Consider the following 144,179-nt stretch of genomic DNA (forward strand, 5'->3'; position numbering starts at 1 on the left):
ATCCATTAGATCTTGTAAAACTTTGTTCAACATTTGATTAAATTTACAAATGTTGGTGGTGTGTCCTAGGGTCACCAGAAACAACCTGCAAATTTGCCAAAAAAAAAAGAAACTAACAGCAAAAGCCAAATAAAAATTCTCTAAGTTTATTACTTAGCAAAGATAGCTGCAACTGATTTCAACATACCGAAGAAAACGTGAACACGAATATGGCAAAGTTTTCGTTCGAGACAAAACTGAAACTCAAAGATGAAGTTTCAGTTAAAGTTCGCCAAGTAGAAGAGAAAGTCAACTTTGTTAATAAAAATCGTTGTTTGTCATGAAACACATTAAAATTCCAAACCAAAGTGGACATTTCAAAAAAGCAAATGAGATGTGTCAGTTTTACAACAGATTAGAAATCAACAAATCGGAAAAATAAAATGGTCTATTTTGTTCCTATATTTACATATCAGCGCAGCAGTATTCATTTATTATTGTTATTTTGTAAATAATCAAAGTTGACAGAAAATGTAATTTCTAAAATTTCCAAAATTAAAAATATCTTATTTGATTCCTTCAACCATAGTTTTTGGAGGATAATGTGGAACTCAATGCTGAAATAATTGGAAAAGAATTAAACTCTCCAGACTATAAAACTATAAATATTCTGAGAGAAAAGAATTAATCTATATATAAAAAAAGTAACTACGCTTATAACTCAAGAACCGCTGGTCTGACTTTAACGATTCAGTTCGATTCATTCAATTCGGAATTGCCTCTTGGCAGAAAAAGATAAAATCCAAAAAAAAAACATGTTAAAAAGCAGTAAGTTCGGTCGGTCCGAACTTTGAATACCCTCCACCATTTAGAACTAATTTGGAAATTGTCAAAAAATAAAATCCGTTAAAAATTCTGTTAAAATCGTAAAAATACCGAATATAGCCGATATATTGGGGTCTATACGACGTGGACCTCCATCGGCATTGTTTGTTATAAGCCATTACCATATTATAAACGGGTATAATGTAGCATCTCCAAAAGTAATGTATATAGGGAGGTACCGTTATACCGGAGCTATACGAAGACCTGGACCTGCATAGACAATTTTCTGTCACAGGCTGTAGTTCCCATTACGAACTTTAAATACGACATCTCAAACAATTTCGGTGAGCATTGTACCTAAAATCGTCAAAATACCGAATATAGTGAGGAACCGATATATTTGGAATATACGAAGACCTGGACCTGCATAAACAGTTTTATGTCACAGACTATAGTTCCCATTACGAATTCTAAATACATAATTTAAAACTACTCCGGTGAATAATGTCGCTAAAATCATCAAAATACCGAATATTGGGATGTACCGTTATATGGGGGCTATATGAAAACGTGGACCTACATGGCCCATTTACGAACTTAACCTACTGGCCTACTGGCAAAATAAACATGTGTGCAAAATTTTAGCCTTCTATCTCAATTCGCTCGAAAGATTTTCTAGTGTAGATTTGTTTGTGTGTTTTTATACCCTACACCACATTGTGGTAAGGATATTATGTCTTTGTGCATTTGTTTGTAACATGGAGAAGGAAGCGAGATAGACGATAGATAGTTATTTTTGAGGATCTACATAGAATCACTTTCTGAGTTGATTTATGCATGTCAGTCCGTCCGTCCGTCTGTCCATATATTCTTGTGAACAAAATGCAGATCGCATTTATTATCCGATTGAAAGGAAATTTTCCAAACAACATTTGTTTGGCCCAAGGACGAACCCTATTGATATTGGAGATAATCGATAAAAAATTAGATATAGCTCCCATATATATTTTCGTCCGATTTGCTTTTTATTGTGCACCAAACGTGTAATATCAGCCCGAACAGTATGGAATTTTGCACATACAACCAAATTAGGCCTGAAAATAAGTATGCCAAATTTGATCGAAATCGGTTCAGATATAGCTATAGCTCCAATATACAATGTTCATTCGATTTGTTACTTTTGTCCCCCGCAGCCGTTATATGCACTCTGTAACAACAATATTTGGGGAAATATATCAAATGCAGCTCAGAAATACCTTTGCTAAATTTTATCGAGATCGGTTCAGATTTGGATATAGCTCCCATATATAACTTCGTCCGATTTACCTTTTATTGTACACCAAAGTCTAATATTTGCCCAAATGGGATGGAATTGGAATTGGCAATTGGCATTGCCACGCAATATGCACTCCGTAACAACGATATTCAGGGAAATATATCAAATACAGCTCAGAAATATCTTTGCCAAATTTTATCGAGATCGGTTCAGATTTGGATCGCTCTCATAGCCCGATAATTATAAAATCGAGAAAACAAAATATGATTTTTGGTCGAGCTTATTTAGAAATGATGCGAAATAATTTCAAATCTAAATACAGCATTTCACAATCCTATTATTGAGAGTACATGAAATTTGAAATTACACTTGAAATTTCTCCAAATGGTCATTTCATTTAAAATCGGTCAAAATTTGAATGCAGCTCCCATGTGTATATATGTATATATATTTAATTTAAATTTATTTTTGTGCTATACAGGGTGAAATGAAAAAACTGCAACCAAGTTCCGACTGCTGTAATTTCTAAGCCACTCGTCCGATAGCTGTTAAAATTAATATTTAACAAGTAAAAAAACATTAAGTTCGGCCGGGCCAAACTTTTAATACCCTCCACCTTAGGGTAAAAGAAACATTAGAAGAAATGTGGCAAAAACCATTAAAATGCCGATTATGGGGAGGTACCGTTATATGGGGCTATACCAAAACGTGGACCTATAATTACAATGTTTCGCCACCGGAGCTGGAACCCATTATGACCCACAAATACCAATTTTTAGACAAATCAGTGAAAAAATGTGGCAAAAACCATCAAAATACCGAATATCGGGAGGTACCGTTATATGGGGGCTATATCAAATCATGGACCCATGCATGCAATGTTTCGCCACCGAAGCTGGAACCAATTATGACCAACAAATACCAATTTTCGAACAAATCCCTGAAAAATGTGGCAAAAATCATCAAATTACCGAATATCGGGAGGTACCGTTATATGGGGGCTATACCAAAACGTGGACCTATAATTACTATGTTTCGCCATACGCTCAGGGACCCGCTATGACCTACAAATACCAATTTTAAGACAAATCCGTGAAAAAATGTGGCATAAATCATCAAAATACCGAATATCGGGAGGTACCGTTATATGGGGACTATACCAAATTATGGACCCATACATGCAATGTTCCGCCACCGGAGCTGGAAACCATTATGACCCACAAATACCAATTTTTAGACAAATCCGTAAAAAAATGTGGTAAAAAAACTAAAATACTAAATATCGGGAGGTACCTTTATATGGGGGATATACCACAACGTGGACCTATACATGCAATGTTTTGCCACACGCTCAGGGACCCGCTATGACCTACAAATACCAATTTTAAGACAAATCCGTGAAAAAATGTGGCATAAATCATCAAAATACCGAATATCGGGAGGTACCGTTATATGGGGACTATACCAGAACGTGGACCGATATATCTCATTTTCAATACCAACCATCCTAGACACAATACAAATAGCTCTGCTAAATTTTGGAGCTCTACGTCAAATAATGTGGGCTGTATCGTGATTTCAATAGACAGACAGACGGACAGACAGACAGACAGACGGACAGACAGACAGACGGACATCGTTAAATCGACTTAGAATTTTATGCTGATTATGAATATATATACTTTATGGGGTCTAAAACGAATATTTAGGGATGTTACAAACGGAATGACAAAGTTAATATACCCTCCTTTCCAAGGTGGAGGGTATAAAAATGAGCTCGGGGTAAAACCATTGACGTTCTAAAAAATGCAAACACTTACACCGCAACAGAAAGAAAATAGACTCAAAGAGCTAAAGACTTGCTTCTCTTGTGCGAAAGTGGTGAACTGCCGAATTTGGTTTACTCCGATGAGAAAACATTCGTTGTCCAGCAGTTTGTAAACAAACAAAATTATCGCGTTTACTTGCCAAAGAGGTCAGCCGAAAATGTGCCCCTTTGGTTGGCCACCAGAACTCAAGCGCCGGGCATGGTGATGGTGTGTGCCGCCATAACAGCCGATGGCCGCTCTCCGCTCGTATTAATCGATCGTAGCATCAGAATAAATGCCGTATATTATCGAGAAAATATTCTGGAAGGTGTATTAAAGCCTTGGGCACGCAAACATTTTGGCCGCAGAACCTGGACATTCCATCAGGACTCAGCACCATCGCACTCTGCACGCGCCACCGAAGAATGGTTACAAAATGAGGTTCCTCGCTTCATTTCCAACGCACAATGGCCACCAAAATCTCCGGATACCAATCCGTTGGACTATTGTGTCTGGAGTATTTTGGAAAGCAAGGTTGGCACTAAAAAAAAAAAACAAAGTGTCGATCACCTCAAGCAAGCGCTTCGCCGGAAATGGGACAAAATAACGCAGAGCAACTTTCGGGCAGCGTGTGACGGTTTCATTGGCCGTTTGAAGGTCATAATTATTCTAAAATTTGATGCTATTTCCGGCAGTTATTGCTTTCATTCAATAAAATTTAAAAAATGTAAAAAATATGGCGTTTGACTTTGTTGCAGTTTTTTTATCTCATCCTCTATAGCAATGTAATTTGGTACGAGAGGTACAAAATCTTCCATCAAATTTGGGGGAAATCCATTCAAAGTTGAATATACCTAACATATATTATAACCATTTATAAGCATTTAAAAAGGTTCTTAGTTATTATGATCTATTTTATATCAATTCCCAATATATATGTTCATTTGTTACTGGTAGTTCTCTTAATATGCATAGTGGTGAAGGGTATCATATGGTCGGCCTGGCCGACTTTTGATCTTTTTCTGCTGGTTCTATGTGGTTCTTAGTTCTGTATTCAAAGTACAAATCCATGTTGGGCTTTTTGACTTTATAAATTATGCAAATTTTACCTGAACAAACCAATATTGCCTACAATGACATCTGATAAATTTGACCCCGATATATCTATTGGTCCAATATTTCTATTTCATTCAATTTAGTATTCAGGCACGCCTGATAACCACACCAATAATAATTGATATTAATATACCCTGAGACTAATTTGGTTAAAAAACTTCACATACAGCTTTAGCTTACACAAATATACACTACATCCGAGTAATACCTCTGACAAATTTAGTTAAAATTCTAGCTGAAGCTACATATAGCATTTGTACGTATAATATAGATAATCTATAACTACCTGTGCCAAATATTTTTTTCGACCTTTTTATTAATGACACCCAATTAACCAAAATTTGTGCGCTCCTTACTGTTTTACAGATCAGTAAGGTAAGCACTTAAATATAGTAGAACCTAATATTAAAAAAGGAAAACCAACCAACCCCGTAAATATAAATAAAGGAAGCCACAAACGTATAAAACAATGTCCATTAAGAAATTATCAGACTGCATGTCGATTCTTTCTGGTCAATATTTATTTTCACTCTCTCATAATCTAACTACCATCTGGCATAATTTAAAAATGTATGTAGTTCCGCGGCTACTTCTGAGCTTTTAATGCATCAATCATAAACGTGTTTCTGCATATTTTCCATTTCATGTCCGTCACACGACATCAAAACGAATGATTCTTGACACACCATTGTAACAGTACAGATGAAAGTAGACGTAAAAACTGGACGTCATCGTTAATCTATTCACGAGTTTCGAGAAGGTTGCTGTAGCCAACGTGAAGTGGGAAAGATAAATGCGGGTTGTAAGAGCGAAGTGAGTTTCAGTGCATTTGTAAAAAGAATTTAGAAGGTAGTAGTCGTTTTGGTTGATACGTTTCTATATATCAATTGGGAATATACAAAATCGTTTTGTAACCTTTGCATCAAGCTCTTACTTTTCAACAAAAAAGTCATTTTAATTATTCAATACTCTCAAGTAAATAAGAACGGTTCCCACTTCTACACTTTTTTCTTGAATAAATCTTTTCAATATTAATTATTGCGCAGAAATAGCGCAATATAACAAATTAAAATTTTCAAAAAAAAAAAAATAAATAAATAAATAAATAAAATCCATTAAAAATTCTGTTAAATTCTTTAAAATACCTAATATCGGAAGGTGCCGATATATGGGGGGCTATACGATATCGTGGACCTATATAGACAATTCTTTTTCAGGGGGTAAAGTACTCACAAAGAATTCCTTGTATAGAATTCCGTTAAAAATGTGGGTAAAATCATCAAAATACCGAGTATCGGGGAGTACCGTTATATGAGGACTATACGATATTGTGGACCTATATAGATAATTCTCTGCCGAGGTATAAAGTACCCACAAGAAACTACTTGTGTGGATTTTAAGACAATTTCATTGAAAAATATGGCTAACATCATCAAAATACCGAATATCGGGGGTACCGTTATATGGGGGCTATACGATATCGTGGACCTGTATAGATAATTCTCTGCCGAGGTATAAAGTACTCACAAGGAACTCCTTGTCTGGATTTTCAGATAATTCCACTGAAAAATGTGGCTAAGATCATGAAAAAACCAAATATCGGGAGGTACCGTTGTACGGGGAATATACGATATTATGGACCTATATAGACAATTCCATTTCAAGGGATAAAGTACCCACAAGGAACTCCTTGTGTGGATTTTCAGACAATTCTGTTGAAAAATGTGGCTAAAATCAGGAAAATACCGAATATGGGGGCTATACGATATCGTCAAAATACCGAATATTGGGGGGTACCGTAATATGGGGGCTATACGATATCGTGGACCTGTATAGATAATTGCCTTTTTAAGGATAAAGTACTCACAAGGAACTCCTTGTGTGGATTTTCAGATAATTCCACTGAAAAATGTGGCTAAGATCATGAAAAAACCGAATATCGGGAGGTACCGTTGTACGGGGAATATACGATATTATGGACCTATATAGACAATTCCATTTCAAGGAATAAAGTACCCACAAGGAACTCCTTGTGTGGATTTTCAGACAATTCTGTTGAAAAATGTGGCTAAAATCAGGAAAATACCGAATATGGGGGCTATACGATATCGTGGACCTGTATAGATAATGTAGCGTGATTACAACAGACGGACAGACGGACGGACAGGGCTAAATCGTCATAGAATTTTACGCTGATTGAGAATATATATACTTTGTTGGGTCTTAAATGATTATTTCGATGAGTTTCAAACGGAATGACGAACTTAATATACCCTCCATACTATGTATGGTAGAGGGTATAAAAACATGTTAAAAAGTATCAGTTGCCGACAGATGTATACCCTCAGTCAAGGTTCGATTAATTCAATATATTTTGACTTCTATTATATGAGATATGCGATAATTTTTAGAAAATGTTAAAATGTGCGTGAGGTACCAGATATAGTCGACCGAAGTATTCAATTTTCATACTTCATCTAATACAGATAAAAATATTGGTATGGATCAAGTTACAAGAATTTCTTATTCATCTCAGGTTTCTGGTTTCTGGTTGAGGGAAAAATTTAGATATATCAAGTTGTAGAGAATCGCTGATTTATTTCACAAGATATGACAGATAAAAGTATTGAAAATTGTGAACCTTTGTATGGGAGGTACCAGAAGGGGTTTGCAGATATATATCGTTTTCATAACAGATTTTGCGATAGCAAAAATGTTTGTATGTATGAGATTTGAAGAGAGTTGGATGCTTATTACGCTTTCTTTGAGCGACTTTTTTTCAAAATCTTGAATCTTCCATCTTTATGACAGATATTGTGTTGTCGGAAATATTGAATGGAATCAGATATTAATTTCGCTTTTTTTAAGTTTCATGGATGTTCAAATTCGTGACCCCTTGTGGGGAGGTACAAGAAAGAATGGTCCGATCTCTACCATTTTTATAACACATCTAGTGTTGATAGAAATATTGATGATGTATCAAGTTGGAATGGAATCGGATGATAATTTCGCGTTATATGAGCTTCATGGATATTTAAAGTTTTGATCCGTGCTGGGGGAAGTACCAAAAGGAGTGGTCTGATATATTTCATCTTCAAATTAGACCTAGGTTTAAATGTAGCTGTTGGTATAAATATATATATTTTTGGACATCATCATAATTGTTTTTCACTTATATCATGTGCGTTTCTTATTCTTTCGAATCAGAACTTCAAAATGTTGCTGAGTGCCATAATTTGAGAGCGTACTATAGGCAAAACCGAATGTCTACTAAAATTAAGATCTAAGATTTTAATTTCGATGTATTAAAGACCCATGGGATTGAACCTGAATAATTTTTTAATACTAAATATTTTACAAAGTTTGTTTTACCAACATTACTTGCCTGAGTTTAGTTGACTAGTTTCACAAAACATTTAATATCGTACAACTTTAAACAGGGGGTAAAAAGAGAATATTTCGGATAGCGTAGATGCATCATACCTGGAATGTTTTCTATTGTTGATGCTTCTGTTTGCAGTTGCTTTGTTCACGTTTTGTTTTCCTGCTGACGGAAAATCGATAAAGACAATATATTTACTTTAGCTCGACTTAACTACGTACGTGTGAGTAACAAGCCATGAACATGTGTTCGTTCGTATGTCTGTCTCTTCATCCTTGCAGTGAAATAACACATGTGAACATAATACATTTTAATAGTGTACCATGCTCTATATTTCAGGCACTGAGAACGGGAAATACTCCTTTAAAATATAAATTAAAATTTAAAACATTAGGGAAAGGATCAAAGTCGTACCTTTTGTAGCACAAGAAAAATGTAGACAAAAGCTGAATATGTTTTGTTGGGTGTTTTTTTATTTCTATACAATTTTGTGGTAAAGGGCTTTGTTGTCAGAGGATTATTGGTCATTGGGTGTTAAATCGTTTAGAAGGCTTAAACAGATTTCGTATATCTTTGTGAAAAAATACCTTGACTCGAACCCTTTGTATTCAAAGGCGTTCGTTTTAGAATTAGATATCATGCTAATTTTGAAAGTTTTCTTCCAAAAGTTTCTTTGATATCTTAGTTTTTCAATAACCTCAAATACAAATGTGATTTACTTTATCATAAACATGCAAGTTTGGCGTGCTTCACTTACAAATTCACAATTTCTGTTCAAAACTATTGGTTTCTTCGAATCGTTTTATACCCTATGCAAAACGGTGGAACAGGGTATTATGTCATTGTCCATTTGTTTGTAGCAGAAGACTTATTATAACCTACACCACATAATGGTAAGGTTATTATGACTTTGTGCATTTGTTTGTAACATGGAAAAGGAAGCGAGATAGACCCATAGTTACTTTTGAGGATCTCCATAGAATCACTTTCTGAGTTGATTTATGCATGTCAGTCCGTCCGTCCGTCTGTCCATGTATACTTGTGAAAAAAAGGCAGGTCGCATTTATTACCCGATTGATATGAACTTTTCCAAACAACATTTGTTTGGCCCAAGGACGAACCCTATTGAAATTGGAGATAAATGGTAAAAATTTAGATATAGCTCCAATATATATCGTCGTCCGATTTGCCTATTATTGTGCACCAAACGTGTAATATCAGCCCGAATAGTATGGAATTTTGGCCTGAAAATAATTATGCCAAATTTGAATTGATCCGATTTGTTGTATTTGTGACCCAGATGGTTCAGATTTTGATATAGTTCCCATATATATCTTTATCTGATTTTTTCAAATTAATTTTGCACCAAATGGGCAATACAAGTCCGAATTTAAAAGATACAAACGCTTCTGCATATTTAGTCCTTTGAACTTGAAATCTATATCTATAAAAGAGGAAAATGTTTGTATGTTTGTTTGTTTGTTTGTAATTTATGGACTCGAAAACCGCTGAATAGATTTTCCTGAAAATTTCCATATATACTGCAACATCGCCTGAAAGTAACATAGGCTATATACATTTTTGAATTTCCACTTGGAACTGGAGATATAGCATCAGAACCGGAGGTACCTCCCAAAAATTTAGATTTTACATGCACATATCTATTGATTGGTTGAAGATACAGTCTCCAAATTTGGAATATGTAACGGAATTTGGAACAAAAATAAGTTTGCCAAATTATATTGAAATCGGTTCAGATTTGGATATAGCTCCCATATATATTTTCGGCCGATTTCAAGCATTTGATGCACCAAACACGCTATGTATCCCCAATTTCAATGAAATTTGAAACGTGTGATAGATTTTATCTAAAAAATTGATTTCCCAAATTATATTGAAATCGGTTCAGATTTGGATATAGCTCCCATATACATTTTCGGCCGATTTCATGTATTTGGTGGACCAAACACGACATGTATTTCCAATTGTAATGAAATTTAAAATAAGTAACGGAATTGGGAGCCAAAATGAATTTGTCAAATTAAATTGAAATCGGTTCAGATTTGGATATAGCTCCCATATATATTTTCGACCGATTTCATGTATTTGATGCACCAAACACGCTATGAATCTCTAATTTCAATGAAATTTGGAATGTGTAGCGGAAATTAAAACAAATATACATTTGTCAAATTATATTAAAATCGATTCAGATTTGGATATAGCTCTCATATATATTTTCGACCGATTTCATGTATTTTATGCACCATACACGATATGTATGTTCGATTCCAAAGAAATTTGGAATATGTAACGGGATTTTGATTAGAAAATAAATTAGTCAAATTATATTAAAATCGGTTCAGATTTGAATATAGCTCCCATATATATATTTTTCCGCCGATTTCACATATTTGATGCACAAAACACGATACGTATTTCCGATTCCAACGAAATTCGGCATGAGTGGCTAAATTTGGTACAAAAATAAATTTGACAAATTATATTCAAATACGCTCAGATGTGATTATAGCTCCCATATATATACTCAGCCGATTTCACATATTTGATGCACCCAAAGCGAGAGAGACAAAATCTGGCACCAGCAAAAATTGCCAAATTATATTGAAATCAGTTGAGGTTTGGATATAGCTAACATATATATTTCGGCCGATTTCATACATATTATGCACCAAACACGATATATATGACCGATTCCAATGAAATTCAGAATGTGTGGCGGAATTTGGTTATAATAATAAATGTGATAAATTATTGGATAATAAATTGGAAATTAGTTAAGATTTGGATATAGCTCCCATATATATATTCTCGGCCGATTTCACATATTTGACGCACCAATTTCAATTAAATATGAAAGGTGTGGCGGAGTTTGGTGTAAAAGTATTTTTTTTAAAATTATATTTAAATCGGATCAGATTGGGATATGATTTTAATAAGAACCATTGACCCAAAACGCCTTAGGCTAACACTAAAAAACAACACAACAATATATTTGAAATACGCTTATTACGGCGAAGTATGTTGCTATCTCGAATTCACTAACTGCAATAGAAATGCCACTCTACTTAAAAAAATTGCAGTTTCCTGCACGCTTGGTATTTGCTAAGAAATAAATAAATCCAAAGGACAAATAAATCCAAAGGACAAATGTATGCATGTCATGTTACTGCTTTTGTAGTGATTTTGTTTATTAACGCATTAAATTAGTGCAATATTTTTTTTTAATTTTTAAATTTGTTTTCTTTATCCAACATATATTCGTAAATAAAAATTTGAATGCATATAAAATCAAAAGGGGTAGCGAAGCGCACCGGGTTCAGCTAGTTATAATTATAATCATAGCGTGTATAATTGAATTCTCCCATAAAAATGTGGAGCTCTACTAATTTAGCAAAGTGGTGTAGGGTATCATAAAATCGGCCCCGCCCGACTTTAGTACTTTCTTTATTGGTTTTTCATTCATTTTCATAGAATCACATACGGAGTCAATTTATGCATGTCCGTCCGTCTGTCCAGGTATTTTTGTATGCAAAGTACAGGTTGCATTTATTGTCCGATTGAGATGAAATCATTTGTTTGGCTCAAGGACAAACGAAATTTCTAAAATTTCTAATATTTAGTTCTAATATTTATATACTTTTATCCGATTTCACATTTGTTGTGCACCAAATGGACAATATCAGCCAAATGGAATTGATTTTGGCATATACGACCCGATACTGCCTTGAAGCTAGTACTTTATATTTGGCACTAGCTTTAGATAGCGAAATTGGTTCAGATTTAGATACAGCTTCTTTATATATCTCTATACGATCTCACGGTTATTGTGAACCATATATGAATATCAGTCCAAATTTGATTGATTTGTGCCCATTCAACAGAATTTTTCCATTTGGTGAAACTAAAAGTGTACTCAATCCTTTATCCTGTGAACGGTTTGAGTAGGACAAAAATGAGGATGTGATTTTGGAAATGTGTACTAAGCGTAAGAATTGTAATAAATTGGGTACAATTTGGTTCCGGGTGATCACACGGAGCTGAAGATTTGAAATGTAGGTGCTGGAGTCACTGCTGGTGGGTAGGGTTAAAATGAAGAATTTGTTTTGAAAAACATGCGAAATGTAATAAATGGTACTAAATTTCGTATTGGGTTAACGGCAGTGAATGCAATGTGAAACGTGGTATTAGGTTTTGGGAATACCTAAGAAAACATGAAAGGTACTAAATAGTATTAAATTTTGTGTTTGGGGATGGTTTTAACTTGGAAATCTTAAATTTGGTATTAGCATCGATTTTTTTATATACCTGTCAAAATTGCGATGATAAAAAAATAGTAGGTTGAGTTTCAAAACACCTCTGTCGGCATAGAATTTTACCCTGATCAACAAATATATACGATCTGGGTACAAACATTTCGGGTGGAGAATATAGAAAAATGTTTGAACTACCCTAGATCAGCCTTAACTACTCTAATAACAGTTACGTATTAGGAATATAAAACTATATAATTGAGTACAATTGAGTGGTACCGTTACTTGACATCTCTTAGGAACTTCAAAATTTATTGAATCGGTCAGTACCGCTAAAAGGGATAAATGACAAAACATGGACCAATGTGAAATATTTAATAAAACAGATCCTCATCGTTAAACGAAAGCACATTATGACAAATAACATTTAATTCTAATGAATTTGTGTCTGTAACCTTAAGAATCCTTCTAATTAGGAAAAGCTATTATATGAGAGGTTTATCAAATGGTGGACCCATAATAACAATTTTAAAGAGTATGTGCACAACGAGAATCCGAAATACTAAAATACAGTTGATTTGGTTGGAATCTTCAAAGGGCTATGCTAAAATGTGTGTATCGACTATATTAAGGAACGTAGAGCTTATCATTATATTTAGGATGATTGGTATTGAAAATATAAGTTTTCGTATGGTCACACATAACTATAAATTCCGATAGTCAGTATTTTCGTAATTTTTGTCACATTTGTTGTTTTAAATTTGCTCTTTAGAGTTTTTAATGGGTTCAACCATCTAACGCTATATTGGGATTTTTTACGGTTCTAACCATATTTTCAACCGGAATAGTTAAACATTTTGTAATGGTAGTTCATAATGGGCTCTACCACCAGTACTATGTATATATTGGTAAAAGATGAATTTGATCTTATCTGCTCTAGATATAAAATCCCAACCGATTATTAGTAATTTTAATAAGGTTCGTCCTTACACAAGATCTTCGAGTAATCTAATACAATTTGTTTCCCTTTAAACATCAATAAAATTTGTTCATATTAGATAACTAGGGCCAAAGATTCAGACAACTTTTACAAAAATATTTTATTTTCGGGAAATTGAATTTGAAGGCAGCGTGTGTATATAATAATATTTTGTTCGAAATGTGGAAATTACTATTCCTATCGCACGCAACACTAATAACATAAATGTATACCAAATTAAGAAAATATTTTTTTGTGTTTAGATAAATTATTTTCTTTTAAATATACTTCGTTACCACGATATGTTATTATTGGGAATAATTTTTGCCCCATAAACATTGAATGTCGATACATACATACATGATATATTTGCTAGATAGCAACTACAATACTCGCCGTTTGAATGATTTGGTGTTTTTGTTGATTTACATTTTCAAAAACTGGTTGTCAAATATTTGATTGTATCACGAAATGAAAATGATTTCCTTTTGCATCTGCAAACAATCGCATTATAAATCACAATGGTGTGGACACATCTGTTGGTGGATACTGCTACGGGTTATGTTTTACACATGAGGACTATTGTGGAGAGGGCCTCTTTAAACGTATGAAAAAAAAGATAATCGATCGCGCGATTCTCTACTATCATGGAGAAAATGTAACTTTTTGTAAAAGAAGGAAAAAAATATTAAAGTTTTAAATGAGGGTCCACCATGGTCTAAACTTGTTTAATCGAGAAATTGTAAAGCTATGATTTTTTTACAAACGAACTAGAACCCTGCTTGTTGTAATATTGTATTTGAATGATATTTGATTCTACAGACTATTAAAATAACCAACCATTCTTAAATAAAGCAAAATGGAAACTGTTATTAGCGCCACGTGTTAATATTCTACACCACACTGTAAAAAGGGTTGAAAAGTTTGTTTTGACCTAGAATTTTAACTCACCTGGAAAAATTGTTCTTGTTGCTAACCTGTAAGATACCAATCGTCATATCTCAAAGAGCTGCGTCGATCTATATATGCGAGTTCGTGTGAATTAACAACCACTATACAGGGTGAGATAAAAAACTGCAACAAAAGCAAACGCCATTATTTTATATATTTTTTAAATTTTATTGAATGAAAGCAAAAATATCGTAAATTTAGAACAAGTTTAGATTTGTTCGAGTTGGTCACCTTTGGCACTAACTATGGCCTTCAAACGGCCCATGAAACCATCACACGCTGCCTGAATGTTGCTTTGCGGTATTTTGACCCATTCCATTTTTGCATTTTTTTCATCTCACCCTGTATACGTCACATATACATCCATACTGATTTTTCCATATATATTTGAAATTCCGTATTTAGACTTCTTTATAGATATTTGACGTGATAGCAAATCATTTTCGATGGAGTTATGGCAGCAAGGCTTCCGAAAATCATAATCTGCATAATCTCTTCAACAATATTATTTGGTAGAGCCTAAAAATAACTTTATTCCGATTTAGAAATAGCCCCCATATGTATTCTATTCGATTTCGATTGGAACCACATTAAAGTCGTACTATGTAATAACGTTTTTAAACCCTCCACAATAGTATGGAGGGTATATTAAGTTTGTCATTCCGTTTACCTCGAAATATTTTAGACCCCACAAAGTATATATATTCCTGATCAGCATAAAATTCTATGTCGATTTAGCGATATCTGTCCGTCTATCCGTCTGACCGCCTGTGGAAATCACTCTAGCTTCCGAAAAAATTGAAGTAGATTGATAAAATTTTGCTCAAATGTATGTTATGTCTGTAGGTCTTTTGGTATTGAAAATGGGCCATGTAGGTCCAAGTTTTGGTATAGCCCCCCATATGACGGTAACTCCCGATATTCGGTATTTTGATGAATTTAGCGACATTATTCACCGGAATTGTTTCAAATTTTGTATTTGAAGTTCATAATGGATACTACAGCCTATGACAGAAAATTGTCTGTGCAGATCCAGGTCATCGTATAGCCCCCATATAACGGTACCTCCCGATATTCGGTATTTTGATGATTTTAGCGAATTTATTCACCGGAATTGTTTCAAATTTGGTATTTAAAGTTCGTAATTGATACTACAGCCTAAGGTAGAAAATTGTCTGTACAGGTCCACGTCTTCGTAGAGCCCCCATATGACGGTACCTCCCGATATTCGGTATTTTAATGATTTTGGGGACATTTTTCGCCAGAATTGTTTCAATTTTGATATTTGAAGTTCGTTATGGATACTACAGCCTACGACAGAAAATTGTTTGTGCAGGTCCACGTCCTTGTAAAACCCCCATATAACCCCCATATACGGTATTTTTGTGATTTTAACAGAATTTTTAACTGATTTTATTGTTTTTGAGAATTGCCTAATTCGTTCCAAATGGTGGAGGGTATTTAAAGTTCGGCCCGGCCGAATTTACAGCTTTTTACTTGTTTTTCTTTTTGCAATTTCTCAAAATACTCTAAAATTAAACGATTCGATTAATGGAATAAATATCTGTTTTTTCTCTGTCGAGTAATACACAGTCAACAGAACATACTTTTTCACTTCGAAAACAAAACAAAAAACGAAACACAATGCTTGACACCACCAATACCATGTAAATTTTATACGCTTTCAGACATTTCTGACAGCACTCTGGAGAACAATTTGTACAGAGAACTGCCTTAGAAAGCAACAGAATTAAATGTTAAAAAAAAAAAAACAAATTATTTGATGTCATTATTTAAGCCTGCTCCCAGAGACCAATAAAATGACCAGAAACCATTTCAATTAATGTTTTCAAAATAAAACAAAATACTTTTGTATGCATGAAAGTGAAATATGTATATACTTCTCCTTCCAATTCTGCAATGAGGCCTTATTTCAGGCGAACTTGTGTTTTTTTCGCCCTGCAACGGAGCTATGACCGTTACATCGACTTCTGAAGCATAAATTGACATGTGTTTCCATTGACTGCGACAAAACCGTTTCGAGTTATGGGATTTGTTTGATTTATTGTTCAAAAATTGAATGTGGATATATGTAAATGTGAACGTTGGGTTTCATGATTTGTTTGCCACCATTTCCATAACAAATTTGAAGTATCCTGGCAATAGTTCGATTTTTCTCTTTCCTCCAGGGAGGGAGGTGAGAGATATTACGATTCGTATATCGCCATGTAAAGCAAATTATGCACGATATTAAATATTTTCATCTATTGGAGTGCAAGTTTAATGATGGGAATCCAAAAGACATACATTAACCTGCAGATTAGATGTCATCGTTGGTAACACAAGTGCGTTCATTTGTGACTGTCAATATCATGCTATTGCACTGAAATGATATTTTGTAATTCCATCATATGGCAATAACCATGTTCTCTATGATTCCGTTATTCAGTGACAGTGGCCAAGGTTAGGTACATAAATACATACATGGATGTAGTCTTCAAAAGGGATGAGTATTTTTGAGCATTTCAAATGCCACATGTTTGACTATTCAAGGCGTTGGATTTGTGTAACAAAATGCTGTATTTTGAAAACTCATTATACCCTACACCACATAGTTGTAAGGGCATTATGTTTTTGTGCATTTATTTGGAGGAGGAAGCGAAATAGACCCATAGGTATTTTTGAGGATCTTCATAGAGTCACTTTCTGAGTCGATTTATGCATGTCCGTCCGTCTGACCATGCATTTTTGTAAACAAAGAACAGGTCGCATTTATTGTCCGATCTAGATAAAATTTTGTACAAGTCATTTGTTTGGCCCAAGGACGAGCCCTATTGAAATTGGTGCGAATCGTTACATCAGATTTGGAGAAAAACGGTTCAGATATAACTATAGCTCCCATATATACGTTTCTTCCATTTTGGTGTTGAAGTCCCTCAATTGTTGCAGACTTAGTATTTAAAGTTCGTAATGTGTACTACAACCTATGACAAAATTTTGCGTATGCAGATCCACGCATTCGTATACACTTATAGGTATACGCATATAACGGTACCTCCCTTTTTCGGTATTTCGATGATATTAGCGACATTAATCAACGGAAATGTTTTAAATTCCGTATTTGAAGGTCCTAATTGGTACCACAGTCTGTGATAAAAAAATTGTATATACAGGTCCCTGTCTTCGTATAGCCCCCATATAACGATTTTCAATTATATGTTCTTTTTATCGAAACTTTTTATACCCTCCACAATTGTATGGAGGGTATATTAAGTTCGTCATTCCGTTGTAACACCTCGAAATATACATTTAAGACCCCACAAAGTATATATATATTCTTGATCAGCATAAAATTCTATGTAGATTCTGCGAAGTCTGTCCGTCTATCCGTCTGTGGAAATCACTCTAGCTTTCGAATGAATTGAAGTAGATTGATAAAATTTTGCTTAAATGTATGTTATGTCTGCAGGACTTTTAGCATTGAAAATGGGCCATGTAGGTCCACGTTTTGGTATAGCCCCATATAACGGAACCTCCCGATATTCGGTATTTAGATGATTTTAGCGATATTATTCACCGGAATTGTTTCAAATTTGGTATTTGATGTTCATAATGGATGCTACAGATTTCAAATTTAGTATGTGAAGATTCTAATGGGTTTATGAAAGAAAATTGCCTATTCAGGACCAGGTATTCATATTTTTTATACCCTCCATCATACATAGTATGGAGGGTCATTCCGTTTGTAACTCATCGAAGTATTAATTTTAGACATAACAAAGTATATATTCTGGATCAGCGAAAAATTCTAAGACGATTCAGCTCAGTCCGTCTGTCCGTAAGATTTTTGTAAAGATCAGTCCTTTGTCTGCAGGCAGATCCAGTTCGAAGTTCGTATATCCCCTATATATAGCCCACATACAACGGTACACCCCCCAAAATTCGATATTTTATTATATATATTTACAGTTCGTAATGGAACTACAGTCTATGCCAGAAAATTACATATGCATGTCCTGGTCTTCGTTTTTGAAGTTCCTAATAGGTACCACAGCCTGTGACAGAAACCCAACAAAGTATATATATTCTTGGTCAGTATAAAATTTAAGTCGATTTAGCGATATTCGTCTGTTAGTGGGTCTGTCGGTCCGCCTGTCTGTTGTAATCACGAACGAATTGTATTAGAAGGCTAAAGTTTTGCACACATATGTATTTTGTAAGTAGGCAGGACCCCAATATAGCAGCTATATTCGGTATTTCTAAGATTTAAGCAGAATTTTTAACGGATTTTATTTTTTAAAATGTACAAATTCGTTCCAAATGGTGGAGGGTATCAATGTTCGACTCGGCCGAACTTACAGCTTTTTTAGTTGTTAGTACTCTTTTAATACCCTCCACCATACTATGGAGGGTATATGAACATCGTCATTCCATTTGTTACTCCTCGAAATACCCAGACCAGGCCCAACAAAGTATATATATTCTTGATCAGTATAAGATCCGAAGTCGATTTAGCGATATTCGCCTGTCTGTTGTAATCACGAACGAATTGTGGTAAAAGGCTAAAGTTTTGCACACACATATGTATTTTGTAAGTAGGCGGGTTAAGTTCGAAAATGGGTAATGCCGGTCCAAGTTTTCGAATAGCCCTTATATAACGGTACCTCTAAATATTCGGTATTTTCATGATTTTAGCGACATTATTCATTGTTTTTTTTTTTAAATTTCGTGTTTGAAGATCTTAATGTGTACTACAGTCTATAACAAGAGAAAAAATCCGTAATACAAACTGGGTTTAATTCTTACATACTTTGGCCAGATGTGTCGCCCCACATTTCAGACTATGGTCAGTCGTGTCGGACGTCCGACATTTGGTACTGGGAATATTTATTATGCGACGAATACTTCGAGTCGTTACAAACGGAAAGACAAAATGAATATACCCTCCATCGTATAGATGGGATGTATGAAAGAGTGTGTCTGTCAATATGAACCTTATAGCCTTCGGATCGATTAATGCGAATTGTGCCATATTTAGAACTTTTTCTTTAGAGCGAATTTTTAGACTATGTATTTTTGGGTGATCGTTTTGGTTTATCATGCAGATAATTAGTTGTTGATACAGAACTTTCACCAGTTTGATTGATTTGAATTTTTCGCGAGCCAATATTACACAAGTAATAAAATTTACTGAAATTCGATCTTAAAAAGGTACCGATTTCATTTTGTAATATGATTGGCAATAAAGACAGTGCACCACTGTACACAGGTCCACTCGACTTTTAATTTTTGTTTGGCCAAGTCGTCGTCGAATTTGTAAATTTTATTTTTCATCAACTTTTCATCGACAATAAAATATTTTTTTTTTATTTAGCGATTCCTGATATGTCATTTTGGAAAATATTAACATTAAAATTGTTTATAAGCAAAATAAATTTGATTGTTGATGCTTCACTCACCAACCCTAACACATTCAAGCACACATTTAAGAACACGTCACAAATGTTTTTACATATAAAGTTAAAATAGGAATAGTTTTGTGTGTATGAATTTTTATTTTAAAGTAGGTATTTAACAAACCTAGGCTCAAAATTACAAATAATTTATTTGTTGTAAAATACGGTGGTGTCTGTCCCGGAAGAAATAAAAATCTAAAAACATTACTGCAATACAGCGTTCGAAAATAAACAGTACACAAAAATAGCGTACTGTACCGGTACACTGCCGCTAAGAAATATTTTAGGGATAATGTACCGGAACACAACGATGATCGTGGTGTACCGCAGTCGGAGCACTAAAAAATCGTAGTGTACCGGAGTCAGAGCAATAAAAAACGTAGTGTTCCGCAATCGGAGCATTAACAAGTAAAAAAGCAGTAAGTTCGGCCGGGCCGAACTTTGAATACCCTCTACTATACCCGCTATTGTGGACCTATTTAGACAAATCTATGTCTGGGGGTAAAGTACTCACAAGGAACTCCTTGTGTGGATTTTCAGATAATTCCATTGGGAAAAGTGGCTAAAATCATGAAAATCCCGAATATCGGGGGTACCGTTATATGGGGGATATACGATATTGTGGACCTATATAGACAAATACCTTTTAGGGGTTAAAGTGCTCACAAAGAAATCCTTGTGTGGATTTTCAGAGAATACCATTGGAATATATAGCTAAAATCATCAAAATACCGAATAACAGGGGTACCGTCACATGGGGGCTATACGATATCGTGGACCTATACACACAACTCTCTTTCAGGGAGTAAAGTACTCACAAAGAACTCCTTGTGTGGATTTTCAGACAATACGATTGGAAAATGTGGCTAAAATCATCAAAATACCGACAATTCCGTTGAAAAATGTGAGTAAAATCATCAAAATACCGAATATAGGGAAGTACCGTTATATGGGGGATATACCATATTGTGGACCTATATAAACAATTCCGTTTCAGAGGTTAAGTGCTCACAAAGAACTCCGTGTGTGGATTTTCAGACAATACGATTGGAAAATGTGGCTAAAATCATCAAAATACCGAATATCGCGAGGTACCGTTGTATGGGGGCTATACGTTATCGTTAACCTATATAGATAATTCTCTGTCGGGGGGTAAAGTGCTCACAAAGAACCCCTTGTGACCATTCCATTGAAAAATATGGCTAAGAACACCAAAATACCGAATATCGGGGGTACCGTTATATAAGGGCTATACAATATCGTGGACCTATATAGATAATTCTCTGTCGAGGTATAAAGTACCCACAAGGAACTCCTTGCGTGGATTTTCAGACATTTCCGATAAAAAAATGTGGGTAAAATCAAAAAAATACCGAATATCGGGGGGTACCGTTATATGGGGGATATACGATATCGTGGACCTATATAGGCAACTCTTTTTGAGGGGGTAAAATGCCCACAAGGGACTCCTTTTGTGGAATTTCAGACAATTCCATTGAAAAATGTGGATAAAATCATCAAAATACCAAATCATAAAAATACCGAATATCCGGGGGTACAGTTATATGGGGGATATACGATATCGTGGACCTATATAGGCAATTCTTTTTGAGGGGGTAAAATGCCCACAAGGGACTCCTTTTGTGGAATTTCAGACAATTCCATTGAAAAGTGTGGCTAACATCATCAAAATACCGAATATCGGGGGGTACAGTTATATGGAGGATATACGATATCGTGGACCTATATAGGCAATTCTTTTTGAGGGGGTAAAATGCCCACAAGGGACTCCTTTTGTGGAATTTCAGACAATTCCATTGAAAAATGTGGATAAAATCATCAAAATACCAAATCATAAAAATACCGAATATCCGGGGGTACAGTTATATGGGGGATATACGATATCGTGGACCTGCATAGACAATGCTCTCTCACGGGGGAAGTACTCACAAGGAACCACTTGTGTGGATTTTAAGACAATTCCATTGAAAAGTGTGGCTAACATCATCAAAATACCATATATCGGGGGTACAGTTATATGGGGGATATACGATATCGTGGACATAAATAGACAATTCTTTTTGAGGGGGTAAAGCACCCACAAGGAACTCCTTGTGTGGATTTTCAGACAATTCCATTGAAAAATGTGGCTAACATCATCAAAATACCGAATATCGGGGGTACCGTTATATGGGGGCTATACGATATCGTGGACCGATATACCCCATCTTCGAACTTGACCTGCCTGCAGACAAAAGAGAGATCTGTGCAAAATTTTAGCTTCCTATCTTAATTCGTTTAGACTGTAGCGTGATTACAACAGACGGACAGACGGACGGACGGGGCTAAATCGTCTTAGAATTTTACGCTGATCAAAAATATATATACTTTGTTGGGTCTAAAATAATTATTTCGATGATTTACAAACGGAATGACGAACTTAATATACCCTCCATACTTTTTTTGGTGGAGGGTATAAAAATCGTAGTGGCACAATTGTGCTTTTTATGTTTGGAAAAATATTAGATGTTTGATATTTTGGTATAATAGCATTCATTTCGCGGCATTTTTGTAATTTTATACACGGAACGTTTGATAAGAATTGAAATAAAGGACATTTGCATTTTTGCATATATTGTAAAAAATATTGTTCAGATGCACATATTTTTAAGCTGTACCTGTGGTTTGGTTTTATTTACACCGAAATCATATATAATTAAACACTCAGCCATACTTTGTAAAATATTTAGTTTTTTACACCTCATTAAGTGATTTTTCGGTAAATAATGCATAAAAAATAATGCATAATAACCCATTACAACGCAACCATTAAAATACCCTTTTTCGTGGAAAATTAAAAATTTAAATTTTCAATGGTTAAATACAAATTATTTTGACTTCAGATTTGGTCCTTTTTTATACCCTCCACCATACTATGGAGGGTATATTAATTTTGTCATTCCGTTTGTAACTCCTCGAAAAACTTATGTCAGACCCAACAAAGTATATATATTCTTGATCAGCGTAAAATTCTAGGACGATTTAGCCATGTCCGTCTGTCTGTCTGTCCGTCTGTCTGTCTGTTGTAATCACGCTATCTTTCGAACAAATTGAGATAGAAGCCAAAAACTTTGCACACATGTATATTTTGCCAGTAGGCAGGTTAAGTTCGTAAATGGGCCATGTAGGTCCAAGAAATCATATAGCCCCCATATAACGGTACCTCCCGATATTCGGTATTTTTAATGATTTTTGCGACATTATTCACCGGAATTGTTTCAAATTTGGCATTTGAAGTTCGTAATGGATACTACAGTCTAAGACAGAAAATAATCTATGTAGGTCCACGTCTTCGTATAGCCCCTATATAACGGTACCCCCTATATTCGGTGTTTTGATGATTTTAGCGACATCATTCACCGGAATTGTTTCAAATTTGGAATTTGAAGTTCGTAATGGATACTACAGTCTAAGACAGAAAATAATCTATGTAGGTCCACGTCTTCGTATAACCCCCATATACCATACCCCCCGATATTCGGTATTTGATGATTTTAGCGACATTATTTACCGGAATCGTTTCAAAGTTGGCATTAGATAATAATAGATGCTGCAGCATTAAACAGAAAATGGGCCATGCAGGTCCACATCTTCGTATAGCCCCCATATACCGCCCCATATACCGCCCCCATATACGATTTAGCCATGTCCGTCTGTCTGTCTGTCTGTGTGTCTGCCTGTCTGTCTGTCTGTCCGTCTGTCTGTTGTAATCACGCTATCGTAAATGGGCCATGTAGGTCCAAGTTATCATATAGACCCCATATAACGGTACCCCGCGATATTCGGTATTTTGATGATTTTAGCGACATTGTTTACCGGAATCGTTTCAAATGTGGTATTTGAAGTTCGTAATGAATTTGCAATCCTAAGTCAAAAAATAAGCCATGTAGGTCCACGTCCTCATATAACCCCCATATAACGGTAGCCCCCGATATTCGGTATTTTGATGATTTTAGCGACATTATTTAGCGAAATCGTTCCAAATTTGGTATTTGAAGTTCGTAATAGATACTGCAGCATAAAACAGAAAATGGGCCATATAGGTCCAAGTCTTCATATAGCCCCCATATACCGTACCCCCGATATTCGGTATGTGGTTGATTTTAGCGACATTATTTACCGGGATTGTTTCAAATTTCGCATGTAAAGTTCGTAATGGATACTTCAGCCCATGCCAGAAAATTGTCTGTGCAGGTCCATGTCTTCGTATAGCCCCCATATATCGGTACCCCCCATATACGTTATTTTAATGATTTTAGCTACATTATAAACAGATTTTTCTTCAAGTTTCGCATTTAAATATTGTAATAACTTATGACAAAAGTTGCCTATGCAGGCCCACGTCGTCGTATAAGCATTCGGCATTCTTAAGATATTAACAGAATTTTTAACGGATTTTATTTTTTGGAAATTTGCCAAATTTGTACCAAATGGTGGAGGGTATTAAAAGTTCGACCCGGCCGAACTTACAGCTTTTTTACTTGTTATTCTTTCTACACATTCTCATATGTATACCCTCAGCCATATAGCTACAGAGGGTATTTACAATTTGATACGGTCAAAACGTGCCTAGTCCAAATAACTGTTTTAGATCCTAGGTCTCTTTGGACCAAATCCGTTTCAGAACATTTGGAGTCGATCTAGCGATGTCCGTCCGTCCGTCTGTCTGGCTGGTGCGCACGATAACTCTCGAAGGGAGTATCCGATTTGGTCCAAACTGGGTTCATCGTAATATTTTATCAAATATAGATCGAGTTCGGAAATGATCAATATCGGTCCACCCCTTCTGGTACCTCCCCCACAAAAGGTCGAAATTTTCAAAATATATATTTTTGCACAGAAAGAGAAATAATAATCCGATTTTGTTCCCACTTTGCAAATCCTAATAGTTGCATCAGTCCTAGGTCACGTGTGAAAATGGACAATATTGGTTCACATCGTCAAGTACCTCCCCCACAAATGGTCAAAATTTTGAATAATTACCACTCTCATAAAATGTGATGTAGTAGTCCGATTGTTTTCAAATTTCACACATTCCAATATTTATATTAATCCAAGGTCTGGTGTTAAGATGGGTAAAATCGGTCCGACTGCGGTACAGTGCTATACTACAACAGTACAGTACTACAACAGCAGATTTGTGTTTATGATGTAGAAACAAATTAAAAATTAATAGATTCTTGTAGGTTCTGGAACATAGCAATTATAAACATATATGATTGGTCTTGCCTTTTTGTGGGAGATATTCCATACTGAATCTGCATTCCCACATCATCCATATTTTTAGTGCATTTCTAAGTTACATTTTCTACACTACTTTAAACTTTAGCAATATTGCTGTTTTGTTTAGTCTAATACTATTTATCCAAAATTAAATTTATTTTTGGCTTCATTTCGAGTGACTTTGATATTTGTTGTTGATGCTGCTGTCTAGATAATTTATATTTTAAAATTGCACATCACCATTGAGGCGCATTAAGTGCATGGGGCGTATATCCTGCAGACATGCCATCTTTCAATGGGCTTCAATGTAAATAATGTTGAGTTAGCCATTCGTTATTTCGATTCCTTCACAAACCGTACTATAAATTTGAACATGGCCAGGCCGAGCCAACTGGGTTCAATCTGGACTACTCCAATGCTCTTCGCAGAGGATATTATGTTATACATGTGCGTGCCAGAGTGCGGCGTTGGTAGATTTCTTCAGTCTTTTTATCCCTTTTATGATTGTTGACGACGATGACATAAATTTGTAACAAGCGGCACATTTTTCACTGTCTTCTTCTTCTTCAGCATCATCTCCTCAATTGTAGTTATCGAGCTCCAAAGTTTACATGTCAAAGATACTTAGGAGCTCTTTAAAGTTTGAAGTACATTGCCGTTTTCTATTCCAGCCTAAGTCATGAGTCAGCTGAAAGAAGTGGGCCGTCTTTTTAACGTTGAATAAATAAAATAAAGTTCATTGAAATTCAGATGCCCTACACAAACACACTCAGACATACATTCCTGTATGTGTCTGTAATGCGAATTTCCTACTACCGCTTCCACGAGCCAACGCTGCCGCTGCACAGATAGGATGTACGCATAGACATCAAGGCAATTCTATTCCTTTGTTCCTAGAAATGGACACGACAATCGCTTACGATGCCGCCCTTTGGCTACACTGGAGAGTTTAGCTCCTCAGTGTTCTTTCTCTTTCTTTAAATATATATGTATATGCATGTATAATATAGCCATTGTGTAGACTCATTCCCCGGGATGTATACTAATGTATCCGGCTTTTGTCGTTTCTCGAGGATTGATGTAGTTATCATCAGTCTATGTAGTTTGGTTACTAGTAGCGATTGAAGTTGGAAAAAGTTCCATTGAACATGAACTAAAATCGATTTGCAAAAGCCGCGGGTAAAACAAAGGGATAATGATGTTTGAAAATGGCAAATAAAAAATAAAACGAACTGAGGAAAAAACAGCTGAACAACGGTGAAAGTGCATGTAATAATCGTAAATTGCGCTCTAAGTGACTGCTTAACACTTCACTTTTGTGTAATGTTTCAGCTATGAGTGGGAAATGGCACTTAAGCGATAAACATCGCAAATGATGATGACTTCCAACCTCGATTTCGAAAGCTAATTCCCCCCCACTGTTATCTATTAATTAATCGATTGTCAAAATGAATGGAAACTGATTTGAAATTAAATAACGTGAAAACGCTTTCAGAACGGCTAATTGGATGGAGCGTTTGGCGCATTGTTTGCTCGATTGTTGCACTTTGTGCGTGCAGTTATTGACAATCGGTGTCGGTTGATACACAATTAAGTCCATAATTAATTTCCGAAGTTCTCATAATTTGATATCAATCATCTGAGATTATTTTCAAGCAATAATTCAATTAGCGGATTATATTAAATCATTCAAGTGCTTTAAATTATAGAATTGGATTAAACATAAATATGCAGGTCTTAGAAGCAAAAGGAACAATTTTGGTGCACTTTAACTTACTGAAGTTTTAAAGAAGTTAAACAATTTGAAAATATTTGGAGCTGCAGCGTGTTCTTCAAAAGGGACTTGAAGTAGGGCAACGCTCTCTACGATGTAAAAAATTAGAATATGACTTATTCTCAGACTCTCAGTGTGAAATGTAAAAAATATTAGGAAGGTTGTCATTTCCGAAGTGTCCTTGGCAGCCAGCCTGCACACAACCCTGTATATTTATGTAATATATAATGCTATTAAGACCATATTTTAAGGATGGTTCTCTAAAATACTTTAAAACAAGTAAGTAAAGTAAGTAAACAAATATATTTTGGACGGTCCAAATCCATTTTGGCCAATTTCGTTTTTGAAATAATACCCTAAAAATGTTACTTTTGCTTTTTGATATGTGGCATTTGCCCTATATGTCGTGCAGATAGGTACTCAACATAATTTCATAGAAAAGTTGTGGGCCATTGTAACCGGTAAAAACTATCCGATGACCATTCAAAATGCTAGACCTCTGCGCTTTTCTAATCTCTAATCTCTCTGCGAATTTCCGTGTCGATTGGTCTTTACTTGTAAGCTATAGAGCGATTGGAAAAGATCAGAAAAAGTTTTGAGTTTTGGTCCATTTCAAGCCCTAATTTTTTTCGATCGTCAAAAACAATGAACTATTTGACTAACTGATTTATTGGATTTAAAAATATTCGAAATAAAATGGAAATTTTGGATTTTTTTAAACAAAAATTGTGGTCCATTTCACTCTCTTTCACCCGGTGGCCATCCAAATTGACCATCTGCCCTGTCTTATATTCTAAAAGCATACAAAATTTCGCATCGATTGGTCTATAATTGTAAACTGTAGAGCAATTGCAGGCGTCTATTCTGACCCGAACTCCAACTCCACAGAATTTCGCGAAGATCGAGGCATAATAGCGACCTGTAGCGTGTTTATTTTTATTAAGTTTATGTGTCAGCAATTGTTTTTATCATTCTACGCGCTGTGTATAAAAACAAACAAACTTCATAAAATATTTATTTTAATTTTTACACCCTTCACCATAGTATGCCCTATCGGAAAAATTGCATATACATGTCCGGTATTTTGAGTATTTTAGCTGTTTGGGAGGAGAATGAAAACACTCTGTGTTGAGATCATTTCCAAATCTCACTCCTGAGAAATAAAACACAACCGCTCGTTTGGGTTGCTGGTTTAAATCTGATTTTATTTTCAAAAATATTATTCTTAACTGCTACAAAAACTGATCTAACTTAACCTATTCGCAGCCACACAATTGTCCTTATCTATTTTTAGATTTACAATGAACCATTGCGTAGCTGTTTGTCCCTTCATTCAAGTGGTCTTGGCTACCTACTGGCGCATCGATAATTGTGTGTGTGTGGGTCATGGACTTTATTATTTTACACATTACCATATGCGACAGCGCACAAGATCACTGAATTGTACACATGTGGTATTTTATGACCGCTGGGAAACTGATAATGTTTAAATATTTATTTTTAATTGTTAGATTTTCCCAGCGCCTCAACCGCACACAAAAGGATGTACAAAGTATTTTGTACATTCTCCCGGCCGGGTTTAATATGTATACATTTAGTTTTATTTTTTAAATCTGATTTTACCAAAGGGACAGTTAAAGGTACAGTTGATTTTTGTAAACAGTTAATACTTATAATAATGTAAGCCTTCTGCTAGGTAAACGGCTCCACTTCTTGATCCAGCTTCTTGGCAGCTAAGCATTTTGAGGAAGTCCTTTGAAAAATGTTGTTGTTGATCGGTGATTAAAGTTGTTGTTGAGTTTTGTGGTTGGTGAGTTGATTTACTGCTATTACCACACTCGATGTTGTTAAAGTTGTATGTAGTTAGTGTTGTATAGGTGTTGATTGTATCCGCCGCTTTTGAGGGAAACGAATTTTTGGCGAGAAAAGAAACACACCGCTTCGTTCGGGTGTAGATTCAATTCTTATAGCGAGAAAAGATATAACACCGCTTCGTTCGGGTGTATAATCAATTCTTGCATCGAGAAGGATAGACCACCGCTTTGTTCGGGTGTAGAATCCATTCTCGATCCGGCTCGAAGGACCAAATGTTTGGGAGGAGAATGAAAACACTCTGTGTTGAGATCATTTCCAAATCTCACTCCTGAGAAATAAAACACAACCGCTCGTTTGGGTTGCTGGTTTAAATCTGATTTTATTTTCAAAAATATTATTCTTAACTGCTACAAAAACTGATCTAACTTAACCTATTCGCAGCCACACAATTGTCCTTATCTATTTTTAGATTTACAATGAACCATTGCGTAGCTGTTTGTCCCTTCATTCAAGTGGTCTTGGCTACCTACTGGCGCATCGATAATTGTGTGTGTGTGGGTCATGGACTTTATTATTTTACACATTACCATATGCGACAGCGCACAAGATCACTGAATTGTACACATGTGGTATTTTATGACCGCTGGGAAACTGATAATGTTTAAATATTTATTTTTAATTGTTAGATTTTCCCAGCGCCTCAACCGCACACAAAAGGATGTACAAAGTATTTTGTACATTAGCAGTGTTTTTCGACGGAATTTTTTAAAAACTGGCAATTTTCTTCCAAATGGCGGAGCGTATTTTGTCATTGTTTTATATGTTGTATTTGACTTCCAAGCGAATATTTTAATTATCACAGTTCCAGTAATGCCTACATCTATAAAGATGACTTCTAGATAAAATAAATAAAAATAAACTAAAAGTATACGTTGTAGAAAACACATTGTTTTATTTTATAAGCATTCAAAGTAAATTCATATAATACTATATTTTGGTGAATATGGCCTGCACCAAGAAAATCTAAGGTTGCCATCAAAAGTTAACGAAAAATATCCACGTGGGGAGATTTAATACGATATCGATGCGATGTATATACAGGGTGAGATGAAAAAACTGCAACCAACTTCAGACTGCTGTCATTTCTAAGCTACTCGTCCGACAGCTGTTAAAATTATTCCAGTGACATCTCATTAAATTGTTGTTTAGAAGCGTACTAAAGCATATTGGTGAGAATTTTCCAGAAAAAAAAAAAATTCTTCGTGATGGAATTCATTTCCATGACACTGGTAGCGTAGCTCGACGTCAAGGAAATGGTTCGAAAGGTAAAGAAGCGACTTGATCGAAACCCGCGTCGTAGTGGCCGAAAAATGGCTCGTGAGCTGAACATATTACAATATTACATTCGTCAAATATTGAAAAATGAGCTCGGGATAAAGCCACTGAAATTCCAAAAAGTGCAAGAACTTACACCGCAACAGAAAGAAAATAGACTCGAAAGAGCTAAAAATTTGTTTTTCTTCGATGAGAAAACTTTCGATGTCCAGCAGTTTGTAAACAAACAAAATAATCGTGTTTAAATACCAAAGAGGTCAGCTGAAAACTGAATGGGCCAAAATACCACAGAGCATCATTCGGGCAGCTTGTGACGGTTTCATTTCCAGTTTGAAGGCGGTAATTCTTGGCAAAGGTGATCAATTCGAAAAAATCTAAACTTATTCTAAAATTTGATGCTATTTCCGACATTTTATGGCGTTTGTCTTTGTTGCAGTTTTTATACCCTCCACCATAGTATGGAGGGTATATTAAGTTTGTCATTCCGTTTGTAACACCTCGAAATATACATTTTAGACCCCACAAAGTATATATATTCTTGATCAGCATAAAATTCTATGTCGATTTATCAATGTCCGTCCGTCTGTCCGTCCGTGGAAATCACTCTAGCTTCCGAACGAAATAAAGTAGGTTGATAAAATTTTACTCAAATGTGTACTATGTCTGCAGGACTTATGGTATTGAAAATACCATATGGTCCACGTCTTCGTATAGCCCCCATGTAACGGTACCCCCCGATATTCGGTATTTTGATCATTTTAGCCACATTATTTACCGGAACTATTTCAAATTTAGTATTTGAAGTTCGTAATGGATGCTACAGCCTATGACATAAAATTGTCTGTGCAGGTCCACGTCTTCGTATAGCCCCCATATAACGGTACCTCCCGATCTTCGGTATTTTCATGATTTTAGCGAACCTATTTACCGGAATTGTTTCAAATTTCGCATTTGAAGTTCGTTATGAATACTACAGCCTATGACAGAAAATTGTCTGTGCAGGTCCACGTCTTCGTATAACCCCCATATAACGGTACACCCCGATATTCGGTATTTTGATGATATTAGATATTTCGCATTTGAAGTTCGTAAAGTTCGATATAACAGCCTATGACAAAAAAATTTCTGTGCAGATCCACGTTTTATAACCACCATGGTACCTCCCTATATTCGGTATTTTGACGATTTTAGCTACATTATAAACAGATTTTTTTCAAGTTTCGCATTTGAATATTGTGATATAAGTTGCCTTGTGACAAAGGTTGCCTATGCAGGTCCACGTCGCCATATAGACTCTAATATACGGCTACATGATTTTAACAGAAATTTAAAATCCCTTTATTTATTTTGAAAAATGTTAAATTCGTACCAAATGGTGGAGGGTATTCAAAGTTCGGCTTGGCCGAACTTACAGCTTTTTTACTTGTTTTATCTCGCCCTGTTTTAAGTTTGATATTTCTGCCGAAGATATTGTTCTATTCTAAAGGTTGTACAAAAACAAACACACGTTTTCAATAATCTATCCATTTCCAGACATTATATGAATGTGCGTTTGTACTTCACACTATTAAGTCTCCGGATATTTCCACTGTATCGACATGCATCATGCATTTCATTCGGTGCATGTATATGTGGCTGTAAGACATGTGTTTGTGTGACGTCTGAATTTGTTAACTTGTTTGTTAGGATTTTAAATCGAACTTGTTTTAACGAACTCACGTTTCCGCAATTTACACGCATCGCAACTTTCCTCACATTTGCGAATAAATATTGAAAAGACGTGCACTGGGTGACGGGCGGATGTTGGCGAATGCACAACTTGCCTTCAAAGTATCCACTTCGCCCCCACTCATTCAGAGTACTAGTTCTCGAAAGTAAAACTTGCTAAACATTTGGTGAAATATTTCGATATACGATATAAATTGACGGTATGCGGTACGAAAACGTACCCTCAGACATACGCTCCTTAAACGAAACATTTAAATTAACTTTAATTCTCGGCGTAAATTCGGCACGTAGGAAGCGAACGCTTCGAAACGTTATTCATTTTTTCATGCGTTGGTGAATAGTCTTAAGGAAGCTAGAATTTGGAATAAACCGAGCGTGAAATTGTTAATGAATATTATAACTAGAAATGGTTAGTAACAATATTGCTTCAGAAATTCTGTAAAATATTAAATCAAGCTTTTGCAGGTATGCTACTATAAATGACTCATTTATTATTCTACTTCGATCTAAACTAAAAGCATGTGCGTGAACTTATATTTTTAACAAGCCAACGACTTATGTTTCTCTCCTTGAAACAAACAAAATTTAGCTTGAAAGATGGAAATTAAACAATATGAAACTAACAAGATTTGCAAACAGGATGTTATCATGGAAATTAAATCGTAATTGATATGCCAACGATACAAATTGGAACACTATGAAAGACAATTGTTGGACAAGTTGATCAGCCATTGTCAAAGGTCAAAATTGTCTAGGGCTATTTGTATTGCTTTGGTTTGGTGAACACCTCAAAAGGTCTTACAGTATCGTGTGATTGTGAGGAGTGTGTATATGTTATATGAGCTATCCATATTTTCCCCGAATATATGCATCGATGAGTTTACCGAGCGCTATAAGCAGAAATGGAAAATTGTTAATATCCTATTACAACGTGTTTTTCCTCAATGCTTTATGGATGAGGGTTGGGAACATTGTAAGGTTGCCCAAATAATGTCCTCCCGCGTTATTGTACGTGCTGAAGATGTTTGGGATGAAACGGGAGTCATTGCTTTTGCGACCTTACTTGGTATAACAATTTAGTTAGTTTCGGTTTAGTTAACATATCGTAGTTCAACAACACAACATAGGTCATTTCCGCTCAACCTGGGAAGAACGGGCTTAGAAATATGTTTAGAGTTTCGGTGGAACTAGATAAAGGTAAAAAGCTAGATAAAGGTAAAAAGCGAAAGATTTAGAAGATTTTTCAAAAGATTTTTATATGTAATTCTTTGGATCCTCTTTTATTGAGCTTAAGATCTCGTCATTTGGGAAAAAAAAAAAAAACTTTTTTGTCATAAGAGTTTTTTTAAGATGTCACAGACAAAAAACCAGTAAGGAAAGCTCAAAAGTCGGGCGGGGCCGACTATATGATACCCTACACCACTATGCATATTTAGTAGAGCTCTCGTAAAAAGGTTTATACAGGGCATTTCAGAGCTCTATGAGATATTTGGTACAAAATCAAAATCTATCTAATTCTATCGTGCATTTTACGAACTATAGCTATCTTTGAACCGGGTTTCTCCAAATTTTACGTATTAGCTTCTAGACTGAATTCGGTCTTATGTACGAAAATTCAGGTGATTTGGGCTGATATTGACCATTTAGTGCACATTTAACCCGAAATCGGATGAAGATATATATGGGAGCTATATCCAAATCTAAACCGATTTCGATAAAATTTAAAACAGCTGTTCCTGTGCTCCATCTAATACCTGGTACCAAATATCACGGTTGTGGAGTGAATATTACGAATGTATGGGACTAAAACACTAAATCGGATGAAACATATATATGGTTGCTATATCTATATCTGAACCGATTTTCACTAAATTTGATATACTTGCTTCTAGGCTGAATTTGGTCCGATGTACTAAAATTCAGTCCATTTGGACTTATATCGGCCATTTGGTGCACAATTAACCCGAAATCGGATGAAGATATATATGGGAGCTATATCCAAATCTGAACCGATTTCGATAAAATTACAAACAGCTTTTTCTGGGCTGTATCTTATATCTGGTACCAAATATCATTCTTGTGGAGTGCATATTACGAATGTGAGAAGCTTAAACACTAAATCGGATAAAACATATATATGGGAGCTATAGCTGTTTCTGAACCGATTTTCTCCAAATTTGTTGTATTTGCTTTAAGGCTAATCTCGGTCACATGTGCTAAAATTCGGGCCATTTGGGCTGATATTGGCCATTTGGTGGTCAATTAACCCGAAATCGGATGAAGATATATATGGGAGCTATATCCAAATCTGAACCGATTTCGATAAAATTTAAAACAGCTATTTCTGTGCTCCATCTAATACCTGGTACCAAATATCACGGTTGTGGAGTGCATAGTAGCAATGTTAGGGACTTAAAGATCAAATCGGATGAAGATATATATGGGAGCTATAGCTATATCTGAACCGATTTTCACTAAATTTGATATACTTGCTTCTAGGCTGAATTTGGTCCGATGTACTAAAATTCAGTCCATTTGGACTTATATCGGCCATTTGGTGCACAATTAACCCGAAATCGGATGAAGATATATATGGGAGCTATATCCAAATCTGAACCGATTTCGATAAAATTACAAATAGCTATTTCTGGGCTGTATCTTATACCTGGTACCAAATATCATTCTTGTGGAGTGCATATTACGAATGTGAGAGGCTTAAACACCAAATCGGATAAAACATATATATGGGAGCTATAGCTGTTTCTGAACCGATTTTCTCTAAATTTGTTGTATTTGCTTTAAGGCTAATCTCGGTCACATGTGCTAAAATTCGGGCCATTTGGGCTGATATTGGCCATTTGGTGGTCAATTAACCCGAAATCGGATGAAGATATATATGAGAGCTATATCCAAATCTGAACCGATTTCGATAAAATTTAAAACTGCTATTTCTGTGCTCCATCTAATACCTGGTACCAAATATCACGGTTGTGGAGTGCATAGTAGGAATGTTAGGGACTTAAAGATCAAATCGGATGAAAGATATATATGGGAGCTATAGCTATATCTGAACCGATTTCCTCCAAATTTGATATACTTGCTTCTAGGCCGAACTCGGTTGGGTGTGCCAAAATTCAGGTAATTTGGAGTGATAGTGGACATTTGGTGCTCATTTAACCCGAAATCGGATGAAGATATATATGGGAGCTATATCTAAATTTGATCCGATTCTCACCAATTTCAATAGGGTTCGTCCTTGGGCCAAAAAAAGATTGTTTGGAAAATTTCATCTCAATCGGATAATAAATGCGACCTGCATTTTGTTCACAAGAATACATGGACAGACGGACGGACGGACGGACGGACGGACAGACGGACGGACATGCATAAATCGACTCAGAAAGTGATTCTATGAAGGTTCTCAAAAGTAACTATGGGTCTATCTCGTTTCCTTCTCCATGTTACAAACAAATGCACAAAGACATAATACCCTTACCACTATGTGGTGTAGGGTATTATGTCTTTGTGCATTTGTTTGTAACAGGCAAAAGGAAACGAGATAGACCCATAGTTCCTTTTGATGATCTGCATAGAATCACTTTCTGAGTTGATTTATGCATGTCAGTCCGTCTGTCCGTCCGTCCGTCTGTCCATGTATTCTTGTGAACAAAATGCAGGTCGCATTTATTATCCGATTACGATGAAATTTTGCAAACAACATTTGTTTGGCCCAAGGACGAACCCTATTGAAATTGGAGATAATCGGTAAAAATTTAGATATAGCTCCCATATATATCTTCGTCCGATTTGCCTTTTATTGTGCACCAAACGTGTAATATCAGCCCGAATAATATGGAATTTTGCACATACAACCAAATTAGGCCTGAAAATAAGTATGCCAAATTTTATCGAAATCGGTTCAGATATAGCTATAGCTCCCATATATATTGTTCATCCGATTTGTTATTTTTGTCCTCCGCAGCCGTAATATGCACTCTGCAACAACAATATTTGGGGAAATATATCAAATGCAGCTCAGAAATACCTTTGCTAAATTTTATCGAGATCGGTTCAGATTTGGATATAGCTCCCATATATAACTTCGTCCGATTTACCATTTATTGTGCACTAAACGTCTAATATTTGTCCAAATGGGATGGAATTCGGCACATACGACCGAATTTAGTCTAGAAGGTAGTATGCCAAATTTGGTTAAGATCGGTTCAGATATAGTTATAGCTCCCATATATATTGTTCATCCGATTTATTGTATTTGTTACCCACAGCCGTAATATGCACTCCGTAACAACGATATTCAGGGAAATATATCAAATGCAGCTCAGAAATATCTTTGCCAAATTTTATCGAGATCGGTTCAGATATGGATATAGTTCCCATATATATTTTTATCCGATTTCAAATTAATTTCGCACCAAATGGGCAATACAAGTCCGAATTTAAAAGATACAAATGCTTCGGCATATTTTGTCCTTTGAATTTTAAATTATAATTATAATCATAGCGGTTATGATTGAATTCTCCCATAAAAACTTTTAATTATTAAGTGGAGCTCAACTAAATTAGCAAAGTGGTGTAGGGTATCATAAAATCGGCCCGGCCGACTTTAGGACTTTCTTTACTGGTTTTAATTTGGCTTATCATTATTGAATTAAATCTTTTGCTTTTTTTTTGTGATTAAACTGAAGAATTTTTTTCACATACAATAAAGTTATGCTAGTTACTACGCTTATATCTCCAGAACGGCTTAATGGATTTTGACAATTCATACAGTTTTGGAATGGTATCTTGCCAAAACAATAGAGTAAAAGTATGTGAATGAAAAAAAATTTTATGGCATGACATTTTTCAATTTCGACCTACTATATTGAAATGTACATTTTTATTGTTTTGAATTCTGAATGGATAATACTAAAAATAAAATGAGTGTGCAATATGATCTTATATGGTGATCTTTCTGTCTACAATTGGCATCTAGCTTTCAACTCCAGGAAGATTCGAACACATTTAAACAAACAAAAATGAGCAACAAAGCGTTATGGGGCTTGTACCTACTTCGTTCATATAACAATAAGCCGTCCAATGAAAAATCAAAATGCAAAATTCATTGGAAAATGCCAAACATAAAGGGCGCAAAATAGTAGAGCGAATTGGACATTGAGTAAGAAAAGAATTTCTATCCTTCCAGAAATTCTTCCTAAACTTTCATCACTTTTGCAGATTATCATATGGGTCAACCCGATTTCGAGTACAGGGTGAGATGAAAAAACTGCAATCAACTTCAGACTGCTGTCTGGTGAACTGCGCAATTTGGTTTTTCGGATAAGAAAACATTCGTTGTCCAGCAGTTTGTAAACAAACAAAATTATCGTGTTTACTTGTCAAAGAGGTCAGCTGAAAATGTGCACCTTCGGTTGTCCACCAGAACTCAAGCTTCGGCCACGGTGATGGCGTGGGCCGCCATAACAGCCGATAGTCGGTCCCCGTCCGTAGTAATCGGCCGTGGCATCAGAATAAACGCCGAATATTATCTCGAAAATATTCTGGAGGTTGTATTAAAGCCTTCGGCACGCAAAAATTTGACCGCAGACCTTGGGCATTCTAACAGGACTCAGCACCATCACACTCAGCACGCGCCACCCAACAATGAGGTTCCTCGCTTCATTTCCAGCGCAAAATGGCCACCAAAATCTCCGGATACCAATCCGTTGGACTATTTTATCTGGAGTATTTTGGAAAGCCAGGTTGGCACTAAAAATATACCAAAGTGTCGATCACCTCAAGCAAGCGCTTCGCCGGGAATGGGCCAAAATACCGCAGAGCAACATTCGGGCAGCGTGTGATGGTTTTATTGGCCGTGTTAGAGCTATAATTCGTGCCAAAGGTGACCAATTGGTGCTATTTCCGACATTTCTTGCTTTCATTCAATAAAATTTAAGAAAAAATGTAAAAATTATGGCGTTTGACTTTGTTGCAGTTTTTTATCTCACCCTGTATTTTTTACATTTTAACAATTTTTTCACACCACTTTCGGCAAATGTTGGTAGTTTGAGACGAAACCATTCTTGAAAAAAATTATCACTTTTTGGTATAACCATCATAAATTTTAGCTATTTTCGTCCTTGACACTTTTTTCATTTTTTTGCCCTTATTTGGTATCTTGGTTCCTAAGTGGATACAAAACCTCTTTGCATAAAAATTTGGAATAGGACCCATCTTGGTCTTGACCACATTTATAAATTGATTTGCTAAAAAATGTATTTAGGCTTCCCTGTGATAGAAAACCATAATAATTGTCCACATAGGCATTTATCTAAGTATAGTCCCCACATTAGTGTACCCGCTAGTCCAATTTTGCAACCAATGTGTGATCAGGAAAGAACATTTTGTATTCTATTGAATAAAAAATCTTTCAAGAGAATATTGGTAAGGAACGTAGGTTTGGGATGCACGAAAATATATTAAATAAAATCCGTAATATCACACTGAAACTCGTTCAGTCGGAAACATGAAAAAAGTGTAAGTAGCACGAGACCGAATACTATTATAGATGTTCTTTATCATATAGGTTTTTAACACTTAAATTAAAGCTTTTGGCTGAAAACTAAGATCAGGTAATTCAAAATATCCAACGCCTACGGTAGATGAACAAATGTTATAATTTTTGCCATGAATATTAATTTATATTTAGAAATTACTATGGAGTCATTACTTATTATAAATATTGTGATTTATAGTCAGGTTTGTGATTTATTTTGTTTCAAAAAATAGACTAAAAGTATGGGTCGGCAATGCGGACCGGGTCAGCTAGTATGACATAATTTCAAGAGTCAAATAGGAACGTAAATGCATGAAATGAAATTTGAATATGGAATATGAAATTTGTGATCTTCCGCAGGAACAAATTGCTGTAAAGTACCTACTTCATCAAATACCGGGTTCCGCCGGGGTTGTTTATTTGTTCCATTATTTATTTGGTTACAACGCAAATTTGCGCAAACATATTTTTGATAAAACAGGTGCCATCAATCTAAATATCAAGTGTCATATAACCAAGTACCAAATTTCAGATTTTAAGCACTATCAGCTCTAAACCAAATTGTTGCAACTTTAGTACAGTTCGTATACTTAGTACATATGTCCGAAACCACCTTCATATTTCAAACATGTTTAGAAGTTTAGTACCTTTTTAGAACTTTCTAAAGTTCAAACTTCCATAAACCATTTGATACATCTATCTTGCCCTCCATCAAATCTCAGAATTCCAGCTCATTACGTTTGTCTAATACAAATCAATACATTTTTACTACATTTTAATACTTTTCGTACCTTTTAAGTACGAATTTCTAAAAACTCTGCCGTGTCACACGCCAACGCAACAAGACTGGCCTTCGATTTAAAGATTCTAGCTTTTGCCGTTTAATTCTAGATCAGTTAGTCAGTTATTTCACTACTAATTAATTCTATAGATTAAAATTATGTCATTTTAAAGAGTAATGTAAAGGAAATAAACCTTGAAGACAACGCCATTTTTTCAAATCAAGCATCGGATTGTATTCAAACCCCATTTTTGTTTTATTTAATTTCTTCAAATACATTTTCGTGTTTCCAGCGTTTTGTATGGCTGTGGAATTTAATGTATCTGTCTTTTTTAATGTGTGTATGTTCGTATGTATAAATGGTACGAACTTTTTTGATAAAGTTGTTGTATGTTACCCATGCTTGCTTAAGAAACTCACAAACTTCACATTTCTTGCTGAAAAGTTTCTGTATTTAAATTAAAATTTATAATCAAGAAAAATTTTTGTATGTAAAACAATGCCATCAAATCTGGAAACATGTAGAGCAAATTCTATGTGAAAAGTTTGCTTGTAGAATTACCGGTAAATTGGCAATCTTAGAAAAGTGTAATGTTCAAAAAGGATTCTGGCAATGAATTAATTTTAATTTAGAATAAACAATTTTTACAACCAGTGTACTGCTCGAAATTTGAAACGTATACAAAATGGTTCCACCTTAAATCTTAAATTTAAAAATCATTTGACTGTTGTGCAGAATAAATATGATCGCTATTGATGCTTCTTAGATAGGAGGAAACTGTACTAATAAGTATAATATTTTATGCGTTTTTTGGCATCATGAGTCTAGTTACAGTCATGTCCATATTTTTAATCAATTAATTTAATGATTATTAAAAACGTATTAAAATTGTCAATATTGATATATTTGGGGTAGACCATGTGCTTACGCTTTCGTTTCTACTAGACAAGTGAACGGAGTGGTTCTGAGTGATCGCTGAGGATCCCATGTCTATCTACAAAACATATACAAATACAGACAAGTGAACGTTTCGCTTGTCTCTTTATACCCTACACCACATAGTGGTAAGGGTATTATGTCTTTGTGCATTTGTTTGTAACATGGAGAAGGAAACGAGATAGACCCATAGTTACTTTTGAGAACCTTCATAGAATCACTTTCTGAGTCGATTTATGCATGTCCGTCCGTCTGTCCGTCCGTCCGTCCGTCCGTCCGTCCGTCTGTCCATGTATTCTTGTGAACAAAATGCAGGTCGCATTTATTATCCGATTGAGATGAGATTTTCCAAACAATCTTTTTTTGGCCCAAGGACGAACCCTATTGAAATTGGTGAGAATCGGATCAAATTTAGATATAGCTCCCATATATATCTTCATCCGATTTCGGGTTAAATGAGCACCAAATGTCCACTATCAGTCCAAATTACCTGAATTTTGGCACACCCAACCGAGTTCGGCCTAGAAGCAAGTATATCAAATTTGGAGAAAATCGGTTCAGATATAGCTATAGCTCCCATATATATCTTTCATCCGATTTGATCTTTAAGTCCCTAACATTCCTACTATGCACTCCACAACCGTGATATTTGGTGCCAGGTATTAGATGGAGCACAGAAATAGCTGTTTTAAATTTTATCGAAATCGGTTCAGATTTGGATATAGCTCCCATATATATCTTCATCCGATTTCGGGTTAATTGACCACCAAATGGCCAATATTAGCCCAAATGGCCCGAATTTTGGCACATGTGACCGAGATTAGCCTTAAAGCAAATACAACAAATTTGGAGAAAATCGGTTCAGAAACAGCTATAGCTCCCATATATATGTTTTATCCGATTTGGTGTTTAAGCCTCTCACATTCGTAATATGCACTCCACAAGAATGATATTTGGTACCAGATATAAGATACAGCCCAGAAATAGCTGTTTGTAATTTTATCGAAATCGGTTCAGATTTGGATATAGCTCCCATATATATCTTCATCCGATTTCGGGTTAATTGTGCACCAAATGGCCGATATAAGTCCAAATGAACTGAATTTTAGTACATCGGACCAAATTCAGCCTAGAAGCAAGTATATCAAATTTAGTGAAAATCGGTTCAGATATAGATATAGCAACCATATATATGTTTCATCCGATTTAGTGTTTTAGTCCCATACATTCGTAATATTCACTCCACAACCGTGATATTTGGTACCAGGTATTAGATGGAGCACAGGAACAGCTGTTTTAAATTTTATCGAAATCGGTTCAGATTTGGATATAGCTCCCATATATATCTTCATACGATTTCGGGTTAAATGTGCACTAAATGGTCAATATTAGCCCAAATCACCTGAATTTTCGTACATAAGACCGAATTCAGTCTAGAAGAAGAAGAATTAGATAGAATTAGATAGATTTTGATTTTGTACCAAATATCTCATAGAGCTCTGAAATGCCCTGTATAAACCTTTTTACGAGAGCTCTACTAAATATGCATAGTGGTGTAGGGTATCATATAGTCGGCCCCGCCCGACTTTTGAGCTTTCCTTACTGGTTTTATTATACCATCCACCTTGGAAAGCAGGGTATATTAACCTTGACATTCCGTTTGTCTGTCTGTTGAAATCACGATAGCGTCAAAGTTTAGCAGAAATATTTGTAGGATGGTTGGTATTGAAACTGAGATATATCGGTCCACGTTTTGGTATAGTCCCCATATAATGGAACCTTTCGATATCCGGTATTTGCTGATTTTTCCACGGATTTGTCTAAAAATTGGTATTTGTGGGTCATAATGGGTTCTAGCTTCGGTGCGAAACATTGGATGTACAGGTCCATGTTTTGGTATAGCCCCCATATAACGGTACATCCCAATATTCGTTATTTTGATGATTTTTGCACATTTTTAACGGATTTTTCCAGAAATTGGTATATGTATTTCGTAATGGGTTCTAGCTCCGGTGCGAAACATTGCATGTATAGGTCCATGTTTTGGTACAGGACCCATATAACGGTACTTGGCGAAATTCGATATTTTAATAAAAATTGAGTGACAGAATATTTACCCACATAATTGTTGCAAATTTGGTATTTTAGAAGATTTTATAGATAACAATCCTTGAAGTATAAAATTGTCTATAGGGGTTCCCGTTTTGATATGGCCCCATATAACGGCCTAGCTCAATTTATGGCTTTTTGATGAGCTGAACTGCATTATGCAAACTGTCTTACTGATATATAAAGTTTTAATTGAAACACTCTTGAATTCAGATATTTTTATATAAAAATGTTTCCTCTACACAAAGGTGGAGGAAATTAAAATTTCGACCCGGCCGAACTTAATGTGTTTTTACTTGTTACCACTACAACTACTTCCAATGAGAGCAAACCGACATCAACCAATGCCCAGCGGCGATCCGCTCACTACGGTCTCCGCCAAGGGAGTTGTAGAGAAGATGTCATTGTGCCAATCAGCATCCGAGATTGACGAGAATTGGGAAGTTGTAATGGAACACATCGTCCAGGGTCTAAATCCATTATTTCAATGATGAACGTTTGGGCCGCAAAAAATGTTCTGTTGCCATATGGTTGAGTTTATAAAAATAGAACCGAGTCGGAAGATATAGCAGTACATTGAAAGAGAATAAGTTGAGCTGAAAAGAATAGAAACAGATTTTCTTAATCCGTTTTCACGGAGCAAGAGATAGATGGAGAATGATATATTTTATACTCCGCTTCACTTATTCAAGTTCTGGCACAGCATCCACATAACGTTCATATTAAGTATCACCTCCTACGACAGCAAATATCGGAACCTCCCGATATGTAATATTTTGATCATTTAAGTCACACTTTCAATAAACCTTAAATAGCAGGGTCTGTCTGTTTGTTGAAATCACGATATAGCCCACATTATTTGAAATAGAGCTTCAACAGTTGGATAGTGTCTAGGATGGTTGGTATTGAATATGAGAAATATCGGTCCACTTTTCGGTATTGTCCAAAAAATTGTATTTGTAGTCCGTAATGAGTTCTAGGTCCGATGGCAGAAACATTGAATATCTAGGTCCACGTTTTCCTATAGCGCACATATAATGGTATCCAATGATATTCGTTATTTTGATAATCCCAGTCACAATTACCTACGAAATTTTTTGAAATTTTGTATTTAAGATTCGCAATAGATAAGTATTCTTGTAGTACAAAATTGTCTATATAGGTTCCCGTTTTGGTATTGCCACGGTCTCACTAGTATTTTAGCAAGAAAAAAATGAATTCAACGGACTGGTATTATTTTTAATATTAAAATGTAAATACTTTAAACTGAACCAAATAAAAATTGTATATATTTAAATGACTACACCACAACAATTTTTCAAATTATTTTGCTTTTAAAATTGCTGTTTTACCGATACACAATCCGCATGAATTGAATTATTACATATGTTTTATAATTAAATAGATTAATAGGAAAATGGTGACATGCTGATATCGCACATATACATAAATATATCTGTAATTGGTGTCATAATTACGGTGATTATCACTGCTTGACCAAAGCTTTTATATCTAATATGTACACACAGACATACTTTGTTGATAATTATGTAATTTGTTTTAATTGATTTAAAGGCTTAACAGACACACATCTGTATTTGACAGGGATGATGATGATCCCCACCTTACATGTAAGGCTTGCAGTGGGTGCAATATTACAACACGAGTCAAAACCCTATGAAAATAACCATATCCATACACAGATAGTTAGATAGATAGATAGTGAACTACTATAACTGCAGCAGTAATAGTGCCGATTTTTTTGGTATTTTGTAAATTTTAAAATCAAATACAAATATGCAATACACAATTTTAAGCAAATGCCGTGCAAAAAATCCCCTACGCCACTATATTTTTTGATGAATAGGTCTACTCTAGTTCTTCGACAAGAGAACATTTCTGTTGCGACCATATCCAAAAATTATAGGCTCCTTTTCTGAGCCTAGACCCGATCGAATATAAAATTTGATGATTATTGGGCTATAATTGCGACTCGTAGAGTGATTACCAATAAACTTAGACAGGGGAAAGAACGGACACACAAAGCTAGATTGATTCAGATCGTCCAGAAATTATGATAGGTCATGGTGATCGATTGACTAGTTGCTTTTAGGTAGTTATGTGGAGCATATTTTTCATATGAAGCAAAATTGGGTATGAGAGCTGGACCCTCATATTTAGTTGTAAGTCTAATATCTGATTATACAGTGTAAGATGAAAAGACGGCAACCAAATTCAGACTGCTGTCATTTCTAAGCCACTCGTGTGACAGCTGTTAAAATTATTCCAGAGATAGCTCTTTATATTGTTTACCAGCGTACTAAACTATTTTGGTGAGAATTTTCCAGAAAAAAGTTATTCCTGATGGAATTTAAGCGTTATAGTGTGATTTCTTTATATTTGGCTGCAAAACCACAAGTGGCTATCGTTAGAGCACTCCAGCATTTAAATATGAATAAATCGTTTGTGTCTCGTACCATCTCCCGTTGCCGTGATACTGGCAGCGTAGCCCGACATCAGGGAAGTGGACGGAAAAAAACAGCAACATCAGCAGAAATGTTTCGAAATGTTTCGTAAAGAAGCGACTTGATCGAAACACTCGTCACAGTGGCCAAAAAATGGCTCGTGAGCTGAACATATCGCAATATTCCATTCGGCAAATATTGAAAAATAAGCTCGGGGAGTTCCAAAAAGTGCAAGAATCTACACTCCGACAGAAAGAAAATAGACTCAAAAGAGCTAAAGAGTTGCTTCGCTTGGCCGAAAGTGGTGAATTGCCGAATTTCGGTGTCCAGCAATTTTTAAACAAACATAATTATAGTGTTTACTTGTCAAAAAGGTCAGCTGAAAATTTGTACCTTCGGTTGGACACCAGAACTCAAGCGCCGGCCATGGTAAATGGTGTGGGCCGCCATAACAGCCGATGGTTGCTCTCTGCTCGTAGTAATTGACCGTGGCATCTGAAATAATGCCGAATTATATCGCGATAATATTCTGGAGGGGGTATTAAAACCTTGGGCACGCAAACATTTTGGCCGCAGACCTTGGACAATTCAGAACTCAGCATGCGCCACCGAAGAATGGTTACAAAATGAGGTTCCTCGCTTTATTTCCAACGCACAATGGTCACCAAAGTCTCCGGATACCAATCCGTTGGACTATTGGGTCTGGAGTATTTCGGAAAGCAAGGTTGGCACTAAAAAATACCTAAGTGTCGATCACCTTAAGCAAGCGCTTCACCGGGAATGGACCAAAATACCCCAGAGCAACATTCGGGCAGCGTGCGATGGTTTCATTGGCCGTTTGAAGGCCATAATTCGTGCCAAAGGTGACCAACTCGAACAAATCTAAACTTATTCTAAAATTTGATGCTATTTCTATTTTTACGTTCATTCAACAAAACTTAAAAAAATGTAAAAGTTATGGCGTTTGACTTTGTTGCAATTTTTTTTTATCTCACCCTGTATACTACAACATCGCCTGAAAGTAACATAGGCTGTATTAATTTTTAAAATTCGACTTGGAACTGGAGATATAGCATCAAAATCGGAGGTATCTCCAAAGAATTGAGATTTTGTATGCACATATATTTTGATCGGTATAGATACAGTCAATTTTGGAATATGTAAAGGAATTAGGTACAAAAATTAATCAGTCAAATTATGTAGAAATCGGTTCAGATATGGATATTTTCGGCAAATTTCACATATTTTATGCACCAAACACGATTTGTAAGACCGATTCTAACGAAATTTGGAAGTAAAAAAATGAATTTATACAATTATATTGACGACTGTAGAGGTGTGGATATACCTTTCATTTATATACTTTCGGCGATTTCGTGTAGTTAATGCACCAAACACACTATGTATCGGTTCAGATTTGCAATGGCATTGGGCTAATAGTAAACTACACAACAAATTAATTGAGGCTACGATTGTTACGGGAAAATATGTAGTCTCAGATGTATTGCTACCTTGAATCGCTCTAATGCTATGACAATTAATGTATCCCAATGACAAACTCTTTATATATGCGGACTAAATTTAGCATGTTCCGGCTTTTCTCATGGTCAGCTATGTAGTGTTCGGGTTGTCGTGGGAAAGAACATTAAGCTGGCTAGAATCTTGACACATAGGTCTTGTTTTAATGTATTTTTGCATTGAAAAAGCGGAAAAGTGATTTCAAATTATAAATGTGATTATGATACTACCTCAAATCCATTCACGGGTATTTTACTGGGATGCCCATATCGCGTAACTTGACTTGAAATATTTGGGGATAAAAAGACTGTAGTATATTGTCAGATTATTATTGTCTAGGTTGTGATGTTAAAGTAGAAATCGAATGAAATATAGACATTTTATGGGACACTTATCCGATCCTTACAAAAAACATGTAAGATTGTAAAAACATGTATAGTATACAGTTATTACATCCTTTAAACGACACTTTTTTCATCACAAGTTTAAGCTAAACAGACCTTAATAAAAATATAATACATATGGACTGTGAAAACTATATTATATATATATATATATATATATATATGCTAGATGAACCCGGTGCGCTTCGCTACCCCTTTTGATTTTCTATGCATTCAAAATTTTATTTACGAATATATGTTGGATAAAGAAAAACAAATTTAAAAATTAAAAAAAATATTGCACTATTTTAATGTGTTAATAAGCAAAATCATTACAAAAGCAGTAACATGACATGAATACACGAAGGGTTTGTCCCTTGGATTTATTTATTTCATAGCAAATACAACATACTTCGCCGTAATAAGCATAGTTCAAATAAATTGTTGTGTTGTTTTTTAGTGTTAGCCTAAGGCGTTGTGGGTCAATGGTTCTTATTAAAATCATATCCCAATCTGATCCGATTTAAATATAATTTTAAAAAAATTACTTTTACACCAAACTCCGCCACACCTTTCATATTTCATTGAAATTGGTGCGTCAAATATGTGAAATCGGCCGAGAATATATACATGGGAGCTATATCCAAATCTTAACTTATTTCCAATTAATTTATCACATTTATTATTATAACCAAATTCCGCCACATATTCTGAATTTCATTGGAATCGGTGATATATATCGTGTTTGGTGCATAATATGTATGAAATCGGCCGAAATATATATGTTAGCTATATCCAAACCTCAACTGATTTCAATATAATTTGGCAATTTTTGCTGGTGCCAGATTTTGTCCCTCTCGCTTTGGGTGCATCAAATATGTGAAATCGGCTGAGTATATATATGGGAGCTATAATCAAATCTGAGCGTATTTCAATATAAATTGTCAAATTTATTTTTGTACCAAATTTAGCCACTCATGCCGAATTTCGTTGGAATCGGAAATACGTATCGTGTTTTGTGCATCAAATATGTGAAATCGGCGGAAAATATATATGGGAGCTATATCCAAATCTGAACCGATTTTAATATAATTTGACAAATGTATATTTGTTTTAATTTCCGCTACACATTCCAAATTTCATTGAAATTAGAGATTCATAGCGTGTTTGGTGCATCAAATACATGAAATCGGTCGAAAATATATATGGGAGCTATATCCAAATCTGAACCGATTTCAATTTAATTTGACAAATTCATTTTGGCTCCCAATTCCGTTACTTATTTTAAATTTCATTACAATTGGAAATACATGTCGTGTTTGGTCCACCAAATACATGAAATCGGCCGAAAATGTATATGGGAGCTATATCCAAATCTGAACCGATTTCAATATAATTTGGGAAATCAATTTTTTAGATAAAATCTATCACACGTTTCAAATTTCATTGAAATTGGGGATACATAGCGTGTTTGGTGCATCAAATGCTTGAAATCGGCCGAAAATATATATGGGAGCTATATCCAAATCTGAACAGATTTCAATATAATTTGACAAATTTATTTTCGGATTAAATCCCGTCACACATTCCAAATTTCATTGGAATCGAACATTCATATTGTGTTTGAGGCATCAAATGAACGAAATCGGTCGAAAATATATATGGGAGCTATATCCAAATCTGAACCGATTACAATATAATTTGGCAAACTTATTTTTGTTCCAAATTCCGTTACGTATTCCAAATTGGGAGACTGTATAACTGTATCAATCAATAGATATGTGCATATCAAATCTAAATTTTTGGGAGGTACCTCCAATTCTGATGCTATATCTCCAGTTCCAAGTGGAAATTCAAAAATGTATATAGCCTATGTTACTTTCAGGCGATGTATATGGAAATTTTGCAGGAAAATCTATTCAGCGGTTTTGGAGTCCATAAATTACAAACAAACAAACATACAAACATTTTCCTCTTTTATATATATATATATATATATATATATATATATATATATATATATATATATATATATATATATATATATATATGCCATACTCAATGAATTTTGCACAAAACTAACAAATAAATTTGTGTTAAATTTTACCCAAATAAAATTATCGGCTTTTTTAATTAACTTATCATAACTTCTTAACATGATGCTTAGTGGCTTCTTTTAAGTCTACCGGATGACAGATTGTGGAGTTAAAAAAGAATTGGAATTCATGCGCTTTGCTGGTAGCACGAATGGTAGCTTTGGACAGTGAAATACATTACTGAAGTGGATCCAAGCATATTGTGCGAATTTATTGTACCGAAGAGTGATACCCTAAAAGTTCACAAATAAATAATAATACAATAAAAACAGCATTTTACAACACCTGAGCTACAATACTAAGCAAACAAATGAAAAAACAAACGAAGAAAATACTATCGAAAGAAAAGAACGTGCAGCAAGATGTCGACCTAAGCTACCATTCAGCATACGAAACACTACTCACTGGAGCAATTCACTGCCGTCGTCGTCATCATCATGACTAACTTCAACCTCCCCAACCACCTCAGCAGCATCGTCATTGCCCTCCTGACCGTCATCACCAACAGCAACGTTTTCAGTATCAAGCATTTGGTTGGTTGGTGGCGAGGAATAACTAAATAAAACTCGGATCCACGAAAACCACCAACGCACTCAAAGTGTGTGAGGCGTGTGGGGAAGTGAACAGTTTGTGTTCTTTGTGCGGGAACGGGTGTTTAACGAAAACATACAAAACCCACATAAAAGAAAACCAAAGCAATCTAATAAATTATTCCAATGGCAAACAATTTGTAAAAGTTGAGCTAAATACGAAAGGACATACGGCAAAAAAAAAAAAAAAAAAAAAAAACAAAAACACTAAGAGACCCCAAGCCAATGCTAAATACATGCATATTTATTTAGAATTGCTGTAGTAGTAGTGAATGCGGCACTGAGTATTCATTTCATTTTGTATCTGTGTTTCTTTTCTTGGGAGGGAATTTAGAGGAAGAGACCAAAATTTATTGAAATAGACAGAAATGAAATGAAACAACATGATATTCAATAATAAATGTCATATCAAGATATCTCTTTGTTACAAGAATTATCACAGAATCACAAAGCAGGAAATGAAACTAGTGGTTGAAGTTACATAAGAGGGTCTCCATACACTTTACTGCCAAACCGCCACTATCGACGAACCTTGAGTAAACAGTGCGTGGCATTATATTTACCTGGCTTTAAATAATTTTAAATGTCCTACAAAAATTGTTTACGTTAAATTGAAAATATATTTTATCTAACAAATTTTCAGAGCCGAGATTTGCTCATTTGCACTCGGGAGTGAAACTTGCTCGCTGCGGTATTGTCGGCGATGTGTTCTGTAGAAGAGGGGCGAAACCGGAAAATGGAGTTGTGCTCCTTTTGGCAAATGCTATTCATGTAATTTGTGATTATCGATTTGGATTTGAATATAGCACTCATAAATAAGTTTTAGATGATTTCAAGGCCTGTCCTAAGATGAACAGCCATATTTTGTATTGGTGTAAGTAAAATTTGATTAATTTCTGATATGTTTGGCTAACCGGTCCGCGTCTTTTAGTCTTTAAGATATTTAAGACATATTGAAGCATAATAGAACACAGATCTGAATTATGTAAGCGGCATAATTTTCATTATAAGTAAAATAACTCCATAGTAATCTCTAAATATAAATAAACATTCATTGCAAAAATTATAATAGATAATCATCTACCGTCGGTTTTAGATATTTTGAATAGCCTGATCTTATTTTTCAGCCATAGGCTATATTTGAGTGTTAAAAACCTCTATAATATAGAACTTAATATCCCCATGTAAAACCTAACTCAAATTTTGGTATTGTAAAGAGCTTAGCAACATTTTCTACTCAAATTAACTGTAATTTAAATTTTGTATATCCAATGTTTAGAATACCGTGATGTGTGGTATTTAGTTTTGTCCATCTTTTGTCCATAATTGAGGGTAGAATTATTTCAAAATAGTCAAAGATAATTACTCTTTTACACCCATTACCGTAAGATAGGAATTATTTTATTTTTGCCATTTAAATTGTGCCTTGGAGACCCCATAAAGTCCATATATTTCATCATAGTATAATTCAATGACGATCAAAAAAATTTATATTCGTGATTTTTTTCATGTTTCTGACACAATTTGACATTTCGGAGTTTCGGCTATATGCGTACATCCCACATCTTCGTTTCCAACCAATATACTCTTGTTTCAAATTCAGTAGAATACCTAATTTTCTTTTCTGACCACATATTGGTTGAGAAAGTGGACTTGGTTCCCACTAATGTGGGAACTATTCAAATAAATGCCTATGTGTACAATTATCTGTAATGTAGTATTCTCTATCACAGAGTAGCCTAAATACAACTTTTTAGCCAAATCAATTGATGAATGTGGTCAAGACCAAGATGGACACTACTCCGAAAATTTAAAACTTTTTGAGAAGAGATTTTCTACCACGTTAGAAACCAAGGTGTCAATTAAAGGCCTAAAAAATGAAAAAAAAAATGTCCGCTTGCTTGAGGAGATCGACACTTAGGTATTTTTTAGTGCCAACCTTGCTTTCCGAATTACTCCAGATACAATAGTCCAACGGATTGATGTCCGAAGATTTTGGTGGCCATTGGTGGCCAGGAACCTTATTTTGTAACCATGCATGGGTGGCGATGGTGCTGAGTCCTGTTGGAATAACCAAGGTCTGCGGCCAAAATGTTTGTGTGCCCAAGGCTTTATACACCCTCCAGAATATTTTCGCGATAATATTCGGCGTTATTTCTAAAAAAACGGTCGATTAATACGAGCGAAAGAGCGACCATCGACTTTTGTACTGTGAATATAATGAGATGTCACTAGAATAATTTTTTACATCTGTCGGACAAGTGGCTTAGAAATGACAGCAGTCTGAAGTTGGTTGCAATTTTTTCATCTCACCCTCATATTGTACCTTTTTGCTATATCCGATTTCTTGGCAATCAGCATCACTTTAAAGGACAGAAGTGACCTTTTAATGTTTTGTAATTTGGCTGGTATAAGAAATCTTCGCGTTTTAGTGGAAATTATCGTACTTTCTTACATAAAAGTTAGGGCCTAAATTGGTAGGCTCAGTCCTAAACTCTAATGCCATTAAAGTTTCCGCGCCGATTGGTTCATAATTTATTTATAATTGTGTCCAACCGCAAATTTAGGAAAATTTTCTGTCCTTAACTCTAATGCCATGAAAATTTCCGCGCGAAATTTGGTTCATTATTGGTATATAATTGTGTCCAACTGCAAAATCATAAAAATTTTCTGTTTTGCTCCATTTCAACCCCTAAGTATTTTGCAATCATCTCTAAAACCCATAGGGTTTTATTCTGATCCTAACCGCACCTCTATTTTGAATTGGATTGGACCATAATTGCGACCTGTATCGTGATTACAAATTAACATGGACAGACGGACGGAAGAACATACATAGATAGATCGACTCAGCTCGGCGAGATGGGGAGATCTATATATAGGTTCATTATTTTTGGCTCAAACTCAATCAAACACATAGTGTTGTAGGGTATAAAAAATCAAAAATTTGAGCCACTTTCGAAACGCGTTCCAAATTCTCTGGTACACAATTGTCAATAAAGGCCCATATTGTCGAATAGCCTCCAATATTTATTGCAGAAAATTGCTTAAATAAGTCTACGTTTCCGTATAGATTGATCCTTTAACCAAACTTAAGTGTCATAATAATCAGCATTTGCCGATTCTTCTTCATATTTTTATTTTGATGGTTTTCACCACACTTAAAATTCTAGCAAGCATTATTATTATTGTTTTTTTTTTTTTTTTTTTTTTCAAAATAATACCATTAGTGGAGACACATTTATCCCAAATGGTTATATTTTTGCTTCTCTGAAACAATATACAATATGCTAAGTGCCAACAATAAGGACTTCTTGTCTTCGTGGTGGAGAATATCAAACGTTCGACCTACCTTTATTATTTATTAGTGAACTAGCTGGCCCGGTCCGCCTTGCCGGCCCGTACCTTTAGTCTTTAATGCTTATTTTTAAAGCATAATAAATCACAGATCTGACTTATGTAAGCCGCACCCTTTTTATTTTACTTAACGGCTCTAAAGTAATTTCAAAATAGAAATAAATATTCATGGCAAGAATGTTCATCTACCGTCGGTTTTAGATATTTTGAATAGCCTGATCTTATTTTTCAGCCATGGGCATTAATTTGAGTACTAAAAACCTTTATGATATAGAACATCTAGAATAGCTCCGTGTGAAAACTCGCCTCAATTGTTAGTATTGCAAAGAGCTTAGCAACATTTTCCATTTGAAGGAGCTGTAATTTGGAGTATGTGTTTTAAACGTTTAGAATACCGTACTGCGTGGAATTTAGTTTTGTCCACGTCATAAGTGAGGGCAGAATTATTTCAGAATAGTCAAAGACTGATTGAGTCCCAGTTTGACATTTCGACATTATTTCATATAGATGTACATCCCAAATCCAAGTTCCCAACCATTATTCTCTTGAGAATTACAATAGAATATAAAATGTTCTTTTCTGACTACACATTGGTTAGGAAAGTTGACTTGAGTGTACACATAAAGTGGGGACTATACTTAAATAAATGCCTATGTGGACAATTATCTGTAAGATGGTTCTCTACCCCAGAATAGCGTTAATATAATTTTTTAGACAAAGCAATTGATGAATGTGGGCAAAACCAAGATGGGCCTTACTCCGAAAATTAAAATTATATGCGAAGAGGGTTTCTCCCCCTTAGAAACAAAGATGCCAAAAAGGGCAAAAAAAAAAAAATGAAAAAAGGGGCCAAGATGACGAAAATAGCTTAACCATCATATGATGATGGTTATACAAAACGTGATCAGTTCTTGCAAGGATGGTTTCTTCCCAAACTACCACCATTTGCAGAGATTAGTAAGGTATCTTGAAAGTTTAGGAAGAATTTCGGAAAGGATATAAATCCTTTTCTTTCTTCTATTTTGCGTCCTTCATAATTGGTGTTTCAGTGAATTTTGCATTTTGAGTTCTCATTGGACGGATTATTGTCATATGAAAGAAGTAGGTCCACGTTCTGAAATGAGCCCCATAACGCTTGGTCATTTTTGTTTGTTTAAATGTGTTCGCATCTTCCAGCCGAAGCACGATGTAGGTCCTGGAGTTGCAAACTAAATGCCAATTGTAGACATGAAAGATCGCAAATTAATATCGTATTGCGCACTATTTCATTTTGGATATTATTCATTCTGTTTTTTTCTTTTTTGCGAAGATATCTTTCCGAATTTGTATGAATTGTCAAAATCCATCAAACCGTTCTTGAGTTATAAGCACAGTAACTAAATTTATTTTCCTTTATATTGTGAAAATAATTCTTTATTTTGTTCAAAAAAACGATTCAATTTAATATGATAAGCCAAATTGAAAAATTTCGTACATTATATGAAATTGACAGAAAAGAAAAACAAATTGAAAAAGGTAAGTAAAGGCTACAGTCGACCGGGGCCGACCGTTGAATACCCTACAACACTATAATAAACGATACAGTTTATATAGGCTAGATACTCGAAAGAATTCCAAAGATATTGTGACAAATAATAAAAGAAAACCATCAGGTTCCGTTCTTTATTTTTCGAATAATAGCAACTTAAACTAATTTGCTCATTTCCAGTTTATTGGTAGATTATGCACGTAAATGGTCTTCCTAGATCTGGAAACAATATTTCCCAAAGACCTATAATCTCTCAGAAGTGGCAAAAGATTAACATTTATTATTGATTTTTGACTGAAACGCATCTATATGAGACTATATTCTTCAACGAAATCGGCGTTAACGAAATAGTCAGAAGTGCGTCTTTCCTGTATTTGTGAAGTCTCCAAAAAGTCACTGGAATGGATATTTTCGTATTTTGTCTACAAGAGTTGGCAAACTATTTCACACATTGAATATTTTTGGATGGCCATTCAAAACTGCTTGGCTTTTGCAATGTCCGGTAACCCCCATTCAAATATGCGTGAGGATCGGGCGATAATTATGACATGCTGACAATTTTGCAGTTTTTTGGTCCATTTCAACCCCTAAATATATGGCGATCATCTCCAAAAAGAGTAGGCTTCTATTCTGACCCTCATCTTATCCCCATGCAAAATTTCGAAAGGATCGGGTCATAAATGCGATCTGTATATGATATCCGGATATCTTAACTACTTAGTTTTGTTATCTGTAGAAATATTACCAAATGTTTAATTCAAAATGAAAATATGCCAAAAATATGACAAAATTGAAAAAATATGAGAAAATTTTACAAAATCAATATTTTCATCTTTAGAGAGATATTTTTATGCGATTTTTTTAGAAGTTTTTTCTTTCCTGCCAAGAGGCCATTCTGAATTAATGAGAACTGTCGAAATCAGTTCAGCCGTTCTCGACATATAAGAGATTTTCCAAGCATATTTTCTTTGATAGACATATATATCGCACATATTTTGCTATATATCCGATTTTTTGGATGTTAACATCAGTGTAAAGATCAGAAGTAACCTTGTCATGGCTTCGTGATTTCACCGGGATTCAAAATATTCGCGGTTTAATGAAAATTTTTAAATTTTCTCAACATAAAAGATATGGTCTATTTTACCCGCTAAATATTATCCGATGACCACCCAAATTGGTAGGCTTCTTCCCCGCCCTAAACTCTAGCTACATGCGATTGATCTATAATTGCAACCTGTATAGCTACTGCAAAATCCGACATTTTTTCAGTATTTGGTCCATTTCAACACCTAAACATCTGGCGATCATCTCCAAAAGAAATAGGCTTCTATTCTCGCCCGAACCCCACCTTCGTGCACAATTTCGTTAGGATCGGGCCATAATTGCGACCTGTAGCGTGATTACAAATTAACATGGACAGACGGACGGACGGACATACATAGCTAGATCGACTCAGCTCGGCGAGCTAGGAAGATCCATATATACTTTCCTATGTGGGAAATCAATATTTCGAGGTGTTACATAATTTTTGGCCCAATCAAACTTATAATACCCCCAACACATAGTGTTGTAGGGTATAAAAAGAAAAGAATCTATGACTTGTTCGCTGGTTTTTTACAACAAATGTTTAAATGTCTTTACGATGTTTGATTCTTACTACTATTTTGAAATTCGATTTCATTGAAAACATTTCTCTATTTTTTCCCGATTTTAGAGTTTTTTTCAATGCGATAACCTCCTTTTTTTGATTTTTTAGCGATGTAGAAAAAGTAATTATCCCTTAACTTTTCTTTGTTTGCGTTAAATTATTTTGACATAATCTATTCAGGTTCGCCACCTTATAATTGTCGTCGCTTAATAGTCGCCAAAAAGACTATACATCATATTAGAATTCAAAAAGAAATAAAAACACTACAAATGTACATTCGAAAATAGTAAGTCAAAATGGAAAAAAATCATGCAAAATAAAACATTACTCTTGTACAGTTCAAAAGCCAAAATGAAAAAAAAATTGAAACCTTACATTTTTACACGATTTTTTGGATTTTATCCTTTTCTGTCAAGAGACAATTACGAATTTGTCTGAATCTTTAAAATCAGATCAGCGGTTCTTAAGTTATATGCGTAGTAACTAACACAACTTTATTTTATATACATAGATTTTTATTTTAATGTTGAATTTCTGAAAAGTGAAACAACGAAAACCCATAATAATACCTAATTTCTTAAAGACTCAAGCTCTTGATGTGCTCAAAAGAACAAAGATTGCATGCCATATTGTAAGATTTCATTCGAATCAACTAACAACGGATTAATAATTGATTGTTTTTAATGTGAACCCTACGTAAGCCGCAAGTAAATTCAATACACCCTGATGTAACTATATCGTGGAAAATACCCATAATTCTCATTGCTTTGAGATTTGTTTGTTCTTGAGAGGCTTTTAGTAAATTAAATTTTCTCGACTTAAACGGGTGGACGTAAATGTACGACAGGTATGGTAGCAGAGAAAATATCTAAAAAATATGAAATAACTAGGAATAGAGTATGCTGTAACTGTATAATCCATATTATATTGGAAACCTAACTATTTATGTAATCCCAAGACAGGAATTAGTTCAAATCATATGCAGCAACATCTACATTCTTTACGTGTACATAAATTATTTTATGCAATTGAAGCAACGTACATGAGATATATTATTACACAGAACTGAAAACATGATTAAGGCCATTTTATTGTAGCTCCGTTACAGATCGCATTTGTACTTCAGGGATATAGATATTTTTTTATAATATGGTTAAAAAATATATTTTTTCCCATTTGTAAAATAAGCTTAACAACTAAATTATAGGCAATTATTGGCAGAAAAATATGGGATAACTTATTAACTTATTTCTATTTATGAGTTCTAAGAATAAGAAGATGTACATTTAATTTATCGAGGAAGTTGCATACAAGTCTGGTGGGACGATATTATTATTATCATTATCATGAAGATGTTCTGCATGAGATACGTATTCGCTATTGCGTTTATGGAGGTTTACTTTAGCTCTTAGAAAGTCCAGCAAGCTGACATGACCCTAACGTGTAGTATGCAAGATATTCTGTTCTGACAGCCTCATCGCCTGGCACTGTATACTAACTTCGATCGTTCCATCTTAGTTGACAGTCCAAAAGTGTCCCCAGATATTTGGCTTTAGAAGAGAAAACTTAAATTTGAAATAAACATACATTTAAATAATTCAGAAGAGAACTTGAAGGTCACTCTGCCCAACTCGGATTGAATGAATTGATCCGCCTTGCGCTTACTATGCGCACAGTGCCAATTCTGTCTTCGTTCGTTTGACCCCTTAGGCGTTACTGCTTGCCCATTTCGATGGCATTGTAAAAACATGCTGCTGGTTTTCGATCAACAATCAACAGGAATTTCACCGTAATTAACAGCACAACGTCATCAGCACACGCAACAAATTTCATACTTGTTTTTCTGAAATCCCGTAGAATGTCATTAGCAACGAGTAACCATAGCAACGGCGATAAAACTCCTACTTGCGGTGTTCTTCTTGTTACTGATTCCTAATGGGTACATCAACGGTGCTGGAATTAATGATTCTGCCACTAAGCATTGCATCAATCCAGCGCATTAGTGTATCATTAGACTTAATTCTAGCTAAGTCATTATATATGGGTTAAAGTTACACAATGTTGAAGGCTCCTTTCATGTCAAGAAAAGCCGCTAGCGTGCAAATTTTCATCTCCATTTTTTTTTCAATGTACCGGACCATCACATGAAGAACTGTTTGAATAGACTTTCTTTTTAGGTGGGCGTACTGTGAGTTGCTCGCCAGTGGGTAGCCTAGCTCCTTTCTGATCGCTATCACATACGTTGTGGTTTTGCAGCAGTTTAAATATAAAACTGAATGGCAATTATGAACTTTAAATTCAATGTACCAATATTTTATCTTAGTGGCAAAAACCATTAAAATGCCGAATATCGTGAGGTACCGTTATATGGGGGCTATACCAAATCGTGGACCTACACATGCAAGGTTTCGCCAACGGAGCTATAACTCATTATGACCTACAAATACCAATTTTCATACAAATACGTGAAAGAAATGTGGCAAAAATCATCAAATTACCGAATATCGGGAGGTACCGTTGTATGGGGACTATACCAAAACCTGGACCTATACAAAACGTGGACCTATAATTACATTGACTCGCCACACGAACTGGGACCCATTATGATCTACAACTACCAAATTTTCAGAGAAATTCGTGAAAAAAATGTGTCAAAAATCATCAAAATACCGAATATTGGGAGGTACCGTTGTATGGGGACTATACCAAAACCTGGACCTATACAAAACGTGGACCTATAATTACATTGACTCGCCACACGAACTGGGACCCATTATGATCTACAACTACCAAATTTTCAGAGAAATTCGTGAAAAAAATGTGTCAAAAATCATCAAAATACCGAATATTGGGAGGTACCGTTGTATGGGGACTATACCAAAACCTGGACCTATACATACAATGTTTCGCCACACGAACTAGGAGCCATTATGACTCACAAATACCAATTTTTAGACAAATCAGTGAAAAAATGTGGCAAAAACCATCAAAATACCGAATATCGGGAGGTACCGTTATATGGGGGCTATACCAAATCATGGACCCATACATGCAATGTTTCGCCACCGGAGCTGCAACCCATTATGACCAACAAATACCAATTTTTAGACAAATCCGTTAAAAAAATGTGGCAAAAATAATCAGAATATCGAATATCGGGAGGTACCATTATATGGGGGCTATACCAAAACGTGGACCTATACATGCAATGTTTTGCCACACGTACAGGAACCCGTTATGACCTACAAATACCAATTTTCAGACAAATCCGTGAAAAAATGTGGCATAAATCATCAAAATACCGAATATCGGGGGAACCGTTATATGGGGGCTATACGAAGACGTGAACCTACATGGCCCATTTTCAATACCAAAAGTCTTGCAGACATAATACACATTTGAGTAAATTTTTATCAACTTACTTCATGTCGTTCGGAAGCAGAGTGATTTCCACAGACGGACGGGCATTGTTAATCGACATAGAATTTTATGTGATGTGTGAAGAGTCTTCTCAGCAATAACTTTTTTATTTTCTGAGATCCATAAACGATATTATTGTTTGTTGACGTAGCCTCCGCTGTAGAAATGGACCTCCGATTAAAAAATGGTCCTACGAAGAATTTTCTAAATTTCGAAGACACGACGTCGTTGATGATTGGCTAGCCACAGTTGTTGTTTTAACAGCTTTATTAGCCTTAGGAAACAAATATTTTTGCAAAATAGGCCAAATAATGTTGACGATATTAGCTATTATATAAGAAATGCTAACCAGATTCTAACCTTTTGCAACAAATTTGGAATGGCAGAAAATAATAAACTCCTAAAAACCACGAAAATAGTCGAGAAAACTGGTGAAGTTGATAATAAATGTATATAAGGGATAATAAGTGTTTGTGTCACATTTTAATTAATTAATCAATACAACTCGCAATGCGGCGAATCAAAAGTCCCAATTTTTCCCGTCGAACACAAAATGCACGAAGTTTTGAGTGTAAGCAAAATCATTATCTGGATCCAACAGGAAAACAAATCGACGTGATGGCGCCTAACGACATAGGGTAAGTGTGCCTAAGTTCGGCATGTCCCAGTAGTCGGCACTTTTCATTTTTAAGCCCAAATAAATGAAACTATTGTAACTAAATGTATTTTGTTTACTTTAAATATATTGTCAGCTATCTTTGTACACAATTTCGATATGAAAAGATGAATTATTCTAATAAAAATTAAATTTTTGTCTGTGAAGGTCCTCGACAATTCATATTCTTAAGAAAAGTACAATAAAGTAGTCGAATCAGTTTAACTAAACAAAAATATTATATTTTAATGAATTAATTTATTATTATTATTATACCCTCCACCTTGGAAAAGAGGGTATATTAACTTTGTCATTCCGTTTGTAACATCCCTTAATATTCGTCGTAGACCCCATAAAGTATATATATTCATAATCAGCATAAAATTCTAAGTCGATTTAACGATGTGCGTCTGTCTGTTGAAATCACGATACATCCCACATTATTTGACGTAGAGCGCCAACATTTAGCAGAGCAATTGGTATTGTGTCTAGGATGGTTGGTATTGAAAATCAGATATATCGGACCACGCTCTGGTATAGTCCCCATATAACGGTACCTCCCGATATTCGGTATTTTGATGATTTATGCCACATTTTTTCACGGATTTGTCTGAAAATTGGTATTTGTAGGTCATAACGGGTTCCTGTACGTGTGGCAAAACATTGCAGGTATAGGTCCACGTTTTGGTATAGCCCCCATATAATGGTATCTCCCGATATTCGATATTCTGATTATTTTTGCCACATTTTTTTAACGGATTTGTCTAAAAATTGGTATTTGTTGGTCATAATGGGTTGCAGCTCCGGTGGCGAAACATTGCATGTATGGGTCCATGATTTGGTATAGCCCCCATATAACGGTACCTCCCGATATTCGGTATTTTGATGGTTTTTGCCACATTTTTTCACTGATTTGTCTAAAAATTGGTATTTGTGAGTCATAATGGCTCCTAGTTCGTGTGGCGAAACATTGTATGTATAGGTCCAGGTTTTGGTATAGTCCCCATACAACGGTACCTCCCAATATTCGGTATTTTGATGATTTTTGACACATTTTTTTCACGAATTTCTCTGAAAATTTGGTAGTTGTAGATCATAATGGGTCCCAGTTCGTGTGGCGAGTCATTGTAATTATAGGTCCACGTTTTGGTATAGCCCCCATATAACGGTACCTCCCGATATTCCGTAATTTGATGATTTTTGCCACATTTTTTTCACGTATTTGTATGAAAATTGGTATTTGTAGGTCATAATGAGTTATAGCTCCGTTGGCGAAACCTTGCATGTGTAGGTCCACGATTTGGTATAGCCCCCATATAACGGTACCTCACGATATTCGGCATTTTAATGGTTTTTGCCACATTTCTTCTAATGTTTCCTTAACCCTAAGGTGGAGGGTATTAAAAGTTTGGCCCGGCCGAACTTAATGTTTTTTTCTACTTGTTATTAATTATTCTTACAGAAAAAAATGGTATGCCGACTGTTGGAACATGCCATACCGACAATTAGCAAGTGGTGCCGACTACTGGCAAAAAACATCGTTTTAATAAAACTACAAATTTATGAAATTTAATAAAAAATTATTAAAACTTTATTTATTATTGCAAAAACTATAAAAAATTTTGAATCTGGATACATTAACTTTGTAATAATTGAAAAGTTCCACTCAGAATGGTGAGCGATTAAAAACGCGAAAATCCTAAAAGTGTCGACTACTGGTACACTTACCCTATAAGCGATATCTATTGGGTCATGGTACATCTTCCAAAGTGTTCTCGGATATTATGTATTCATAAGGAATACCATTTATATAAGGAATATATTCATAGAATCATTTAATACAATTAAAGAATGCATATCCAAACCCAGCATCTTCTCTCAACCATATTAAATTCAATGATTCCAGGTCTATTCCTTTACTCAATACCCAATTTAGTACACATTTCTAAAAAAATACATATCTCAATCAAAGACACCAACAGCGACATATGTATCAAATATTAGAATTTTAGTTCTATTTCATCACCCAATTCTAAATTTATAGTACATACTAGCTGAACCAGGTGCGCTTCGCTACCCTTTTTGATATCATATGCATTGAAAATTTTATATACGAAAATTTGTTAAAAAAAAACAAGTAAAAAAGCTGCAAGTTCGGGCAGGCCAATCTTTGAATACCCTCCACCATTTGGTACAAATTTAACAATTTTCAAACAAAAAAAAAAAAAAACGTTAAAAATTCTGATAAATTTTTAAAAATACTGAAATACCGAATGTAGCCGTATATTAGGGTCTAAACGACGACGGGGACCTGCATAGGCAACTTTTGTCACAAGCTATTACAATATTCAAATGCGACACTTGAAAAAAATCTGTTAATATTGTAGCTAAAATCATCAAAATACCGAATATAGGGAGGTACGATGGGGGTTAAAAACGTGGACCTGCACAGAATATTTTCTGTCATAGGCTGTAGTATTCATTAAGAACTGCAAATACCAAATTTGAAATAGTTCCGGCAAATAATGTCTCTAAAATCATTAGAATACCCAATATTGGGAGGTGCCGTTATATGGGGGCTTACGAAGACGTGGGCCTACATGGCTCATTTTCTATCTTAGGATGTAGTATCTATTACGAACATCGAATACCAAATTTGAAACAATTCCAGTAAATGATGCGCTAAAATCATCAGAATACCTAATATCGGGAGGTACCGTTATATGGGGGCTATACCAAGTCGTAGACCTACATGGTTCATTTTCTGTCTTTAGCCGTAGTATCTATTACGAACTTTAAATACCAAGTTTGAAACAATTCCGGTAAATAATGTCACAAAAATCATAAAAATACCGCATATCGGGAGGTACTGTTATATGGGGGCTAAATACCGCATATCGGGAGGTACCGTTATATGGGGGCTATACGAATACGTGGACCTACATGGCCCATTTTCAATACCAAAAGTCCTGCAGCCATAATACACATTTGAGTAAAATGTTATCAACCTACTTCATTCCGTTCGGAAGCTAGAGTTATTTCCACAGACGGATAGACGGACGGACATTGATAAATCGACATAGAATTTTATGCTGATCAAGAATATATATACTTTGTGGGGTATATATACGTAGTTACTAAGCTTATAACACAAAAACAGCTGATTCTTGTAACTTACACCATTTTTGGTGATTTTAGCATAAGAGGACAAAATCCAAAAAAAAATCTCTTAAAAACACATTACCACTAAAGAAAGTCTTAAAATCGGGCGGTGCCGATCACGTTTTGGTATATGTTTACTGATTTAAGCGACATTATTCACCGGAAATGTTTCAAATTTGGCATTTTTCGTAATGAATACTACAGCCTAAAAAAGAAAATTGTGTGCGCGGGTCCACGTCTTAGTATATCCCCATATAACGGTACCTCCCGATATTCGGTATTTTGGGGATTTTATCGACATTATTCACCGAAATTGGTTCAAATTTGGTATGTGAAGTTCGTAATGAATACTTCAGCCTAAAACAGAAAATTTTCTGTGTAGGTCCACGTCATCGTATAGCCTTCATATAACGGTACCTCCCAATTTTCCATATTTTGGTGACTTAAGCGACATTATTCACTTTTTTTTTTCAAGTTTATGACAAAAGCTGCCTATGCAGGTCCACGTCGTCGTATTGAACCCGATATAACGGTTTCATTCGTTATTTTTAAGTTTTAAAAAAAATTAAGGGATTTTTTTTTTTTTTGAAAATTGCCATATTTGTTCCAAATGGTGGAGGGTATTCGAAGTTCGGATCGGCTGAACTTACAGCTTTTTTACTTGTTCCTAATTTTTATTGACATTTTTCAATTCGTCATGCTATATTGAGGTGTAGATTTTTAATTGTTTGTTTTTTTTTTTTTTTTTTTTTGAATTCTTAATGAAAGATGAAGAAAAGGAAATTAGTGCACAATGCGATGTTAAATGGTGATCTTTAATTACTAGAATTGAACTTACACCGTGCTTCAGCTGGAAGGTGCGAACGCATTCAAACAAACAAAATGGCAGACACAGACAATATGGGACTCATATCACGTGGACGTTCATAGATCTACTTTTTTCATACGGCAATAATCCGTCAAATAAGAGCTCAAAATATAAAATTTATTTTGACTGCAGTTAGTGAAATAACGAATATAAAGAGGCATTGCAATATGCTGACTTTACAAAACGGTAGACCGAGTTAAAAATTTAGTAAGAAAAGGATTCTCCGGCACCATGCGCAATGTCGAGAAATTATGTTGTGCAAACAACCAATCTGGCGGTTGGAAAATTTTAAGTAGATAGTATTCGGATAGTAGTTCAAAATCCCAAAAAGGTTTTGAATCCCAGGCCAAACTTTTTTAAAGTCCACTATATATACTTAACCACACAGAAAGGACCACAACAAGTTTGCTCTATAATTCATAAAATTTATGATAGAGTTTTACATGTAGTTATTAAATGTAGAATCATTTGTGCAATATATATGTCATGTCGGTCTACGTTTTGGTATAATCCCCATATTAGGGTATACCCCGATTTCAAGTGTTTTTTATATTTTTGACACATTTTTATACCTTCAACCATGGAAAGGAGGTTATATAAAATTTGCCATTCAGTTTTTAACATCTCTAAATATTTGCTCTTGACTCTACAAAGTATATATATACATCAACAGCTTAAAATTATATTATATTATTTGACGTATAGCTTCAAAATTTGGCACAAAAATTTGTATTGGTCTAGGTTTGTTGTTATTGAAAATGACATATATCGGTCCACGTTTAAGCATAATGTATAACACTACCCCTCGATATTCGGTATTTTGACATTTTCAACGGATTTGTCCAAAAAATTGGCATTTCTAGTTCGTATTGGGTTCTAGGTCCGGGTCGAGTGTATAAAAATATGTTTATTTACCAAACCTGGGAGGTGCTGGTCCACCAATCTACAGGGTTTTAATCCGATTGGTGGACAAACTGACGGACGTTATTTAATCGTCACTGAATTTTACTATGATCAAAAACATAGACTTTATGGGGACTCTAACGGATAATGTGAGGTGATTTGGTAATGAGTGTAAAAGAGTAATTGACTTTGACTATTCTGAAATCATTCTGCCTTCAATTATGAGGTAAATGCCACGCAGTAAGATTTTCTAAACGTTGCAAATTCCGAATTTCAGCCCTTTTGAATGGAAAATTATGCTAAGATCTTTACAATACTAAAAATTGAGCTGAGCTCCTACATGGGGTTATTATAAACAGCTGGTATATACAGGGTGAGATAAAAAACTGCAAAAAAGTCAAACGCCATCATTTTTAATTTTTTTAAATGTTATTAAATGAAAACAAAAAATGTCGAAAATAGCATTAAATTTTAAAAAAGCGGCCTTCAAACGGCCAATGAAACCGTCACACGCTGCCCGAATGTTGCTCTGCGGTATTTTGGTCCATTCTTGGCGAAGCGCTTGCTTGAGGTGATCGATACTTTGATATTTTTTAGTGCCAATCTTGCTTTCCAAAATGCTCCAGACACAATAGTCCAACGGATTGGTATCCGCAGATTTTGGTAGCCGTTGTGGGTTGGGAATGAAGCGAGGAACCTGTTTTTGTATCCATTCTTGGGTGGCGCGTGCACTCAGGTTCTGGTTCTGAGTCCTGTTCGAATGTTCAATGTCTGCGGCCAAAATGTTTGCGTGCCCAAGGCTTCTAGGCCCTCTAGAATATTTTCGCGATAATATTCGGCATTTATTTTGATGCCACTAAATACGAGCGGAGAGCGATCATCAGCTGTTAGGCGGCCCACACCATCACCATGGTCAGCGCTTGAGTTCTGGTGGCCAACCGAAGGTGCACATTTTCAGCTGACCTCTTTGGCAGGTAAACACGATCATTTTGTTTGTTTACAAATTGCTGGACAACGGAGAAAACCAAATTCGGCAGTTGACCACTTTCGGCCAAGCGAAACAACTCTTTAGCTCTTTTGAGTTTATTTTCTTTCTATTGTTCCGTTGTTGAACATGGGAGTAGTTCTTTTTGTTGTAATTTAGTTTCTATTTTACAAAAATTTATAATTGTAACTGCATTATATTCTTCTCAAAAGTGTCCAAAGTTAGAACAAGGCAAAATCCCAGACCATTTTACGTCAAAAATAATGAAATTTTAGAAAAAATAAAAAATAGGTATTGCTCAAAGAAACATATGCATCGCCAAATAGAACAGCCTACCCCATTTCTTAACTTTTAAAAACGTTATATAAATTTTATTATAATTGGAAAAATACCATAGAGAAGGTTCCAGGATAATTATTAACAAAAACAGTCCACCTATCGTATGGTAGAGTCCATAAGGCTCAGCGCAAAGTAAAGAATTTGGCTCAAAACCGAAAAAAGTATTACTTCCTTTAGAAATTTCATAATCCGGTAATGGAGAAAAATGAGCTACGTTAGTCTTAGTTTTGAATAAAATTGGGCTGTTGACCATGCGACACTTTAGTTCTACAATCGTAGAATTCCCTTGATATTAGTGTTTTTAGCTGTCACTGCTACACTTGTTTTCAACGTGGGAGTTAAAGTAAAGCTCTCTATAAAATTGATCATAATTTTGGTTTCGAAAAAAATCAAGTTCTCTCTTTAGCTTTTATCATTGCCAGCGTTGACACCTGATTCAAATACTATAGCCTTCAATATTACACTGGAGAAGATTCATGCAACTCATTAATATATTTGAATTTCTGTATTACAAAATGTGTACTGATATTTTATTTTTACAAAAAAAAAAAAAAAACATTTTTTCCTGCGAAGAGTTGCTTTGTTCTGTGGCAATGAAGCTTTTGTGCATTACATTTAGTTCTGGTCTTTTGAATGAATAGTTAGTTTTAACTTTGGCAACCATGACAACCTGTGATATTCGCTTGGGGAGCAGTTTACACAAAACTTTCTCTTCGGAAGTTTTTCTGTTACCTTGTGTACGCGTGTATACCAACCAGCCAACCACTTCAGGCCGGTATTAACCACAAGAGCAGCAATCATGGCATAGATAATGGATATGCTGCGGCAATAACTATGATTCCCCAATAGTGTGGTTGGTGCGTTCGTATTTTCTATTTCAGATATGGATTTTTTTCGTGGCCGCTGCTCCTTCGATTGTTTCTTTTGCATCAACTTTAGCAGTGAGAAAAAGTTCTTTTTCGCTTCCTTCTTGAGGACAACAAGCTAACTTATTCTCCTCCATTCACTTCATTCTTCTCGGTCAAGTGGGCACTTGTGTTGTTTTTGTTGCGGAAACTTTGCCATTTCGTTATTGTTTTGTGGTTAATGTAGTTTTTATTGCGTATTCTACGAATGGACGTCGAGGGTCAGATTATACGGTTATGATTGCCTTACGCGTTACGGCCGATGCAAATCAAATCTAAGGGCTTGCTATGGCTAGCGATCGTCCAACTAGCCAGTCATGCGATGTGTCACTTGTGCGTCCCAATAAATTTGTTATGATTGTTTCCGGTGACATTAATATTTTATTATTGGAACATAAAAACATGAGGATGATGTAGAAGTGGGTGGGTGATTGGGCTGATGAACGGACACAGATCATCATCGTTTCAACCATCTGCCCACTTGACATCTACCGCCGACCCAATCCAAATGATGAAACAAGCAACAACAACAGCAACAACATCGAAACTAGAAAGTGAATAGCGTGTCGTTGTTGTACCTGAGATAATAAAAATCGTAATAAAATAAAACGAATTACATTTTTCCTTGCCTTCGAATGCCGCTTAAGATGTTCGCTCGGTGCGTCAAAGCTGTTGCCGGGCATAAAAGCCAAGTATTTGTGCTAAAATTGTTATTTTTTATTGTGTATTATTCGGGGCCAATTTGGAATTTAAGTGAATTTCTCGCACCGAAACATAAGTGCATAAAATTTCGGATTTGCGTTTATATTGCTAGCCCCGTTTAATTTACCTCCGTTCCGAGAGAACATTTGGGGCCAGGCGAAAGCATTTCCGGCCGAGATGACTTTTTGAATTTTAATGTACATCATGCATACGTAAGCAGCAGATGCTCGCTCGCATCAATACTACGTCAAGAAAAGAAAGCACAACCACACACCACTGATGCTATTGCTACCACTCACTATTTGCTGCCACTGTTCCCATTTTTGTCCTTGCCGTTGCTGGCTTGTGGGCAATCGAAAGTGGCAGTGGCGGTAATGGCAAACAAAGGATGTGGTTGTTGTATCCGAAAGAACACATCTTCTTGAGTACATTTCCTGTTGTGTAATTAAGAACATTTTAATGCGCCTCAAATGACATATAAAAGAAAAATGAATACGCTCTGCTCATTTTGGAAGAGCTTTTGGATGTTCCCCGAACCGTGTGTTCTTCGCATTTGGTTGTTGTATTTTAACAACATGTACTACCGTTAAAGTTACCTTTCGTTTTTAATATACTCACAGCGGCAGCGGATGCTGGGCTGAACGCAGTTTGCTGGAACCTCATAAAGTCACCCAGATCCAACAATTCCCGATGTATTTGTAGTAGTCAAATGTTAATGTTTCCTTTGTCGCATACGGTGGACGGGGAGAGCGGAGCTTCATTCATTCAGTATCGTCACATTTAGTGCGTATCAGCTTATGCAATAGCATGTTGCTCATTAGTATTGTTATGAGAAAAATCGCTAATGATGAAACTCGCACAATACGTAAGCAATTTCTTCCTACAACGATGAGGACAAAGTTTGGAAATTCAATCGAAAGGAAGCTCCAAAACATAAAGCTTTCTTCAATTTCACACAAAAGCATCAGAAAATAAAGCACGAAGGCATAGTATTAGTGATTATATTGATACCTCTTAATCTCATTCCCAGCAAGAACTTCGAAGCTATATGCCTTCTGTGTTGCCAGCACGTTGAAAATAATGGATTATTCCATTAAAAGGCAAAAATCTCACATCCCAAGATATGTTTAACATCGACCAAAGTTTCCAGGTCTGACCAAAAAATCGTAGGTTAGGAGCCCGAAACGAAAGAAAAAACGAAAAAGGATCATAAGGCTTTAAATACTTTGTATATAATTTTGTGTAAGGATCAGACCATAGTAAAAACTAATATTTAACAAGTTAAAACGCCGGGCCGAACTTTGAATACCCTCCACCATTTGAAACGAAGTTGAAAATTTTCAATTTTCTATACGACGTGGACCTACGTAGGCCATTACCATATTCAAATTCGAAACTTGAAATAAACGGTGAATAATGTAGCTAAAATTGTTAAAATATCGTATATATATTTCGAACTTCAAATACCAAATTTAAAACAATTCCGATGAATAATGTTGCTAAAATCATCAAAATACCGAATATCGGGAAGTACCGTTATATGGGGGCTATACGAAGACGTGGACCTACACAGACAATTTTCTGTCTTAGGTGGTAGTATCCATTTCGAACTTCATATACCAAATTTGAAACAATTCCGTTGAATAATGTCGCTAAAATCATCAGAATACCGAATATCGGGAGGTACTGTTATATGGGGGCTACATGAAAACGTGGACCTACATGGCCCATTTACGAACGTATCCTGCCTACTGACATAATTAACATGTGTGCAAAATTTTAGCCTTCTCTCTACAACAGACAGACGGACAGACAGACAGACGGGCATGGCTAAATCGCCTTAGAATTTTACGCTGATCAAGAATATATATACTTTGTTGGGTCTAAGATCATTATTTCGATGAGTTACAAACAGAATGACAAAATGAATATACCCTTCATAGTATAGTGGAGGGTATAAAAATAAATGTTTCAAAATTGTTATAATAAAGTGGGTGAGGCCTTGTATGGGGGCCATACCATGATGGAACATATATAGACATTTTTATACTTCAAGGATTGTCATCTACCAAATCTTCTTAAATATCAAATTTGAAAAAAATTTCTTGAGTAAATGTGATTTGGATTATCAAAAAACCGAATATCGGTGGGTATCGCTACATGTGCGCTTAGGAAAACGTGGATCTAAATATTCAATGTTCTGCCTCATATCATATCATCATTTTCAATACCAACCATCCTAGACACCCAACAAATTGCTCTGCGAAATTTTGAAGCACTATGTCAAATAATGTGGGCTGTATCGTCATTTCAACAGACAGACGGACAGAGAGAAATCGTTAAATCGACTTAGAATTTTGTACTGATTATGAATATATCTAATTAATGGGGTCTACGACAACTATTTAGGGATGTTACAAACAGAATGACAAGGTGGTTGGTATAAATAGCCGGAAATGTTCGAAAATTAAATATCTATATATATAAATGTAAGTTGTGTTAGTTACTACGCTTATAACTTAAGAACCGCTGGACTGATTTTAACGATTCACACAAATTCGGAGTTGTCTCCTCTCCGAAAAGGATAATATCCAAAAAAATCGCGTAAAAATGTGATATATTAACATTTTCATTTTGACTTTTCAAATGTACAATAGTAATGTTTTATTTTGCATGATTTTTTTCTATTTTGACTGGCTTTTTTCTAATTTACATTTGTAGTGTTTTTTATATTTTATTTTTGAATTCGAATAATAAAACCAATTTATTTAATTGACTTGATTTCTTGAGAACTGAAATTGATGGCGGGTTACATGGAAGTGTAATACCGAATTATATGGTGGCGAAACGGAATAGATGATATCGAAATGATTTAACGCGGTCACACCAAAAGAAAGATAATTATTAATTAAAAGATAATTACTTTTTCAAATTCGCTAAAAAATCACGAAAAAGAGATCTCATTGCAAAAATTCTCAAATCGGGAAAAAATCGAAAAGATTTTCAGTGGAATCGAATTTTAAAATAATAGTAAGGGTCTTTAAACATTTGCTGTAATAAATCAGCGAACAAGTTGAAGATTTTTTCAATTTGTTATTCTTCTTTTGCATTTTTTTTTTTAATTTGTATTATCATATTGAATTCAGTGGATTTTTTTGTGAACAAAATAAAGAATAATTTTTCACTATATACAATTTTTCAACAAAAAACTGAAATAAGTGCGAAATACGATGTTAACTGACATCTACCTTTCAACTATAGGGCCGACATCGTGGTTCAGATGGAAGATGCGAACACATTTAAACAACCAAAAATGACAGAAAAAGCCTAATGGAGCTCATTTCAAAGCGTGGACCTACTTCTTTCATGTGACAATAATCCGTCCAATGAGAGCTCAAAATGCAAAATTCTTTGGGAGTACAATCAGTAAAATACCAAATATAAAGGACGGAAAATAATAGAGCGAATGAGACTCTTAGTAAGAAAAGGATTTCTATCCATCCAGAAATTCTTCACAAACATTCAAGATACCTTAAATCACTTTTGCAGGTCATGATGAAAATTTTGTATTCTATTGAATTTGTAACTCTCAAGAGAATATTGGTTGGAAACGTAGATTTGGGATATACATCTATATGATAATATGGTGGATAAAACTATTTTTACTCATTTAAATCACGCGAATTTTTTTTCAGTTTGACATGCTATGTTGTTCTGTTAAATTTTTGATTTGGTCTCTATTTAACTTTGGCTATTCTTAATTCATTCAGCGCTCAATTATGAGGTGTACAAAATACAGCAAATTCCAAATTACTGCTCATTTGACTGGAAAATTTTGCTACGATTTTTATCATACTAAAAATTAATTTGATCCTTTACATGGGGATAAGATTGATATATACTTTTTAATAGATTTGTATAGCACATCCACACCTTTGAAGCCCACGGCTTAAATATGGGTACAGTTATTTTAAAACACTTTTAATCGACCAGTACGGGAACACTTATATCAGTCATATCTGTGAATAATTATGCTTTGACAAATATGCATAATAGCAGCGGTGCTCAAAACCGTGTTCTAGAACATGAAGAGAAAAAAGAGATAATTTAAGAGAAAATTAAAATTCAGTTTTTCTTTATATTTTATGGTTCTATTTAATTGTTTTTAAACACGAATGTTTGCCAAAATCTATATATATAAAAGAAAGTTGTGTTAGTTACTACGCTTATAACTTAAGAACCGCTGGACTGATTTTAACGATTCAAACAAATTCGGAATTTTCTCCTCTCCGAAAAGGATAATATCCAAAAAAATCGCGTAAAAATGTGATATTTTAACATTTTCATTTTGACTTTTGAAATGTACAATAGTAATGTTTTATTTTGCATGATTTTTTTCCATTTTTACTTACTTTTTTCTAATGTACATTTGTAGTGTTTTTTATATATATTTTTTTTTAATTCAAATATTAATACCAATTTATTTAATTGACTTGATTTCTTGAGAAATGAAAATGATAGCGAGTTACATGGAAGCGTAGTACCAAATTATGTGGTGGCGAAACGGAATAGATGATGTCGAAATAATTTAATGGAATCGAATTTTAAAATAGAAGTACATTCTATTGACAAACTATATAAGGATCTTTAAACATTTGCTGTAAAAAAATCAGCGAACAAGTTGAAGATTTTTTCAATGTGTTATTCTTCTTTTATCAATTTTTTTTTTCAATTTGTATTATCTAATTGAATTCAGTAATTTTTTTGCGAACAAAATAAAGAATAATTTTTCACTATATACAAATTTTCACCAAAAAATGAAATAAGTAGGAAATACGATGTCAACTGACATCTACCTTTCAACTCCAGGGCCGACATCGTGGTTCAGCTGGAAGATGCGAACACATTTGAACAAACAAAAATTGCCGAAAAAGCCTAATGGGGATCATTTCAAAGCGTGGAACTACTTCTTTCCTGTCACAATAATCCGTCCAATGTACAATCAGAAAAATACCAAATATAAAGGGTGGAAAATAGTAGAGCGAATGGGACTTTTAGTAAGATAAAGATTTCTATCCTTCCAGAAATTCTTCCCAAACATTCAAGATAGGTCATGATATCGATCATAACTCACGGATAAGGGACAACCCGATTTCATATTTATATAACCATCGTATGATTTAAGCTATTTTTGGTGTCTTGGTCACTTTTTTAATATTTAAGCCATTATTTGGCATTTTTGTTTCTAAGGAGGTAGAGAACCTCTTCGCATAAAGTTTGAAATTTTCAGAGTAGGGCCCATTTTGGTCTTGACCACATTCATTAATTGACTTGGCTAAAGGTTGTATTTATGCTATTCTGGGGTAGGGAACCATCATACAGATAATTGCCACATAGGAATTTATTTATTGGCGTATTCCCAAGTCCACTTTCACATCTAATTGGTGGTCAGAAAAAAAATGTTGTTTTCTATTGAATTTGTAACCCCCAAGAGAATATTGGTTGGGCCACGTTTTGGTATAACCCTTATATAAATGTATCCCTGACCTGACAGCTGTGACCGTGGTCTTGGGCACGTTTTTCAACTGATTTGGCCATTATTTGCTGTATTTGGGCTACTTTATGAGTAGAGAACCATCTTACAGAAAAATGTCAACATACGTAAATATTTTGGTACAGTCACCATATAGTCCCCAGGCCCGCCGATCTATAGTGATGTTTACCGATTGGCGGATAACAACGCGGGTATTGTTTAATCGTTATTGAATTTTACCATGAACAAGAACATAGACTTTTTGGGGACTCTAATGCGCAATTTGAGGTGCTATGGTAATGGGTGTAAAAGCGTAATTAACTTTGACTATTTAGAAATTATTTTGCCCTCCTTCCATAGTTATTTATTTCTATTTAGTCGAATCAATATTTATATTAAAATTTGTTCACCTTTATGAGCTAGATTTGTGAAATATTATGCTATGCAAAATTTGCATTAAAGACTAAAACTACGGGCCGGCAACGCGGACCGGGCCAGCTAGTAATTTATAAAGCAAATGGATACAAAATATTTGTATAAATAATGACTTAACACTGCTTTGTTCTTGATTTAAATAAGCAAAGAGAAATTTGACTGAAAAGAGATATTTCTTTTTGAGCACCCCTGATAATAGACAAAAACTACTGGCCGGCAACGCGGACCGGGCCAGCTAGTAGTACATAAATTTAAAGTTATAACTACATTGAATAAAATGTATGGCCAATCCGATATGACAATGTGACTAACCTTACCTTGAACCTTGAACATTTTTGGGGCGCAAAGCATTTTATGACTCAAAAAGGAAGCTTTAGCAATAGATCAAATTTGATCCTAATAACTCTAACATATCGCCGCACTTTTCTGTTTTAATGCCAACAAATCTTATATTGTGGCACTTTTCTATATAGCATCAAATTTTAGAAAAAGTTTAGATTTGTTCGAATTGGTCACCTTTGGCACGAATTATGGCCTTCAAATGGCCAATTAAACCGTCACACCCTGCCCGAATGTTGCTCTGCGGTATTTTGGCCCATTCCCGGCGAAGCGCTTGCTTGAGGTGATCGACAGTTTGGTATTTTTTAGGACCAACCTTGCTTTCCAAAATACTCCAGACACAATAGTACAACGGATTGGTATCCGGAGGTATTGGTGGCCATTGTGCGCTGGAAATGAAGCAAGGAATCTCATTTTATAACCATGGGTGGCATGTGCTGAGTGCGGCCAAAATGTTTGCGTGCACAAGGCTTTAATACACCCTCCAGAATATTTTCGCGACAATATTCGGCATTTATTCTGATACCGAACAACGAATATTTTCTCATCGGAGAAAACCAAATTCGGCAGTTCACCACTTTTGGCCAAGCGAAGCAACTCTTTAGCTCTTTCGAGTCTATTTTCTTTCTGTTGCGGTGTAAGTTCTTGCACTTTTTGGAATTTCAATGGCTTTACCCCGAGCTCATTTTTAATATTTGCCGAATAGAGTATTGCATTCAATATTCAGCTCACGAGCCATTTTTCGGCCACTACGACGCGGGTGTCGATCAAGTCGCTTCTTTACTTTTCGAACCATTTCTGCTGATGTTTTTGGTTTCTTCCATCCACTTCCTTGACGCCGTTCTACGTGGCTTAGAAATGACAGCAGTCTGAAGTTGGTTGCAGTTTCTTCATCTCACCCTGTATTTCGTATACTTGCAATCAACGCAGAAGGAATTATTTACCCCCAGACATTAAGCTCAAAATTTGTTTGACTGCGTTATAGAAAGAGGATGAGACTGTTTTTAAATCGAGGCATCAATGTCCAACACGGTATATTGCGCAATGTTTTTTTTTTTTTTTTTTTTGCTTATTTGGCCAAGATTTTCAAATGTCTATGGGACACACATTCTAAGCTCAAAAGTATTTTCAACTCAATAAAAAACATTGTTTTTTACATCCATTTTTCACTTTAGTTGATTGCGGTTATCTTCCGCATTGTCAGAGGCTGTCCAGTGTCCTCTGTGTTTCGTTGTGGGTGTGCGACAAATATCATCTTGTTTACATTTTTCCTATATCATTTTGAAGAAAAGCCAAAAGAAAATGAAGGGTTATTCTGTGCAATGAGCTACAGAAGTGAAAGATTGCCATCAGCTAACGGTAACGTAATTTTTTCTGTTAATCTGGAGATAAGAATAAGAAAATCCTTTTAGGAAAAACTGTGTCATTAATTAGTTCGTACAAACGTAATTTTAAGCTGCATGTTAAAATAACGAGTTTTACATTTATGTCAGTTCCTGCTTTTCGTATAATCTTCAGTCATTTGTTGTTGCTACTTTTGTTTCGCTGCAAAGAAGGTATGTAATGTAAAAGCCAAATATTTCCGGTTATACCTTCCAAGAAATACCTTTATATGTGACGTCTATATGAGAATTGTATGCTATTACCGCCTGGGAATTACATTCATTTAGTCATAATAATTATATAATCGTAAAAGACGGATTTGAAAAATGTCTTTAGTTGTCAATACGGGAATTCAAAGGAACGTGTTCAAAACAAAAGAAAATTTAATAAATTTTAGTTTATAATGTACGTACCAAAAATTTTAATTAGGATATGAGTCTTAAAAGTTCTTCGTCTCAAACTCAGCACGATGGAATTAACATTTCAGTTTTATACATCTTTATTGCAATTTATTGAGAATCGTACACGGAAAGAAATACATTGAGCAGTTTTTTACATTGCGTCTTGTTGGAATTCAATAAACACGTTTTCATAGAAAGTAAACTAGGCTTGGGTGATAAGTCTAGTACTACTAATACATTTGCAGGGATAAACAATGATACAATTTGCAAATTCCCAAATTTAATGCTTTAAAATTCAAAAATCAAAATAGCATATGACAAACCTATCCCAAACGATGCCTGTGCAAGAAAGTCAGAACCCTGCCCAGACAGCCATAAGTATTAGCATAGTGTCCAAAACTTTTTATACCGTCCACCATACCATGGAGGGTATATTAATTTTGTCATTCCGTTTGTAACTCCTCGAAATACTCATGTCAGACCCAACAAAGTACATATATTCTTGATCAGCGTAAAATTCTAAGACGATTTAGCCATGTCCGTCTGTCTGTCTGTCTGTCTGTCTGTCCGTCTGTCTGTCTGTTGTAATCACGCTATCTGAGATAGAAGGCTAAAATTTTGCACACATGTATATTTTGCCAGTAGGCAGGTTAAGTTCGTAAATGGGTTATGTAGGTCCAAGTTTTCATATAGCCCCCATATAACGGTACCCCTCGATATTCGGTATTTTGATGATTTTAGCGACATTGTTCACCGGAATCGTTTGAAATTTGGCATTTGAAGTTCGTAATGGATACTACATCCTAAGTCAAAAAATGAGCCATGTAGGTCCACGTCTTCATATAGTCCCCATATAACGGTACCCCCCGATATTCGGTATTTGGATGATTTTGGCGACATTATTTAGCGAAATTGTTCCAAATTTGGTATTTGAAGTTCGTAATAGATACTGCAGCATAAAACAGAAAATGGGCCATGTAGGTCCACGTCTTCATATAGCCCCCATATACCGTACCCCCCGATATTCGGCATTTTGATGATTTTAGCGACACTATTTACCGGGATTGTTTTAAATTTCGCACGTGAAGTTCGTAATGGATACTTCAGCCCATGCCAGAAAATTGTCTGTGCAGGTCCACGTCTACGTATAGCCCCCATATTCTTTGAAGATTTTAGCTACATTATAAACAGATTTTTCTTCAAGTTTCGCATTTAAATATTGTAATAACTTATGACAAAAGTTACCTATGCAGGTCCACGTCGTCGTATAAGCATTCGGTATTTTTAAGATTTTAACAGAATATTTAACGGATTTTATTTTTTTTTTTTTTGGAAATTGCCAAATTTTTACCAAATGGTGGAGGGTATTAAAAGTTCGGCCCGGCCGAACTTACAGCTTTTTTACTTGTTATACCCTACAACACTATGTGTTGGGGGTATTATAAGTTTGATTGGGCAAAAAATTATGTAACACCTCGAATTATTGGTTTTCCACATAGGAAAGTATAAATGGATCTTCCTATCTCGGCGAGCTGAGTCAATCTAGCTATGTATGTCCGTCTGTCCATGTTAATGCAGATGGAGCTGGGGCCAGAATAAAACCCTATTACTTTTAGAGATGATGGCATAATATTTACGAGTTGAAATTGACCAAAAACTGAAAAGTTTCCTCATTTTGAAGTTGCTCTACAGGTCCAATCGACGCGGAAGTTAGCATGGGACTAGAGCTTGGCGCTGTGCAGAAGTCTTCCAATTTTGATGGTCATCGGGTAATATTTAGTGGGTAAAATAGACCATCACATTGTGTTATTCAAGTTTTCCATTAAACCGCGAATATTTTTAATCCCGGCGAAATCACAAATGGACGAACAGGTCAATTCTGACCGTTACGTAGATGCCAATAGTAGGTTAGGTTAGGTTAGGTTGAAAAAGAGGGGCAAAAACAATTTCGCCTCAAGCCCTTTTGGGCATGCACTTACGCCAGTATAGGCCTGTTGTGCGCTCTAGTCAGAGGGGTTTTACTGAGGAAGACGTGCAGTTAAACAGTCTGTTATAATTGAAATTCTGTTGCCTTTCTGAAATTCTTTAACTGTTTTCTATCATTTACCATGATCCGACTAAGGTCTGGTATAGTGTCACTCCCTAAGAATTGGGCTCTGATATTAGCAAATGCTGGGCATATACAGAGAAAATGTTCCAATGTTTCGTCATCTTCCCTGCACGCCCTGCATATGCTGTTATCTGTGCAACCTATCTTGTATAGATGAGCTTGTAGGCCCAGGTGCCCCGTAAGGATGCCTGTCACCTCACTGATCTCCTTCTTGCCTAGCAATGAAAGATTCTTCGTTTTTATCTCATTTGGGTCACCCCACAGGATTTTGGTGGTTTTCCGTACGCCCTTTTCGTTCCATAAGGATATATGGGCGTGTTTTGTCTATGTCTTTAACATTAGACGTGACGCTTTTAGCCGCAGTGGATTGTCTAAGTTTACTGATGCTAATTCCCTGCCTGTTCTAGCGAGAGAGTTTGCTATCTCGTTACCTCTTACTCCGTTATGGCCTGGTACCCATATTTATGGGATCAAGTGAGCCAGAAACAGAAAAATTTTCCTGATCGCAGAATTTGAAATAAATCGACACGGAATTTTGCATTAGAAAAGAGTTAAGACCAGGGAATAAGTCTACCATTTTGGATGACCATTGGATTATATTTAGCTGTAACTAACAGTACGACGAAGTGCGTAAATATTGGCCTAATGTCCCTGGTCAAAAAACTAAGGGTAATATCTGGACAGCGTTCTATGACATAATTTCACAAGCAAATTCTTCCAAAATGGATTTGGACATAACCATATTGTAGTGTTGTAGGGTATCACATGATCGGCCCTGCACGGCTATAGCCTTTGCTTACTTGTTTTATCATAATAAAGTACTCCGGACTTAAAAACTCATAAATTTTCAGGCTGAGGTTTATGAAAGTGTTCCGAGGGCCACCATGTTGCCAAAGCGGAGGTGGTGGGACAACCACAGAATTCTAAAGTTTTAGAAAATCATAGTTTTAGCCATATCGAACATTTCTTCTATGAGCGGAATTAATGGCTATGTCAATATCACAAATGCAATAAAATAGTATGTGTAAAAATTGAAAGGGAAGACCGTAGTTTCGGAAAGACCCACCAATCAGCACCCCTGAAGTTATATAAGAACACAACTCATACGACAAAAATTGTTTATACCTAAGTGATGATCCTAAGCTCAATAGAAGAGGAATCAAAGAATCACGAAACAAACTAGCCTTTTTAGTATTTCATCTAAATCATAAAACAGCACTGTTGAAAATCTTCTAATTTTCGGTAAGAGTTGATTGAATCAACATAATATGTAATTTTAATTTATTTGTTACAACAAACCCCTCCTAAAAGATTTTTCCGGACTGCTCTGTTCTGTTTTCCATCGATAGCAAATTTTTTTTAGTTCATATCCGCCATAAGAGCCATATAATTATATTTTCTTCAATATCAACAAACTAAGTATGATTGATATTACAGAAATTTGTTTAAGACACCATCGGCTCTTCTCCATACTTTCATTGTATATTTGAAGATATTCCCTAGCCTATGGCCCAACCGTCGACATTTGTAATTACTATTTTATGGGAACAGCCAGTTAAAAGTTATACAAGAAGTATTACAACCCCATTACATGTAGGGACTATCCTCCGTAAAATAACACTCAAAAATTATTTTTGTTTACATGTTCACATGCTTACATACACACGAAGTTACAAATTTGCCCCCTTCTTCTCGTTTGACTTAAAGGACTTTTAGTACGTATGCATATACATATGTTAATAACAACAAATTTGTACACATGTATGTATATATATATTCCTACATGAGTATGTATCTCTTGCCGTAAATCAAGTCTCGGCATTTTTGTTATGTTAACAGATATTTAGGAAAAGATTTATTTGAAATTAATGTGCAGACATTATAACAATTTACAATGGCTGATATTTGTTTATATTACTCGAATTCCACACCCATGCCCACACACGCTCACCTCCCCCGCCAACAAGCATTTCAATTTAATTCCATACCGTGATAGCATTATGTGTAAACTGAATACGGGAAATTTCAGTTTATCTAAATTTCTTTGTTAGCAAATAGCCTTGAAAGAAATGATTTCCTTGGTGAGGGGGCGGGATGGTGCCAAAAAGCACACACACACATCCCCGGCACGCCGGGATTTGACAAATAACCGGATACGAAAAGCATTACGCGATTACAGATGACAAACCGTTGAAAGCCCAATAAATGACAGCCATATAACTAATCTGGAGCCATGTACTCCTATGCCGTGATGTCTGCTCTACGTCCTGCTTCTGTTCGCATTAATATGTTCGTAGATTCATACACTGCGATGTTCATGTCGTGGTCGCACCTTAAAAGCATGGGCGTATGCAAATTCATCATCATCAGCTTGCCAAGAAAAAATGGGATATTTGTATAAATTTATGGGACAGAATCATCTTAGCTGGGGAATGGAAATCGCCTTGGCTAAAATAAAAACACAAAGTAAACGACCGAATAAAACTAAACAAAAAGCAGAAAGACGCTGCTAACGAAAGTGAATAGACTAAAGAATTTCGCAAAATTTTGCTTGACTTTGTTAAATTAAGCTGCATATGACTAATGTTACACAGCTGAATAAAACACTGGCCACTTAATTGGAGAAGCTAAATGGATTTCTTGAGGGATGACAATGTTTGCTTCGTCTTTACTTTAAAGCATAAAAATTAACGTTTGCTTTATCCTCCTTTTCTCAGTAAAATATGGTTTTACCCATATCGCTTACAATATTTTTTTTATTATAATTTAAAATAATAGAATTTAAAATTAACAAAACTAAGACAAATTTCTTACATATGTGAATATTGTTAATTGTACAACTTTTCCTTTTTCGGATTTAATTCGAAATATTTTAATTGTAATTCGAGAGTTTAATTTGCAATTTGAATTATTAAATTTGAAAGCCAAAATGCTAACAAGAACTACAAACTATATTAAGGTGGGTAGGATATTCAATTCAAATTTGTTTGTGATATAAAAAATCGAATGAAGAATTTGTAAATACCTTCTACCACAGGAGGATGTATTACATTTGTCATTCGGTTTGTAATACCTCGAAATATGTATTTTAGACCCCACAAAGTTTACATGTTCTTGACTGGAATATTACTCACTGGAATATTTCAAATTTCATATTGGCACACCATCCTGTGGCAGAAAATTGCCTATGCAGGTCCACGTCTTTGTAACGGTAACTCCCTATATTCGGTATTTGTAAGATTTTAACAGAATCTTTAACGGATTTTATTTTAATTTCCAAATTCCTTCCAAGTGGTGGAGAGCATTCAATGTTCGTCACGGCCGAACTTAGTGCTTTTTTAATTGTTAATATTTATATTTTAAACGAGTAAAAAACATTAAGTTCCGCGTACTTTTAGGGTAAAGGAAACATTTTTATATAAAAGCACCTTAATTCAAGCGTGTTTCACTTTAAACTGCACATACCAGTAAGACCTTTTGCATAATGCAGTTAAATTTAATGGGTTCCGCCACAGGGCTATAACTCATTATGAACTAAAAATTTCAATTTTTATCAAAATATCGGCAGGTACCGTTATATGGGGGTTATAAATGTGGACCTACACATACAATGTTTCGCAACAGGAGCCTACTACGAACTACAAATATCAATTTCTGTACAAATCCGTTAAAAAATGTGCAAAAATCATCAAAATACCGAATATCGGGAGGTACCGTTATATGGAGGCTATACCGAAATGTGGACCTATACATACAATGTTTCGCCACCGGAGCTAGATCCCACCATGGCCATCAAATTCCAATTTTTAGACAAATCCGTGAAAAAAAATGTGGCAAAAGTCGACCTATACACACAATGCTTCGCCACAGGAGCTAAAACTCATTGTACCCTACAAATTGTTGGACAAATCCATGAAAAAATATGTCAAAAATCAAAAAATACCGAATATCGAAAGGTACCGTTGTATAGGGGCTATGCCAAAACGTGGACCTATATATTTACATTTTTAATACCAACCATCCTAGGCACAATACAAATTGTTCTGCTAAATTTTGACGCTCTACGTCAAATAATGTGGGCTGTATCGTGATATCGTGGGCAGACAGAAGGACAGACAGACAGACGGACATCGTTAAATCGACTTAGAATATATATATTTATGCGGTCTACGATGAATATTTAGGGATGTTACAAACGGAATTTCAAAGTTAATATACCCTCCTTTCCGAGGTGGAGGGTATAAAAACATAGGTAGTTTAAACGGTACAATGAAAGGGTAAAGTAGAGCTACCACCTTATTACAATTTTTTTCTAAGTGTGACCGACTTCTATCAATTTTGTGTTTGTATTTATGAACAAAATATTTTCAAAATCAATGATTGAAAGAAACGTACATTGCGGCATCAGTATTAATAATACTGAAATAAACATTGAACAGTTTGAATCTTCTTTTTGAAAGAAAATCCAGGTATTTCATTCATCTGTAGCGCCACTATACGATTTTAAATATGAGGAAAAATATCAAATAAATGAAAACAACTTTTTCCTCAGGTCTCAGTTTCTTTAGTTTTACAAAGTTATTTCACCTCTTTATTGAACATGGGTAGTTAATGGTAGAAAAGCTCTCAGCGGTACTATAAAATTGATGCAGTCTTGTGGTCCCATTCCTCTGAGTAACTCACTATACATGAGAGTATGACCTCCTTCTGTAGTGTGAACACAAAATACTACAACATTTTCAGATAACGGCTTACCTCAATTATTTGATATATACAGGGTGAGATGAAAAAACTGTAACAAACTTCAGACTGCCACTCGCCCGACAGATGTTAAAGTAATCCAGTGACAGCTTTACAAGCGTACATAAGCATTTTGGTGAGAATTTTTCAGAAAAAAAATATTCGTGATGGAATTCAAGCGTGATATATTTGGCTGGAAAACCACAAGTGGATATCGTTAGAGCACTCCAGCATTTAAATGTGAATAAATATTTTGTGTCTCGTACCATAGCTCGTTTCCGTGATACTGGTAGCGTAGCCCGACGTCAAGGAAGTGGACGGAAGAAAACAGCAATATCAACAAAAATGGTTCGAAAAGTAACAAGTAAAAAACTTTAAGATCGGCCGGGCCAAACATTTAATGCCGCCACCTTAGGGTAAAAGAAACATTAGAAGAAATGTGGCAAAAACCATTAAAATGCCGAATATCGGGAGGTACCGTTATATGGGGGCTTTTCACAAAACGTGGACCTACAGATGCAATGTTTCGCCATTATGACCTACAAATACCAATTTTCAGACAAATCCATGAAAAAATGCGGCAAAAATCATCAAATTACCGAATATCGGGGGTACCGTTATATGGGGGCTATACCAAAACGTGGACCTATAATTACAATGACTCGCCACACGAAATGGGACCCATTATGACCTACAACTGCCAAATTTTAAGAGAAATTCTTGAAAAAATGTGTCAAAAATCATCAAAATACCGAATATTGGGAGGTACCGTTATATGTGGACTATATCAAAACGTGAACCTATACATACAATGTTTAGCCACCGGAGCTGGAACCCATTATGACCCACATATACCAATTTTTAGACAAATCAGTGAAAAAATGTGGCAAAAACCATCAAAATGCCGAATATCGGGAGGTACCGTTATATGGGGGCTATACGAAATCATGGACCGATACATGCAATGTTTGGGTGTAAATTTATTATTTCGATGAGTTACAAACGGAATGACGAAGTTAATATACCCTCCATACAATGTATTGTGGAGGGTATAAAAAATGTAAAAATTATGGCGTTTGTCTTTGTTGCATTATTGCCACTCCTAAATATTGAGCTACATTGAAAATTTTCTGTAAATTAGTTCTCTACTCCCTAAGAAAACACGATGACAAAAAAGGGCCAAATAAATTTAAAAAAATTGGCAAACACTCCGGCCAACGCCCTTCATATAAGTGTTATACCAAAAGGTGGGTAAATATGTTTTCTTTTTTCTAAAAATTTAAATTACCATAATTTGCTGAAATTAGTTTGAACAATTAAAAAAGCAGAGCCGACGGGCCGAACTTTAAATGTCCTCCGCCATTTGGAACGAATTAGGAAATTAGCAAAAAAAAAAAAAAATAAAAATAAAATCCATTAAAAATTCTGTTAAAGTCTTTAAAATACCTAATATCGGAAGGTGCCGATATATGGGGGATATACGATATTATGGATCTATATAGAAAAATCTATGTCTCACAAAGAACTCCTTGTGTAGCATTTCAGACAATTCCTTTGAAAAATGTGGCTAAAATCATCAAAATACTGAATATCGGGGGAACCGTTATATGGGGGATATACGATATTGTAGACCTATATAGACAATTATTTTTTAGGGAGTAAAGTACTCCAATGAACTCCTTGTGTGGAATTACAGACAATTCCATTGATGAAAATGTGGCTAAAATCAAAATACCGAATATCGGGGGTTACAGACAATTCTCTTTCAAGGGGTGAGTACTTGTGAGTACTTTACAAGGAACTCTCTGAGTGGAATTTCAGATAATTCCATTAAAAAGTGAGGCTAAAATCATCAAAATACCGAATATCGGGGTAACCGTTATATGGGAGCTATACGATATCGTGTACCGATATAACCTATCTTCGAACTTGACCTGCCTGCAGACAAAATTTTAGCTTCCTATCTTAATTCGGTTTGACTGTAGCGTGATTACAACAGACGGACGAACGGACGATTTAGCCGTCTTAAAATTTTACGCTGATCATGAATATACATACTTTCTTGGGTCTAAAATGATTATTTCTATGAGTTACAAACGGAATGACGAACTTAATATAACCTTCATACAATGTATGGTGGTGGGTATAAAAATATGGCTAAAATATACAAAAATACTTGAAATTGGGGTATACCCTTATATGGTATATTATACCAAAGAGTATATCAACATGACTCTTAATTTGTGCATATGACTGCATGACATTTAAAACTATGTCCTACATTTTACGAAGTATTCGTTTCAGGAAATTTGGAGTCGATCTAGCGATGTCCGGTCGTCTGTCAGTCTGGCTGGAGCGCACGATAACTCTCAAAAACTGTATCCGACTTTAAAAAACAAAACGCTCAAATTAAGCGAAATAAGCATCCAACTCACGTCAGATTTCACACATACAAACATTTCGCTTATACAAGATCTGTTGTGAAGATTGTATATATATACGAACCCCTTCTGGTACCTCACCCACAAAAAGTTACAATTTTCAATACTTTTATCTGGCATAACTTGCGAAGCAAGTCAGCGATTTTTTAAATATTACTAACTCTAAATATTTCCCTCAACCACAAACTTGAGATGAATGTACAATTTCTGATTACGCATAAAATTGGATATAGATGTTCGATTTGCTTGTTATTTTGCCCATATCAACATATTTATCTGTATTAGATGAAGTATGGAAATGGAATACCTCGTTCGACTATATGTGGTACCCCACGCACATTATAACATTTTCATAAAATTATCACATATCTCATATAAAGTGAAGGAAGTAACCACTACATTCCAAAACTGACACGTCGCAATATTTATATAATATTTTTTTAGGTCTGACACGATATGGACAGTATCGGTCCATTCGTTCGGAAATATATTTAAACAATCGAACATTGCCTTAGGGTATACATCTGTCGGCAATACCGACTGATACTTTTTAACTAGTTTTTTGTGGACTTTATATTTTCTGCCAAGATTTTATATCAGACCGACCGTTCTTCAGGTACTACCTATTACTACAGTTACAGCATCATTCATATATTATTAGCGATATACACCCAACAACATTCTGTATTTTACATTTTTGAAAGTCCTGCAGGACTTTTTGTTTTGAAAATGGGTCATGTAGGTCCACGTTTTGCTATAGCCCCATATAACGGATCCTCCCGATATTCGATACTTTGTTGATTTTAGCGACATTATTTACCGGAATTCTTTCAAATTTAGTATTTGATGTTCGTAATGGACGCTACAGCCTATGACAGGAGATTGTCTGTTCAGGTCTTCGTATATCCCCCATATAAAGGTACCTTCCGATATTCGGCATTTTGATGATTTTAGCGACATTGTTCACCGATTTTTTTTCTAAGTTTCGCATTTGAATATTGTAATGGCTTATGACAAAAGTTTTATTGTTTTTGAGAATTGCCAAATTCGTTTCGTCCGAACTTACAGCTTTTTTACTTGTTTCATTTCACTGATTTATTTATCTCATTCACCTCGTGTCGCCTGAGCCTTTAATACGTTAGTATTTGCCACTTGGGGTAGTCTACTGCAGGGAGCCTGTTACCATATATGGGTTGTAGTTTACAACGACTTTTGGAAAGGCGTCCCATAGTGGGAGCTATATTAATACATCACAAAGAGACTTCGGTTTCCCGGTCAACACAAAGGCTTCGGTTTCGGTACCACACGGATGCTTCGGTATTCCGTCTCACACTGTCTTCGCATTTCTATACCACACAGAAGCTTCTGCTTTCCGTCCCACTCAGAGACCTTGGATTCCTATACCTCACGGATGTTTCCGTTCCCCACAGAGATTTCGGTTTACCGTACCCCACAGGTGCTCTAATACCCAGTTCGTTTTGTTCCGTAATTTAAAACGTTATCTGAAAATAAAGAATAATTATATTGAATGTTACACAACAACAAGAATTTCGTTCAAGACTCTAAGGAATTTCTAAATATTTTCTGAAAAACGTAGTCCAGGTCTCGTTTTGATTACACTGGTTTCATAGTGTCAAAAAAAAAAGTTTGGAAGAAACTTGAAAAATGTCAAAAAAATTCCGTCGGAAAATACCGCTCAAATGAAAACCGTTGTACGAAGACTTGGTACTGCGTAAATAATTTGTGTCATAGGCTGTAGTAACAGTTCCGAACTTTATATACGAAATTGAATTCCGGTGAATAATATCGCAAAAATCATGAAAATACCGAATATCTAAGGGTACCGTGATTTACCGTAATATGAGCGCTTTACGATATCGTGGACCTATGTTGATAAATCTCTTTCAGGGGATAAAGTACTCATAAGGAACTCCTTGTGAGTATTTTCAGATAATTCCATTGTAAAATATGGCAAAAATCATCAAAATACCGAATATCCGGGGTACCGTTATATGAAGCCTATACAATATCGTGGACTTATATAGAAAATTTTTCAATTGAAAAATCATCAGAATACCGAATATCGGGAGTACCGTTATATGGGGGCTTTACGATATCATGGACCTTTATAGCCCATCATCGAACTTGGCCTGCTGCAGGCAAAAGACAGATCTGTGCTAAATTTTAGCTTCCTGTCTGAAATTTGTTTTGACTGTAGCATGATTACAACAGACATACAGACAGGCGGACGGACGGACGGACAGGGCTAAATCTCTTAGAATTTTACGCTGATCGATAATAAATATACTTTGTTGGGTCTAAAAATATTATTTCGATGAGTTGCAAACGGAATGATGAACTTAATACACCCTCCATACAATGTATGGTGAAGGGTATAAAAAACATTTACCTTTGAAAACATTTTCATATATAAGTGTCTGAATTCGAACCTGTTTCAAAAAACAATTAAGTGGGTAAGGTCGTTGTATGAAGGCCATACTAAAGCGGGAACCTCTATAGACAATTTTATATTTCAAGGATTGTCATCTACCAAATCTTCTTAAATAGCAAATTTGTAACAATTTCGTGGTAAATGTGATTATCAAAATAGCGAAATTCAGTGGGTATCGCTTTATGTGCGTTATAGGAAAACGTGGACCTAAATATACAATCTTCAGCAACCGGATCTAGAACTTATTATGACTTACAATTACCAATTATTATGAAAATACCGAATATCAGAAGGTATCGTTATAAGGCGCATATGCCAGAACTCGGACCGATATATCTGATTTTCAATACCAACCATCCTAGACATAATACACATTTTTGTGCCAAATTTTGGCGCTAAACGTCAAATAATGTGGGCTGCATCGTGATTTCAAGCACTTATAATTTTACTCTGATTATAAATATATATACTTTATGGGGTCTACGGCGAATATTTAGGGATGTTACAAAGAAATGACAAAGTTAATATATCCTCCTTTTTAAGGTGGAGGGTATAAAAAGTTTATTATCGTTTTCACTAAAGACAAAGTACTCATTTTATAGACCTCACTCCAATTTGAGTACAAATCGACAATTTAAATATCTGTTTAAAAATAAGATAATTTTAACACATCTTTCTTCTGTAGATTTTTAAAATTCAGATAAAATGGAAAACACGAACAAACAAAGTATGCATGGAAGATGTACAATTACATATTAACATTGTTCATTTTAACGGATATTTAATTTATATTTTAATCTTCAATTCAAACAACGAAACAAAAAGTTGGAATAAATAAACTTCTGTAAAATATTATTATTGCCGTATATAAGACCTGGTTCGTGGCGACTCTCTTATGAATGAAATGAAATAACTCAGTTGTAAATATTGCGTATCGGAATTTCACCAAAATATTTTCATATGTTGAGGCTTTTTAAACATTTCGGCTGTAAAGGTTGTCGAATTTGGTATGTAAATATTGAAAATCAGTAAAACCAAGTTATGAAAAATTTTTACCCAGAATATTAGTCATCTCTGCTAGTAGAGCTGATCTAGCCCCATTTGTCCAAATTGCAATTACGAACCGATTGCCATGAAATCTTGTATGTATGTCGAGATCTAATCAGCATAGACATCTTTGATAATCACAATATATACAAATACATTATCTTAACTTTTATACACTAAACCACACTGTGGTCATGTGGCATTTGTTTGTAACATAGAGAAGGAAGCGACATAGACCCATAGATGCTTTTGATGATTTGCATAGAATCATATTCAGGGTCGATTTATGCACGTCCGTCCGTGTTTTTTAAAGAACAAACAAATTACAGATAGCATTTATTGTCCGATTGAGATGAAATTTTGCACAAATCAAAATTGGAGATTATCGGTCAAAATATAGATATAGATTCCAAATCTTCGTCCGAATTACCTTTTATTTTGCACTAAATGTGTAAAATTAGTCCGAATAGGAATATAATTTGGCATATTCAACCAAATTGATCCTAGAAATAAGTGTGTCAAATTTGGTGTAAATCGGTTCAGATACAACTAAAGCTCTCATATATCTTATTAATCCGATCTGTTATTTTTGTCCACCACATCCGCAATATGCACACCGTAATAATGATATTCGTGGAAATATATCAAACACAGCTCAGATATACATCTGCCAAGTTTTTTCGAGATCGGATCAGATTTGGATATAGCTCACATATATATCTTTACCCCATTTCAAGTTTATTTTATAACAAATGGATAATATCGGCCTAAATGGAGTGAACTTAGGCACGTACGGCCGAATTTAGCTTAAAAGCAACTACTTCATATTTGGTGAAAATCGATTCCTATATAGCTCCCATATATATGTTTCATCCGATTCGTAATACGCACTCCACAACAATGATGTTTGGTATCAGATATCTTAGAAATAGCTCTGCTAAATTTTATCGAGATTGGTTCAGATTTGGATATAGCTCCCATATATATCTTTATCCGATTTCAGGTTTATTGTGCACCTAATGTTTGTGGTTAAATTTCGAAGATATGTCCACATATATGTATGTACCGAAGTTTACAAATTCCAATGTTTCTCAGATCACGGAAGAGGTCGTAAGAATTCGGGCTAGTGCAGCAACACTTTGAATGGATTCGCGCCTGTGGTTTCTTGAAAGATTAATAAAGTACTGCAAACAGTCTAAAATATAGATACAAGGTGTTTGTTTTTGTTTTATTCATTTTTTACAATCTTGAAATGAATCCACTGAAATCGGGAATGGAGACAACTGAGTCTTTCACACCTAATGATCACTATATTATTTTATTTCATATAAAGGACAATTATTTAAAGATGTGGGACAGTTTTTCGAAAAAAAACATCACCATAGTCTAATTTTTGCATACTCTTTCCGACATTTCGGCCTATTCTCACAAATAAATGTCTTCTACTACGTCAATTGAAGTGCGATAGTCTGTAGGGACATGAGCTTCAACATAGTCCCACACAATTTAATCTATAAGTTCCAAATAACCGCTGCAGTGCAACGATTGAAAATTTTCGTATGTAGGTCCACGTCTTACTATAACGATACCTCCGCCCCCATATAACGATACCTCCCTTTATTCGGTATTTTGATGACTTTAGCGATATTATTCACCGGAATTGTTCAAACTTTGTATTTGAAGATCTTAACGGGTACTACAGCCTATGACAAAAGATTTCTTATGCAGGTCCACGTCTTCGTATAGCCCCCGTATAAAGGTTATCACTTAAACGGTATTTTGTAATGTTTTAAATTTTTTCAAGTTCCTTCAAGTACTAAAAGTTCGTCCCGGCCGAACTTAGCTGTTTTTTAACTTGTTAAACCTAAGGTGTTGCTTGTCCAGCGAATTATTAGAATATCTATGGCCACAAGCCACTGGCGTTGCTTAAGAGGTTGGCATGGGACTGATCCTCTGCTGGAAGAGTATGCATTTTATGTACCTTTAATTTTTTTTTGTTTTAATACTAATATTTTTTTGTTTCAAATCAATTCTGAGATGGAAATTATTTTAAATTCATCAATACAATTTTTTAGGTTCTATAGTTAAACAATTCTTACCCTTGCCATTTAAAACTATACCTAAACAATTCAAGATTTGTCTGTAAAAAATTATTCTGGTCTAAATGATTGAAAGAATTAAAAAAATATGCTAATATTTCTTATCCACTTGTCGGGAATAAATATTGAAAATAAATTGAATATATCTGCAGACACACATATGAATCTTCTGTATAGATGTCTGCTCAAGGCTACACGTCGAAGATGCTATCTCGTATGCCAAAACAATCCTCAAATTGTGCAAACACACACACCAACTCAAAGTCGTTTATTCTCTACTCTGTGAAATTGTGGCCAATTGTCGGGAGGTCTGTCTACGCAATACTTCCTTTGAGTATGAAGAAGGAAGGTGGGTTAGCAAGCAAGGAACCAACTAACCAACCCATGAACGCAAATAAGCTCACGTAAAACATACATTTGTTGTCCGGAGGCAAAGAAGCAAATACAAGCAAGAGTTTCGAAAAAATATATATATTGTTCGTACGAGTACTCTCATTTCTTTGTTGAAGGTCGAATTTCGAAAGAGTGGATTTGGATGATATATGTTATTGCATACTTTTCACCTTAAACGTGTGCTGAACGCATCTAAACAATGACTTTAGCTTTTAATCTTTCCTATTGAAGCAATATTTTAAATTTTAACGTCGTTATTATGTTGCCATATAAACAAAACATAAATTAGGACATATATAATAATACTTAGATGCGAAATGACAAAATGTTGTGATTAAAACACGGTCGACAAATCTACAGCTTAGTTAAGTTTTAAAAGGGCACATGGGATGCATGCGTGTTGTGTGCTCCTATAGAATGGTATTTAACCCTTCTCGCCATTTTATTATTGGAGGAAAAATTTGGAACTTATAATCAAGAAGATAGATGATAGTTCTTCGAAACCAACGGAGAAATAGATAGACGAACTGGTTTGGATTTTCAATACTGATGGTGAGACAATTTCGGGTTCATATTAATTTGGCATTTTAGTTTCTGCTTGTAGAAAAGTAAAAGACTAGAAACCCACTTTAATTTGAACTTTTAGATACATGCCATTTTCATAATGATACTACTTTTTGGTATCTATAGTTTTCAATGAATATGAACGCTAGCTGTATGGGGATATTGGCCGGGTTTGATGACTTAATAACTTGTAACAATTTGTGCCTAATACTACTGTTGAAAAGTCCAGTAAATAACATGGAGTCCAGAAAACCATTTTTATACCCTCCACAATAGTATGGAGGGTATACTAAGATTATAATTCCTTTGAAAACCCTCGAAATATACATGTTAGACCCTACAAAGTATATATATTCTTGATCAGCATAAGATTCTACATCGATTTAGCGAAGATTGCCTACCAGGTTTTTCGTATTTTGATGTTTTTGCGAATTGTTTAAAGTTTAGTATTTGAATATTGTAATAACCTTTGACAGAAATTGCCTATGCAGGTCCACTTCTTCGTATAGACCCCAATATAACATATATTCGAATAAAAGGATTTTTAATAGATTTTATTTCTTTTTATACCCTACACTACAAGGTGGTCAGGGTATTATGTCTTTGTGCATTTGTTTGTAACAGGCAAAATGAAACGAGATAGACCCATAGTTCCTTTGATGATCTGCATAGAATCACATTCTGAGTCGATTTATGCATGTCCGTCCGTCCGTCTGTCCATGTATTTTTGTAAACAAAGTACAGTTCGCAATTATTGCCCTATCCAGATGAAATCTTGCACAAATCATTTGTTTGGCCCAAGGACGAACCCTATTGAAGATAATCGTTAAAAATTTAAATATAGCTCCCATATATATCTTTGTCTGGTTTGCCTTTCATTGTGCACCAAACGTGCACCCGAATAGTATGGAATTTTGCACATACAACACAACACAAATTAGGCCATAAAATAAGTATGCCAAATTTGATCGAAATCGGTTCAGATATAGCTATAGCTCCCATATATATTGTTCATCCGATTTGTTTTTTTTTGTCCTCCGCAGCCGTAATATGTACTCTGTAACAACAATATTTGGGGAAATATATCAAATATAGCTCAGAAATACCTTTGCTAAATTTCATCGAGATCGGTTTAGATTTGGATATAGCTCCCATACATAACTTCGTCCGATTTACCTTTTATTGTAGACCAAACGTCTAATATTTGCCCAAATGGCATGGAATTTGGCACATGCCGAATTGAGTCCAGAAGCTAGTATGCCAAATTTGGTGAAGATCGGTTCAGATATAGCTATAGCCCCCATATATATTGTTCATCCGATTTGTTGTATTTGTTACCCACAACCGTAATATGCACTCCGTAACAACGATATTCAGGGAAATATATCAAATACAGTTCAGAAATATCTTTTCCAAATTTTATCGAGATCGGTTCTGATTTGGATATAGCTCCCATATATATCTTTATCTGATTTCAATTTAATTGTGCACCAAATGGGCAATACAAGTCCGAATTTAAAAGATACAAATGCTTGGGCATATTTAGTCCTTTGAACTTTAAATTACAATTATAATCATAGCGTGTATGATTAAATTCTCCCACAAAAACTTTTCATTGTTATGTGGAGCTCTACTAAATTAGCAAAGTGGTGAAGAGTATCATAAAGTCGGCCTCGCCCGACTTTAGGACTTTCTTTACTGGTTTTTACTTGTTTCCTAATAAAAACAGCAAATCCTCTCGACAGGAGTTACTTAGAAATCCCATTAAATTCCATTTCCGAAAGTTATTTAAAACGTTTGATTACGATAGCCCTTTGTTGTTATACGATGTGTTCCAAACGTGATATATCGAAATATTTTACCGAAACTTGAATTGATCCATTCTTTCGGATGAACAAATTTGACATATTTGTTTCTAGGCTCAATTTGGTCGTAAGTGTCAAATTCCATCTAATTTGGGCTAGTGTTATACGTTTGGTGCATATTTATATTTTGACCGATTGTCTTGAATTTCAATTGGGTTCATCCTTGTGACAAACAAATGATTTGTACACAATTTCATCTGGATCGAGCAATAAATGCGACCTGTACTTTGTTTACAACAATACATGGATAGACGGACGGACGGACGGACCAAAGACGAACAGACGGACGGACATGTGATCCGTTTGAAGTTTGTGGAAAATAATTAGAAATATAGAATAGTTTTCCAACACAATTGATGTTGAAACCCTGAGGAAAATGTTTGCAATTATTATTTTAAATTAAACAGTGTATTTACTTTTGCATTCTGGCATAAACTCAGATGGTCGAAGAGAAATGAAATATATATATTAACAACAAAATAAACCAGCATATTTTTATCGGTAGTGGTAGTTGTGGTATTAGTGTTATATTAAACCATCATATCACAACTTCACGAAAATATCACCAAATGTTTTTATTGTCCAACCTTTAATTATTCTATAACATTATCTTTTTGTAATATAATTTTAATTTTTTTTCGTTATTTAAATTAAGTTTTCTCCTTGATTATCTTTCATCGTGATAAAAAAAGATTTCGCAAAGAACCCCTAATCAACTTTTAACCATTGCAACAAACGTTATATAATTCCACAAAGAATACAAACAATTCCAAATGCGATTAAAACTAAAAGGATGGATCTCTTGATACAGATGTGTTCGTTTTCTTTGTGGAAAATAAGTGGCTAATTCATATCTTTAAATAATCATTATTAAGAGCTCGTACAGTACAAGCAAATAAAAGTTTTATTTGTTCTAAAAAAAGTGTGCCGAGTTAGCTGCAAATGGGTCCTCCCACGAACCATACAAGCAAACAAACACACACATACACACACGCACAAAGATTATATGAATATATTCTGTTTAAAAAAATGGTAAATATATCCGACTTTATGTGCTTTGAATTTTATGTATTTACTAGCCACTGATGCTGTTGTTGCCGGTGGAAACGTTTTTATTTTGTTTTTGCGTTGAGCATGTATTCAGACTAAAATGTTCTAAAGTCTTTGGCAAAAGAGAAACAACAAATTTACCATTTAAATGGAGATTTCAAATGGATTATCAAAACTTTTTAAAAACATGATTTTGAACAAAGTATTTTTCTGCTTAAAAATTCATAACACTGCGCCTCATCCACTCAACACAAAACGCAAAACGCAAACCGAAAAACGTCGAAAACTTTGTCATATGAAGAAGGTGATACTCCTTCATCATCGTGCTCATATCTCCCGGCTGTCAATATCCTCAGAGAGACGGCAACATACAGGAGAACAGACACAAAAATCAATAGTTCCATAAGACAGTGTTTTCAACTGTTTAATCTTCTTAATACTTAGATTTAAATAATCTAGCAATATGCGTATTAGTGGTTTTATCAGAATCGCATGAATAATACGAAACTCCTTTGCTTTAGCAACATAATTGATAATATACATTGAAGACATTAGGCTAAATGAGATTCACTCATGTATATGAATGTAGAGAACCTACTCAATATTTATTAAACTTTTTAACTCATCCTTACACCTCATTTTAACCTAAATATGTCGTGGAAGTAAGAACTTATAAACAAGTAAAAAATTATTAAGGGACCCACCTTGAAGTAGAGATAATCGGATATAAAAATTCAGACGAGTAAAGGTGAGTGTACATAAGCAGCTTGGCATCACGGCTAGGTATATTAATTTCAAAAAATATGTCATGCCCAAACTTTAAGCTTTTTATGTACTCACACCTTTACATTTGGAGAATGCAGTGAAAGTCGTAAAAAAACAATAATCAGCGTTGCCCATATTCGACGGACCCATCTGGCAACGCCATAACTTTTGACAGAGAAGTCACATCGCTTAATGACATACCGTGTTTGAAGCGTCAGTCCAAGCAGATTTTTACCATGAACCAATACACGCCACGCCAGCGCTCTGAAATAGTTGAAATTTACAAGAAGTCAATTGTGAAAACTCAACGTGCTTTTAAAACATTAAAAATGTGATAAGTGCGCCTTCTAAGAACACCATTAAGCGTTTATACGAAAAATTTTCGTCTGGTAAGGCTCTTTCTAATCCGAAGAGGCCATATTAAAGTCGACCAAGGCGATCGGCCGAGATTATCGCTGCCGTACGAGCCAGTGTTGAGAGCCAGAACATCCCAAAAACGCCGTTCTCAGCATTTGGGCATGGCTCGGTCCACTTTACAACGGATTATTCGCATTGATTTGCATTTGTTCCCGTACAAAATTCTATTAACGCAAAGAATGTTGCCTGCGGACAAGCCTCGTCGATTGGAATGGGCCCAAAGAGTCATCGCAAAAAACATGGGTCCGTCGAATATGGGCAACCCTGTACAATTATCTGCTACAGAGAATGTTGTCCATTGTGAGTTTGCTAAAATCAATAAAATACTGAGTACGTGGAGATACCGTTGTATGAGTGCTACAGGAAAATGTGGAACATTATTGTCAATGTTCAATTACCAGACTTAGATTCTATTGAAAACAAAAAATATAGATTTTTCAAATAAAAAAAAAATCGTTAGAAAATGTGGCTAAAATCGTCAGAATAAAGGGAGGTAGTCGTGGATTTCTATAAGCAATAATATAGTTCCTTTTGATGATCTGCATAGAATCACATTCTGAGTCGATTTATGCATGTCCGTCCGTCCGTCTGTCCGTCCATGTATTTTTGTAAACAAAGTACAGATACGATCCAGATGAAATTTAGCATAGATCATTTGTTTGGCCCAAGAAAGAAACCTAATGATATTGGAGATAATCGGTCAAAATTTAGATATAGCTCCCATATATATCTTCGTCCGATTTACATTTTATTGTGCACCAAACACGTAATATCAGCCCGAATTATATGTAATTTTGCACATAAACCCAAATTAGGCCTGAAAATAAGTATGTCAAATCTGATGGAAATCGGTTCAGATATAGCTATAGCTCCCATATATATTGTTCATCCGATTTGTTATTTTTGTCTTCAGCAGCCGTAATACGCACTCTGCAACAACAATATTTGGAGAAATACATCAAATACAGCTCAGAAATACATTTGCCAAATTTTATCGAGATCGGTTCAGATTTGGATATAGCTCCCATATATAACTTCGTCCGATTTACCTTTTATTGTGCACCAAACGTCTAATATTTGTCTAAATGGGATGGAATTTGGCACTTACGACCGAATTGAGTCTAGAAGCTAGTATGTCAAATTTGGTGAAGATCGGTTCAGATATAGCTATAGCTTCCATATATATTTTTCATCCGATTTGTTATATTTGTTACCCACAACGGTAATATGCATTCCGTAACAACGATATTCAGGGAAATATATCAAATACAGCTCATAAATATATTTGCGAAATTTTATCGAGATCGGTTCAGATTTGTATATAGCTCCCATATATTTTTATCCGATTTTAAATTATTTGTGCACCAAATGGGCAACACAAGTCCGAATTTAAAAGATACAAATGCTTCGGCATATTTAGTTCCTTGAACTTTAAATTATAATTATAATCATAGCTTGTATTATTGAAACTTTTAATTGTTATGTGGAGCTCTACTAAATTAGCAAAGCGGTGTAGGGAATCATAAAGTCGGCCCGCCCGACTTTAAAACTTTCTTTACTGGTTTTTTAACTATTTTTGGGTGCCGCGTGCTGGGTGCTATGGTGCTGAGTCCTGTTGGAATGTCCAAGGTCTAAGGCCAAAATTTTTGCGTACCCAAGGCTTTAATACACCCGGCACACATCACGACCATGACCGGCGCTTGAGTTCTGGTGGCCAACCGAAGATGCACATTTTCAGCTGACCTCTTTGGCAAGTAAACACGATCATTTTGTTTATTTAAAAACTGCTGGACAACAAATGTTTTCTCATCGGAGAAAACCAAATTTGGCAGTTCATCAAGTCGCTTCTTTACTTTCGAACAATTTCTGCTGATGTTGCTGTTTTCTTCTTTCACTTCCTTGACGAACGATGGTACGAGACACAAAAGATTTATTCACCTTTAAATGCTGGATTGCTCTAATAATAGCCACTTGTGGGTTTCAAGCCAAATATAAAGAAATCACACATTCACGCTTGAATTCCATCACAAATAACTTTTTTTTCTGGAAAATTCTCACCAAAATGCTGTTGTACGCTTGTAAAGAAAATAATCACTGGAACAACAGCTGTCGGAAGTGTGGCATAGAAATGACAGCAGTCTGAAGTTGGTTTCAGTTTTTTCATCTCACTCTGTACTTGATCATAAAAATGAAAATGGAAAAAATTTGGAATAAAATCCTTTAAAATGACATAAAGTGGGCGGTACCGTCATATGGGTTATAAGAAATGTATGTATACAATGCTCCTACAGAGGTAGAATCCATTACAAACTTATAATGCATATTTTAAAACAATTCCGTTAGAATGTCGGAAGGTACCGTTATATGGAGTCTATACGAAAACGTAGACCTGCCTATTGACAAAATCACCCGTGCGCAAATTTTAGCTATTTATCTCAATTCATTCCAAAAATAGCGTGATTACAACAGACTGACAGCCGGAGATCACTAAATTGACTTAGAATTGTACGCTGATCAAGCATATAAGTACTTCATAGGGTCCAACAGGGGTTAAAAATTTAAACAAAAATCATTACTTTTCTCCTAAACAAAAACAATGAAAACTTGATCAAAACCTTAAAAGCAAATTTGGAGAGTCGGCATATGGGGGATATATTAACAAACCCTTTTTGAATCTCAAAAAACTTGAAGAGGAAATATGCGTATAAACGGATGTTGAGTCATCTAGATCGACTCCTTCAAAAGTGAGAGTTATTGCCGCAGACGTACAAGCATACCACCTGACATGTGCTAAGCTCATCAGAATTTTATAATGATCAAGAATATACACAGTCTATTGGGTCTTAAATGATTACTTTGACGAGTTTTAACAGGAATTATAATCTTGGTGTACACTCCATTATATGGTGGATGCCATAGAATTCATTGTTGTGAAATTCAATACAAATTTAACTCTAGTGTTCTAAAATTTTTTGCATTTTTATACCCTACACCACATAGTGGTAAGGGTATGATGTCTTTGTGCATTTGTTTGTAACATGGAGAAGGAAACGAGATAGACCCATAGTTCTTTTTGGAGATCAGCATAGAATCACATTTTGAGTCGATTTGTGCATGCCCGTCCATCCGTCTGTCCATGTATTTTTGTAAACAAAATGCAGGTCGCATTTATTATTCGATTGAGTTGAAATTTTCTAAATAACATTTGTTTGGCTCAAGGACGAACCTTATTGAAATTGGTGAAAATTGGTCCAAATTCGGATCTCACTCCCATATATTTCTTCATCGGGTTTTAGGTTTCTTTTGCACTAAATGGCTAATTTCAGTACGAATGGTGTGAAATTTGCTACATCCGATCGAATTCTTGCTTCAAAAAAGGTGAAAATCGGTTCAGATATAGCTCCCATATATATGTTTCATCCGATTTTGGTGTTAAAGTCCCTTACATTCGTTGTATGCACTCCACGAGACTGATGTTTAGCTCCAGATATCAGATACAGCCTAGTAATTCAAAGATCAAATTTCATCAAGTTCGGTTCAGATTTGGATATAGCTCCCATATATATCTTCATCCGATTTTAGGTTTCTTGTGCACCAAATGGCTAATATTAATTCAAATGGTGTGAATTTTGGCACATCCGACTGAGATCAGTCTAGAAGTAAGAACGCCAAATTTGGTGAAAATCGGTTCAGATATAGCTATAGCTCCCATATATATGTTTCATCCGATTTGGTTTTTTAGCCCCTCATATGCGTAATACATTCGACAACAATAATATTTGGTATCAGATGTCTTATAGAGCTCGGAAATACCTCTTCCAAATTTTATCAAGATAGCATCAGATTTGGATATAGCTGCCATATATATCTTCCCCCTATATGTGGTTATTGTGTGCCAAATGGCCAATATCAAGCCTAATGATGTGGATTTTGGTACATCCGACAGAATTCAGTCTAGAAACATGTACATAAAATTTGGAGAGAATCGGTTCAGATATTGCTATAGCTGCCATATATATGTTTCATCCGATTTGGTGTTTAAGCCCCTCATGTTCGTAATATGCATTCGACAACAATGGCATTTGGTACAAGATATCTTATAGAGCTCAGAAATACTTTTGCCAAATTTTATCGAGAACGACTAATATTTGGATATAGCTCTCATACATATCCTCCATTTGTGGAATGTTATTTGGTATAAAATATTAAAATGCCTCCGTCAAATTTAGTGAAAATCGATTCAGAATTGTATATGACTCCCATATATTAGTTTCCTCTGAAACCAAACTATAACTAATCTAAAGCCAAATGTTGATAGGTGGTATGATCTACTTCAAACAAATTCTTTTGTTACGGGAGCTCTACTAAATATGCATAGTGGTGTAGGATATCATATAGACGGCCCACTCCGACTTTCATTACTGGTTTTCATTTTTCATTACTAGTTTAACATACTTAATGAATTGGATTTTCAGTATGAGACTGATTTTGTTCAAAGAGACATAGAATATAAAACCGTTATGTCGATTTTTGATATATAATAAGGTATAGCCATAAGGTCGAGAATATCAAAAACTGGATGTCATAATTGGATCCTATTTTAGAATGGTAAAAATTAGCTCATGTCTCATTGGAGAGATAATTAGTTTTATCCTTCCGTTGAACGAATATAGGAAATATTGCGACCCTCCTTTGAAAAACATGATTATGTTACAGAATGTGTACGGAAATTGCAAATGCATTTTGGAAGAAGAAAAGAGCCGTACTTAACCCAGCAAAATTGTTGCATGCTAATGCACCCAAAACGAAAATGAACAAGGAGTGGCAGTTACGTTATCGGGCCATGTTAATCGAATTTTCGTCTCCCAAAGTTGAAGAGGAGGCTATTGACGTTGTCAGCCGCTGAGCTGATAAGGTTGGCCATCTCGGAGCTGCATTTTGACACCGCTGGACTATTATTTGTGGGGGGCAATAAGTGTTACGCCAGCAAGCCAGAGACAAATGACGCTTTAAATTACAATATTCTTAAAGCCATTGGTGAAGTACATCTAAACACAATCGATAATGTGCTTAATTGGGTCGATCGTGTAGGCTACTGCATGGCCAACTGAGACAGTTATCATTTTTAAATTATTTTCTATCATTAATCGGAAGCATTGTGCCCTCAAATAAAAGAGAACTGTGAGAAAATATTTAACAGCTTATTTTAGCAATTTCATTTTTTTTCCAATTTCCAATGCCTGTAAATAATGAATATTTTAGACGGATTGTTTTCCACCTGTTACGAATCCCAAAAATTATAAATTCTATCCAAATGGAGGATACCATTATATGGAGGCCATTTGAAAACCTGAATCTACATGGAAACATTTTTGAGTATTGTTAAGTATTGCTAGAACATGAGGCTAAAAAGTTTTTTCTTTCCATGATACCATATGTATTCAAAAATTAAAACTACCTTTGGTGAAAATTGGTGCTAAAGCCAAAAACTACTAAATCTGATTCGGTTGGAAGTTATGTCTGAAACACTCAAAATACCGCAATCAGAAGTTCCGTTGATGGTGGTTTGTGTATAGCCGGTGGGTTGATAATACCCATCATCACAGTCAGATATGAAATAATGTGGCTCATATCCTTATGATATATTAAAATCAACTTACACCCTTAAGCTAACCAAAGAAATACATACATTATGTAATGATAGACCAATATTTCGAGGTGGTGGAGGGTTCAAAAAATTAGTAGTACGGGGATTGATATTATCCAATAGACATTTGAGCAGAATTTGTCCACGATACGTATGGTGTCAAATGTCAACATTTCTTATTTCTCTTTGAATATTGGCTGAAATAACTTAAGGTAGGGCAGGTGAGGTAAGCAAAATATAATCTTAATATACGCCAATACTTGATACCTAATTTTGTGAACACAGAATAGGCTACAAAATAATTAAATTATTTAATACTTATAAATTAGAAAGAATATGGATTTCCCAACGCATTAAATCTTCAAACATTTCTATTCCAACTTATATCATCCACTGTGAATCGCCTGATGGGAGTATTTGTTCTTTCGGGGGTCTTTGATTCTATTTACAGTGCCAACATACAATCGTCAGGTGGATGTTTGGCAAGAAAACAAAAACACGAAGAGCTTTAAGATGTTGTTTGTTTGTTTGTTTGTTTACCATCAAACAAAATAAGAAAAACTTTGCGAAAGAATATCATCGCTATTAAATTAGCATACAAACATCCATACAAAAACCATTTACACCCATACCAACGCAACCAACCATCCAACCAACCGCACAACTCAGGAATACGTCTGCCGATGGAAGATGGCTGGGCTTGGCGTGACGCTAGTGTTGAGACAGCAACGTGGAACATATTAGGCGTGTCTGGCTGGTATTAGTTGTGGAATGGCCAACGAAAGAGGAAAGGAGCGGTCGTAGGGTCCAAAGGCGGACATACGAACAAAAAGCTAACAACTGAAATTAGAAATTTGCATATTTTTGCGCTGCCACATTAAAGTGTTTCACTTAAAACATGTAAAATGATTGCCAACAACATTTCTTCGACGAACCGAACTGCCACTCTTGGCCGGAAACCACCCCTACAGGAACTCCAGCTATTGGCAACGAAAAGCTCTCACACCGAGCCTCATATTAGTACACTCATTGAAGGGGGTTTATGGGGTGGAGACGTCAGTCTCAAAGTGGCTTTGTCGATATATTTTTTGGCTCCTTTGTTGCAGCCATAAAATTAACAACGACACCACAAACCGGGCTCGCGATACGGAGGTTGGGGGTCCATATAAATTTGCACATGACAATAACTTAAATGGGTACGAGTAGTTCAAATGGGCTTTAAATATTAATGGAAATTTAAATCGACCGTAAAACCAAAAAAGGAGCTGCAAGGAGACGAGGTGGGAACGGGGTTTCGTTACGGAATGCTGATGAAGATTTTCATTTGGCCAATTGATACCGAACTTAGAGTACAAGGCAATGACCTTCAGGGACACCTTCGTTTTTGGTACATTTGATCCGTTCAGCACTTTCGTATTTTGTTGTTGTTCTTAACCATGCCAACAGAATAATATGAGAGCGAACACCATTTATAGTCATTTGCTAAATGACGTTTGGCGGGGGGTAGAAATGAATAAATGTAGCGCGGCACAAATGAAATTTATTGTGGCCTTGAATAGCAAGCTCTGTGGAATCGCTCGCTGTCTTCAAAAGTTTTTGCGCGCAACAGCCTTTTGTTAATGACTGGTCGCAGGTGTTTTTCTTATAAATGTGAAATGAAAGTTATTTATCCAAATGTAAACTGAGTGTGCTGATTAACGACAATGGATTTTAAATAGGGATTAAGTGAAAACCCTTTACGAATTAAAGTTGAATTTCTTGGAATATAAACAGAATTGAATTGAAAACGTATTCGTCATTGAGTTTTCTATATTATGTTATTATTTATTTTATTTAATGAATAGAACAACTAGAAGGCGCATCATATTGGATATCCTTGTACTAAGGTCTATAAATAAGTAACACAGGAGGTGAATTAGTAAAAATAATTATATTATTACGCCTTCAAGGCCAATAAATACTATTAACAAAAGAGTAAAGTAATTGACACATATACTTACCTAACGAACAATCAACGCCCAGATGAAGCGGGTAAGGGTCACTCTTGCTTCGAAGGTGTCAGATAAGGCTGAATTTTTGGAAGTACGGTACGAAGAGTATTATATATGGTACTCTTTGTGTTTGACCAAACCGTAGAGCTAGAACTCTTAAATGAGGATCATTGATGAGTTATATGATAATTGTACCATAAGGGTTTTTGGAAATTTTGGACCATAAGTTTACCTAAAATGCACTATATTTGTTAACATTTCTAATCATATGAATGGTTAGAGCTAAAAATTTGGAAATTTAAAATTTGGAACAGGAAGCATTTGAGGAGTAGGGTCGATGTAAGAAGGTAGTATTGGAAGTGTGTTGTAATGTAAACAAAAAGTACTAAATGGTACAACTCGCCTAGTATTCATCTAATCGAATAGCAAATAAAACCAGTAAGGAAAGGTCAAAAGTAGAGCGGGGTTAACTATATGATACCCTGCACCACTATGCGTATTTAGTAGAGCTCCCGTAACAAAAAAGTTTATATTGGGAATTTATGTGAAGTAGATAGTACCAACTATGAACCAACTAATATTGCTGTTAAGTACATGATATGATTTCGATTATATTCAAAAATATTTGTTGAAACAATAGATAAATCGGACCGAATCCACTAAATGGTAAAATTCGGATGAATATGAAAAAACCTACTCAATTTGGGGTGATATTACATATATGGTGAGCAATAAACGTAAAATCTGATATCGATACAATTTGGCAGAGGTAATTTCGAGCAGTATCTGATGCCCGGTATCAAATATCATTATTGTAGATATATATGGGAGGTATATCTAAATCTGAACCGATTCTCACCAATTGAGGCAAACAAATATTGTTTGAAAAATTACATCTCAATCGTATAATAAATGCGACCTGCATGCGGACGGACTGACATGCATAAATCGACTCAGAAAGTGATTCTATGAAGATCCTCAAAAGTAACTATAGGTGTATCAAATGCAAAAAGACATAATACCTTACCACTATGTGGTGTAGGGTTTAAAAAAAAAGGACAATTTAGCACTTCTTGAGCTTTTTTTCCTATTTCCATAACCAGCTCGAAATCTGTGACCCTTATGTAAAATTTCAGATTTCAGGCACTAGTGACTCCAATGCCAACATTTCAAATTTCTGGCTTTATCCATGGCACATTTACAAAAGATAGAACAAAGCTGTTTCCTTACTTTTTTGGTGCACTAGTGTGCAAATAAAACCTGAACGGGTGCCTAACTTTTTACATAGCTCTAACAATTTGACATAAAACCACAAAGCAGATTTTTTCGAAACTTGCATAGAGTAGAACTATATCAAATAAATTTAAACTTATAAACAGCCACATATAAGGTGAACGGATTTCAAAGTAATCGCAGTGTGATTCAAGTGCTTAAATAATTTTATAATGTTCTACTCACTGAGAAACATACCAGGACCAGGGCATTTCATCCAAATGTCCTTTAATATGAACAAAATACTTTAAAAATCGACCCCTATTAATGTCGACATAGTTTTATGAATTGATGTAAGCGCAATTTGCTATTTTCTTGAAAGACGTTACGATTTGCTAAATACTTAAAAGTCAATAAGTTCCGTATCAACAAAATTACGCCAAAATATCTATGTGTGTATGTTTGTGTGTTGCAATATGAAATAATCTGTAGATGTGGATTCTGTCTGTGCAAACCTTTGACATATCCTTAAAAATAATTTTCGTTTTAGTTCCGCATAAAGATGTTAGCTCAGACACACGCATACATACTACAGACGACCTTTTGCACACTTATGCATTCGCACACACACACATATATATATAGATATGTATGCACATACCAAGTGAACATTTTATGTGAATCTCTGACGAGAAAATTGAATATATTTGAACTGAATTTGTGTTTTACAGATGCAAAGAAATCAAAATGTAAGCCAAGTAATGCTTTCATGCAGATACGGCCATAGATAGACGATATGGAATCTGGGATGTGGACGTTTTTCTCCACTTGCCCTGCCAGCTTGTCTTAACGAACGATTTGCTTGTATCCATGTTATCGAAATGAAATCAGCTGTGATTTCGAAAAACAAACACCGAGACGATCAATTGAGTCCTATTTGAGGAAATCATGCTTGCCTTGCTCTGAACGGAAAGAGTGTGCAGACAAACATTGGCAGGGAAGGCATATTTAAACTAAATGCATGTCTACGGATTAAAGGCATATTTTCAATTGATAGTGAAACATTCAATAAAATTGTTTTCTTTGTTGGCATCCAATTTATTGATTCAAATATTTCAATTTTAGGAATGCGGATTATTTAAAATGCAAAGGAAAAAAGTAAAAAAATGCATTTGCAATAGACTGCAACAAAAACAAACGCCAAAATGTTTACATTAATTAATTGAAAGCAAAAAATGTTTGGAATGGCATCAAATTTTAGAATAAGTTTGGATTTGTTCGAATTGGTCACCTTTTGTACGACTTATGGCTTTCAAACGGCCAATGAAACCGTCATACGCTGCCCGATTGTTGCTCTGTGGTATTTTGGCCCATTCCCGGCGAAGCGCTTGCTTGAGGTGATCGACACTTTGGTATTTTTTAGTGCCAACCTTGCTTTCCAAAATACTCCAGACACAATAGTCTAACGGGTTGGTATCCGGAGATTTTGGTGGCCATTGTGCGCTGAAAATAAAGCGAGGAACCTCATTTTGTAACCAACATTGGGTGGCGCGTGCTGAGTCCTGTTGGAATGTCCAAGGTCTGCGGTCAAAATGTTTGCGTACCCAAGGCTTTATTACACCCTCCAGAATATTTTCGCGATAATATTCAACATTTATTCTGATACCATGGTCGATTAATACGAGCGGAGATCGACTATCGGCTGTTATGGCGGCCCACACCCTCACCATGGCCGGCGTTTGAGTTCTGGTCGCCAAACAAAGGTGCACATTTTCAGCTGACCTCTTGGTCAGTTTGTTTGCACGTTTGTTTAAAAACTGCTGGACAACGAATTTTTTCTCATCGGAAGAAACCAAATTCGGCCGTTCACCTCTTTCTGCCAAGCGAAGCAACTCTTTAGCTCTTTTGAGTCTATTTTCTTTCTGTTTCGGTGTAAGTTCCTGCACTTTTTTGAATTTCAAAGCTCATTTTTCAATATTTGCCGAATGGTATACGCGATATGTTCAGCTCACGAGTCATTTTTCGGCCACTGCGACGCGGGTTTCGATCAAGTCGCTTCTTTACTTTTCGGACCATTTTTGCTGATGTTGCTGTTTTCTGCCGTCCACTTCCTTGACGTCGGGCTACGCTACCAGTATCACGGTAACGAGCGATAGCCACTTGTGGTTTTCCAGGCAAATAAAAAGAAACCATATTATCATCCTTGAATTCCATCACGAATAACTTTTTTCGCTTGTAAACAATATAATGAGCTGCCACTGGAATAATTTTAAAAGCTGCCGGACGAGTCGCTTTAAAATGACAGCGGTCTGAAGTTGGTTGCAGTTTTTTCATCTCACCCTGTGCAAGGCCTATATATAAATATGCTTGTTATGACTTTTTTGTGAAAACTTATGCCAGTTTGTTGAGGTAACATAATACTCCTGCTTATTTTGAAAAAAAAAATAAATAAAATAAAATAAAAAATTAAAAAATACTTTTTAATATATCGAGTTGGAAAGTAGTCAAAGCTGTAGGACATTCCGTTTTTGAAAAAAAAAATCAGTTTAAAACACAATGGCTTAATTTTCCATCTAAATCCGGAATGAATATACTAGTCCTGCTTTTATCATTTTTTGCGTTATAAACTCAAACAAGTGAAAAAATTGTAAGTTCGGCCGAGCCGAACTTTGAATACCCTCCACCATTTGGAACGAATTTGTCATAAGCCTTTGCAATATTCGAATGCGAAACTTGAAAAAAATTCGGTGAATAATGTAGCCAAACTAATCCGAATACCAAATATAAGGAGGTAGCATTATACGGGGGCAATACCAAAACGTGGACCTGCACAGACAATTTTCTGTCATAGGCTGTAGTTTCCTTTACGAACTTCGAATACCAAATTTGAAATATTTTCGGTGAATAATGTCGATAAAATCATCAAAATACCAAATATCGGGTGGTACCGTTATATGGAGGCTACACGAAGACGTGGACCTGCACAGACAATTTTCTGTTTTAGGCTGTAGTATTCATTACGAACTTCAAATACCAAATTAGAAACAATTCCGGTGAATAATGTAGCTAAATTCATCAATCATCGGGAGGTGCCGTTATATGGGGGCTATACGAAGGCGTGGACTCGCACGGACAAGTTTCTGTCATACGCTGTAGTAAACATTACGAACTTCAAATACCAAATTCGAAACATTTCCGGTGAATAATGTCACTTAAATCAGTACAAAATATGGAGGTAGCAATTTATGGGGGCTATATCAAAACGTGGACCTACATGGTCAATTTTCAATACCAAAAGTCCTGCAGACATAATATACATTTGAGTAAAATTTTATCAACATACTTCATTTCGTTCAAAAGCTAGAGTAGAGCTAAATCGCCATAGAATTATATGCCGATCAAGAATATATATACATTGTGGGGTCTAAAATTTATATTTCGAGGTGTTACAAACGGGTATAAAAATATTGCACGGTTTTCGCCTTGCGAGGCAGAGCTAAAGGTAACAAATACACGTATAACATGCTTGCGTCCAAGAAAGTGGAAGCTAAAATTTCATACAAGGCCACTGTTTCTCTGCAGACTGGTCGAGTTCGAAGAGGAACTGGATTGTTCCACGATATCATATAATCCCATGTAACATTTTTTAACAAATATGTTTCAAATTTGGCATTTGATTTTCGCAATAGATATCAATCACTATACGAAATTGTTTAAAACTTTGTATCCTCTTGTGGAAGAAGAGTATCTATACAAGTTAACATTTTCCTGTGCCGTCCACATTTGATGGTACTAATAGATTTTGGCACTCGTAGACATGATTGTAAAAGTTTTACTTTCCAAATGGTGAAGGACACAAAACGTTCGCCCCTGCCGATTCTAATTGCGGTTAACCTGCGAATTAATGGAAGAATGCGCAAAAGCCTGCATTTGAATTGTAATAGAAAATCAACCAAATCCTACATCTCATGCATCAGACAGATATATTATACTATATCTCGTAATGCAATCAAAATTTTCATTTGTTTTTAATTTTAATTTTAACTGCTTTTTCGATATAGTTGTATTAGGTACATACAATTTTTCAAAATGATTATTAATTAATTATCACTCTTAAATAGGAGTTTTCTAGTGTCTATATAAACTTTAAATACATATACTAAAATTTGGTTTATTGTCCTTTGAGTTGTACTCAGTTTGAAGTCTTTTTATGACTTCCCGTTTCATTCGAATTACGATTATACCCACTGGGTTGTATGTTGGATATCGAAAATGTCGAAAGAAAGTCGGATATGAAAATCGCCCATAATAAATTCGCAGACAAAGAGGCAATATATTGTTCTTAAAATAAATGTGAAAAAAAGAAAGATAATTGTAAGTAATAATTTATTAACTTTACATGTTATATTAATAATATGTTTATGTAACTTTGGTTTAAAACTTTGGATGTTTTCTTTGTATTGTGGGTTGCTGCTGTAATCTTTTCAACACATTTCTTTTTGAAGCAAGGACATTTTCTATATACACTTGTGTCACACCTTTATTTTCTAATAAAGTTGGGATCAATCTTATAGGTATATAATTTCTAAATCGAAACAATCACTTACGAAAAAAATGTCAATTTGGGTTCACGTAACTGTGTTAAGTGTTCTAAATGTCCTGATCACTTGTCTTCAATGTGATAATTAGAAACTTAATAACTTAAATTATCAACAATAATATGGTCAGTAATTTGCAAATTGCTAAAAAACACTTTCTAGTTAATTGGACTGTTATTTGAAAATTGGAATTCGTTTTTTTTTATAGATTTAGTAATGTATGTATTTTTGTTGATTAAATTATGTCCATATGTCTCCTCGCCCGCCAGTTGATTTTGTCATATCATAGATGTGTCTTTGAGACTGTGCACAGACCTTTTTATTAATCCTAGAATGATTGGTATCTCTTGATATCCTCCAATTTTGGAAAATCGCTATTCGAATGTAGTTGATCCACTTTCAATACAAACCTCACATAATGTATCGACCATTTTAGTCTCTTTGAATATCTGAGACTTTCTTCCATCTGAAGTGCCTAGAAATTCATATTCCTAGGCCCAGGTGCTGCAATTCCATATCACAAAATAGCCACTACCTAGGAAAGAACACAATGTCGGATTAAAGTCATACTTACCCTCTTCTATCAGCGTTAAAAAGAAAGTAAAAAAGCAGTACGTTCGACCGGACCGAACTTTGAATACACTCCACCATTTAGAAGAAATTTGGAAATTTTAAACAAATACTGCTAAAATCATAACAAGTAAAAACACTAAGTTCGCTCGAGCCGAATTTTTAAATCCCCTTCACTATAGGGTAAATAAAATATTTTTATGTTGAAGTATCTGAATTAAAAAAAGACCATTTGGACAATGCCGTTAAGTTTTTCAAAAACCATAATGTTGGTTAGGCCGTTACATGGGGCCATACAAAAACGGGAACCTCTATAAAAACATTTAGTTTTCAATTATTGTCATCCACAAAAATTTTATGAAAAACCAAATTAGAAACAATTTCGTGGGTAAATGTGACTAGGATTTAAAATAGCGAATATCGGTGGGTATCGTTATATGTGCGCTATAGGAAAACGTGGATCTATATATTCAATCTTCTGCCACCGGAGCTAGAACCCATTACGAACTACAAATACCAATTTCTAGACATATCCGTGAAAAAATGTGGCAAAAATCATAAAAATACCGAATACCGGGATATACCGTTATTTGAGGGCTATACCAAAACATGGACCTTTACATACAATGTTTCGCCACACGAGCTAAAACTTATTACGACCTACAAATATCAATTTTTAGACAAATCCGTGGAACAATGCGGCAAAAACCATCAATATACCGAATATTGGGAGGTACCGCTTTATGGTGGCTGTACAAAAACGTGAACCAATATGCACAGACAGACAGACGGATGAACATCTTTAAATCGACTTAGAATTTTATATTGATTATCAATATATACACTTTATGGGGTTACCGCGAATATTTAGGGATGTTATGGTTATTAATACCGCTGAAATCATTAAAATACCGAATATCTACAGGTACAGTTGTATGGGAACTATACGAAGACCGGGACCTGCATATTCAATTTTCTGTCATAGTACCCACTAGGAATATAAAATGCGAAATTTGATACAATCCCGTGAATAATGCCGCTATTATTATCAAAATACCGAATATCTGGATGTACAGTTATATGGGCGCTATACGAAGACATAGACCTGTTTGGGCAATTTTCTGTCATAGTGTGTAGTATCCATTAGGAACTTTAAATTGCAAATTTGAAACGTTTCCTGTGAAATGTGTGACACAAATCATCAAAATACCGAATATTTGGAGATACAGTTATACGGGGACTATATCGAAACTATAAACATACATTTACAGTTCTATGCAGGGATATTTTTTTATATAATGGGAACATATTCTGCCAATTTACAGCCAATTTGGTTTAAAATTGCGGCTAAAGCATCCAAAAAACCTTAAATCAGTCGGTACAGTTATATGGAACTATACCCAAACGTGTACCTATATAGCCCATTTTCAATAACAAAAGTCCTAACACATATTTGAGCAAAATTTTATCAACCTACTTCATTTCGTTCGGAAGCTAGGGTGATTTCCACAGACGGACGGACATGGCTAAATCGACATGGAATTTTATGCTGATCAAGAATTTATACTTTGTGGAGTCTAAAATGTATATAGTTCGAGGTGTTACAAACGGAATGCCAAACTTTATATAACATCCATACTATAGTGGAGGGAATAAGAACACAAAGTCGCGACACAAAGCCTGAGTGTTTAACAACAGAATTAATTTTGATTCATCGTGATCAAACTATAATCTGGTTAAAGATTATTTTAGTTTCTAAAATCTTCAAATATTAGTCGGTGACCCTTAAAATGCGTATATCCGTGATCAGCATACAATTTCTAGTATATTTAATTATATCCGTTCTTCTGTAGAGTTAGGTCCACGTTGTAGTCTAGCCCCATACACAACCCATTTTTTACATCCTACACACCCACATTGACCCTTACATCTAAATCTATAATTTCACCCCTATTCCTACACTCTATACCAAATTTAGTACCATTGAGTACTTTTATTATCTACTACGCATTTCTATCTCTTTGCCCCATACAATGGTACCAAATGTAGTATCTTATAGCAATTTTGCGGGACCCTATAGTGTGAATTTCTAAAATGTTTTTTTTAATTACACCGTTTTGTTTATCACGGACAAACTAATGTACAACAAGTAAAAAAGCACCCTACATCGTTTGGAAGGAAATTGGGAATCTTTAAAAAAATGTCGTCGAAGCCGTTAATAGGAGCTATACGAAGACATGTATACCAAATTTTTTTGTGATAGGCTGTAGTATCCATTAGCACCTTTAAATGCGAAATTTAAAACAATGTTTCTAATATCATAAAATATCGTTTATTGGGGGGTACCGTTATATAGGGGCTATACGATCACATGATTATTATTAAAATCTTCCAATACGAAATTAGAAACAATGCAGAGTATTGAGTGGTACCGTTATATGAGGCTATGCAAAAACAGACATGCACCATTTTTATCAGTATTTCAAGAAATTACAAACGGAAGGGCAAAGATAATATACCCTTCATAGTATTGTTGAGGAAATAAAAAATCAGAGCTCCAGCATCTCCAAGGAGCTCACAATTAATAGTTGCTTCGGCTCTTGCGCCTATTCTTTGATGAGTTAGTCAGTCAGTCAGTGGATCAATAATTCAACTATTTTATTAATAAAGATAAACGATTCAAAATGGTTTACATTTAAGAATTCTGTCCAAGAATATTATGTCCCTTTAAGTTTTTAAATTTTTTGACCCAAAATTAAGATAAAAATGCCATAGATCTCCTTTGATATAATAATACTTCAAAAGCAAGCATAAACCAGTAAGGAAAGCTCAAAAGTCGGGCGGGGCCGACTATATGATACCCTACACCACTATGCATATTTAGTAGAGCTCTAGTAAAAAGGTTTATACAGGGCATTTCAGAGCTCTATGAGATATTTGGTACAAAATCAAAATCTATCTAATTCTATCGTGCATTTTACGAACTATAGCTATCTCTGAACCGGGTTTCTCCAAATTTTACGTATTAGCTTCTAGACTGGTGATTTGGGCTGATATTGACCATTTAACCATTTAACCCAAAATCGGATGAAAATATATATGAGAGCTATATCCAAATCTGAACCGATTTCGATAAAATTTAAAACAGCTATTCCTGTGCTCCATCTAATACCTGGTACCAAATATCACGGTTGTGGAGTGAATATTACGAATGTATGGGACTAAAACTCTAAATCGGATGAAACATATATATGGTTGCTATATCTATATCTGAACCGATTTTCACTAAATTTAATATACTTGCTTCTAGGCTGAATTTGGTCCGATGTACTAAAATTCAGTCCATTTGGACTTATATCGGCCATTTGGTGCACAATTAACCCGAAATCGGATGAAGATATATATGGGAGCTATATCCAAATCTGAACCGATTTCGATAAAATTACAAACAGCTATTTCTGGGCTGTATCTTATATCTGGTACCAAATATCATTCTTGTGGAGTGCATATTACGAATGTGAGAGGCTTAAACACCAAATCGGATGAAAGATATATATGGGAGCTATAGCTATATCTGAACCGATTTTCTCCAAATTTGATATACTTGCTTCTAGGCCGAACTCGGTTGGGTGTGCCAAAATTCAGGTAATTTGGACTGATAGTGGACATTTGGTGCACATTTAACCCGAAATCGGATGAATATATATATGGGAGCTATAGCTGTTTCTGAACCGATTTTCTCCAAATTTGTTGTATTTGTTTTAAGGCTAATCTCGGTCACATGTGCCAAAATTCGGGCCATTTGGGCTGATATTGGCCATTTGGTGGTCAATTAACCCGAAATCGGATGAAGATATATATGGGAGCTATATCCAAATCTGAACCGATTTCGATAAAATTTAAAACAGCTATTTCTGTGCTCCATCTAATACCTGGTACCAAATATCACGGTTGTGGAGTGCATAGAAGGAATGTGAGGGACTTAAAGATCAAATCGGATGAAAGAGATATATGGGAGCTATAGCTATATCTGAACCGATTTTCTCCAAATTTGATATACTTGCTTCTAGGCCGAACTCGGTTGGGTGTGCCAAAATTCAGGTAATTTGGACTGATAGTGGATATTTGGTGCACATTTAACCCGAAATCGGATGAAGATATGTATGGGAGCTATATCTAAATTTGATCCGATTCTCACCAATTTCAATAGGGTTCGTCCTTGGGCCAAAAAAATATTGTTTGGAAAATTTCATCTCAATCGGATAATAAATGCGACCTGCATTTTGTTCACAAGAATACATGGACAGACGGACGGACGGACGGACGGACAGACGGACTGACATGCATAAATCGACTCAGAAAGTGATTCTATGAAGGTTCTCAAAAGTAACTATGGGTCTATCTCGTTTCCTTCTCCATGTTACAAACAAATGCACAAAGACATAATACCCTTACCACTATGTGGTGTAGGGTATAAAAATATAAAAGCCAAATCTGTAGACACACATAATTCTACGATTAAAATTTGAGATTTATGTTCACCTGTGTAATGGGCTAAAGACTTTTTATGTTATTTCTTTTTAATATTCTTAAGGAGATTTAGTCATTTTTTTATTTTTCAAATAAGTAGTTTAGTACATTGCTTTATTATCCCCTTGTCTAATGTATTCTTCGAAACAGATATGCGAAGACATACAAACGCCAATAAAAACAAAGAAGGATATTAAGATTAGTTGGCTGAAGCCACTGCTGCAACGCAATAAAATGCAGTTTATGAACACCTCCTTGTGAAATGCCATATTTTTCCAACCATGTACCTACCCAAGGTGCTGTGGCCGTCTAGCTGCCCGTCGTCTGCCTTGCGAATACATTTATTACCATCTTCTTTCATAAACCACATCCATGAAGTTGGATAAGCGTCCTTTTTCTGGGCTAAACAATAGTTTTTTTTCTTTTGTTTTACAGCATAGTTTCTCACTTTTCCCTGGTTGCTTGTTCTTCGGTATATTGGCACTTTTGTTCAAAGCCTTCGCCGTCGTTGTGCTTCTATTCCCGGTAATCCTAGGGCGGCGGGCTATTGTGTCACCTGCCAGGGTTGTTTTATGCCGAGTATCCCGTAAATTCAGCTTAAAATACCTTTATTAGAAAACGAAGACATTAATTTTCACCTTTATGTGCAAAAACCGGCCCATTATTTGTGAAGACAAAAACCAAATGAAGGGAGGCGAGAGCCGTATTGGCACCCAAGAACGTTTGCATTGCGTGCTATAAAAATGTGTTCAATAAAAAGTGGAAATTAAAAGCCATTTCAAACACCATGACCGTAGCCCGAGACACAAAAACTTAGCAACAATCAAAACGGTATACATGCAAAAAGTTAAGGATTCTTCATGCATGGAGAATCTATTACAAAAATGCGGGGTTTAATTGTATGTTAGTCACCGAGTTTAAGAAAAAATTTAATTTTAATGTTTGGCCTTCCATTCGTAAATTATAATTTTATATATTTATGTTAAAATGTCTAGATAAGACTAAGATCAGGTTCGAAGTAGAAGTAAATAGATTTTCGAATTGTTTTCATTGTCATTATCTTTTATTGAAAATGAGAAATTAAGCCTTTCGCATTAAAAATATCTCTTGGAGAATTATTTTCTGCACAAAATAACAAACCTTTTTACAGCTACTTATTTTTTTTCAAAGCGCCTCATATAACTTTGTTTTATGATTGTGTTCAATTGAATGCATTGGAAAGAATCCTCTTCTTACATGGTCTAAATAATTGTATCATATTATTTTTGCTTATTTTGATGTTCTAGGGACGAGTGGCAAGATGAGGAATGACCCTATTTTCCACCTGAGAAAGCTCTACCATCAAAGATTCTAATTTTATCGAATGGCGTGGCTATTGACGGTCCTTGCACGTGATATTTAAAAACAACCAAAATATACTTCTGTTTAATTTGACCGTATTAATCACTTTATCCCGGAACACAATGTTGGCTCCGTGTAAAACATTGCCGCGGGTTGTTTGCGTGCTTTCACGTCCAGCGAACCTTTTCTTTGTGTAAGCAAGCAAAGCAAACAAAGCTAATGAAAAAAGGGTGTACATAAAAAAAGGTATAATTAATATAAATTTTAATTGCTAATAAAAAGAAAGCAAAATTAAAAAATAAAAGTAAGAAATGAATGAAAGAAACCCACACAGCCAAAGAATTTCAGAGCGTAAATGTGTACGAATTATTATTATTTTTTATAGTAACGATGCCGTTTAGATGATGCTCGCTTGATTCTATTTCGTTCGTTCCTTGCTGGTTAAAAAAAAACTGACATTTCCTTTGATTTATGACCTTTTTTAGTATGCACTTGGAGCCTTTGCCGACACTGGAGGACAAAATAATGGAGACATTTTTTAGAATTTTATTTAGAGTGAGTTAATCAAAGAAACATAATTTATAGGAAATGATCGGTGCTACAGTGAGATATTATAAATCAAACAGTGTTTATAAAACTATCCGGAATTTTCGTTTTGATTTATGACCCAATTTTGTTCAAATGTTATATATATATATAAAATATAATATATGTTAGTGCAAAAAGTCCAAGAATTATTTTTTTACAAATTTTAAATGGAAGTATGTAAAATAGACCTAACATATACCAAAATGAGGACTTTTACATATATAGATTTTAGTAAAAGGAGTTTTCCATCCCTAGCAGTATTAGGAGCCGAGAAGTATATAATTTGTATTTATATACAATGCGGTCTTAACCTACTAAATGCATAAAACTAATCTGTTATTTCAGAACGTGGATTTTCAGACTTAACCTGACTCTGGACAAAAGACACATATGTTCAAAAGAGACAGAAGAAATGTCCGACGTGATATGACAAGCAAGTTCTTATCGCCTCTTGCTAAATGGTAATATCTGAAACGTGGCACCAGGCTTAAATACATCGTTTAAAGTATCAGCAAACCACGCATAAAAAAAAGCATCAAGGAATCACGTGGGTTATTACATTCATAGGTAGAAAAAGGTATCCTGCTTTAAAATCTAAATAATTTAACGCGGTTACACCAATTTAAGGATAATTGCTGTTTTAAAATCGCTAAAAAACCACGAAAGATGATGCAAATACATTTAAATAAGCAACAAGTAAAAAAGCTGTAAGTTCGGCCGAACTTTGAATACCCTCCACCATTTGGTAAAAATTTGGCAATTTTCAAAAAAGTAAAATCCATTAAAAATTCTGTTTAAATCTTAAAAATACCAAATGTAGCCGTAAATTAGGGCCTATAAGACGACGTGGACCTGCATAGGCAACTTTTGCCACAAGCTATTACAATATTCAAATGCGAAACATGAAAAAAATTTGTTTATTATGTCGCTAAAATCATCAAATTACCGAATATAGGGAGGTACCTTTATATGGGGGGTATATTGGCCCAATTTCTGTCTTAAGCTGTAGCATCTATTACGAACTTTAAATACCAATGTTGAAACAATTCCGGTAAATAACGTCGCTAAAATCTTCAAAATACTGAATATCGGGAGGTATCGTTATATGGGGGCTATACGAAGACGTGGAACTACATGGTTCATTTTCAATACCAAAAGTCCTGCAGACATAATTGAGTAAAATTTTATCAACCTACTTCATTTTGTTCGGAAGCTTGAGTGATTTCCACATAGAAATCACGACATAGAATTTTATGCTGATCAAGAATATATGTACTTTGTCGGGTCTAAAATGTATATATACCCTCCATATTATGGAGGAGTGTATAAAAATGACAATGCGTTATGGGACTCATTTCAAAATGTGGACCTTCTTATTTCTCATGACAATAATCCGTCCAATAAGAACTCAAAATGCAATATTCATTGAGACTGCAATCAGTGAAATACAGAATATAAAGGGTGCTAACTAGTAGAGCGAATTGGACATTTAGTAAGAAAAGGATTTGTATCCTTCCAGAAATTCTTCCTAAAATTTTAAGATACCTTAAATCGCGTTTGCAGGTCATGATATGGGTTATAACCCCCGTATAAGAGTACAACCCGATTTCAAGTATATTTTACTCTTTAAGTCGGAAATTGAGGCAGAAACATGAAAAAATTTACAAATATTAGAAAGTAGCACGGGACCGAAAGTTTTTTTAATCATCATTGAATTATACTACGATGAAAGATATAAATAAAAAAAAATAATTCCCATCTTACGATAATGGGCGTAAAAGAGTCTTCTTCTGAAATCATTCTGCCCTCAATTATGATGTGGTCAAAACTAAATACCACGCAGCACAGTATTCTAAACGTCAAATACCACATTGGAGCCCATTTGAATGGTAAATGTTGCAAAGCTTTACCATTGAGGTGAGTTTTTACATGGGTTAAAGATTTTAACACTCAAATTAAAGCCTATGGCTGTAAAATAAGATGAGGCTATTCAAAATATCTACGGGCCGACGACTTGGACCGTGCGAGTAAAGCATGAATGTAAGGCTATAGTTGGATGGAGTCGACATATTCCACAATCTCCAAGTATCCCTTATATGAGTCTGAAGAAAATAGTAATACAATAAAAAATTGTTGGGAAGTATGGACTGAGGGTGGTCGAAATATATGGAAAATTTGAGATTCATGAGAATGTAAATTTTAAGTTTAAGAAGCCACAGATTGTTTCAAAACTGGGAGGTACCAAATTATAATTATCCAAAATACAATACAAATATAAAGACCACATTTCCCTAAGCATGTTTAAAATAATAACAAATTGTTCATTCAGTGAGCTATGTCAAGTTGTATAATTACATGTGAATTTCATATCAGTATTTATCCCTTATTCCCTCAGCATAAGAAAATGTAATGAAATGCGTAACGGAATTTGGTACAAATGAAATGGAAAATGTGTGAAATTGGCCAAAAAATAAAGTTGTCAAATTATATTGAAATCGGTTAAGATTCTTATAGAGCTCCAATATATACAGGGTGAGATGAAAAAACTACAACCAACTTCTTCAGCAGAAATGGTTCGAAAAGTCAAGAAGCAAATGGCTCGTGAGGTTGAACATATCGCATTATTCTATTCGGCAAATATTAAAAAATGAGCTCGAGGTAAAGCCATTGCAATTCCAAAAAGTGCAAGAACTTACACCGCTACAGAAAGAAAATAGACTCAAAAGACCTAAAGAGTTGCTTCGCTTGGCCAAAAGTGGTGAACTGCCGAATTTGGTTTTCTCCGATGAGAAAACATTCGTTGTCCAGCAGTTTGTAAACAAACAAAATGATCGTGATTACTTGCGAAAGAGGTCAGCTGAAAATGTGCACATTCGGTTGGCCACCAGAAATCAAGCGCCGGTCATGGTGATTACGTGGGCCGCCATAACAGCCGATGGTCGCTCTCCGCTCGTATTAATCGACCGTGGCATCAGAATAAATGCCGAATATTATCGCGAAAATATTCTGGAGGATGTATTAAAGCCTTGTGCTCGCAAACATTTTGGCCAAAGACCTTCGACATTCCAACAGGACTCAGCACCATCGCACTCAGCACGCGACACCCAAGAATGGTTAGAAATGAGGTTCCTCGTTTTATTTCCAGCGCAAAATGGTCACCAAAATCTCCGGATACTAATCCGTTGGACTATTGTGTCTGGAGTATTTTGGAAAGCAGGGATGGCACTAAAAAATACCAAAGTGTCGATTCACCTCAAGCAAGCGCTTCGCCGGGAATGGGCCAAAATACCGCAGAGCAACATTCGGGCAGGGTGTGACGGTTTCATTGGCCGTTTGAAGGTCATAATTCGTACCAAAGGTGACCAATTCGAACAAATTTAACTTATTCTAAAATTGGATGCTATTTCCGAAATTTTTTGCTTTCATTCAATAAAATTAAAAAAAATATGGCTTTTGACTTTTTTGCAGTTTTTTTATATCACCCTGTATGACATATTGCTACCTTGAATCCCTCTAATAGTAACAGAAATTCCAAGGACAAACTTTTCTTGTCATGGCCAGGTACACATGGCATGAAGAAAAATCAAACATATAGTATATCTCAAAGTATTTCAATAAATATTTTTTTGTTTTAATTCTTGAATTTGTTTTATTTTTATTTAAAGGGCACAAAATATTCGATCATTAAATTTTGAATCCACATAAATGTTTCACAAACGTTTTTTGTTTTTTAATTCCGACGCTTAAAAATATCCCATTACCATCCAGACTTCCTTCTTTGTGAGACCACCAACTTTGTATATAATTTAGTGACGATCCAATTAAAACGTCGACCTGTAAAATGTGTAGCAAAGTATAAATGGGCGGACACAATCACGTGGGAAAATTTATCCGCCTTATCGTGACAAAAATTTAAGTACCCATAACTCTACGACCATTATTTCAATGCATTACAAATTTCTGATGCAAAAATAAGTTATTTAAGTACATATCCATTTGTTTACCATCATTGTGCAATCACCATATTTTTTGTGGCTTTTTCAAAAATAGTTCCGGCATAGATTTGGCAAAAGGCATATCGTGTAATTACTTTTGATTTTTCTATGATATGCCGAAATTCCCGATTCCCTATACACTCTCTAAGGAATTGCATTTCATCGCCCCCCAAGATATTGGAAGTGGAATATTCCTTTCATTGGTTATTGAAATCATATTGAATCTATTTAAAGCATATTCTCATCCAACTTAATGTTTAACTCTATTACAAGCACTCATCAAATACAAATTGAAGGAATGTGGCTCCATCAATTACTTTTGGCCTTGATTTTCCACAATTCGCCATCGAATACCAACCACCTTGTGATCCAAGCAAAATTCCCAAGTACAAACACACGATTGTTTTGTTATCCGACATCTATCAATCAATTTGTTTGCATTTCACTTCAACATTTGGCCGTAATTAAAAGATGAAAGAATAATATTTGCCAGTGGTCGGTCGGTCGTTTGGTCCGTCGGCGGCGATAATGGATTTGTTGGCACACATTTGCACGCTTTCGTACATTTGTCTGCAAGTGTAGTGGTGGCATGTGGCACACTGACGCAGAAACGCCACGAGATGTAACAGAAGTCGACACGTAATAATCATAAACTCGGTACAATTTGTTACCATCATTAGGTAGACCATTGCTTACGAGACGTAAATCTTTGCAACAATTATCCATTACCGTGACCATTAATGCCAGTATCAAAAATGCTCGGAAGCATAGAAAAAATCCACGCCGAATGAATGACCCGTGATATAGCTGCTGCCCTTTGGCAAAAGGATAATTGAAGGTGGTTTGAGGGTCGAAAGTGGCATTGGTTGTGTAACTGGTTAGAAAGTGAAGAGCGAACGAACGGCTGTTTAGTTCATAATTCATTTGACTTATATTTCCATCAGAGCTATGCCAAAGCACAAACAAAATCTATGCAGTCTCGAGGACCAAGTCAGCTCCTTTGTTTTGCGCTGTATCGCATTGTCTCCTCCAGTGGCAGTGTAGACAAAGATGGAAGCATTCTTCAAACAAAACAGAGTAAACCATCCGGGCGTTGCTGAGCTAAAAAACAACTCTAAACACAGACCAATGAATGGGCCAACGGATGAATGAAAGTCCGAATTGCGGTAATTTATCATGACGAGATTGTGCAAATTACAGGTAAAGTGTGTACGAGAATTATAAACACGATAAAATAGATTGTGCAATAAAAACGATAAGAAGTAGCCGCGGATAACGTAACTAGTGTGTTGGCAATTAGCTAAGTACCTGTTCAGTTGCAGAGCACGAATTCCTCTCTCTCCGAAGATACAGCTGTGTTTTTTTTTTTTTTTTTTTTTGGTTTTCATTTTAATCGTACGCATACATATTTTATTTATTCTTTTCCATTAATCCTTTTCGCTTTCAGGCATTTGCACACTTTCGCTGGAATACATTGGGCAGACCTAAGGAAGAACGGCTTCATTAATATTTACCTTTGTCGTTAGAGATGGACGGATAAAAGCAACAAACAAGAAAAAAAAAACAAAACTTCATCAACTATTACGATGGCAACAAGCCACAAGGCGTTTCAACAACTTTAAACCAAATGCCAGTTTAATGTTTAAAAGAGAAGGAAGATGGCCGGGCAAGCAGAATCGGCTAATGCCCTTCTTTATGTGGGATAACCCCATGGTGGGTTGGTTTTTTGGCTTTCGTGGAATCGTGTTGAGGACCATACCAATCACATAATAGCAAATATTTTAACATTTGCAAGACCTCAAATCTAAAACAACGCGACAGCGACGCCTTAAGCCAGCTCAGCTCGTTCAAGATGTTTAAAATTGTCAAGTTTCACTAAACGAACGGCCTGTGACTTGAATATACACATTGGCCTATTTTTGCGAGACAATTTAAATAATTAGAACTTGTTTCTGTAGTCATCGTAAGACGTCTATTTATTTGCTTTTTTGATACCCCCAACCATGCTATGGAGGGTATATTCATTTTGTCAACCCGCTTGTTTCCAAATAATAGTATAATACTCAAAAAATATAAACATTCTTGATAAGAGTAAAAATCTAAGTTGATTTAGCCATATCCGTCCATCATAGTAGAGTCCAAACGGCAAGTGATAACCTAACCTAGGTTAGAGTTTGTGCAGTTACATTTGAGATTTCAACTACCTCAATGGGGACTTTTCGGTCTATTGCGATCACCTTGCGTTAAAGAGAAAAGGATGAAAGAGGAAGAGAGAGGAAGAAATAGAAGGATAAATGGAGATAGATCTTTGTAAAGGGAAGTAGAAAGAATGGAGAAATGCTTCAAAAAGAGCTGTGTTTTCACTTTGGCGCCAGAGTCAGTAAAGCCTATATGCACAATTATAGATGACAAAGGGACCCATGTACGAAAGAACACTGAGGTCATGAGTCGAATGAACCCCCACATCTCGTAGCATTTCCCTTGATAGAGCAGGACAGTGGTATAGAAGGTGTTCGATCGTTTCATTCTCTTCCTCATCCCCATACAGCCTGCAATACTCTCGATAGAGTTATCCTATTTGGACGTTCTCGATTGGATTTTGCAGTGACCTGTTAATAATATAAGAAATTTAATTATGGGATATATAGGTCGACATTACCGTATTGGAACCATGTAATGATGTTCATCCAGGTGTTTTTATACCCTCCACCTTAGAAAGGAGGGTATATTAACTTTGTCATTCCGTTTGTAACATCCTTAAATATTCGTCGTAGATCCCATAAAGTATATATATTCACAATCAGCATAAAATTCTAAGTCGATTTAACGATGTCCGTCTGTCTGTTGAAATCACCATACAGCCCACATTATTTGACGTAGCAGAGCAATTTATATTGTATCCAGGATGGTTTATATTGAAAATGAGATATATCGGTCCACATTCTGGTTAGTCCCTATATAACGGTACCTACCGATGTTCGGTATTTTGAGGAGTTATGCCACATTTTTTCACGGATTTGTCTGAAAATTGGTATTTGTTGGTCATAGTGGGTTCAAGCTCCAGTGGCGAAACATTGAATGTATAGGTCCACGTTTTGGTATCGCTCCCATATAACGGTACCTCCCGATATTCGGTATTTTGATGGTTTTTGCAACATTTTTTCACTGATTTGTCTAATAATGGGTATTTGTGGATCAAAATGGGTCCTAGTTCGTGTGGTGAAACATTGTATGTATAGGTCCACGTTTTGATATAGTCCCCATATTTTTTGACACATTTTTTCAAGAATTTCTCTGAAAATTGGTAGTTGTAGATCATAATGGTTTTTGCCACATTTCTTCTAATGTTTCCTTTACCCTAAGGTGGAGGGTATTAAAAGTTTGGCCCGGCCGAACGTAATGTTTTTTTTTACTTGTTATGATTTTAAGCCTATTTCTCAATGGAATTTCTTAAATATAGTACTTGAAGTTGGTAATAAGTAGTTATATTTCTGGCAGAAATTTGTCCATATATGTATATGTAACGGTCCTCCTGCTTTTCGGCACCCGCGTCGCAGTGACCGAAAATTGGCTCGTGAGCTGTACATATAGCAATATTCTATTCGGCAAATATAGAAAAATGAGCTCGGGGTAAAGCCATTTAAATTCCAAAAAGTGCAAGAACTTCCGCAAAAGCAAAAAGAACATAGACCCAAAAGATCTAAAGAGTTGCTTCGCTTGACTAAAAGTGGTGAACTGCCGAAATTGGTTTTCTCCGATGAGAAAACATTCGTTGTCCAGCAGTTTGTAAACAAACGAATGTGTTTACTTGCCAAAGAGGTCAGCTGAAAATGTGAACCTTCGGTAGGCCACCACAACTCAAGCGCCGGTCATGGTGATGGTGTGGGCCGCCATAACAGCAGATGGGCATAAGAATAAATGCCGAATATTATCGCGAAATTATTCTGGAGGGTGTATTAAAGCCTTGGGAATGCAAACATTTGGCCGCAGACCATGGACATTTCAACAGGACTCAGCACCATCGCACTTAGTACGCATCACCCAAGAATGGTTACAAAATTATGTTCCTCGCTTCATTTCCAGCTCACAATGGCCATCAAAGTCTCCGGATACCAATCCTTTGGACTATTGTGTCTGGAGTTTTTTGGAAAGCAAGGTTGGCACTAAAAAACACCAAAGTGTCGATGACCTTAAGCAAGGTATTGGACGGGAATTGGCCAAAATACCTCAGAGCAACGCAGGGGCAGTGTGCATTTAAAATGCGTTATGGGTACTACCGCCTATGACAAAGAATTGCCTGCACAAAGGCAGCACCTTGTCCGGCAGATCATTGCAACTGTATCTCAAGATATTCGAAATGTTTATGATTTGTGTCACACTTTTCGCGGCATACTTTCAAATTTGGTATTTGAAGTTTGTAATGAATACTACCTGCTATAACAGAAAGAGGCTCATACAGCGGTACCTCCCAATAATCGGTGTTCTCGGATTTTGGGCACACTTTTAACAAGAATTATTTAAAATTGGGAATATGGAGTTCACGTAGGGAATAGAAGTTATAGACGGCCGAACTTAGCAGATTTTTACTTGTTGTTTTTTTTTTTAATTGTGTGTAATTCTGCATATGAAGGTTTTAACAGGTATAAACCTTTGGGCAGAAAAATGTTTAAATGTGTCCATGTGTGCGTATTGCTCCTATATAACGATACCCTACTTATATTCGGTATTTTTGTGATTTTGGCAACATTTATGAATGAAATTGTCTGAAAGTCAAGTTCGTAATGGATATTAATCCCAATAGCAGATATTTAACGGTATATGCCAACATTTTCGTTTGTCCCCAATATAACGGCGTCTGCTGATATTCGTTATTTTGATGATAGAATTATGTGGAAATCGATATGTGAAGATCCTAATAGGTATTAATCCCTCTGGCAGAATAAGTCTATTTTCCGTTAAAAACTCATATAACGGTAGTATATTCGGCATTTCAATGATTTAAGAAAGATTTGTTTAATTCTTTTCAATTGGTTCGTCATAATGGTCAATATCTGTCGGAACTTCATATTGGTATTATTATGGGTCTCACCACACTTCTTACGGAGTTCTTACCAAAAAATGGCCTTTTAGCAACAATATATTTTGTTTTTTTTTTTCGGAAAAATATATACGTTCGAACACCAAGTCTGAAGAAAGTGTTTCTTTTCCTAAAACTGGAGGATGCGAAAATTTCGACCCGCCGAACATAACTGCTTTTTTGCTTGTTTTAACTAAATGAATTGTATGTTTTTCTTTCGCATTCACTTTGAAATCGTCCTACAAAAACAGGTCCGAAGACCACAAAACCTGAGCAGATGCGAAATAGTCGTGTGGCCAACTATATCATACCATACACCACTATGTATAATATACTTCTGAAGGACTATATCATATTAAATAGTCTATTCCTATGGCTGAAAACGTAGTATTTGTCCAATGAACAGAAATTCATATAATTGCTTATGCTTCGTTAATTATTGATAATGCTTTGCATTCTTTATTGACAAACTCATAGCTGTTTATCAAATTAATGTAAGTTCAAAAGAAATTCCCTTGAATTTCTACCAGTACTAGTACTAGAATATAAAGAGTTATCGTTTTATCAGGTCCTACGAAGACGTAGACCTATTTGATACAATTCCTGTACACAATTTTCTGTCATAAGTTTGAAACATTTCACTTTTCTTTTCACCGGAAAAGTAGAACACAAATCAACTAAATACCGAATATTTGGAGGGACAGGTTTATGGGGATCATATCAAAACTTAGAGCTACATTGACAGTTCTATGGAAGGAATATATGCTGCCAATTTACAGCAAATTTAGCTTAAAATTGTGACTAAAGCATCAAAAAAAAAAAAAAAAAAAAAAAAAAAAAAAAAACTTAAATCCGTCGGTACAATAATACGGGGGCTACACCAAAACGTGGACCTATATAGACCAAGCCGTATATATCAAAAGTATTGCAGAAAATACACATGTGTGAGTATAATTTTATCAACTTATTTTATTTCGTTCGAAAGCTAGAGTGATTTTCACAGACGGGCAGACGGACATCGCTAAATCAACATAGAATTTTATGCTGATCAAGAATATATAACTCTGTGGGGTCTAAAATGTATATTTCGAGGTGTTGCAAATGGAGTGACAAACTTAATATACCCTCCATACAATGGTGGGGGTTAAAAGAAATGACTAGTGTATTAAATAGTCGAAACATTCAATTTAGTAAAATTCATGCTTTGATTAAATCTGGAGCAGATTCAATATCCGCCGTAAATATTAACACTTCTTTGCCCCATATCTGTTCTAGATAGATTTTATGAAAATACAAGGAAGCATTTAATTCACATTTATTGTGCACATAATTAAACTCCCACATTGAGACTTGTAACACTTCGAAACACACAAGATATTTTTTGTTTGATTCCAGTTACATTACTCTACATAGCTTATTGTCGGCTTATCATTTGAAAATATGCTGGAATTATCACGAGTCCTTGCATAATATTCAATGGTCTTTTAATGTTTTATGGCCTCATTACTTATGCAAATGTAAAAGGAAGCAGCAAAACGTTTTTATCTACAAGCTGTCTTCATATCGCCTGAATTAACAATATGTTGCTTAAGAATGCCACAATAACAATTTTATGTAACATAGCAATTTTTCAGAAATCGAGGATATTATTCAGGTGCTTTCCGCGAAATTCAATGATTGGCGATTTTATTTTTGAGTATTGTATTTTTTTTAGTTATTTTTAAAAATGTAATTGAAGTAAACAAGGCTATTTTAAGATTCCAGTAGACAACAATGTGTTGTTATATAAAACACTTTTGAAGTAACGTTATAAAGCACACACCTAACCAGATATATATTGTGAAACCAGTTTATAGCTTTAGCTGTCAGACCTTTTCTAAGTCCATATTGTGTCAATCAAAAAATTCGAATCCAATGTTAGTTTTTTACCAGTAGCGCAAATGGTTATTGCGTGGGCATTTTGTTGAAAATCTCATTTTCTCTGTTTTGTTCTAGTTGTTGGCAGAAAAACAAAAATTATGGCGGCTCTAATTTATGTAGAAAAAGTAAAAAAGCAGCTAAGTTCAGCCGGGCCGAACTTTTAATATCCTCCACCATTTGAAAGAAACTTGAAAATTTTCAAAACAAATTCTGAAAACTACCACTTAATTGAAAACCGCTATATGGGGACTATACGAAGACGTGGACCTGCATACGAAAATGTTTGTCATAGGCTGTATCACCCATTACGAACTTCAAATACGAAATTTGAAGTAACTCCGATAAATAATGTCGCTAAAATCATGAAAATACCTAATATCGGGAGGTACCGTTATATAAGCTATATACGAAGACGTGGACCTGCACACGCAATTTTTATACCCTCCACCATACTATATAGGTTATATTTACTTTGTCATTCCGTTTGTAACTCCTCGAAATACTCATTTCAGACCCAACAAAGTATATATATTCTTGATCAGCATAAAATTCTAAGTCGATTTAGCGATGTCCGTCTGTCTGTTGTAATCACGCTATCTTTCGAAAGAAGATAGAAGGCTAAAATTTTGCACACATGTTCATTTTTCCAGTAGGCAGGTTAAGATCGTAAATGGGCCATGTAGGTCCATATAAAGGTATTGTTTCAAACTACTCATTTACAGTTCGTAATGGGAACTACAGTCTGTGACTGAAAAGTGTCTATGCAGGTCCAGTTCATGGTATTGGCCCCATATACCAGTACCTCGGTATTTTGACGAGTTTAGGTACAATACCCACCGATAATGTTTGAGATGTCGTATTTTAAGTTCGTAATGGATGCTACAGCCTATGACAGTATATTGTCTATGCTGGTCCAGGTCTTCCTACAGCTCGGATATATCGGTACCTCCCTATATTTTGATGATTTTTGCTACATTATTCACCGTTTATTTCAAGTTTCGAATTTGAATATGGTAATGACTTATGACAAGCACTAACTATGTTAGTCAACGTGGTATAGACCCCAAAATAACGGCAATATTCTGTTTTTGTAAATTTTACAGAATTTTTTAAGGATTTTATTTTTTGAAAATTTCTAAATTCGTTCCAAATGGTGGAGGGTATTCAAAGTTCGGCCCGGCCGAACTTACTGCTTTTTAACTTGTTTCCCATTGGTATCTTCCAGTACGAAATTGTAGACGATGCCGATGAATAATTTTGCTGTAATTATCAAAATACCGATCATCGGTAGGTACCGTTATATAGGGGCTATACGAAGACTTGGACCGGCATTCAAAAATTTTTGTCATAGGCTGTAGTACCCATTACGAATTTCAAATACCAAATTTGAAACAATTCCGGTGAATAATGTCGCTAAAATAATCAAAATACCGAATATTGGGAAGTACCTTTATATGGGGGCTATATGAAAACATGGCCCATTTACGAACTTAACCTGCCTACTGGAAAAATAAACATGTGTGCAAAATTGTAGCCTTGTATCTCAATTCGTTCGAAAGATAACGTGATTACAACAGACAGACAGACGGACATCGCTAAATCGACTTAGAATTTTTACGCTGATTAAGAATAAATATACCTTGTTGGGTCTGACATGAGTAGTTACAAACGGAATGACAAAATTAATATACCCAGGTGGATGATAAAAAAAAATCACATGAAAATCATACATATTTTGAATGTCTGTTTACAATTAACTGATTTTGGTGAATAGCTCCTTGGTTGGATAGGTTCATAATTGGAATGAAATTGGGAAAACTAAATATTTATATAAGAGCTATATTTTAACCTCAATCGATCTCAAATAAATTTCTAGACCTCATATTATGTCTCGTTCAAAATATTACTGACATCTGGGGCATATTACGTCTTTGAGGACTCAAAAATCAGAGCGACTATTATATATGGGAGCTATTTAATATCCGCTCTGAACTCAGTGAAAGTTCTCTAGGAAATATGGGATATTTCTTACAGAGATTGTATTAAGAAGTTCGATGAAGCGTGTGAAAATCTCGTGAAATGTAAATATGGGTGTTAAATCTATAGGGCAAGATAAAAAAAAAAAAACTGAACAAAGTCAAACGCCATAATTTTTACATTTTCTTTTTAATTTTATTGAATGAAAGCAAAAACTGTCGGAAATCGCATAAAATTTTAAAATAGGTTTAGATTTGTATGAATTGGTCACCTTTGACACGAATGATGGCCTTCAAACGGCCAATGAAACCGTCTGCTGCCAAAATGTTTGCGTGACCAAGGCATTAATACACCCTCCAGAATATGTTCGCGATAATATTCGGCATTTATTCTGATGGCACGGTCGATTAATACGAGCGGAGAGCGACAATTGTTTGCACTTGTAAACAATATAAAGAGCTTTCACTTGAATAAGTTGGAAGAGTGGCTTAGAAATAGCAGCAGTCTGAAGTTGGTTGCAGTTTTTTATTTCACCCTGTATATCTGAACCAATTAAAAAATAAATAGGCATGCCTTTAGACAGAACCCTGTCGTTTATACCAAAATCAATTATCTTGGTTTTACACATTTAGAGTACCATAAACCTCAAATGACATAAATAAATAGACAGATAGACTGACCAACTCAGAAAGTAATTCTATGTAGATATAATAGATTTGAACTAAACGGAATATTGACCTCAATGTTTACAACACTCAGCCATTTGGAGAGTCACACTTCTAAAAATATCCCTTAAGTGCCGAAGGTTAATATATGCGAAATTGCGTTGAAAATTGGAGGGAATGTGGTCTACACCCAACCCCCAATATCGGTAGGTACGGTTATTCATAAGGGCTAACAGCTCAATTTGGACTTATACAAATATTTAATGGCAAGGATATTTTCAATCCTTCTGGCTCGGTTAAAAAGTGAATATAACATATGATGATGCCGCTATGTGGGCCTATTTCAAACCGTAGTGCATTATATACAATTCAGGATGTTAAAAACGGTTTAACAAACTTAATATGCCCTCCATAGTATGGTCGAGGATATAATAAAATCAGACATTCCTCCTGCTAAAGCTTTTTACATATGTTTCTCTAATTGAAAGCCAGCAAAGGAAGAAAATGTTGAGCGGTGCTGAATTTATGATACCCAGCAACACTATGAAAGCGATTTCTTAACCAATTTCTTTTGTTGTTGAAAAATAGTTAGGCTTAATCTGATTCCCAATCTTGACATTTTTAACGATGCAAATTCAATATTTTGAGATCTCAATGGGTATTCTCTATAACTTCTAGAAGAACATATAAATCTTTATGGGTAGCATATATTACTTAATTTTTGTAGTTTCGGTCCCCAGATTGAATGTATTTTCATAATAGAAATTTCAACTAGGTCCATGATACGTGGTTGAAAGGTCCAGGCACGTGGCTCTAATTTAATGAAAAATTATACTTTGAATAGATAAAGAACCTCGATCAAAAACGATATGTGCACGTTTAATCAATTAACGGCACCATTCAATGAATAGAACAAAGTCGTAACTTTTAATTTTTAATGCGTAACTGTTAGAAGACCATCGTCCGAGTTTTATATGTATAGCATTTTCAGATTAAATGAAACCTTCTGCAATTCAAATGAAGCTTTTTGCAGCGGAAATGAAACCTTTTGCAGTGGAATTGAAACCTTTTGCAGTGGAAATGAAGCCTTTTGCAGTGGAAATGAAACCTTTTGCAGCGGAAATGAAACCTTTTGCAACCGAAATGAAACTTTTAGATTTTTAGAAGGAAAAATAACAAAACATTTTTATTTTTAGCAGGTTTAAAATTAAATTAACTAATTATAACTAATATATAGTTAAAGAGGTATTTTTATTGATTATTAATATCTATGTTCTCATAAAGCTTCCATAAAAAGCAAGTGTAGATGCAGAAAGATTGAAAAGTTTTTCAAGGTATTTTTTCCAAAGGACCCGAATTAGGTACCTTTTTATAATCTCCTCCATGGAAATTAAATTTAAATTTAAATTTGTCATTCGGTTTGTAGCACCTCTAAATATTCGTCGTAGACCCCATAAAGTATATAAAATCATGATCAAAGTTTATTTACTGATTTCCACTTATATATCTGTCTATTGAAATCACGATATTGATATGAAATTTAATTTAGAGCTTTGAAATTTAGCACCACATTGAATTGTGTGATGTTTCAATAAGACATTACATTGTGTACGCGATAGAGCGAACCATTCAACAGCCCACATAGCAAGACTGCTCTATCTTCATCTATATCTATAAAAGAGGAAAATGTTTGTATGTTTGTTTGTTTGTTTGTAATTTATGGACTCGAAAACCGCTGAATAGATTTTCCTGAAAATTTCCATATATACTCCAACATCGCCTGAAAGTAACATAGGCTATATACATTTTTGAATTTCCACTTGGAACTGGAGATATAGCATCAGAATCGGAGGTACCTCCCAAAAATTTAGATTTTATATGCACATATCTATTGATTGGTTGAAGATACAGTCTCCAAATTTGGAGTACGTAACGGAATTTGGAACAAAAATAAGTTTGCCAAATTATATTGTAATCGGTTCAGATTTGGATATAGATCCCATATATATTTTCGACCGATTTCGTTCATTTGATGCCTCAAACAAAATATGAATGTTTGACTCCAATGAAATTTGGAATGTGTGACGGGATTTAATCCAAAAATAAATTTGTCAACTTATATTGAAATCGGTTCAGATTTGGATATAGCTCCCATATATATTTTCGGCCGATTTCAAGCATTTGATGCACCAAACACGCTATGTATCCCCAATTTCAATGAAATTTGAAACGTGTGATAGATTTTATCTAAAAAATGGATTTCCCAAATTATATTGAAATCGGTTCAGATTTGGATATAGCTCCCATATACATTTTCGGCCGATTTCATGTATTTGGTGGACCAAACACGACATGTATTTCCAATTGTAATGAAATTTAAAATTAGTAACGGAATTGGGAGCCAAAATGAATTTGTCAAATTAAATTGAAATCGGTTCAGATTTGGATATAGCTCCCATATATATTTTCGACCGATTTCATGTATTTGATGCACCAAACACGCTATGTATCTCTAATTTCAATGAAATTTGGAATGTGTAGCGGAAATTAAAACAAATATACATTTGTCAAATTATATTAAAATCGGTTCAGATTTGGATATAGCTCTCATATATATTTTCGACCGATTTCATGTATTTTATGCACCATACACGACATGTATGTTCGATTCCAAAGAAATTTGGAATATGTAACGGGATTTTGATTAAATAAATTAGTCAAATTATATTAAAATCGGTTCAGATTTGGATATAGCTCCCATATATATTTTCCGCCGATTTCACATATTTGATGCACAAAACACGATACGTATTTCCGATTCCAACGAAGTTCGGCTATGTGGACCTATGTCCAAATCTTAACTAATTTCCAATTAATTTGTCACATTTATTATTGTAACCAAATTCCGCCACACATTCTGAATTTCATTGGAATCGGTCATATATATCGTGTTTGGTGCATAATATGTATGAAATCGTCCGAAATATATATGTTAGCTATATCCAAACCTCAACTGAATTCAATATAATTTGGCAATTTTTTCTGGTGCCAGATTTTGTCTCTCTCGCTTTGGGTGCATCAAATATGTGAAATCGGCAGAGTATATATATGGGAGCTATAATCACATCTGAGCGTATTTGAATATAATTTGTCAAATTTATTTTTGTACCAAATGCCGAATTTCATTGGAATCGGAAATACGTATCGTGTTTTGTGCATCAAATATGTGAAATCGGCGGAAAATATATATGGGAGCTATATCCAAATCTGAACCGATTTTAATATAATTTGGCTAATTTATTTTCTAATCAAAATCCCGTTACATATTCCAAATTTCTTTGGAATCGAACATACATATCGCGTATGGTGCATAAAATACATGAAATCGGTCGAAAATATATATGGGAGCTATATCCAAATCTGAACCGATTTCAATTTAATTTGACAAATTCATTTTGGCTCCCAATTCCGTTACTTATTTTAAATTTCATTACAATTGGAAATACATATCGTGTTTGGTCCACCAAATACATGAAATCGGCCGAAAATGTATATGGGAGCTATATCCAAATCTGAACCGATTTCAATATAATTTTGGAAATCAATTTTTTAGATAAAATCTATCACACGTTTCAAATTTCATTGAAATTGGGGATATATAGCGTGTTTGGCGCATCAAATCCTTGAAATCGGCCGAAAATATATATGGGAGCTATATCCAAATCTGAACCGATTTCAATATAATTTGACAAATTTATTTTCGGATTAAATTCCGTCACACATTCCAAATTTCATTGGAATCGAACATTTATATTGTGTTTGAGGCATCAAATGAACGAAATCGGTCGAAAATATATATGGGAGCTATATCCAAATCTGAGCCGATTACAATATAATTTGACACACTTATTTTTGTTCCAAATTCCGTTACGTATTCCAAATTTGGAGACTGTATCTTCAACCAATCAATAGATATGTGCATATAAAATCTAAATTTTTGGGAGGTACCTCCGATTCTGATGAAATATCTCCAGTTCCAAGTGGAAATTCAAAAATGTATATAGCCTATGTTACTTTCAGGCGATGTTGCAGTATATATGGAAATTTTCAGGAAAATCTATTCAGCGGTTTTCGAGTCTATAAATTACAAACAAACAAACAAACATACAAACATTTTCCTCTTTTATAGATATAGAAGATAGAAGATATATATTCTCGGCCGATTTCACATATTTGACGCACCAATTTCAATTAAATATGAAAGGTGTGGCGGAGTTTGGTGTAAAAGTAATATTTTTAAAATTATATTTAAATCGGATCAGATTGGGATATGGTTTTAATAAGAACCATTGACCCACAACGCCTTAGGTTAACACTAAAAAACAACACAACAATTTATTTGAAATACGCTTATTACGGCGAAGTATGTTGCTATCTCGAATTCACTAATCTCTAAATTTAGACTCATCTATATGATATGTCTACGATATTTGGCTATATTCTTCATCGAAATCCGAATAAAAAAGCCAGAAGTTCGCTTTTTGTGTATTTTGGATATTGCCTGTGTAATGGAAATGTTGGTATTTTTTTCACACAAGGTAGTGGTCCATTCTACCCGCTGTCCTAAACCCTAACTACATGCAATATTTCGTGTCCTTTGGTTTCTATTTGCGACCTTATAACAGCTGCAAAATCAGGAACATTTTTAGTTGTGGGTCCATTTCAACCCCTAAATGATCATCTTTAAAAATAATACGCCTAGCTCTTCTGAGCCTAACCCTACCCTTGTGAACATTTTGGTGAAGATCGGACGATAATTGCAATCTGTATATAATAACCCCATATAAGTCAAATTGAAATCGCATGCGATAAAAAATTTGAAGAAATAAAAAAAATGTCAAAAAAATACTACAAAATCTATAATAACATCATTATTGGCATTTTTATGCGATTTTTTAGATTTTATTCTTTTATGCATTCTGGATTATGAGGGCATTCTGAATTGACAAAATTTGTCAAAATCGATCCAGCCAGTCCATCTCGAATTCACTAATTGCAATAGAAATGCCACTCTACTTAAAAAAATTGCAGTTTCCTGCACGCTTGGTATTTGCTATGAAATAAATAAATCCAAATGACAAACCCTTCGTGTATGCATGTCATGTTACTGCTTTTGTAATGATATTGTTTATTAACGCATTAAATTAGTGCAATATTTTTTTTTTAATTTTTAAATTTGTGTTTCTTTATCCAACATATATTCGTATATAAAATTTTGAATGCATATAAAATCAAAAGGGATAGCGAAGCGCACCGGGTTCTGCTAGTAATCAATAAAGCTGCGAAGCGGGAATCCTTTATTATGGTACGATTAATATATACTATAACTATAAAAAATTGTCGTAAAGCTTAATTTCGCATTTCAGTCCTGGCAATACCTATAAAGGCCAAAATTTGTTTAAATTTCTCTTTTTAGCGTAAAGCATTTGGAATTTAATAATATGGAGGCATTTTATATCAAATCATTTGTTATAAAAATAATTGAAAATTTTAGAAATAATATAAAAATGTAGATATTTATAATCAATAAAAAATCCTCTTTGTCAATATATTAGTTATAATTAATTAATTTAATTTAAAAACTACTAAAAATAAAAATGTTTTGTTTATTTTTCCTTCTATAAATTTAAAAGTTTCATTTGATTTGCAAAAAGTTTCATTTCGGTTGCAAATGGTTTCATTTCGGTTGCAAAAGGTTTCATTTCCGCTGCAAAAGGTTTCATTTCCACTGCAAAAGGTTTCATTTCCACTGCAAAAGGTTTCATTTCCGCTGCAAAAAGTTTCATTTGAATTGCAAAAGGTTTCATTTAATCTGAAAATGCTATATATTTGTCCACCTCATACTTAAGGACAGGATCAAACACAATACAGTTTTACACCATCCATGTGACTAGGCATATTAGCTGTGCAATTCATTATGAGAAACCTCGGTGGGTATATATTTTTGATCAGAGTAAAACTCTACATTGATTTGAAACTAACTAACTAATCCTACGAATACTTTATTATTGATTTTTACGGGCTTCAATATAGCGGTACCAGGTTTATAAACAGAGATCCTAATACCCAAATTGATATTTCCAAATTAAAATCTTCCCCAAATATAAAATTTACCATTTAGTGTTTTTCTCATTTTTAGTAAGTATTTCCAAAATGACCTGAAAAAATCTAAGCCCCAATGACAAATTGCAGATTTCACTTTTCGTATGCTAGTAGTACGCATTTATTTTAACCCACCTGTATTTAATACCCACCAGTAATGACCCCAATACCAACATTACAAATTTCCAGCTCCACCCATTCACCCTACTTGAATAATATTAACCCTACATGCCAAACTTGACATTTGGTATGTGCAGATTTTGCCTCATATAATACAAATTTGTACCAAGTTTATTGCCCTATAGTACACTTTTAATTCGAATTTCCAAAAGCTACCGTCATTCCAAATATCAGAATTAGTACCGTTAGTACACTTATAGTCACATATGGAAAAAAAACGCAAAATCTAGCGTTTTTGGAATTGTACAAGTTTTCGACAAGGAATATTCAATTGATTCATTTGAAGAGCCTTTTCAAAACAATTACCCACAAAATTCCATATCAAACAAGTAAGCAAGGACTATAGCCGTGCGGGGCCGACGATGTGATACCCTACAACACTACGACATGTTAGAAACCCCCTTATTTCCAAATCCATTTTGGAAGATTTTGCTTTTGAAATAATGTTACGGATACCAGATATTCCCCTTAGCATTTTGACCAGGCACATTTGCCCAATATTTAAATACTCCGTCCTGTTGTTAGGTATTCAAAACAATTCCACATGAAAGTTGTGTTGAATTCAAGCATCCAAAATGATTGAATTCTTCCCTGTCCTTAACTCTCTTCTCAGGCGTGTCGTTTGGCTTTAATTGTGTGATAAATTTTTCTGTTTTTGGTTCATTTGAACCCCTAAATATTTTGCGATCATCACCAAAAGCATCATCTAAATTTAGACTCATTTATATGATTTGCTTGACTACGTAATTTGGCTATATTCGTCAACGAAATCAGCTAAACAACTTGGAAGTTCCCCTTTTGTGTATTTTGGATTTCGCCTGTAAGTTATTTACAGCGTTTCGGTAGAATGGAAATGTTGGTATTTTTTCATACAAAAATAATGTTCCATTCTACGCGCTGTCCCAAACTCAGCGGGATTAAAAATTTTCGTGGTTTAATATAAAATTTGACTCTTATTTAACACAAATGTTATGGTATATTTCACCCACCAAAGAAACTAAACTAAACTAAATAAATTTCAAACCCAACATATTATGCGAAAGCAATATTGTTCTATTCTGGCCATAGCCCCACCTCTATTCTAAATTTCGTGAAGATCGGGCCATAATTGCGACCTGTAGAGTGATTACAAATTAACATGGACAGACGGACGGACGGATATACATAGTTAGATCGACTCAGCTCGGCGAGATAGGAAGATCCCTATATACTTTCCTATGTGGGAAACTAATATTTCGAGGTGTTACATAATTTTTGGCCCAATCAAACTTATAATGCCCCCAACACATAGTGTTGTAGGGTATAAAAACAAATTTCGTTTTTCAAATTATCTAAGGCGTTTCGGGATGTTTTTCTCAATTTTTTCCATTGCAAATACAAACAACCGAAAAAAAAAATTCAGTCAAATTGGTGCAGGCGTTTTCAATTGATAAGTTACTATACATTTTTCTACACATATGAGACCCATGAAAATGAACGTGCAGTTTTAATAAGCCTTATTGTTCTCGAAATCTTTTGCAAACTTCAGTAGCAATCGGAATCACACCCAATCCTAGCGATGTAGAAATGTATGAAAAAGTGAAGAAATCTACAACTCGGCCGAAATATAATGTTTCTTTCAATACCAGACGCTCTCGTAATATTCAATATGTTAAGGAAACAACTAACATGCAACACTTACAATAACACAAATCAAATCAACATAAGACGACAAAAACACCTTTTCCTATTGTAAAGCAGCAAAGTTTTCAATTGACACACAAGTGTTGGAATTGTACGACTCTTCAAAATAAACTTCTTCTCACTCAAAATACCCATTTCTCAAGTGCTGTTAATAGCTTTATTTTTATCCTTCTGTATAAGAGAATCGAAAATGTTAGCCGCTGTGTCTGCCTCCTCTCTTGAACGCCATTACCAACATTATTTTACAAAGAGAAGAGAAAATTTCTCTTTTGTGTGCGTGTGTATGTGAATTATAGAACAGAAACAGAATCGACAGAATGTAATGTAATTCTGAAAGCAGAATGTGTTTCAATTTGCGGTAGGGCGGGCGTTCGGGTAGCTATGACAAGCGTTGATGATTCAAATGAAAGTTAATGCTACGAAACAACAGTGTTTGTTTAAACACTCTTTAAATAATAATCAGTAAGCACACATTCGCCCCGGAGCCCAAGTGAATATGTTATTTAAGTAGGTTTGTGCGGATGAATGCTGTGGCACATAAAGGATGTGCCAGTAAGTTGTGCACACACATACGAATTCTGCACGTCAGATACGGATGTTACTTGCTTCGTTTGTAGGTAGTTGGGAAAACAATGCATTCATTGACTGCATTCAATCAATAAACATGAATGGATGGTTTCGGATTGTCTATTCTTGAAACTCATCCAGAAGTGTTTGTGTGAACTTCATAAATATTTGCCTAAATTATTGAGAATGAACTTTTGTGTACATACAAAGTAGTCTAGTTGTACAAAATACTTTGTACATACTTTTGAGTGCGGTTGAGGCGCTGGGAAAAACTAGCAATAAACAATAAATATTCAAAAATTACATATTTCCCAGCCGCCATAAAATACCACATGTGAACAATTCGGTGATCTTGTGCGCTGACGCATACGATAATGTGTCAGATAATAAAGGTTATGACCCACACGTACAGATATCGATGCGCTCAGTAGATGCACAAGATCACTTGAATGAAATGTAAAGCAGCCCTGCAATGTTCTCCATTCAATATTAGAATAGATAAGAACAATTGTGTGGCGGCGACTAGGTTAAGTTAAATTAGTTTCAGTAGTACATAAGGAAAATATTTTGGAAATAAAACTAGAATTGAAATAGCAACCAAACTAATCGGTTGGTTATCTTTTCTCACACATTGGTCAATCGAGCCTTCACTTTGGTTAAAGTGAAAAGAACTAGCGACTACAAATCGAAAATAGTAGGAGTTTTCCCCCACCAGTGGTAAGAGACTCACTACAAGAAGAAGTAGCTGTTCTTCAAAAAGGAGGAGAACTGCTACCAAAAAGTCAGCCGAGACATTTTAAATGTAAGACCGTAGGGCATTTTAAGAGATAGTCGAAGGGACAAAATTATATGAAAAAGCCATAGTGCAAAAATAAAAAAAGACCCAACGGGCAAAAATTACAAAATACGCCATAGGAGCAAGAAAAAAAAAAAAACAAAAAAGACCCATGGAGCAAATTAAAAAAAATAACTAAAGGAGGACAATAAAGTCCCAAAAAGAAAAAAAAAAAAAACATGCAATTTTGAAAAGAGGACATCAAAAGTCCCAATTAAAAAAGAAATAAATTAAAAAAAAAATAATAATAAATAAATGAAAAAAAAGCCAAGAAGGCAGTAAAAAAACGAAGAAGCAAAATATACAAAAAAAAAAAATATATATATATATATATATAAAAGCAAAAAATGGAAAAGGAGTTCCAATATCAAAAGTTCCAAGAAGAGGAGCGAGAAAATACAACAGCGTCAGGAGATATTGAGCTCGAAAATCCTGGGGCATTGAATATATCCGAGTTCGATATGGAAAAAATGGTACGAGAGTTTCGGGCGTTTCAGAATGCGATAATCCAGCAGCACCAGGAGCAAATGAAGTCGATTATGGAAGAAATTGAGCAGATGTTCCTATCGCAGCAATCCAGCAACAATCAAAAAGGGGACAAGGAACAAAAGGAAAGGCAAGTCGTCGAAGCTGGGAAAGATGACCTGTCCACACAACTAGCAAGTGCAAGAGAGGGACATAATGCTGTTGAACGAAAACAGATTCCAGTCTTGGAAGGTAGTTCTGGGAATTTTTTCCCGCCGGCAAGTCCTCATTTTGAGGAACGGAAGGAAGAAGAAGAAAATTCCGCCCTGACCAATGAAGAACCCGAAAAACATAATGATATTGGAAAAAAGGAAAAAGAAATGAAGGTGATAAGCACAGAAGGTCACATCATTTCCAACGAATATGGAAACAAACAAAATTCTCTGGTTCCGGTTCCTGAAGAGTATTCCAACGAGTATGGAAATGAATTAATCGAAGAAGGGGGAAAAGACAAACAAAGTTCTCTGGTTCCGGTTCCTGAAGAGTATTCCAACGAGTATGGAAATGAATTTTTCGAAGAAGTGGGAAAAGCCAAACAAAATTCTCTGGTTCCGGTTCCTGAAGGTCTTAGCGAAATCCATAGCAAATCATCAAGGGCCGTGAAAACAGAAGACGACGAATCGGAGCTTACAATAAAGCCAACGGCAATCATTTGCTACATGGGTGATGACGGTCTGCAGCGATGGACTACTAATTCGGCAGCATGGAAAATGAAGCCGGCAGATAAAGGTGGTGGTATCGGCAAGAGAGGCTGGATGAAACGTTGGAGTCGTTTCCTGGAAGCGGTTACCTGATATTATTTCAACGTATATAGATAGTTACACATAAATATTCTTTTCAAATCTTTCATATCTTTATATTTAAATATTCCATATTATCCATTTGTTAACTTTATAAAAAATACAGTCCACTATAATCATGCACATTTAAGCCGCCCGGGAGAATGTACAAAATACTTTGTACATACTTTTGAGTGCGGTTGAGGCGCTGGGAAAAACTAGCAATAAACAATAAATATTCAAAAATTACATATTTCCCAGCCGCCATAAAATACCACATGTGAACAATTCGGTGATCTTGTGCGCTGACGCATACGATAATGTGTCAGATAATAAAGGTTATGACCCACACGCACAGATATCGATGCGCTCAGTAGATGCACAAGATCACTTGAATGAAATGTAAAGCAGCCCTGCAATGTTCTCCATTCAATATTAGAATAGATAAGAACAATTGTGTGGCGGCGACTAGGTTAAGTTAAATTAGTTTCAGTAGTACATAAGGAAAATATTTTGGAAATAAAACTAGAATTGAAATAGCAACCAAACTAATCGGTTGGTTATCTTTTCTCACACACTAGTAATATTAATAATATCTGAAGATATTGCAAACAGAATGCCTAAAGTAACTAGTGCAATTGCTGCCCAAGTGTTAACTATGTTACTCCTTGATTGTCCTTTAGTGCTAGGTACATTAGTTGTTGATTATGTACTTAATTTCAATTTCCATACGCTGTCGCTGTAATTGGGCGCTGTTTATTGCTTTGTAGATCTTGTCCGCCCAATAAAAAATATTGCGATATGGAATTGCTTGCGGCACTCGGTGTTGCCGGGCACTCTTAAGGTTGAACAATAATGGATGTCGCACAGTGTCACGAAAGTAACTAAAAATTATCAAAACCACAAATTTATTAATGGGTATTGATAGAAAACCTGTTAAATAGAATAAATTTGGATTTTGGCATTTATACCTCAATTAGTTTTTACCAAATGAGGATTTTAACCCGATATTTTTGTTCTTTTATACCATCCAACTTGGAAAGGAGCATAAAATTTTTTGCTGATTTGAACCGATTTCAATATAATTTTGCAGATTTATGCTGGTACCAAATAGTGTACCAAATTCCGTCGCTCATTTCGTTTCGTTGGAGTCGGGCATACATGTCGTGATTGGTGCATCAAATATGTGAAATCGGCCAAAAATATAAATGAGAGCTCTATCCAAATCTGAACCGATTTCACTATAATTTGGTACTTTTTTGTACCAAATTCCGTTACACATTTCGGAGGATTGGAATCTCCGATGGAGTTTCAAAAATTGATATAGCCTATGTTATATTAAGGCGATGCTGTAGTATATTTCAAAAGTTGCAGGAAAATATGTGGTTAGTGATCATGTGAACATCAAAACGTGATCATTTTGTGCATCTATGATTTATTCTCAAATTACCAACATTTCCTGAAATTAGTATGACAAATATGTTTAAAATGTAAAATATACTTGAAATCGGGTTGTACCCTTAACCGGGGGATGTGACCCATATCATGATCTGCAAATGCCATTTAAGGTATCTTAAATGTTTAGGAAGAATTTCTGGAAGGATAGAAATCCTTTTCTTACTTAAGGCCCAATTCGCTCTACTATTTTGAGTCTTTATATTTGGTATTTCAATGATTGCAGTCATATGAAATAAATTGGTACACGTTTTGAAATGGACCCCATAACGCTTTGTCGGTCACTTTTGTTTGTTTAAATGTGTTCGCATCTTGCAGCGAAAGCACGATGTAGGTCCTGGAGTTGAAAGCTAGATAACAATTTGAAACATGAAAGATCGTTATTTAAAATCGTATTGCGCACTCATTTAATTTTTATACCCTACAACACTATGTGTTGGGGGTATTATAAGTTTGATTGGGCCAAAAATTATGTAACACCACGAAATATTGATTTCCCACATAGGAAAGTATATATGGATCTTCCTATCTCGCCGAGCTGAGTCGATCTAGCTATGTATGTCCGTCCGTCCGTCTGTCCGTCTGTCCATGTTAATTTGTAATCACTCTACAGGTCGCAATTATGGTCCGATCTTCACGAAATTTAAAATGGAGGTGAGGCTAGGGTCAGAATAGAACCCTATTTCTTTTGGTGATGATCGCACAATATTTAGGGGTTGAAATGGACCAAAAACTGAAAAAATTCCTGATTTTGGACTTGCTCTACAGGTCGCAATTATAGACCAATCGACGCGGAATTTCGCATGTAGCTAGAATTTAGGGCTGGCAAGAAGCCTACCCATTTGGGTGGTCATCGGATAATATTTAGCGGGTAAAATAGACCATATCTTTTTTGTTGAAAAAATTCAAAATTTTTCATTAAACCGCGAATATTTTAAATCCCGGCGAAATCACAAAGCCATGACAAGGTTACTTCTGATCTTTACATTGATGTTAACATCCAACAAAACGGATATATAGCAAAATATGTGCGATTTATATGTTTATCAAAGAAGATATGCTTGAAAAATCTCTTATATGTCAAGAACGGCTGAACTGATTTCGACAGTTCTCATTAATTCAGAATGGCCTCTTGGCAGGAAAGAAAAAACGTTTAAAAAATCGCATAAAAATATCTCTCTAAAGATGAAAATATTGATTTTGTAAAATTTTCTCATATTTTTTCAATTTTGTCATATTTTTGGCATATTTTCATTTTGAATTAAACATTTGGTAATATTTCTACAGCTAACAAAACTAAGTAGTTAGGATATCAGGATATCATATACAGATCGCATTTATGGCCCGATCCTTACGAAATTTTGCATGGAGATAAGATGAGGGTCAGAATAAAAGCCTAATCTTTTTGGAGATGATCGCCATATATTTAGGGGTTGAAATGGACCAAAAAACTGCAAAATTGTCAGCAGGTTGTAATTATGGGGGTTACCGGACATTGCAAAAGCCAAGCAGTTTTGGATGGCCATCCAAAAATATTCAATGTGTGAAGGAGTTTGCCAACTTTTATAGACAAAATACGAAAATGTCCATTCCATTGACTTTTTGGAGAATTCACAAATACAGGAAAGACGCACTTCTGACTATTTCGTTAACGCTGATTTCGTTGAAGAATATAGTCAAATGTCTGTATCTCATATAGATGCGTTTCAGTCAAAAACCAATAATAAATGTTAATATTTTGCCACTTCTGAGAGATTATAGGTCTTTGGGAAATATTGGTTCCAGATCTAGGATGACCATTTACGTGCAACATCTACCAATAAATTGGAAATGAGCAAATTAGTTTATGTTGCTATTATTCCAAAATTAGAGAACGGAACCTTATGGCTTTCTTTTATTATTTGTCACAATATCTTGTGGAATTCTTTCGAGTATCTCGTCCATATAAACTGTATCG

This window comes from Musca domestica, unplaced genomic scaffold (genome assembly GCF_030504385.1).
Source record: "Musca domestica strain aabys unplaced genomic scaffold, Musca_domestica.polishedcontigs.V.1.1 21, whole genome shotgun sequence".
NCBI lineage: Eukaryota > Metazoa > Arthropoda > Insecta > Diptera > Muscidae > Musca > Musca domestica.